This window comes from Enhydra lutris, unplaced genomic scaffold (genome assembly GCF_002288905.1).
Source record: "Enhydra lutris kenyoni isolate GAN:26980312 unplaced genomic scaffold, ASM228890v2 scaffoldscaffold55, whole genome shotgun sequence".
NCBI lineage: Eukaryota > Metazoa > Chordata > Mammalia > Carnivora > Mustelidae > Enhydra > Enhydra lutris.
Window position 1 is genome coordinate 5232087 of NW_019154139.1, and position 140619 is coordinate 5372705.

The window sequence follows — 140619 nt, forward strand, 5'->3', positions numbered from 1 at the left end:
TCCTGCAACCTACTCACTGTTCCCTAAGCAAGTCACCTATCCTTGCTGAGCCTCGGTTTCTGCATCTGTAAAATGGGCAGATTCCTAGCACCCTGCACCTGGGCACTCAGCATTCATCTCAGTGTGAAAGCACAGAGACCCGAGTCTCCCCCAATTCCGTGGGGAAATGAAGGTGACAGTGAGCACCCTGGGTCTCACTGGGTGTCTAAGATCTCCACAAGGTGCAAACCACCCCGACTCCCCAGACAAGCGACCCCCACTTGGCCTCCCTGATATATATGTTCCTCTCGTGAACAAGGGCAGGACATTCAGGCTGGGAAAGGGGAACACTCTCTGTTCAACCCTTCTGGACATTTCCCTCTTCAAAAGGGCACTGGATTCCATACACTCTGTGTGGGAGAGGATTATCTGAAAAAACAGGAGACGTTCACAGGACACAATGTTCCCTGCGAGGAGGTGGTGGCCTGCTCAATGGTTTCCCTCGGGGCTGGAGGAGAAGGGACCAGAAGTGTGTGTTAACTAACAACCGGAGTCCTCCAGCCTGAGAACAGAACTGCTCCTCCAGACTTGGGGAGAATCCATCTCTGGCTCCGGCCGCACCTCCTGCCCAGACCCCTCGCCTTGAGTCAAGCCCACCTCCCGCAGACTCTCAGATGGGCCCCGCCTCACTGTCTTGGCCCCCCGCTGGCTCTTGCCTTCCACCGTGAATCTTCACCCATGCTGGCCCCCAGGCCTCTCCCACCCCCATGTATCTGCGGGGCTCACCTTGGCGTTGACCGCCAACCCTGGGCAGGTGGCCAGGGGCCTGGCCCAGCAAGAGGTGGGGCCAGATGTGCCTGAAGCCGTATGCATGTGTGGGGGTGGGGAGCACAGGGACCACAGGCTTTGAGGAAGGCACCCTCAAGGGCTTCGAATGGCCCCCCTCCACGTTGAAATCCAATTTTTAAAATCGGAACAGTTGAAGGTGTGCTGAGAAGATTAGAATTTGTGTTTCAAAAAGGTGGTTGGCGCATAGATACACATAATATTACTTAAAAAAAAAAAGCAACCCTTCTATCTATTTACAGTCGCCTGGAGGCATTGGTCATGAAGGAAACAGACTCCCCTTGAAGGAACTGGGAAGACAGTGGCGGAGGGAAGACAGGAGGCCAAACTAGTCACTTAACACAAATCAGGGGAGGACCCGTGCCGGCCTCGGGCTCCGAATGCCCCAGACTCTGGCATCGCCTGGGTGCCACCTCAGGGGAAGGCTGGGCTTTAGCAGCCAGACAGTCTCTGGGACGAGTGTCCGGCCCACTTTCTGGGAGAAAAGGCAGCCCCGGGATGAAAGGCGCTGGGCTGTCCTGTGCGCAGGGCTCAGGTGTGATCGGAGACACGGGACACAGGTAAGAACATGAGGTAACAGGAGACCGCTGGGGTGGAATTTCTGGCTGGGCTCTGCGCCTGGAAACAGCTCTGAAATGGAGCGGCCTGCCCAGTTCTCCAGAGAGCAGGCAGGACTGGGCTGCCCGGGGATGGGGGAAGGGGCACTGCAAACGCCCAGGAGGCCACGGGCAGGGAGCGTGGCTCTGTACAGGTCACTCCGGAAGTCCGTGTGGGATTGGCAGGCTGGGGCGGGCCCCTTCAGCTGGGTGACTTCAGGGCTCCGCGTGAGACCCCACGTGACACCTCAGGGTCATCGCATGAGGATTCACCAGCCGATTGTATTTCTTAAAAGCTGGGCGACCGTAGAAAGCATGTGGAACCAACGTGGATTCCCAGCCTCGGCCGAGAACTTAGCAGAACACAGAAGATAAAATTTGCCTTTGGGGAGGCTGTTCTCCAAATAATTCCCTGGATAAATGACAGAGAAAAGGGGAAAGGGCAGCTGGGAGGCCGTCGGACAGAGGAGGCAGAGGAAGACGCCATAGGCAGAGCTGGGAAGCAGGTGGCCAGTGGGGTGGGGACCGAAGGTGCCCAGGGCTTCTCTCAGGTGTCCTGCCTCATAGAGTGATGCGTCCTCATGGGCTTGGAGGTGGGCCAGTCCTGGCTCCTGCCCTTACACTGCCCCAGCTGCTCTCTCTGTCCCTGTGAGGTCCCTTGTCCACTCACTGGACCATTGGACCGTGCCCTGGCTTGCCCGGACACTGCCTAGGGGAAGGCTGATACGTTCTATAGTCCAGTCTGAGTGCCCTGCCTCTTGTCCCCAGGTCCGCTTAGCTGGTCCACTGGAACCACACTCATCCCACCCCCATCCACAAGGAGTCCGCAGAGAGAAAGCTGGGGACCAGCTCTCTTCTGTCCCATCTGCGGTGCTGTGTCTGGCTAACCCTGGTCCCTGAGCTCCGCCCCCTTCTCCTGGCCTTCCAAGACTGGGCTGTTGTCCTGCCCCAAAGGAGGACCAAGCTTGCTCTGTGGGTATGGGACTGGCAGGGAGGGAGAGTGGGCGCGAGTGCGAAGGGAATTCTGGAACTCATGAGAGTGTACCTGAAGGTCACTGACCACTTCTGTTCCCAGCTCAGCACTGTCATTTCCTGGTGTCGGACCTTGAATCACTTACGCAGAGATCTTCAGTTTGGTCACCGTTAAGGGGTGGGAAGGACAGAAGCCCTACTACCTGGTGGGGCTTTAAATCCCCATGCCTCTGAGCCTTTAGAAGGTGCTAGAGCGGGTGGCTGTGGTTATTACCACGGCTGGCAGTCCAAGGTGGAGCAGTCTGCTGGGTGGGGGGGGGGGGCGGAAGTCCAGCCGCCATCCTCACCTCCAGAGACCCTGGGGAGGCTGGGGCGTGGGCAGGGGCTGTCGCTTACCAGGCACCCGTCTGCTGTTGTGCAGCCCTCGTTCGGCAAATCCTCACAACCATCCTGAGGGGTGGGGCCCCGTGACCCCCACTTTACAGATGGGCAAAAGGAGGCTCAGAGAGGCAGACTGACTTACTCAAAGTCTCTGATCTGATAAATAGCAGAGCTGGTAAGTAGCAGAGCTCCGCTTAGGAACACATCGGTCAGTTTCCAAAACCCTTGTTTACTACCCTGCGACACATCCATTAAAAGTTGTCAGAGCAAGAGTTTCTGGAGTCAGGGGAGGGACCAACCCACCTATAACCCTTGCACAATGCTTTTGGGTAGGAGGGGGCCTTCTGGACACACGGACACACAAAAGTATGGGGCACAGTCTACCTGGGTTCCTGCCCCAGCATTGCTGGTGGTCAGCTGTGTGACCTTGGGCAAGTGACTTCACCTCTCTGGGCCTCAGTGTAAAATGCAGATAATCCAAATGCCTCACTTCCTAGAGTTGTTAAAAGGATTAGAAGACCCAACCATTCGAAAAGTTGTGAGAACAGCTTCTGAGTAAATAAAGAGATAAATGAGACCAAAATGGTGAGAGTTCCCAAGCTGATCAAACTCCCCAGCTGGAGGGGGAAGGGTCTTCACGGGGACTTCTCCAGTATTCCTCCGGCCGAGGGTCTGTGCCCAGACTCTGCTGGGACATGGCCAACTCGCATGTCTGCAGGTGTCTTGACAACAAGGGGCCACCGTCCTTCCCTGGAAGGCCAGCCTGTCCCACCACGGAGGGGACGCCTGAGCCGCTTGCCCGGGTCCTTTAGGAGTCCCGGGAGCCCTGAGGACACCGGTTGCACAGGTCCTGCAACACATCATAAGTGACATCCATTGGCAAGTCATCTAACCCCTCTGTGCCCTGGTTCCCTCATGGGAACGAACACAAAAATCTACCTGAGAACCTGTAAAGTGAATCCATGGTTTTCAACAGGAGCCATTCTCTTCTTCCCTCCTTGGGGGCTCTTTGGCAACATCTGGAGACATTTTTAATGGGTGTGGAGCCCATCGTGGGGCTTGAACTCACAACCCTGAGATCCAGACCTGAGCTGAGATCGAGAGCCAGTCGCTTAACCGACTGAGCCACCCAAGCGCCTGTGTTTGGAGACCTTTTTACTTTTTATTTATTTTTATTTTTACTTATTTAGGAGAGAGAGAGAGAAAGAAAGAGAGAGCACGAGCCGGGGGAGGGGCAGAGGGAGAGAAGCAGGCTCCATGCTGAGCGGACTCGATTCCTTGACCCTGAGATCATGACCTGAGCTGAAATCATGAGCTGGATGCTCCACTGACCGCCATACCCACGGGCCCCTGGAGACATCTTTAAATGTTGTTACAACTTGGCCGGGAGGAACATGCACATGGAGGCCTGGTGGGAGCGACCTTGCATCTTTATATTTAGTGGATAAAGGCCAGGGATTCTAAACTGAATACGTATCTCCCATCTTTTTTATCCATTCGTCTGTTGACGGACATCTGGGCTCTTTCCATAGTTTGGCTACTGTGGACATTGCTGCTATAAATATTGGGGTGCATGTGCCCCTTCGGATCACTACACTTGTATCTTTAGGGTAAATACCCAGTGGTGCGATTGCTGGGTCGTAGAGTAGCTCTATTTTCAACTTTTTGAGGAAACTCCACACTGTTTTCCAGAGTGGCTGCACCAGCCTGCATTCCCACCAACAGTGTAGGAGGGTTTCTGCTCAGGGTTTTCTTAAAGAAACCCTACGGGGCAAGATTTCTTCTCACTTGATTTTTTGTCCTGGCTTTTAAAAATTTTTCAGATCTTTAATGTTGAAAGTCTAGAGTGACAAGCACCTGCCTATTGGCCATGAGGTAACCATGGGAGAAACTTTGTGTTGATTGGCACGTGTACGTTCTCTCTCCGCACATGCGCATCACGACAAGGTATCACGTTCTTCTAGCTTTTACCAGCCCATTGGAAATGACAGCGTGGGTTACCCCACGTGCTCCAACATTTATTTCCTAAGAAAGGAGGACGTTCTCCGCCGTCCCCATGACCCAGTAAGATTTCACAGCAACCCTGTGCCCAAATTCCCTAACTCTCCCCAAAAGTCCCCAAAAGTTCTGTTTCATATCTTCTGCCTGTCTTTTCTTTTTTTCGTTTATTCGGCGCGCAGGTCCATGAGCTGGTAGAATCCTGCCCCCGCCCCCCCCGCCCGCCATTCTGTTGTTGTGGGATCCCTTCCCCACAATGGGATTCGGGTTCCAGGCCCTACTGGAGAATGTCCCAGAGCCGCCCCATGCTCCCTGCCCCACAGCATGAGGAAGCCTGAGGTCGGGCTGGGTGATGCTCAGGGTGGCCACCCGGTTGACTGGGGCCACCCACGGCCGAGGCGCCGTGTTCCTTTGCAGTGAGTGGGGCCGTTTGGAGACCTTGTAGAGATCCTGTCCCTCGACCACCTCCATGCAGTGGTTTTAACCCTTCAGTGACCCTTGTGCATGCCCCTTGTTATTCATGACGGTCTACACAGTAGTGACTTTCTAGCTCAGCTCTTGCTTCTGGGTCTGTTGGCTGGCATTGTGTAAAGAAGAACATGCCTTCCCCGTCCCTCCCCCACTTTATTGCGACTACCGCAGACTCATGGGTTTAAAAATACCAATGTGTCACTGTCTATTGTCATCTCTAGGTGATGCTCTTCCCCATCTGGTCACTTTCACGGGGCACAGCAACCGTGTCCCCCCCGTCCCCCACTCCTGTGACTGTCGGCCACTAAAAAGTCACAGCCGCCACCTTCCCCTGGAATTCCTTTCTGTCCAATAGGGGCCCCCCACGCAGGAACTTATGCATGGTCAGTGACTAGCTGATGAGGGACACAGAAGGTAGTTGCGCTCAGGGGTTCATGTTCTGGGGTGATGGTCATGTTCTGTATCTTGACAGAGGGACAGAGCACACAGCCTGGGGCAGCCCCAGCCTAATCCAATGGGCCACACCCTGACATAATTTCTGTGAGGGAGACTTACCCAGGAGGGCTCAACCTGGACCCCTCCCAGGGTGGTTTATTCAGCAAGACCAACATCCTAGAGGCCGTCTGCACTCACCCGGAGCCCTGTGACCAGGCCAGGCAGAATCACGTTTACCCATTCATCTGGGGGCAAGGAAAGAAGGCACCGATCCCCCCATGCGGGTGGTCTGAAAGGAGAGCTGGTATGGTTTTGCAAGGTGTGGAAGAAGATGGTGGACGGGACCTGGGGCAGGTGTCATTCTCACCATGAAACAGGCATTTGATGGTTAGCTAGCGTGGCATCAGGAACCAGCCAGGAGAAACTGAAAACATGCTGTGTGCTCCGAGAGCCCCTTGGCGTCTCCAGCTGCAGCCATCACCAGCACACTCATGTCAATGACTTCCTCTTTGGAAGCAGTCTGGGACACCTGGATGGTTTCCCGGTCGTGCACCCTACTTAGAGAGATGGCAATCTGCCAGGGAGCACCTCTGAGTGTTGGCCAGGAGATGTCCCAAAGGACCACGCTGACTTAAAGGAAGGGTGAGGCGACCCAGGCTTGTCCTCCCAGCAAACCTCACAATGTTCCCGAGGACCCTAAAAAAGAGATCCCAGAGAAAGAAGGGACCAAAGGCTATTCAGAGTCTCCCAGGTGACTCACTTCCCTTTTAGGAAAAATTAATGACCGAAGCCATAGAATCAGGAGAGAAACTTTAGAAAACCAAGGGGGTTTTACCAATGACCTTGCCCCTATGGCTCTCAACGTCTATTTTACATACTGGAGAGACGGGCTTTAAAGCTCAGTCTGGCCTCAAAGCTTTGTGGCCAGGGACAAATGCCTTGCTTCAGTTTTCCCTCCTGTAAAAGGGAGATGATGGCACCTTGGGACTCTCGGGAGGGTTAAAAGATCGCGCCTGCCCTGGGAGTGCAGGCCTGGGCTGCTCATGGTCCTCTCACCACTGCAGAGTTCTGGTGAATCGACGACACGCATCCACGGTGGCCTGATCTCCTGCACCCCCCACCGCCCGCACGCCCCTGCTGCTGTGCAGTCCTCCTGTCGTCACTGTTGGGAGAGACCATCAGGTCTCCTCCGTGGTCTCTTGGTAGCTCTTAAGACAACCGGGGTCTAGCAGCTCTTACGTTTTACCATCTTTTGGAAGGGACAACACCCACCCCGCTATGCTTACTTAACCATATGCCTTGGCTGTTTTCCTAAGCTAGTTCTCATTTTCCAAGGGCTTGCGGGGCGTGGGGGGGGGGTGCTAATCACACAGCGAGGGCTTGTGGGAGCAGCCCGTCTGCCACAGGGCACATTGCAGACAGAGCAGGAAAGGTGGGGAGCCGCCTAGGCAGCGAGCAGGGGCGTACACACGGGCACACACAGCTGCTGGAGCCCGAAGAGGGGATCCGCAGGGACCCGGAGAGCCAGCCCTGGGGCGTGGTTGGCCGGAGTGCTGCCGGCCGGGCCCCTCATCTAAATGCTGCAGCCCTCTTTGCACGGTTTTTGTGAGTTTTTAACCACAATTCCTGGTCCCTGCCCTGTCCCCCCTGTGGAAGGACTGGAGAGAAACTTCTTCTGTGGAGCCCAGACCAGGAGGCCAGGACGGCCTCGCTGACCAGATGAGCCGGTCGTGTAACCTCTCTGTCAAGTGGGGCGTCGATGGCAAGAGCGCGTGTTTCAGAGGACCAGACGGCGGGAGGCCCAAGGAGAAAACACAGGAGAAGAGTGGAAGGTGCTCAGTTGAGGCCAGCGGCGTTGAGCCTTGAGGTCCCCCTACCCTAGTGGGAGCCGCGCCACTGTGATCCGAGGCCTCTGTAGGGATGTCTGGAGAAGCCAGGGCAGGAGTGGAAGGGAAGGCTGGGTACAGGGACAGGGAGAAGGCCGCCATGCCGGGCGCGCCCTGCTACCCAGGCATCCCCTTAGTGCTGCAGGAACACTATGGGGCACAGCATCCTTTCCATTTCACAGATGAGGGGATGTGGCAAAGAGAGGTCACAGGTCTGTCCAGGACCCAACAGTAACAGTGGCAGAGCCAGGATCCACCCTGAGACTGGCACTAGTGCAATCACAGTGAGAGGGTCCCGACATCATTCCTCTGGATGACCCCAAAGTCATGCATCCCTCCTCATGTCCCAAGAGAGCCACCATTCACTGATGACCGAGGGCCATGACTATGAATTACTGTGGGCTGAAAAGGGGTCCCTGGAGCCCCTCCTTTGACCCCTCTGATTCTCATTCCACCTTGCCCACCCATCCAGCAGGCCCTGCCCAGTCCAACTCCCCTGGTGCCTCTGCATCACTGCCCTAGTCCTGGGCCAGCCCTCCCACACCCGGCTGAGGGTCTCTCTGGCTCAGAGCCTCCCAGGCCACCTCCCAGCCTGGTCTGGCCAAGGCAGGACCCTGGGGGGAAGGGAGGGAAGCTGCAAACTTTGGAGGTGGGTGCCTGCTCTTTTCCTTATTGTGTACAAGAGCAGCTCTCACTGCAAAAGGCAAAGAGAGTTTGGACAGTATGGCTCTGCAGGATGTTAGTCCCCGGGACAGGGGAGCTGGGGAAAGGTCTATGAATATTCTTATTATCTTTGCAACTTTTTTTTTTTTAAATCTGAAATCATGCTCAAACCAAAAGTTCATGAAAACAAAAAAGAACAAGGCCACGTTCAGCGAAGAAGATGGGCCAAGGGAGGGAAAGCATATCGTCGACAGCAGAAGGACAGAGGTGGGTTTCAATGCCCAGAGCAGGCATCTCGCTCCTTGGTCATTTTTCCCTCTTTGGCACTTGGCTGCCATGCTGCAGTGCACGTACGTCTCGTTCAAAATGGAGAGAGGAGAGAGCCAGCCACGTGGAGCCCTCACAGTCCACCTGGAAGCCACAGGCCCAGGATTCGGGGGCTGGGTGTCCCCAGACTTCGGAAGGACCAGCACAGCACACAGATCCCACGAAGTGCGAACTCCAGATAGGGAAATGCAGGCCTGAGGGTTGTCAGGACTGAGAGGGAGCTGAGATCTGGAAGCTGCGCCTGCCTGGCGCTGGGGTGGTGGTGGTGGGGGGGTGTCTCTCTGCGGACCTAGCCCGCCATCACTTACACCCTCCGAGCCCCGGGTGCCCTGCAGACGGGGCCCCAGGGAGAGGGGCCCGGCCATTGAAAGGCAGTGCTCATCGGAAGCACATGGTAGGGAACTCTGGGTAATTTTGTGAATGAACCTCCATTTAATGGATTTTAAAAGCATTTTTTTAAACTGAGCTGCTTGGGTGCCTGGGTGGCTCAGTGGGTTAAAGCCTCTGCCTTCGGCTCGGGTCATGATCCCAGGGTCCTGGGATTAAGCCCTGCATCGGGCTTTCTGCTCAGCAGGGAGCCTGCTTCCCCCTTTCTCTCTGCCTGCCTCTCTGCCTGCTTGTGATTTGTCTGTCAAATAAATAGATAAAATCTTAAAAAAAAAACTGAGCTGCTTTTTTTTTTTTTTTTTAGGATTTATTTATCTGAGAGAAAGAGACAGAAAGGGAGAGAGAGGGAGTGCAGGGGGAGGGACAGAGAGAGGAGGGGAGAGAGAACCTCAAGCAGACTCCACGCCAAGCACAGAACCCGACACCGGGCTCCATCTCTTGAACCTGAGATCAGGACCTGAGCCGAAACCGAGAGCTGGACGGTCAAACGACCAATCCACCGGGGCGCCCCTTAAACTGAGCTTTTTAAACAAACCCAAAGACAGAAATGAAACTCTGGATTGGTCCCAGATGTAAAGTCCAATGAGCTGAATAATCATCACAGGGAAGAAAACTAGCCCTGGGGTTTCCTGTCCCGCCGGCTACACTCTCAGGCACTGTGTGAACAGGTAAGCGGTCACCAGCCTGGGGGGCCCAGAGGCTGGACCGCCTCTAAGCCGTGCTCAGACTTGCCTCCCCCGCCTGGCAGCACCCTCACCTTTCTGCCCCAAATCTTCCTGCCCCACATCTACTCGTTTTAATGGGATTCGTCCCAATTAATTGGCTTCCTTAGGCCATTCCCATGCCCTTCTGACCCTATCAGAACAATGTTCCATATTTTCACGTTTATCTTACAGCAAAGGGGCTCAGGAATGCTGTCAAGTACGTCTTCATGTTCATGAGTGTCTTGGGTGAGGGCACTGGCACCAGGGCCCCCCTGGGGCGCACGGCTATTGGATGAAGGCCATTATCCTACAAGCACACTCCCAGGAGCCCTTTCTGACCAGCAAGGGAGAGAGAGCTTCGGGGCCCTTTCCCCGTTAAGGGACAGGACTCTGATCACCAGACCACCCCCCACCACCAACCCCACTGTGCATCTCACCTCCTAGACTTTCTTTTTTAGGCAGTTCCCTCGGCCTAACACTCCTCCCTCCACTTCCAAGATGAATTGCCATTCAAGGGCCCAGGTTCAGGGCCTCTCCATTCGAAAGGGGCAGTAGAGGGGCGCCTGGGTGGCTCAGTGGGTTAAGCCTCTGCCTTCAGCTTAGGTCATGATCCCAGAGTCCTGGGATCAAGTCCCGCATCAGGCTCTCTGCTCAGCAAGGAGCCTGCTTCCTCCTCTGCCTGCTTCTCTGCCTACTTGTGATCTCTGTCTGTCAAATAGATAAAGGAAATCTTTAAAAAAAAAAAAAAAAAGAGGGGCAGGAGAGGCAAACCTGTCAAGGAGGGAAAATTACAGGGCGAGGGAACACCAGCGGAAGAAGGGCGGGGTGGGGTGTGGTCAGCTGGAAACAGCCAATCCTCCCATGAACTTGGGACTTCAGAGCCCAGGTGAGGGAGACTCAAGAGGTCTCAGTGATCGCATCCGCAACTGGGGATGATAACACGCTGCCTCTACAGGTTTGGGGCAAGGCTGACAGACTCACTCCAGCTGATGTGCCCGGGAGAGGCGCCAGCCCCAGATCTCCCACCCGCCATTCAGTTCCCAGCTTTGAGCTCACCTCCTCCGAGAAGCCTGCCAGACTGTATTACGGTGTATAGCAGCCCCTCTCCAGTCCTCCTATGACTGTCCATCTCTTGCTCACTTGCATTTTAAAAATGTTGTACTCATTTGCTCACTGTCTGCCCCATGAGGGTGGGCACCCCATGTAGCTTTCCCCCTCTGGGTCTCAGGTAGATGCCCAGGACCCAGACCTCCAGAGTGGTGCTCCCAGGTCAGGTCAGTCCCTGCTCTGAGAAGGCCAGCTCCCATCTCCACCCTGATCACTGAACTGCTGGCAAGCCTCAGCCCCATCACAGGTCATGCCTCTGGCATGAAGCCACAGCGGGGCAGCTGGGTGCTCCTGGCTTCAAGGCTCAGCTGGCCCCGGGCCTGGCATCTGGGACGCCATGAGTTGGAAGAGCTGTTGTCAGTCTTGGCAGTGCCCAGTGGCTGGTGGTCCGCAGCCCTGGACTGGTCAGAGGCGGAGCCACTTAGAGGTTCAAAGCGGTCAGGAGACATTTTTGCAGTCAAATGCTCTACCACTGAGCTATACCCCCGAGGAGACATTTTTGGACCCGGACATGGAGAAAGGGACTTGGGTGCCCAGGTCCGCGGTACGTGGGGTGCACAGACAATGCTGTAGAAGCGGTCCCAGCGTCAGCCTCTCTGTGGGTGCGCGGGTGCGTCTGCGCTGGCCGAGCCCACCCCACCTGGCAGGGTGAGCCGGGCTGGTCCTGCGCCGGCGCTGCCCGTCTTCTATGCCGTGGCGCCCAGACCAGCCTTTGACCTTGCTCTGGCTTTGGGGCAGCCCCCGGGGCCTGGGGCTGCTGGGGAGAACTGAGCGTTGGGTGCCGAGGAGTTGGGGTCCGGCAACGCCTACGGATGGAGGTAACGGGAGCGGGAGGGAGAACTGGGAGCGGCGGCGCGACCTTGGCCTCTCTGGGCGCCCTGGTTTCCCCACCCGTTAGCCAGCGGCGGCGTTTCTTCGGGGGCCAGAGGCGCCCCGCGGGGAAGAGAGCGGAGTGCAGCGCCCCCTGCAGGGCGCAGGCGAACGCGCGCGTCGCGGAGGAGGCGCAGGGCGCGCTCGCTCAGGCGGGGGTCGCCCGGAGGAGGTAGAAGCCCACTGAGCCGCCGCCTTCCAGGACCGGCTCCAGCCGCGTCTGGGCTCGTCCGAAGAGGCGGCGGCGGGATTCGAACCGGCTTCCCAGTCCCTTCTGCTCCGTAAGCGCAACTGGGCGCCAAGGCAGCGGGAGCTCCCCCTTCCCTCGGACGCCATCCACATCCACATCCGGCTGAGGGTCTCGAGAACTGCGCCCGCCCCGCCCCTGCGACCACCGACCCCGCCTCCCCGCCTCCCCGCCCCCCCGCCCCGCGCCGGGCTCTGGGTGTTCTGGTCCTTTGCTCCCAGCCGGCTGTCCGCTTGGCGAACTCCTACTCACCCTTTAATGCCCACTCAGACTCCGCCTCCTGGGGAAGCTGGTCCCGTCCTTCACTCCTTACCCTATGAAGGTGACTCCAGAGTCCATCTCCATCGTCTTCAAGCCTCTCCCACTCCCACCTGGGGTTGCGCCAAGCTGCCCTAGGGCCCCATCGGGGAGCAGCTTTCCAACACCCGTCCTTGGCCTCTCCAAGACCGTCCTTTTGGTCCGAAGTGGCCTGGCCACGCACCGCGTACAGCACCTCGAGCAGTTGACCCGCACACTGCCCAGGAACCCCCCTGTTCAAATCGTGGGTGCCTGGTTCCCGTTCTCCCTTGGCTACCTCCAAGCGTCTGTCTTCCCATACCTGTTCTTGGGGAACTCCGATGAGCTGAGGTTGGGGTAGTGGCTCTGGGCCTCCTGGATCTCGGTAGAGACCCCTGTACCACCCCCAGGTCTCCACCTTCCTCTCCCTCTCCAAGTCGGCCTCGGGAACAGACAGGTGCATTGGCTATTGCGAGCAGGGACACAGAAGGAGGCGTACATTCACTCAGCCTACATGGAGTTTCCAAAGCTCCTTTGTAGCGCGCATTCTTGCAACAGCCTTGGCATTGTGGACATGATGGTGATTCCCATCTTACATATGGGGAAACAGTGAGGTGACCAGTCCTGATGACCCATTGCCCCACACTCAGTGCGGTAATATTGTAGTCGTGGAGCTGGGCGGTGAGCTGGGCAGTGACAGGACTTTGGGCATCCTGGGGAGACAGATGACTGTCCCAACATCAGTCATCCGTGCTTCTCCACCTGGCCTCTGTGGGCTTCTGTCACAGGAGTGTCACACTGGTTATTTGTTTTGGTCTCCCAGATTGGATGAGAGTGCTCGGCGAGGCTAGGACTGGATCCTGTTTACCGAAATCCCCTGGAGTCTGGCCCTGAGCAGGTGCTCAGAACCTCTCTACCTGGTGTGATAGGGATTTTAAAAGATTAAATGGTAAAGAGCAGGCCCCAGGGACCTGCCAAATGTTTTATAAATGTCACGCTTTCCGATCCCTTTGATAACTGTATGAATGACGTCCTGTTGCCCCCTCATTTACAGATGGAGGAAACCAGGGTGCCTGATGTACAGCAACAGGCAGGGTCAGCTGGTGAGCAGTTGGTGAAACGGAAGTGAGCTCAGGCTCCAGAAACGATGTTCAGAAAGGACAGGGGTGTTGAGCAGACGTCAGTGGTGCCGAACAGAGTAATGGGCCTTCAGTAGGTTGTTCTACCCCAGGAAATGGAGGAGGATGTAGGAGCTCCCAAGGAGGAAAATGTGGGGTCCAGAAGGTAGGAGCGGACCCTCGGAGGGGACCACCAAGAACTGGGGGCAGGAGGGAGAGGCTTATTTTTTTTAAGCTTTTTTATTGAGTTATGATATACCCATGGTCAAGGGCACTGATTGTGAATGCACAGCTGGGTGAGTATTTTGCAAGTAAACATCAGTCAGATCAAACTATGGTGTATTTCCAGCACCCAGAGAGCCCCTGTACTCCTCCCAGTCACCTGCCTCTGGAGAGACAGAGAGAATGTGAGTGTGGGCTGGCCGGATGGACCCAGGGACAGAGAGGGAGTGTGTGCAGGTGGTGGTGGGGGGCTTTGCTCAAGCTTGGCTGTGGCTGTGTGGAGCGGTCGGGGTTCGAGGGACAGTGCTCCATGGGGGCAAAGCCGACTTTCTCTTGGATGTGTTTCTGAGTGAGACTGGTCATCAGGGAACTGTCTCCGGGAGATCTCTGACAGCCACCTCAAATTTGCAAACCCCAATTTCCAAAGCGCAAAATACACAGAGACTCAGCTTGATTCCTTCTCCCCCTAGCCCCCAAAACCTGCTCTCCTGCCTTACCGGAGTCTCACTCCTCCCTCCTCCTCCCTGCCTCGGTGCCTTTGCTCATACTCTCCCCTCTGCACCTGTCTCCTCTTCCCCACCTGGTGAATCCTCCTGCGGCCTCCGAAGCCCAACTCCAATGTTGCTTTATTCGGAAGCCTCTTGGACTTGTCTCCCCTGAACACTTGGCCTCTGAAAACTGCCTCCTTATGATCTCACGTTGGCTGTCAACCGCGTGCCTCAGGCTGCCTCCAGCCCATCATCCATGCATATGTATCCCCCTGTGTGGATGGTGGGCTCCCTGGAGGCAGCCACCAGCTCACTCCTCTCAGAGGCACTGGGGACCTGGAAGCAGTGTGTACTGGGAGATGTCAGTTTCTTTCTTGAATTCTTGATCTGTGCTTTCCGATGCGGTCACTGCGGGCCACTTGCGCTACTGAGTATTACAAATGAGACTAATGCCTCGGAGGGACTAAATTTATTTTATTTTCAGTAATTAAAATTTCGGTGTACAAGCCAAAGCAGTGTACAATTTTCTCATGAAACGACTTCCTTGCTTTGGTCAGATTACACTTTACTCTAGATGTTGAAAATGTTATATCCAAATTGAAACATTTTAATAACAAAAGGCCTTAAGGAAAAAAGAACAAAAGCACTTATTAATGCTTTTTTATATTTATTACAAGTTGAAATGATAATATTCTGGATATATTGAGTGGAATAAAATACATTGTTGAAAATATCTCAGTTCTTTCTTTTTACTTTTTTAAGTGTGGCTAAAAATTATAAGTAACATGTAAGACTGGCATTATATTTCCATTGGACTGTGCTGTTCTAGACTTTAAGGGGGGAAAAAAGCTGCCCACGTAGAATACGGAGAAGGCATGGAAAGATCCTTCGTGAAAAGAGTCTGAGCATTTAAGTGGCTGGACACTGCCTGGGAGATGTCAGTGTGATAAGGCTTACCAGAAGTCTAATGAGACCTGAGGCCACATTAACAGAAGTAGAGTGTCCATAATGAAGGAAGTGAAAGTCCGAGCTGTGACTATCCCAGGAGCAGGGGCTTCTGTTCTGGGTTTTGCGTCTTAGAGTGGCACTTACCACCTTGAGCAGGTTCAGAGGACCTACTGGACAAAGTGGTATAAGGACCTGCTTGAGGTCCTGGGTACCTGCTTTTTCAAGGCTGCCCCAGGCAGAGGGAGCAAGTCTGGGTTCCCAGAGGGCTGAGCTGGAACCCATAGTAGAAGGTACAGGAGGTAGATTCTAACATTTAGATTTCTCTTATGGGAAAGAGGGCTCCCTCACCAACAGGAAGTTCCCTATCAACAGAGGTCTTCCAGCAAGGCTGGATGACCACTGGCATGATGGTAAGGGGCTTGGGAATGAGCTGGGTCGTTGGAGGTCCTCAGGGATCTTTGAGGTCTCAGGTGGAGGCTCTTTGAGGTCCAGCACAGCCATGCCTGTGGGATGGGGTGGTCCTGGGCTCCATCTGCTGTGGCCTGGTACTCTCCCAAGGGCCAGAATCAACCTCTGATTGCCCCCAAGCTGGGGCCTATCCTGGGGACAGCTGGGGTTACCTGCCACCGGGATGTGTGAATCAAAGCAGGACAGGGTGCTGCCACCCTCATGCTCCCAAGGCAGCCTGGCTCCTGAGCAGGGCGCAGGGCAGACAAAGACCCCAAGAAATGTAGAGTCCAACCACAGAGCAGTAAGTACAGTGAGAATCCCCCTGGGAAATAATAGGCTATTTGCTCATGCACGAGATGTGTCTGGATGGAAGTTCCTGTTGGAGAAATTTTCAAGCGTAGGTCCAAGAGGAGAGATTAGTAACACGGACCTCATGAACCATTGGCCAGCTACAGAGGTGAGCCACAAACGTGTGGGGATGGGGGCTGCCTCTGGGAGCAGGTTAGGGAGCGGGGTTCTATTTATAGAAGCCACGCTGCTCTGTCTGCCCTCAACAATAGTGACGACGTAGGTCAGGAAAGCCCCTGGGGGCTGCCGGCACCTGGCTGTGTGAGCTGGGGCACACCTGCCTCACCTGGAAATTCAGACCTGGACCTAGGTGTTTTCTAGATCCCAGAGACATATCCGAATCCGAATTCATCTCCTGCCCCCAAAGCTGCTCTGTTTCCCAGGTCCCGATCTCAACCGGTGGCACTGCTGTCTACCCCTCACCCAGATCAGAAGCTGGAGAGTCATCCAGACGTCTTCCTCCATGTCAGTCCTGTGTCTTTAGTTGCAGGTTCTGCCCCTTCCCCCTCCTGAATGTCCTTCCACAATGGCCATCCTAATCCCAGCCCCATCACTGCCTGCTTCTGTTGCCTACTGCACTAGTCCCAGCCTCGGTGTCACTCCTCTTCCCTTTCTCCCACTGGGGATCACACTTACATTAAGATCTGGATCTGATGTCCCAAATTCCATGTGGTTGACGTAGAGGAAGGTCCATTTCCCCAAATATTTCTGAGGTTCTCTGTGGGTGTTTATACCCCTCAAAGCCAGTCGCCCCAACAACTCTGTGGAGGGACAAATTTGATCCTGATACTCACATCCACCGGTCTCTTTAGGTTAAGTGTAGTGGCTGTTATGGAAGGCCAACTGAGGGGTCCACTCTGCCCGGACTGTGGTTCCCTTGGGGCACCTCTGCTGTGTGTATCCCCGCTATTGTCACTTCTGTCCTCGCCAAACTGTGATGGCTGATCAGGCCTGCTGAAAAACAAGAGGGTGAGCGTGATCCCTGGGCTCCCCAGGGGCCCCACAACCAAGCTGCCTTTAATCCACCTGCCTCCATCCCCTGCAGGGCAGTCTGCCCGCATCCCAGCACTCAGGTCTGGGTGCCAGGTCCACTCCGATGACCTGCTGGGGAGGTCTTTCCTTTTCTTACCTACCATGTGGCCTCTTTTAGGGGCTCCCATCCATCTATCTATCTATCTATCTATGTGCAGCTGAACACAGAACACCAGGACCCCCCTACCCTCTCTGTTGTTCCTTGCTAGCACACCTGCCTTCAGGCTCTACACAGAGGAAATGCCTCCAGCTTGCCCTAGCTCCTCATCCACTCTCGCTGGAGAGTGGGCAGGGATGGGTCAGCCCCATCTCCAGGGGCTTGCACTTGGCCTGGGGCAGGGCGCAGAGGCAGAACCAGCGAGTACCTGCCGCTCTTGGGACTGCCCACTTGGGGACTCCAGGGCTCCCCCTTCACACTGAGCTGAACAGGAGGAAAAAGGGATTCTGTCCCAGATGCTCCAGGCAGAGCTGAGCACCACACTCCCTGGCAGGAGGGACGCTGGGTTGGCCTCTGTCACCGGTATCTGCTGCTCCCAGCACTCACAAGGGCAGGCTGAACCTCACTCCTGGCTCTCGTGTACCCAGGGGAAGCGGGTCCTTCTGCCTCTTCTTGTGGCAGCAGGTCAAACATTCAGTCTGCGGCAAACATTCGAGTCCCATTTCCTCCAGGCACAGGCGGAGGCAGGGACCTCACCCTTACCATAGGTGCAACGTGTGCCTGCGTAAGTGATTCCAAAGCGGAACAGTAAACATAGATTGGGTGTTCATCATGGCCAGGAGCTACTCCAACACCTTCCCTGCATTCGCACACTTCATGCCAGCCCTACTGAGTAAGCAGGGTTATTGTCCTATTTGCAGGTGAGGGAACTGAGGCCCTGATCAGTTAAATTATCCCGGGTCACCAGCCAGGAAGTGCCGGAGCCAGAATTTGGATCCAGGAACCGTCATCACTACAAGTCTACCTCCGGAGGGCTTTACAGTTTACAAAGCACCTTGGGCTATACCAATCGTCTCCAGCCTCTCAGCGAAACTTCATGTGTCTCCTGTAATCAACAATCCTGGGAGAAGGGTGCTGGGTCTTATGTTCTGATTCTTTGAAGACAGTTAATACATGCACACGGTCAGGTGAAAGGGTACACAGTCAGTACATGTCTGTCTTCTGGTAAGTCCCTGCTCCCCAGGGGCACCAGAGTTCTCGCTCCTTGTGGATCTTTCCAGAGACATTCTACTTTTCTATCTGCCTGGGTTTCTGTGTCCTAAAATCCTCCTTCTTAAAAAAACAAAACAAAACAAAACCACCCAAGTGGTCGAATCTTAGGTGCAGTGAGTCTGTCCCCTTTCTCGATAGCAGGAGGAACTCGCGTGGGTTGTTTGGGCCAGAGTCCGTCCCATTCGGGTTTGCTGCTCTGTCCCCTGGGTTTGGCTTTTTTCTTCCGTTTTGTTTCAGGACTTCTTGTTTTCATCTTTCCCTCTACATCTGAGTTGTCTCTGAGTGTGTGTCTCGCGTGCACGCGTACACCTGTCTTCTCATGAACCGGAGGGCAGTTGTCTGCTGGAAGGGAGTAGGTAGGCATTATCAAGCCCTCTCTGAGGAGGAAACAGGCCCTGAGAGGGGGTGCCTAGCTCGTCCTCCCCAGCCTGGGAGAGATGGCACCCCGGCCCGCTCTGCAAGCCTGAGAGCAAGAGCGCACCCCTCACCTCTGGGCAGGGGTGGGGTGGAGGAGTGGGATCAGCTTGTGTGGAAGAACCTGGAGATTCAGGGGGAGTTAGGTCTTAGAGGAGCTGGGTATACACCTGCGTGAGCAGGACTTTGGAGAGAGGTTTGGGAGCTGGGGACCAGGACCGGAGCCACCTTGCAGTGTGTGTGGGAGGGACGCCTTATGGGGGAAATCGGAGGCTGCAGGTGATGGGGTGAGAGGTGAGTGGGCAGGGCAAGGGGGAGGAGAGAGGGGTGAGGTGTCTGAGGAGGCTGGAGGGGAGGGCCTGGTGAGTGAGGGCACAGTGAGCCAGTGAGTGGGGGGAGGCAGGGGGAGGCCTGGCACTGGGAAGGGAGGAGAGGGGGTGGGGATATGGAGGTATTGATACAGGTGATGGAAAATTCCAGGCCCGGAGCTTGAGAGACAAGGCTGAGGGTGCGTACGCAAGAGAAGCAGGGACAGGTGCTGGACCTGGCCAGAGAGGGCTGCCGCCTCCAGGGAGGGAGACAGAAGGAAGACCAAGATGAGAATGCAGGGCCAGGATGAAGGTGCACCTTTCCGTGGGGGCTCGCTTGGCCTGGGTCCTGCATTGGAGCCATTCTTGCGGCTTATTCGACGAGAGCTTGTGAGGGGGGGTACCTGGCTGCGTGGGAGCAGTCACTAGGCAGGGCACAGAGACAGGGGCTCTCGGTCACCTGGGGCCATCCCAGGTCATGCTGCTTGCCAACTGGCTGTGCGTACCCCTTCTCCTCTGCCGTGGCACCCCAGCCCCCGAAAGTGGTCCCACTTTAGCCACACTTACGCCTTACAGCAGCTTACCGTTTGTCTTGTTTTGAATGTTTTGTCCTGGCCCTTCTTCTTCCTGCACCCCAAAGACCGCCCCCCAGCCTGGTTCCCCATGATGTGTCCCTCCTGCAGGGACAGGTGATGGCAGCCCCAGCCCAGTTACCCTCCCTCACAAGCATGCCCATTTTGCAAAGCATTTGCTGGTTAGAGACAGCATTGCCATTTCCGTTGCACAGACATTGAAACAAGCTCAGAGAGGGCAGTGGATGGATGCCCAGACCCGCTGAGCCCAGCCTCCCACCCTTGGGGGGAAAGGGGGAGGATGCTGGAGCCGGATGAGAGACCCAGAAACCTGAGCCCCCATCCCCAGCTGCTAGGGACTTTCCTTCTTAGAGCCCTGGGCCCTGAATCCCAGAGGGGCAGCCCTGCAGGTGGGGTCCTGGGGCTGAGGCTGAGCCAGGACCTTGCATGCAAATTCTGCCAGCTACCTGTCTGTGACTCAGTGTCCCCTCTGTGCAAAGGGAGAGTAACCACCCAGAGCCGCATGAAAGCCAAGGGCAGGAGGACTGGGGGCACCGGTGCCTAGACCCTGCCTGCCCTTGTCCATTCCTCCCAAACCTCCAACCCCGTCCAGCCTCATTTCAAATCCTTCCCCTCCGTGCCCTCTGTTCTATATCACAGCTCCCCTTCCTGAGGCCTGGACACATCCCATGCTTTCCCATCTCTGTGTCTTTGTGCTGGAATGCCCTCTTTGAATCTCTATCTCCCCCAATCCTTCCCCCTTCAAGCCCTTTCCAAGCTCCTCCTCCAGGCAGCCTCCCCTGATCTGCCCATGGTGAGCCCCTCCTGGGAACTCCTACAACCCAGATGCTTTTTCAGAGGCGAACACTGTGAGGGGAGGGCAGGGTGCCCCTGGGGAAGGGCTCCAGGGTCAGCCTGGGCTGCCTTAAAAGACCAGGAGCTCCAAAACCTAGCAGCTCAGTATTCACACTGCTGGGTTTCTTTGTTTGTTTGTTTAAAGATTTTTATTTATTCAATTGAGAGAGAGAGAGAATGAGAAAGGGAGAGAGAGAGAGAGAGCATGAGAAGGGGGAGGGTCAGAGGGAGAAGTAGGCTCCTTGCTGAGCAGGGACCCTGATGTGGGACTCGATCCCGGGACTCCAGGATTGTGATCTGAGCTGAAGGCAGTGGCTTAACCAACTGAGCCACCCAGGCGCCCCTCACTTCTGGGGTTTTGCTCATGAGATTTTCCCTGAAACAGCCTCTGCTCTTCTCTGCGCCGAGCTCCGGCACCCACTCCCTTGTGCCTCATTGTCAACCTCAACCTCGGCTCCAGTATGTCCCCCTTGTCCCTTCCTCCCATATGAAAAAGAAAAAATCACATTTAGGATATATTTTCCAAGTCCCCTTAAGTCCTTCTTGGATCGAGGTGGGACACGATAGATAAAGGAAGGAAGGAAGATTGGCCTTGGTGTTCGGATGTAGAAAAGGGGCGGATACTGTTTTGCCTGAGTTCTCGGCCCTCGTGTCCTGGGGTTCCCCGGACCAGGGCTCTCTTCTGTCATGTCATCAATTGGGGGGGGTCCGATGGTGGCTCCTGGCCCCTCCTCAAGGCTGGGATGGGGATCCCTAAGCTAGGTCAGTGGCCCAGCTGTGTGAAGGGAGGCGGAAGCACCACCTGGCACTCGGGGGCGGGTGAGGCCCGGGGGCAGGAATGAAGGCTGAGGCCCTGATTCACCTCATCACCAGGGCCAAGTCTCCCACGGGCTCCAGCTACCAGCAGGAGGGCTTGGCTCGGCGTGTTGCTAACAGGGTCATTCCCGGGCCCGAGGCTTCCCTTTCGTGGGCTGAGTCTGGGTGACACTGTGAAGAGCTGGTCCCCTCCTCCCTTGCAGGATTAAGTCAGCATTTGGGGAAAGCACGTGTATGGAGGCCCAGGGTCCTGCCCCTACTTAGCCCTGTTCCGCTGGGTGCCTCCAGCAAATCACTTGGTGTCTCTGGGCTCCAGTCCCCTCATCTGGGAAACGGGGATAAGTACCCTGCCTCAGAGGATGGGGAGAGCTCCCTGGGAGAGCCCCTTGCCCTGGAAAGTCACTTCATGGGGACTTTCCACCCTCGGCCTCCTCCTTGGGACAATTAGGTGGTTGGGCCCAGGGTCCTGAAGGGGCCCCGAGGTGCCATCCCAGCCTCTTCCCCCTGCTATCTCAGTGAGCCTGTCTGTCTGTCTGTCTGCCTTGAATGCCCTCACAGGCCTGTGGACAGCCCTGCTAGACCGTCCAGTCCCGTTTGTCCGGAATAGCTCAGGCTTCCATTGTCCTGAGGGCAAAGCCTCTGAGCTGGTTGGCCCGAAACTCTTAATAAATGCTCCGTGGGAAATTGCTCTTGGCTCTGTCAAGTGGGACTGGGGTCTGCTTTCCAATTCCAAAGCCAGCTCTCGTGGAGGTGGACCCGGAGGCAGGCCTGCCACCCACGGCCCACGGCAGGCCTGCTTCCTCCTGACTTAATCAGGGGGCAGCGGGTTCATTTGCGAAACACCTAGTGTGCCTCGGGCCTGGTGTGCACCTGCCCGCAGAAAGGAGCGTGTTGAGGCCCCAGCATCTGTGTCCGCGGCACGCAGCCGGCGTCGGTGGGCAAATCCGATTCCTTACACGCAAACATTCTGCCAGTGCTCCTTGTGACCAAGAAACTGCTCATCTTTTCCAGAGTGCTACTGAATTCACAACAGCGCTAAGTCACTCCGGGTTTTCTCAAAGGATGTTATGATGACGGTAATTGTCGTTTGATACCCATCACACGCCCATTTGTGTGTGTGTGTTCAGCAGGTCTCTCATTCCTGAAAACCTTAGGATCTGCTGAGACAGTTCAATGCCTGTGACTTACAGGTGGGGGCCCTGAGGCCCGGGGATAGAAATGGACTTGTTCGAAACCTCAAGGGCAGAATCCACTCCAGGGTTCAAGAGGAGGGAGCCTGGTTCTCAAATCTGGGCCCGGGGCCCCAGGGTAAAATGATCTTGGGAGACCCTGGCACATCAGGAGCCTAATCGGCAGCTTGGACGGAGGCAGGAGCTATGGGCTGGTAGGAAACAGAGTCTGCCAGCTGCTAATACCTTCCCCTCCTCCCCCACTTCTTCCTCCTCCTCCTCTTTTGCCGATGGCCTGGCCACATCGCCCTCGACCTCTCCGGTTTAAACCTCCACCTCAGGACGCCTGGGTGGCTCAGTCGTTTCAGCATCTGCCTTCTCAGGTCATGATCCTGGGGTCCTCGGATCGAGCCCCGCATCTGGTTCCCTGCTCAGTGGGAAGCCTGCTTCTCCCTCTCGCACAACCCCCTGCTTGTGTTCCCTCTCTTGCTCTGTCTCTCTCTGTCAAATAAATGAATAAAATCTTTAAAATAAATAAAATAAATCATTGCCTCTTACAGTCTTACAGATAATTCCTCCCACCTGCTCCCAGTCACAGTCCTTTTGGCCAATGCTACCTGCCAGGCCTGCTGCTCAGGTCTTGATCTCAGGGTCCTGGGATCGAACCCCACATCAGGCTCCCTGCTCGACAGAGAGCCTGCTTCTCCCTCTCCCGCTCCCCCTGTTTGTGTTCCTTCTCTCGCTGTGTCTCTCTCTGTCAAATAAATTTAAAAAATACTTAAAAAAATAAATAAATAAGGGCTAAAACCAGAGGGGATGGGGATGATCTTGCAGAAACGCATCCCAAATACAAGTGGCCAGGCGGCCTTATGAGAAGGAAGGCCACGCACAGAGGCTGCGGGGAGGTACACGGAGGGCTACCAGGCCAGAGGAGGATGGGACAGCACCCTGCAAGTCCTTACCAGGCCTGGGATGACACAGGGGCTTTTTGACACCAGAAGAGGCCACTGTACGCTGTGCACGATGTGGCTTGGTTCCATCTGTCCGCCAAGCAGGCATGATTTTTACGAGCTTGTGAAACAGACCAGGGTAGAGAGGCAAACCGAGAGTGTTCAGTGATGTTGAAAGCAGCCTAGGACGGTGGCAGGGGCGGCGCAGGGCGGAAGGGCCAGGCTTCCCTGCCTGAACAGATGGGGAAGTCAGTGGTATCAAAGCTGCGTCCTCATCCCTTGTGTTCTCCCCGCCTCCCCAGGCAAACAATAAGAAATCATTGAAATTAAACAGTAGAAGGACAGTGAACTCATTGGGCACAGGGGATTGAATCTACTTATTTTCTTTAAGATTTTATTTGAGAGAGAGACCAAGTGAGTGCACAAGCACGGAGAGGGGAAAAGGGAGAGGGAGAAGCAGACTCCCTGCTGAGCAGAGAGCCCCGATGCAAGGCTTCATCCCAGGACCCTGGGATCCTGACCTGAGCCGAAGGTAGACGCTTCACCGACTGAGCCACCCAGGCACCCCTGAAATTAACTGGCAACATGGTGACAGGAACTCTTTGAAGTTCTGGACAGACTTTGAGAGGATATCTTCCCTCCAGGCCATGTGATCGCTTTACTAGTTTCAATTATATATATTTCTTTTTTTTTTTTTAAAGATTTTATTTATTTATTTGACAGAGAGATCACAAGCAGGCAGAGAGGCAGGCAGAGAGAGAGGAGGAAGCAGGCCCCCCGCCGAGCAGAGAGCCTGATGCGGGGCTCGATCCCAGGACTCTGAGATCATGACCCGAGCCAAAGGCAGCGGCTTAACCCACTGAGCCACCCAGGTGCCCCATCAATTATATATATTTCAAACTAAGCCATTCCCCACCTCTTGCATTCTACTCCATACGCTGCTTTCCGTGATTTCCTTTCTTTCTCTCTCCCCAACAGAAGGACCCTGCATGTGGTCTAGTCTGGAGTATGACAACCTCTTCTGGAATATTCCTGAGAGGTAGAGATAAAACCTCAGACCGCAACATTACCATAGGTGTTCTAACCCTCCTCTGTAAATCATCCCATAATTTAATGCCAATACATTGATCTGCAGATCTATTAGGATAGAGTCTAAATGGTGGGATACTTAAAATTTTCTTCTCAAGGTGGGTGAAGCGGGTGATGGGGATTCAAGAGTACGTATATCATGATGAAAAACATAAAAATGTATTCTTTTTAAAAAAGATTTTATGTATTTATTTGAGAGAGAAAGAGAAGGAGCAGCGGGGAGGAGCAGAGGGAGAGGCAGAAGCAGACTCCCTGCTGAGCAGCGACCAGGATGAGTGGTTCAATCCCAGAACTCCAGGATCATGACCTGAGACCAAGGCAGACGCTTAACCAACTGAGCCTCCCAGGCTCCCCTAAAAATGTATCCTTAATGTTAAGTCAAACATGATCTTTCTGTTTTTCTATTTACTGGTTTTCATGCTGTGCTTCAAAACAAAAGACAATAAAATGGTTCCTTCTTCTGTGGGACAGTTAAGAGAGCTCTTGGGGGGCACAGAACCCATCTCCCTAAATCATCTCAGGTTGAACATCTGTTCCTTTCAATTGCCCTTTAAAAAGCATATGTCTCAGACTCTTAAGTCTGCCTGCCCGGCATTCAGCAGGCGCCCAGTAAGTGCCAGGTCCTCTTTCTAAGTGTAATCAATCTCGTTGTTCCAGAGTCTCTGCGTCACGACAGACCCAAAGGCAATACCCAGATACCACCTGTGTACCAAAGGTTACGCTGGGACTGTCACCGCCCTTTCCAAGGAAACAGCTGAGGACTATTGCTGCTTGCTTGGTTGGCTCTGTTGTTTTGTTTTGATACTCTCGGCCAGATCACCCTGAATTCAGAATGATCTTGACTCACCTGTAAACCCCCGGGTCTTTATCCCCGGGAACAGATGTCACGCCGGCTTCGTGATAACTTGCTCTTCTGCGATGAGCAGTGTGAACCTACATGCCCGACTTCATGTGTATCAGTTCAGTTTCATGTCACTGCTCCCTCTGGGCAGTTAAAACCCTGATTCTAAAAAAAAATTTTTTAAATTAAAGAAAAATAAAACCCAGATTCTGTTTCTGCTGCGTTGGTTCCTTCCATGGCATTCATTATCCTTCACGTTCCTTCCTGGGAGATAGATTCTTGCTACTTTTGTTGCTGTGGTTTTAGGAGAGCAACCAACATTAAAATGAGCCACATTCTGCCCAAGAAATGATCACGCATCTTGGGAAAGGCTATTTTTTCCTTGGACAGAGCCTCGGCGGTGGTATGTTCCAGGAAGCAGCATTTTTTTCGAGTTCCCATCTTCTGACCACTTTGCTTGGGTTTTGTCAGGCTCCCCAACCTACCCCAATGCTCTAAGTCTTTTTTGGGCTTGCTTGTCTGGATTACATCTTCTATTCTGCCTCGGTGCCTTTCCTGTTCTCAGGAAAACTTCTGAGACAACGAGGGAGTCAGTCATTGAGCTCATCAGGGCTCCCAGAACACATAAAGTCTTGTCTAACACCTTTTTGGCTTCATAACACACTTTGGAGAAGGAGCATCTTTGAGAACATTCCACAGTAGGTGTCCCCGGGGTCGTGGCAAACAGTCTCCAGTGTTCCGTCCTCCTTTCTGCAGACAGCCAGACAGACTCCGTGTGGCTGCACAGTTGCCTTGTGCAGGATTTCCAGCTGTCGCAATGTTTACAAAACCGGGGGAACCTGAGGGTACCATTACTGTCAGTGACCATCGTGTCATTGTTAAGAGACTTCTGAACGTGCGGTGGGACCGTGATGGCAATGTGCATCCACAGGACCACACTCGGTGGCCCTTGAGCAGCCCCGACCCCTGGCAGGCCCCGCGGCTCTTCTGACACCGAGCGCCTAGGGCTGGCAGATGTGCAGGCCAGATGTGGCACCAGGTTCTTGGCTCTCCAGAAAGGAGGGGGTCTGGAGGTCTTCAGGGCATGGGGAAGCTCCCAGTGGCCGAAGGGAGCTTCACAAGAGACCGGCCTCATCACCCCACTCTTAAAATAGGACAAGGTGGGAGCATTGCCCGAGTCGCTAGAAGCATAGCATTCTGGAACTTCCCCCCTTTCGGAGACCTATGCCCTATTCCTTCAAGAAGAAGAGAACAGTGCTTAAAGTGGCCTTCGTGGTTTTGAAACCTCTTCCTCCCTTCTGTCTTCTTTTTATTGGTGTCCCTGTCCCCATCTCGCAGCTACGGCAGCCCCGGCCTCCTTGTCCTTCTTCTTTTCCTTCTTGCTCAACTCGGGGGTGACTGGAGGGCTCTCCTCATCCTCACTCTTACGCTTCTCTTGCCTTTGGGGACATTTACTATTGCTCCAACCACTTCTCTCTGCAGAATCCATGGAAAAGGAGACGTGGCCATGGGGCAGATATTCTCGCCGGCTTTCCGTGGAGTCATTATCACACCCTCCGTGGATCCCCGATAGGTCTCCAATCCAAAGGCTCCACTGAAACACTGGCCCTGGACAGGACTCCCCACTTATGGTGGCAGACGGACTCCCTCTAGATCCCCAGGAGCCAGACCAGAAGGCATTAACTGTTTGCTGTCTGTTTCCTTTCTCTTCTGATACGCTCTCATGTTTTCAAGGACGTCCCATGCCTTGTGCGAAGAAAGAACTCTCGTGCCCCCTTTCCTTGGAGTCTTGAATCAATAACGCTTGTCACATTTGCTTTCCCCATGTACAGATGCCGACGGAGAGGTAGACGCAGGTACAGAGAAGTAGAGGTATTTTTCTGAACCACTGTAAAAGTAGGTGCGGACCCCATGCCTCTCTACCCCTAACTATTTCAGTGTATTCCCTAAGAACAGGATTTTTTTAGTGGATCCACAGTATAATGTTTAAAATTGGTAAATGTAACATCTAAGCAGCACTGTGATTTAACTCATAGTTCACGTTAAATGTTGTCAGTTGTCCCAATCACGTCCTTCCTGGCTCTTTCTGCCTCCAGGTCAGGGTCAACTCTCAGTTGTCTCATCTCTTTAGTTTTCTTTGGTCAGTGGCATTTCTTTATCTTTCGTGATCTTAGCCTTTTTTTAAAAAATATTTTTATTTATTTTTTGTTTATTTATTTGACAGAGAGAGACACATTGAGAGAGGGAATGTAAGCAGGGGGAGTGGGAGAGGGAAGAAGCAGGCTTCCCGCTGAGCAGGGAGCCCCATGCGGGGCTCGATCCCAGGGTCCTGAGATCATGACCTGAGCCAAAGTCAGACACTGAATGACTGAGCCACCCAAGCACATTTTTTTTTTAAAGAGTATGGGCAGCTTACTTAGTAGAATATCCCTTAATCTGTGGTATCCAAACTGGCTTCTGTATGCTTTAGACAAGTCTTCATCATTTTTCAAACACTTTCTTGCTTTTTGGCATAAGAAAAAATCCCAGGGTCAGGCTTCTGGGAGTCTCCCAGAAGCACCATTCTGCCTTGATTCCTGCAGAGAGATCTCTACTTCCCGAGTCATGAAACGTCATGCCTACCAGCCCGGTCCCTATGGACTCCTCCAGCCTAAAGCTTCGGCACCCCTCACCTCCACTTCCTGCTCTCACCCTTCTCTCCTGTTAAGGCGACAAGGAGACTCTTGGAGTGCCAGCTCAGCCCCTTCCTGGCTGGGCTTTCTTGGGTTCCTGGTTTATGTCTCAGTTTCTTCATCTGCAAAATGGGGTTGGTAGTACTGTCTATCTCCGAGGGCTGTTGTGAGATTAAAAGGAGACAGCGCTTAGCCCAGGGTCAGGTAGGAGGGGAGTGCTTGCCAAGGAAGTTTGTCAGCCTTCACGGGTCTGCCTGTGAAGACTCCGCCTGACTTCCCTCCAAGGAAAGGGGCCTCTGGGCACTCACCCTAGAGCAGAGTGAACGGAGCCCAGGAGGGTCTATTCCACTGGTCTGTCCCTTACTCTGTCTGGGAGTGGTGCAGGGAGGGCCTGAGCCTGCGTGCAAGTCTGACTTAAAGCCCACCTCTGTTTTCCTTCCCTTCCACTCCCCAGGGCTCGCCTTCTAATACATATATAAAGCATGACCTACCAATCCATCTCGCAGGTAGGTAGTATATTATTTTAAAAATACATAGCAATGCGTTGGGAGTGTTTTTAAACGTTTGCATAAATGACACCAGGCAATAAACCTCATTCTTCTGCTCATCATATCTCAGGCTCTATGGCCTTCAGGGAACTGTCCCATCCTCGTTATTCATCCATTCCCAGGGTGGGGGGAAGTGGTGGGTGGAGTCACCTATGATCAATAGCCACAGGCTACTCCCCACCCCCACCCCCACCTCCTCTGCAACACCCTGATGGAGGCCTCAAGTCATTTGCTTGGGGGCGCTTAATTTCACCCCTCACCTGTTTGACTTCCAGAACCACTGCCCCAGTTTTAAGGGTGTGGGCACGTTTTCTTGGAGGCTTTTCCTGGCTGTACAGGTGCCGAAGCCTCTCCAGGGCTCAGTGTCCCCAAAGGAACACGGGCACGGCGGTCCTGACCCACGCAGCGTTGTAAGGCCGACTGCAAAGAACACTTGAGCACAGTGCTCGTGCCTGCTGTCCCAGCTGTCCCCACAGCCCCACCCCCAGGTCTGCGCCAGAGGACCAGCCATCAGAGCAGGAAGGGCTCTGTAGGTCTTCGCCTCCAAGGGAAAACTGCGGCCCAGAGAGAGTGAGGAGTTTGGGCAAAGTCACACAGCTTGTGGCGGCTGACTCCAGCTGTCCTTGGTACCTGAACCAGCACAGCTGCAGAATGAAGTCCGGCTTGACCCCAAAGGGCGGGTGTTGCGGGTCCAGCCCTGCCACTTGCCCGCTAGCACTTTCCTTCACTGCCCCCTCAGTTCCCTCATCTGTAAAACGGGGGCGGAGTAAACCTTCTGCTCCCAGAGATCAGGCGGAAAGCCGGCGCCACTGCCCCGGGGCGGGTCACCCCGCAGTCGCGGCCCGCGATCCACCCCCGAGCAGGCGTGCGGGGGCGACGCCGGGGTACCCTCCGGGGTACACCTCGGAGACAACCCGCAGCGCACCTGGGGGGGGGCGGGGCGTCGCGGCTCTGGGATCCCATTGACTGGGGCGGCGGGGGGGCGCGGCGCGGGGCCGGGCGGGGCGGGGCGAGGCTCCCGCCCGAGCCTTTCATCTGGGCGGAATTCCTGCTCCCTGCTCCAGCGCCCCTTGCCCGGCTGCCGCGCCCCAGCCCGGCCGGCCCCACCGCCATGCGCTGCTACGAGGAAGAGGGCAGCTGGAGCCTGTCCTTCTCGGGCGCCGGCTTCCTGGGGCTCTACCATGTGGGCGTGACCCGCTGCCTCAGCGAGCGCGCCCCTCACCTCCTCCAGGGCGCCCGCCGCTTCTATGGCTCCTCGTCCGGGGCGCTCAACGCCATCGCCATCATCACCGGCAAGTCCGTCGGTGCGTGGGGGACGGCGCGGACTGGGGGGTTCGGGGGTAGGGAACGCGGGCTTCACGCAGGAGGGAGAGGGCGCGGAGAGGGGCGTTTCAGGGCCCGGTGCCTGGGGCGCTCTGCCTTGCTCCCTTTACACCCAGCATGATCCCAGGGGACCCCGAAAAGGTCCCTGAGGACTTGGGGTACGGTTACCCTTGTTCCGAGGACTGATCAGAGCTGGGGGGGGGGCTGTTTCCAAGATCTAAAGGTGGACAGAGCATTAGAATGTAGGGCCAGGGGCAGATATTCTGAGCTGGAGAGGGGAAGACTCTCCACTCCCATGGTACCCGGGAAGGAGGTCAAGTCTTTGGGACGGATGTGGGCAGGCCCCCCGGGTGACGGAGGACCCCCTCTTCTCCCTGCGCCGGCAGACTTCTGCTGCTTCCATCTCCTGGGCTTGGTCAAGCAAGTGGAGAGGCTGAGCCTGGGTATCCTCCACCCGGCCTTCGCACCCATCGAGCACATCAGGCAGCAGCTGCACGACAGCCTGCCCTCCGATATCCACATCCTGGCCTCCCAGCGGCTGGGCATCTCGCTGACTCGCTGGCCGGATGGCCACAACATCATAGTCACGGACTTTGCAACCCGCGATGAAGTCATCCAGGTGAGCCTGTGGTGGGACCCACGGCCTAGAGGCAGGTGAGTTTGCTCCATCTCTGCAGTGACTTCCAGGTGCTTCCAAGGGGCAGAGAGTCCTTCCCAGGAGTGGGGGCAGGGGGTGGTCGCTTGGTCACTTGAGGCTTGGGTTTGTTTACAAATGAGAGAATGATTGAGTTGAGGTACAGAGAGGGGCCACAAGGTGAGAATGGAGACTCCTTGCTTGCTTTGGGAAGGTCCCTCGGCAGAACACAGAAGGGACTGGCTGGGGAGGGGCAAAATCTAGCTTCTGTACTCAGGGCCCCTGCTTTCCCCGCGGGGGGGGGGGGGGTGCCCGCCCACAGTGGATTAGGAAAAAATCCAGTTTTGTTCTAAAACAGGATGTGGTGACAGAGAGCCACAGGGTCAGAGAGGGAGGCCAGTGACAGGCTGTGGGAGTGCTCAGGTGGGCCAAGTAGGGATGAGGTCCCTGGGAAGGCTCAGGCAGGGAGGGAGACAGGGAGGGAGGCCTGGAGCTCTGCTCCCTGTTCTTATCAGGGTCTGTGCCTTCCCCCCAGACAGAGGTGCTTGATGTAGAATCTGCTTCATCTTGCTGACCCCAGCACCCAACATGGGGACTGTTTCTGAGTCAGTGATGATCAGATTCTTAATGTGTGCAGGAGAGGGGCCAGCCCCTTGCTGTGAGCACATGTCCATGGGCTCTTGAGGAAGCCAGCCAGGGAGCCTCCAGTTTATCCCAGCATCTTTGCCTGTATGGCACATAGCACAGGGCCTGGCACGCAATAGGTGCTCAGTAAACATTAGCTGCTGTCACCATTATTATTCATCTGTGGGAATGAGGCTCCCACTTGTATCTCCACCAGGTTAGAGGCAGGATGAGCTCTGCCTCTCCCAGAGAGGGTTGGACGGGTATTTCCAAGTAGACCATGAGACGACGTTCTGTGCTCCGTGAGCTTGGTAAGCTCTAGGTCAGTGGTTCCCAACCAGGGGTGATTTTTCCTCCCTGGGAACATTTGGCAACGTTGGAGGCGTTTTTGGCTGTCCAAATTCTGTGTATATGTGTTTGTGTGCACACGTGCGTGCCATGCATGTGTGTGCGTGCATGTGCACGTGTGTGTGTGTGTGTGTGCACGTGCACATGCGCAAAGTACTGACAGCTAGCGGGTAGAAGCCAAGGATGTTGCTAAGTATTACACCATGTACAGGACAGCAGCCTCCCACTCCATCCCCCACTCCCAAGACAGAAGTCTCGGGAGCCCCAAATGTCAATATGTTAAGCATCGTTTTCACTGCAGGACTTGTCAGAGCCTCCATGGGGAAGAGTAGACAGTGTTTTCCAATTCCAAGTGGATAAAGAAGTCAGGGTTTCTTCTTTATTTTTAAATATTTTATTTATTTATTTTTGTGAGAGAGAGGGTGGGCATGAGTGGGGGGAGGTGCAGAGGAAGAAGCAGGCTCCCCCACCTGCTGAGCAAGAGGCCCAGCATAGGACTCGATCCCGGGACCTTGGGATCATGACCTGAGCCAAAGGTAAATGCTTCACCAGCTGAGCCCCCCAGGCGCCCAGAAGTCAGGGTTTCTTGTTTGAAATTCATCTGGTTGGATCAGTGTCTAGGGAACACACTTTGGGGGACATATCCAGATCATCGGTACAGAATGCCTGCCTGCTCTGTAAAGGAGAAATGGTACTTGGTGCCTCCATTTGTCCTTGTGGTGGTGGTGGGGCATCCCAGCAGCAGTCTCAAGTGAGCAAGGACCCGTCAGCGGGAAGAAGAGGGCAGGTGTCATGACAGGCTTGCATTCAAATACCTTCTCAGCCTTGCAAATTTGGCTGGGACGTGCCAACTTCTCCAGGCCTCATTTCCCTCCGTTGAACACGAGACTGTTGCCAGCAAACTCTGCCGGCAGCTCTGGGGTCAGACACCATGCCCAGAGTGGGTTCTGAACACCAGGAGCACAAGCGATGGTGTTTGCGCTGACTTGTTTTCCCAGGCTCTGGTCTGCACCCTCTACTTTCCTTTCTACTGTGGGACAATTCCCCCCGAATTCAGAGGGGAGGTAAGTGCACTTTAGGGGCCTGAGTCCCTGCCCTGAGCTCTGGGTGCTGAGTGTACCTTCTGCTGAAAGCCGTGTGGGTGGAGGGAACTGTGCTTCCTGAGCACCTACTATGTGCTGTCCTCCCTTCCCCCCCACCCCCGCTCCTGGGGGCTGATGCTCGGAGCATCCTGGACTAGATGGTCCTAGTGGCTTGGGGGCAGCTAGAGGTCACCGGCTGCAGCCCACTTCCGGCTGGTGGTTCCGTGGCAGTGTGGGGACAGGAGAGGGCACTCTGAGCAGACAGTCCCCCTGAATTGCAGCGCTACATCGACGGGGCTCTGAGCAACAACCTCCCCTTTGCGGACTCACCCTCCACCATCACCGTGTCCCCTTTCCACGGGACAGTGGACATCTGCCCCCAGAGCTCATCGGCCAGCATGCATGAGCTGAATGCCTTCAATGCCAGTTTCCAGATCTCCACAAAGAACTTCTTCCTGGGGTTCGCCTCCCTCATACCCCCCAGCCCTGAGGTAGGTCGGGCCCCGTGCTCGCCTTGATGGTGTTAGAGGCTTGGCCATGATCCAGGGTCTTAGGAATCAGGCTGTGTCCCCACCCCCACCCCACCCCACCTGACCTCAGGGCAGTTCGGATACATGTTCTGTGTCCTACAGCCAAGTTCTTGAACCTGCGGCATGGGGCTCAAGGTGCGTCCTTACTATTCTTCCCCTGCCCCGGGGGAACGTTGAGTTACAACTGGCCCTACATCGAGGCAGGCTAGCACAAGTCCGCTGACTGGGGCGTGAGCCAGGGTTCTGCTGCTACTCCTCTGGGTCAGGCTCTGTGGGAAGGTGCTACGACCATCTCTTTTTCTCAGGGGAGGACCCAAGGCTCAGAGAGGTTGAGCAGCTTATTCAAAGTCACACAGCCTGGAAGCAGCAAAGCCAGACTTCAAATCGGCAGCTAGCCCAGAACCGTGCTCTTAAACCCTGCCCTAGACTGTAGCCAGATTTGCCACCCCATGAAGGCGAGGCATAGGCAAGACAAAAAGGGACAGTAGACCTGGATTTCTTGTTTTATGCCTTTGATATTTCTGGAAAATGGGTAGTTTGACAACAAGAGTTTATCTCCATAACCTGCTCCTCTACCCCACCCGTGCCTTGGCCTTCCCCTATTCCCACATTCATCCTATGGTTCTGTAGTGTTTTGTGTTGTTTTTTACTTTAAGTAAATTCTGCACCCCACACGGGGCTCAAACTCATGACCCTGAGATCAAGAGTCCCGTGCTCTACCAACTGAGCCAGCCAGGCACCTCGATTCTGTCGTGTTTCATAGTTTATGAAACAAGATCGTGTTCATTTACTCTGACCTTCCCTCCACCTGTGTGGTGACGGAAAATCTCAGCCGCTTCTTAGAGACGAGGAGGCCGGGGCTCCCGGAAAGGTGGGGTGGCCATCCTGAGGCCGCACAGTGAGGGAAGGCAGAGCTCCCTCCTGGACCTGCAGGTGCCTTGTCCCCACTAGGAGAGCTGTGATTGGGACAGGCGGGTGTGCCCCCCCCCCCATTTTCTCTGCTATCTCAGGCTGGCTCTGGAAATAAACATCAAAGGGCAAAGGCAGCCACCATGCACTGACGCACAGGGATGCAGGCAGTGTCCCGGTGTCCTAGGCCAGGCCACCTTATCCCATTTTCCAGAGGCGAGAACTGAGACCGAGAGCGGAGAGTCTGGAGCTAGAGCCCCCTCCCCCTCCAAGGAGTCTTAGAGGAGGGAAGTGCCACGGGGCTGCGGGGAGGGAAGCAGATGGAGCAGCTCATCCTGTCTGCAGTCCCGTGGCTCTCCTGGCCCATCACTGGGGTCCTCGAGCCCTGCCGAGAGGGTTCTTGGGGAGCGCGGGCTGGGCGGGGATGGCTTCCAGCAGGAGATGATTCTCTTGCCTGTGACCACAAACTGAGGGTCAGAGCCAGGCCTTGCCCATCCCCCTCTGCCCTGTGTGTTGGCAGGTGGTAGCTGACAACTGCAGACAAGGCTACCTGGACGCCCTCAGGTTCCTGGAGAGACGCGGTAGGTGACAGCCCCCATGGTGGGGGGACATCCGAGTAGATCCTGCTTTCCAGATATTTGCACCATTAGGGACCTCAGCTCCCACATTCTCTCCCTCAGTCTCTGCTCCATGCTTGGCCTCAGCTGGAGGCTGGAGACCTCGAGGGGATCGCATGGGTGTCCCGCTCTTGAGCTGCCCTTAGACTGGTGTGGGGAGACCTCTCCCCACAGAGGTGGAGGGATGCTCAGAGAGGGGGCACCTGACCCAGCCTGGCAGGTAGGCAAGGAGGGCTTCCTGGAGGCAGCCACAGATACGCTGGGCTTTGACTAGTTATGAAGACTAGGGAAACATTGAAGTCAGAAAGGAAGAGGGCATTCCAAGCAGAGGGAAGATGAGCGAGAGCAAAGGAAGAGAGGCAAGTGCCTTTGGGGCACAAAACTCAGTATGGCCCCGGGAGTGTGTGTGTGTGTGTGTGTGTGTGTGTGTGTGTACTCATGGGGGAATGTGTGAGCTACAGAGGTCTTCTCAGCTGAAGAGTTTGGAGGTCACCCAATGCTCTTCGACATGGCAGAGCTGAGATTTGAACCCAGGCCATCTGGTTCCTGAACCTGTGTTGTTTACCCCACACGACAGCCTCAAGCACACAGCATTGGGAAGAATTTGCTGAGCACTTAATACGTGCCCAAATCTGGGCTTGAGCTTTAGGTTTTCTCTCTAGGTGTTTAATTCTCAGAACAATCACTTGAAGCAGATGTTCATTTTCTCCTTTCTCAAAGAGGGAGGCAGAGGCACGGAGCAGTTAGGTCCCCCAGCTAGCAGCTGTTGACATCGGGGTTCGAACTTTGGACTGCGTCTTCGGGGTCCGTGCACTAGAAAGTGCACAGGAGATGGGGAGCGGAGAAGGGCCAGGGGAGAGTAGGAAGAGGTCATTCGGGAGGAGCCGTGGATCAATCCTGCAGCAAGTAGGTCCCCAGAGTGGGGTTTGCGGATCGAGGAGGATGGATGGCATGGAGAGCCAGGGGCGTCACCATCACCGGGAGGCTCCGGACACAATGACCTGTCATATCCCTCCTTTCCGCTGACCCAGGACTTACCAAGGAACCAATTCTTTGGATGCTGGCATCGAAGGAGCCCCCACCTCCGGCTGATGAGAGCCAGGACAACGACCAGGACAGAGGCCAGAAGGGGGACCTGTCTCTCAACTGGGCGGTGCCCAACGTGCTGGTCAAGGACGTGCCCGACTTTGAGCAGCTCTCACCAGAGCTGGAGGCGGGTATGGGTCCTTCCTTCATGCACTAGCTTCCCTATCCCATGCCCTGCATCCAGGGGACAGGGGCAGAGACCCTGCCCTGCTGGTGCTCAGGGGCTGGAAGAGGACAGGACTCCTTTATTGAGCACCTACTGGGTGCCAAGGGCCTTTCAACCTGAGGTGGCATTCACTCTGTACCACAACCATGGCCTACGTGCTTTCCTTACCCCATTTCCCCGAGGAGGAAACCAAAGCTCAGAGAGGCAGCTGGGAGATTGAAACCCAAATCTGTGCCTCAGAGAGCCAGGTCTTGGCCCACGGGCCAGGGAAGGGCAGGAAGTCCTGAGGGACGTGAGAGAGGCACACACAGAAGGTTCTGGACTCTCCACGTGGAGAGGGACTCATTCTATCCTCCCAGCAATACTCTGAGGACGGAACTGTATTGTTCCCATTGTATGGATGAGGAAGCCATAGCACAGAGAGGTTAAGTGACTTGTCCCAAAGTCACACAGCTAATAGCCCAAGCAGGGGTTCCATCCTGAGCCATCTGGCCTGCTCTCCTGCTTAGTGACCCCAAAGTCACAATGGCGCAGCAGGAGGGTCCAGGCATGTGTCCTGGTGGCAGGGATGTGGGTTTGAACAGCATCTAAGTGAGACTGGAGAGGAGGAATCGGCCAGACAAAAAGGAGAAGAGGAACGTCCAGGCAGAGGCGTGTGCAAATGTCCTGGGTTTAGTGGGGACAGGGTCGTGGTTGAGGGGCAGGGGAGCAGAGGCTGGGAGGGTCAGGCAGGTGGCTTTGAAAGACACAGGAGGAGAGAGATGGGGAGACACTGGGGGGGTGCTTACTAGGGGCAACCCATCCTTTCCAGAGTTCACTGCTGCTCTGAAGTGTAGGTTGGGTGTTCACCACACCTAGCTGGGAGGGGTTGGGCTGGGCCGCAGGAGCGGGGAGCCCGGGAGGAGAGATGATGGTGGTTGAGTCTAAATCAAGGACAGTGTGGGTGGGCAAAGGGGACGGAGAGGGCGCCTCTTTCTGCTCTGCACCGGGGACCATACACCGCCTGCAGAAGTGGGCCTGGATGCGTGCTGAGCCCCTAAGGTCCAAGCTTGAAGCTGTGGAGCCCAGGCGGCATCCCTGCAGCCACATGGGGGCACCAGAGAGCCTCCTCCGCGATGGTGCCCTGCAGCCAGCTCACGCCCGGGACCCGGAGTTACCTGACTGGCCTTTACAGACCCCCCCTTAATCCTCGCCCACCTGCCTGGGAGGTAGATCCTGCCGGGAGCCCCACTTTCCAGAGGAGGTAACGCAGGCTCAGGGAAGGGAAGGGACTCGGTCTGGGAAACATGGCAGGTGAACAAGGAGCCTGGTCTCTGTGCCGTGACCTCTGTGACCCCTCCGCGTGGCTGTCTCTCCGCAGCACTAGCCAGAGTCAAGGCTGGTGGCCCAGCCATGGTCTGAAGATGAGGATTTGGGCTCCAGCTCTGCCCTGGCCAGGATGCCAGTCCTTTCTACCCTGGTCATTTCAGGGACTGGGGGCTCAGGACGTGGTTGTTGTCATTCCCGCTGCTGCTGGGAGAGGGGCAGGAGAGATGGAAAGAACTCGGGGAGCCTGAGTCCTTGGGTCCATCTTGGGGAACCTGCCACTTCCTGGCCTGGTCTTTGGGCAAGTCACTTCCCTACTCTGAACTCAGTCTCCTCATCTGTGAAAGGGGCACGCCCCGCCGGTTTGGGGACAATAGTGAGAGAGCACACACTGAGTGCCCAGCCCTCTGCTGCCTCAGACTAGGGGTTGGATCAGTGCTGTCTCTTTCTCTGCAGACAGGGGTCGGGTGGGGGGGGGGCGGTGGTCAGTTTGTGGACTGCACAAGGTGGAAAGGGTTCAGGCCACCTGTCCTAAGGGTGCTGGTGAGGGGGCTGGCTGGGGGGTGTGGGTGGTCACACCATGGCTTCTCTTGTAGCGCTGAAGAGAGCGTGTATGCGGGACCCCAGCCACTGGGCCCGCTTCTGCCGGTCGGGGCTTGGGCAGGCACTGACCTACTTGCTGCTGCCCTACACACTACCCTTCGAGTATGTTTACTTCCGGAGCAGAAGGTGAGGCCCAGCCAGGGGTCCTGGGAGGGGGGCTGGCTTGTCATTGGGGTTTTGGGGGAGCCCATTGCCTCAGGCAGGAGGGGCAGTTGGCATGCTGGGTAGGCAGAACCTGGCTGGCGTCCCCGGGCCGCTTGGTGCTGGTTGCACAACCCAGAGGAATCCCGAGGGTTCTCCTCTGCGAGATGGGACTGGTGGAAGATGGTGGGCAGCTGTGACCGGAGGATTAGGAGTAGGGCCTCCTGGTCGAAGCTCTGGCCCCTCCCCTGTCTCTACGACCTTTGGCCCTTTGCTCTACCTGTTAGAGCCTCAGAGGAGATGTGCTGTTTCTGGAGAAATAACTCTGGGGGCTGGTCTGGTTCAGATTAGCTGTGTGGCCTGGGCTGGGTCTCTTGACCTCTCTGGGCCTCAGCTTCCTTTTCTGTAAAACAAGGCCCTTCCAGGGCAGACTGGTTGTGGGTAAGCCCTCACTAACCACTCCAACTTGGTCAATTAATGAATCACTCTGCACTGCTTGTTCATTCATTCCACCGATAGTTATAATGAAGGCCTAGCCAGGGGCCAAGCCTTGGCTGGGGATCAGAAGGCAGCCCTGACTCAGACCCAGGCCCTGACCTTGTGGAACTCATAGCCCCCAAACCGTCACACACTCCTCTGTGCAATCACACCTCTGCCTAGAAATATTCAGAAAGGTCTATACTGGCTGTGAACTGAGATGGCTCACACTAGGGGCTCTCTGGTCAGGGAAGGATGCCTAAAGAAGGTAACTCTTGAGTTATAATCAAATGGGTGGGTGTCCACTAGGCAAAGAGGGAAGGTAAAAGTATTCCAGAGGGATGGAACCGCATGTGCAAAGGTCCGGGGGCAGAAGGCAGAGGAAATAAGAAGGGGTGGTGGTGAGGCGCTGTGGCAGTGGCTGGTAGGGCTAGATAAGCAGGCCTCTAGAGCCACGTGAGGAATGTGGTCTTTATCCTAACAGTGTTAGAAGGCAGTGAAGGGTTTCAGTAGAGAAGTGTCATAGGGAGAGCTGTATTTTTTAAAATTCTTTATTCCCTAAAAGGTCAATGACAATGAGCCACAGGTCTGTTTTGCTCTGTGTTGGGTTAATGACTCGATCAGCCCTGCTGCTGAAATTGCTCATGGCCCAAAGCCAGGAGAGAGCTTTCTGCTAACTCAGATTCTCCTCACGCTGAGCTGTTAGATTGAAATCACAGGTTGAAGTCAAACAGGATAAGATAAAGGCTAGACTTTTCAGCTAGAAAAAAAGTGTCCATATGTGAGCACTGATGGAGAAACCTGTCCAGACCACTGGGAAATTCAGACTTAGTATTTTTTGTAACCAACATGCTCAACGTGTAGGTTGTAATAATAGAGGCAGACAGTCCAGAAAAAGGGAGGTGATGGTCTAGCTTATATTTTGTTTCTCATACTACATCCTGTGGCCTGTCTGCCCATTTGAGGTCCTGGTTGAGAGGCTCTGCTGAAGGCCGCACATTGCGGGAGAGGCCCCGCTGTGCCAGTGACTCTGAAATGGTGGCCAGCCAGGCCCTCTCTCAGCCGTAATTGGATGACCTGGTCCTCTGCTGAGCCCACAGGGCCCAGGTGGGGAGCTGCGGGAGGGTTTGGAGCAAGAAAGAGCTGTGATCAGACGTCTATTTTGGGAATGTCCCTGGCAGCTCAGGGGAGAGCGGAGGGAGAGCTGTGGAGTGAGGAGGCAGGTCTGGGGAGGAGAAGGAGGGACAGCGAGAGAGGGAGGAGGTTAGGAACTGCAGGTAAGCCCATGGTCCTCTTCTGGCAGGCGAAGCATCTGAGGCCCAGAGAGGTTCCCCGACGTGCCTGGGTCACACAGCTGATGAGCAGGGTAGCTGGGCCGCAAACCCTCCCCAGCCTGGCCCCAGAGCCCAGCTCTTCCCTGCCGCGTGTGCCCCGTGGCATGAACCAGTTCTGCAGCGGAGCCCATACTCTCGGGTGCTTCTTACCCCTTATTCCACTTCCTCTCGGACTGGTGCCTCAGGGCCTCAGGTGCAGGGACCCGAGGCTATGCTCTGGGCCCACAAGGAAGGTGGGCTCCGCTGGGCCATAGGCTTGGGCTTAGCTGAGCGAAGGGTTCTCTGCCCCTTCCTCCAGGCTGGCGGTGTGGCTGCCCAATATGCCGAGCGACTTGTGGTGGATGGGGGGCGTGCTGCACAGCTTGGCCCTCGAGATCTACTCCAGGTTGAAGGACCAGCTCCTCCAGCTGGTCAGGTGAGGTGGGCGGACGGGCCCGTGGTGGAGCAGGTGTGGCTGTGGTTATTTTTCCTGGACCCTGGGCGGGCCGTCCACACCCCCCATGTCCTTCTCTCCAGCCTTCCTGTGCGGCCGCTGGCATAGGCTTGGTCACCGCTGTGGCCAGACCCGTGCTGGGCCTGGATGCCCATCACACTGGTCAGTCTGCCGAACCAGCTCCCAGAGGACGAGTGCATCTCCCTGCTCGGCCAGATCCCCATCAGCCCGTCCAAGAGCCTTCCAGCTGTCCCTACATGTCCTCTGTGGGGCCTGGGTAGGGGCCGCCTGTCTCTCCCCGACCTGCCCTCCCTACTGCCTAGAGACCACGGTGTCCTTCCAGCCCACTTCACAGCCATCCCTGGAACCTTCCCACCCATGTCCGTGTGACCTGAGTAAGGGCCTCAGGGCTTTCCACCTGGCAGGATCTGGTAGAAGAATGACCGCAGGGCTCACTGAATTGAGGGCTGCCCGCACACAGCTCCACCCTGCCCTTGGCCCATCCCTGGGCTCTAAAACCTCGCACTCACCGGCTTCTGTTTCCTCCGCAGCCTGCCTGTCACCAGTCCCCTCCAGCTTGGGGCAGCTCTTCTTGTGGACCTGGCCAAGGAGCCCAGACCCCCCCCCCATCATGTGAGGGGCACCATCAGGGCCAGCCCACTGACTCACCTCCCCTGGTCCTTGCCTTGGCCCTCACCCTGTGCCCAGATCTGCCTCCAGTCCTCGGATCCTGACTAGTCTTCTGGAGCTCAGAGCTCCGTGTGGTACTGTCTGCTGAACGGAGGATGGAAGGGACAGCCCCCCTTTGCCCTCCACTCTTGTCCCTGACTGTGTGGGCGGTGGCCCCCAGGAGCCAGAAGAGGCCACACCAGCCCCTCTGGAGCCCCTGTTCCTTGGAGCCACTCCCTGGGGCCTGAGGACTTCTTTTTTGGGAAAGGCCCAGCCTGTTGGTATGTCCCTTGGTAGCTGTGTCCAGGTCACCCTGGTATCAGAGGGAAAAAGGAAGGTAGGAGCTGAGGCACACATCTTGGTTTTTGAATTTCCATGTTGAGGACCCTGGGCCAGCATCTACTGAGAAGCGGGGTTCGTGTACTTTTACTGAACAATTTTCAGAGTGCTTTACAGAAGATCAAGTGTCAGTGATCAGAAGGCAGATGGAAATGATGGGCTGGGGTGTGCCTCCCCTCAGATCCTTTCTCTGACTTCCTTTGTCCTGCGCTTGCCCCAGGGTGACCCCCATGGTCTGCCTCATTCCTACAACCTTGATCTCTGGCTTCCTACTGGGTCCATCCAGCGGGAGCCCCCAGCAGGAGATGTGAAGGTGGGAGGAGAGAGGGGGCATCAACATCTCAGAATCTCACCCCTATGTGTCCTGTTGGGGTGCCCAAGGGCCCCAGGCTGCCAGCACCATGACACCACCCCCTTATTCTTTAGGAAAGTTCATGGTATAGTAGTGCCTGCACGCCCCCACCCCCCCAGGCCCCTTTCTTTCTCAAGCAGAGAGGAGACTGGGACACCAGCCCTCCTCTAGTCTCTCCTGGGAGCTGACACCCTTTCTGTCCTCAGAGCAGAACCCACAGTGTGTCTTGGCCAGGCCCTTATGAGACACTCAGCCTGAGCAGGGATGGGGAGGGTGGGGAAATGGAGGTAGGCCCAAGGGAAAAAAGGAGAAAAGGAATAAATCTAAACAAAAGAGATAACAAGTCATTCCTTTGTTCATTCATTCATTCATTTGACTTTTGCTTAGTGGGTGGTAGGCTCTGGGGTCACAGCAGTGAATTAGACTTACATTCTGGGGGTGCCTGAGTGGCTCAGTGGGTTGAAGTCTCTGCCTTCGGCTTGGGTCATGATCTCAGGGTCCTGGGATCGAGCCCCACATCATTGGGCTCTCTGCTCAGCAGGGAGCCTGCTTACCTTCCCCTGTCTCTGCCTGCCTCTCTGCCTACTTGTGATCTTTGTCTGTGAAATAAATAAATAAATAATCTTTTAAAAAAAAGGACTTACACTCTGATATGGGTTGGTGGGGGGAGCTGATGCTGAACAGCCAACTGGAAATTGAAAATGAGACCATCTGAGGAGTGGCAGTGCCATGAGGAGAGCAAGAGAAGATGGACATGATTGTGGTCGGGGTGGGAGCGACATTGGATCAGTGGTCCAGGAAGGCCTCTCCAAGAAGATGAGGTCAGGGTTGAGGCCTCAGAGGAGAGGCAGAGAGCTGAGGGAAGAGCTTTGCAAGCAGAGGGAACAGCAGGTGCAAAGGCCCCGAGATGAGAATGCAGTCACTGTGTTTAAGAAACAGAAAGTAGCCAGTGTGGCCGGCCGGAGCTTTGTGAATGATGGGGCAGGCGGAGGGCAGGCAGAGGCTGGGTCACAGCGGCCACGGTCATGGTGAGCAGCACATTGGATTTGGGTGGTCAGTGGAGGGCTGGGAGCAGGGAAGCAAGAAGGTGAGTGCAGAGTGAGTGAGTGGAGCATAGGAGGGTCTGGGGTGGGGGGTGGGAGGTTGAAAGGGAGAGAAGAGGCATAGAGAGTGAGGACTTCCAGGAGGGTCCACCTCCCCACTCATCTGTAGGATCTAGGATCCCCTGGGATTGAGCTGGCTTCTGTCCCCTCTTGCTGTCACAAAGGGGGCTGTCCTACCTTGAGTCACGTGATCTCCAAGCCCCAAGGATTCTCTTCGCCCAGAGCTGGGACGCCCTATCCCCATTCCCAGGTGCTGGGTTTGGGATTTCCTGCCTGTGGAACGGGGGGGACTGGTCACCCGAGACACCAGGTTGAGGATCTATAGGCTTGGTGGGGCTCTGAGAGTATTTTTGTTCCCCTGTCCTTTGTCCTGTATCAAGGATGTGGGCCTCTATTCCCGTGGGCAAATGGACCTCCCTTTATCACCCCCTCTCTCATTGGTTCTTTGGGGCTCACCCTAGGGCTATCTTTGCCCCCATTGCTTTGCTCTGTGTCTTAGACTGAGAAGGATAATTGGCCACTCCCACCTTCTTCATCCTCCTCCTTCCCAAAGCAGCACGTTGCTAAATATTTCTAGCTTACTTGGCTGAATATCTCAATTGCTGATAAAACTCTTTTTGGTCATTGTTATTTGTGACTCATGCATCAGGGTCACCTGTTCACAACTTGTGGTTGTGCTGACTATTCACAAGCCTCGCCCACTGTGCTTTACAGTTTATAAGCACTTCCCACTTTCTCTCCCATTGAACTCTTAGACATCTTCTCACGTGGCTTTAAAATCTGCCTGCCTGTGGCCTTCTCCTTTGATCCCAGCTCTGCACTCTGGGACCACGCACCCTGCCTGCTCCCTCTGCCTGGGGACAGCCTGGCAGGGGAAAAAGGGGGTGAGCTGCCCCCTCTGAGGCTGATCTTCTCCACAGTGAATAGCCTGTGCCTTACAGCCACTCTCAGGGACATCCCCAACCCAGACTTGCTGCTCAGTAAACTACAACCCCTTACCCCTAGTTTGTTCAAATCCCTCTAGGAGGATGGAGTCCAGGGCTGCCCCTGATACAATATGACCACTACTGGACCTAAATTGCCTTTCACCTCCCACCTACTCATCACTGCCTCTGTGAATGTAACCTCAAAATGAACGGGCTTAGCCTTGGCACCTCCTGTGGATTTCACTGAGCCACCATCCACTGACAGTGCTGTGCTCTTCCTTAAGCCTGGAGGGGGCTCTGCTGACAAAGCAAACAGCCCGGGAGCTGATCCAGGTCAGAGTTCCTGGCTCGTTAACCCATATAGCCTCCCAGTACAGAGCCCTGAGGCATTACAGAGGAGAGGAGGGATCTAGGGCTCTGAACAGAGGTCGACATGGGCCTGAGTCCCAATTCTGCAACTGAGCATGAATGTAACCTAGGGAAATGCCCTCTCATGTTTGAGCCTCAGGTTCCCCCTGCATAAAATGCAGCGAACAGCATATGCCTCATGAAATATTTACTTGAGAAAAGTAAATGCTCCTTTTAGACTGCATCATATGGTAGGAAAGAGGGAGCAGGAAGTGAAATGCACTAACTTCATGTATGCTCTGTGTTAGGCACCAGACTAGGAGGACTACTGGGCCTCCTCTGAGCCTTAGACCACCCCTGGGTGGGGGATAGTCCAAAGAAAACTCAGAGGAGCCGTGATGGGGCCCAGACCTGTGTAATATCAAAGTCCCCTCTGGACCCATGCCATGTTCTTCCATCAGCAGAGCTAGAGTCATGAGTCCGCCATGCTCCTTTTTCTCCCAATGTTCCAGCCGAGGACCTCTCTGGGCCTTGGAGCCCTGGCACAGCCATGGCTCCTATTCTCAATGCACTTTTCCAGGCTGACTGCAAAGCCCTGCCGCAGACTGGTTTTCCGAGTGCCAGCTGTCTGCAGGGTGTATCCTGATGCCTGAGGCAGATCCCTGCCCCAAGCAGCTCGCTTGCCTCTGCTGTTATTTCTGAGGACATGATAGGGAATCTAACCCTTTCAAGTGCACTCACTTTACACTTTACAAAGCCCATCATGTCAAGTCTCCCAGCAACCCTGGGAGTTTGGTAATATACTCTGCATTTTATGGATGAGGAAACAGAGGTGCAGAAAGGTTATGTTGATCGGTAAGTGGTAGAGCTGGAAATGCCCAAGTCTGTGCTCCAGGAAGCAGAGAGATCCCTAGACTATTACAACTTCATGGTGCACCAGCTCTACGACAGCAGGCAAATTCTGTCCTTGATCAATTCTTCATTTCCTGTCTTTAAAATCAGGGGTTGGACCACCTGGTTTCCAAGGGGACTCCAGCTCTGCTCCGAAGCCCATAATATAGATGATTAATATCACTGTATTAGAGATGATTCCAGGAGGGGATTACCCACAATAGAATGGGTTTCTGAGCCAGGTTTTCATGGAAGCCTAGAATTTGGGTTGGCAGAAAGTAATTCCTGGAGGGGATACTGTAGGTGCAAAGGCAGGTTGGAGGTGGCCATGGTAAGTTAAACCCACAAGGAATCTGAGCTTCAGAGATGAGCTTCAGAGATGTCAAGTGTCTTGTCCCAGGTCCCACAATTAGTCAGTGGTGGGGTTAGCATTCAAACCCAGATCAGGTTCCTTTCTGTCTGAACACTAGAATGCTCAGTGGAAATACTGAAGAGTCCTCTGCAGGGATTCTGATGTAACTGATCTTGATCTAGATATCTATCCGGGCAGGAGTATGGTTGGAGCCTCTATTTCCTGGGCACTGGTGTCCTCAGGGGCCACTGTGTGAGTGTGAATACCTGCCTGAACCAGCAGTCTGTGCCTCAGACTTGCTTACTGTCGTCTGTGCCAAGCAGGCTGGTATGTATGAATCTGAGGCTGGGGTCATGTGATGCTGGTGGGGTGACCTCTTCCCCAGCCAGCACTCTGTGCCTTCAGACTTGGTTATTGTCATCTGTGCCAAGCAGGCTGGTATGTACTAAATTGAGGCTGGGATCACGTGATGCTGGTGGGGTGACCTCTGTCCCAGCACTAAATCTTGGCTACACCAGGCATCCCCAGGGAGATACCTCAACCTCTCTGAACTTTAAATACCACCTCCAAAGTCTGATCTTGTATATTAACCAAGTATTCAGTGATGTTAAGGAACATGCATTATTTTTTCGCTGTGTTAATATATTGGGAGTCTGTGTTTTGAAGAGTTTTTGTCTTTTAGAGATATTTTATAGATCTATAGTGAAATACTTATGAATGAAATAATACATGAGATTTGCTTCAAAATAATCTTGACTGAGAGCTGATGAAACATGGATTGGTAACAATTGAAACTGAGTGATGAGTTCACAGAAGTTCACATAACTATTTTCTCTAATTTTGTATACATTTGACATTTCTGTAATAAACGAGTACTTAACATTAAAAATTGGATAGCACATGCAGATGGAAAATATACATCAAAACAGAACATAAAACTAGCAAAACCGGGGTGCCTGGGTGCCTCAGTGGGTTAAAGCCTCTGCCTTAGGCTCAGGTCATGATCCCAGCGTCCTGGGATGGAGCCCCGCATCAGGCTCTCTGCTCCAAGGGGAGCCTACTTCCTCCTCTCTTCTCTGCCTGCCTCTCTGCCTACTTGTGATCTCTGTCTGTCAAATAAATAAATAAAATCTTAAAAAAAAAAACCAAGACAAAACAAAAAACAAAACTAACAAAACTTGGGCCTCGGGGAGTCATGGCTATCGGAGTCCCTGATGTGAAATCGGGAGGGCAGTAGGATCTGGTGCACTGTGAGCATTCAGCACCACGGACAGCAACCCACAGCCGCTTCCCTCTGCCTCGACAGCCTTAGGGATCGGAGACAGAGAACTTCTGCATCCAACTTTGTGGGAGAGGTCTGTTCAGGACAAAAGGTTATCCAGTCTCTTACACACCTCCAGAGATGGGGCCTTCACTACCCATGGGGTAGACCGGGCCTTGGTGGACAGTTTGGGCTCCTAAGAAATTTCTGTTTTCTGCTCCTTAAGGATATCTTTGTCAAAAATCAATCATGTATGTGTGTGTCTATTTCTGGGCTTTCCATCCTGTTCCATTTATCTATATGTCCGTGCTTATGCCAATCCCATACTGTCTTGATTTATAGCCTTATGGTAAAAAGCCTTGTAGTAAGTCTTGAAATCAGCTTCCAAATTCACTATTCATTTTCAAGGTTGTTTTAAGTATTCTAGGTTCTTTGTTTTCCCATAGAGATTTTAGAACCAACTTGTTAATTTGTACAAGAGAGGCCATTGGAATTTTGCCTGGGACTGTACAGACTCTACAGATGAATCTGAGGAGAATGGGAGTCTTAAAAGTCTGTTTATTTATTTGACAGAGAGAGATAGAGACAGCAAGAGAGGGAACACAAGCAGAGGGAAACGGAAAGGAAGAAGCAGACTTCACGCCGAGCAAGAAACCTGATGTGGGGCTTGATCCCAGGACCCTGGGATCATGACCTGAGCTGGAGGCAGATGCTTAACGACTGAGCCACACAGGTGTCTCAGAATGGGTGTCTTAACAATGTTGAGACTCCCAACCCATGAACAGGGTATATGTCTTCATTTCTTTAGGTTCTCCTTAATTTCTCTCATCAATGTCTTGTAGCTTTCGTCATACAAATTTCGCACATATTTTCTTAAATATATTTCTAAGTCATTTAATGTCTTCTGATGCTACTGCAAATTATATTTTTAAAATTTCAATTTTTAAAATTTCAATTTCCAATTGTTTTTGGTAGTATGTAGAAATAGAATTGTTTTTTGCTTTTTGACCTTGTATCCTGCTATCTCAATAAACTCATTAATCCTAATAGCTTTTTGGGTAGAATCCTCAAGGTTAGCTATTTTAAAGGTTTTTTTTCAGATTTTTACTCTTAAAAAATCTGAACCCATAGAGAAGTTTCAAGTAATATAACCGAAGTAGGCATAATAACACTGTGTCTCCCCAACTGTGTCCCCCACTGTGTCCACACACTAATCCCCAGAACCCATGAATATGTTTTGTTACATGTCAAAGGGAATTAAAGTTGCAGATGGAATTACAGGTGCTAGTTCGCTGACCTTAATATAGATTATCCTGGATTGTTGAGTGGGCCCAAGGTAATTACAAGGGTCCTTAAAAGTGGAAGAGGGACACAAAAGAAGAGTCAATGTCAGAGTAATATAATGTGAGCAAGACTAGACCTACCATTACTGGCTTTGAAGATGGAGAAAGGGGCCACAAGCCAAGGAGTGCGGTGGCCTCTAGAGGCTAGAAAAGGCAAAACAATGAATCCATCCCTAGAGTCTCCAGAAAGAAACTCCTGGATTTTAGCATAGTGACACTCTCATTAGATGTCTGGCCTACAGAACAATAAGGTAATAAACTTTTGTCTTAAGTCACTGAGTTTGTGGTAATTTGTTACAGCAGTAATAGAAAACTAGCAAAACAATGAACTTATGCTATCACCAACATGCACACACATATGTGTATGTGTACTTTTTTATTGCTATGTAGTAAGTATTTTCATTGTGTGGGTATATCACAATTTATTCATTCTACCACTGATAGACATTTGAGCTGTTTCCTTTTTTTTTTTTTAAAGATTTTATTTGTTTGTCAGAGAGAGAAAGAGATAGAACAAGCAGGGGGAGCGGCAGGGAGAGGGAGAAGCAGGCTTCTTACTGAGCAGGGAGTCAGACATGTGGCTCGATCCCAGGACCCTGAGCCGAAGGCAGACACTTAACTGACTGAGCCACCAAGGTGTCCCAAGCTATTTCCTATTTTTTGTCTAATATGTACAGAGTTTTTCTAATTAGGCCTTTCAGTCTAGCCCCCGTGTCCTTTTGACCTATCCTATCATTTTTTAACACTTTATTTTTTGGCCAAGAAGATGCTTTAGACTCGTTTTGTACTTTTTCTTTTTTCCTCCAGCCCTGGAATTGGCCTTGTTTCCCTGCCTCCCCTCCCCCACCCCAAGAGAGTCTGGTTTCTTTTGGTGGGGAAGTATTTAGGACCAAAGATCTGGACACTTGGTGTGCCTCGTTATTCCTGGAATACTAGTATCTAAAAGCCTTTTCAGCAAAGATAAATAGGGATTTCTTTTTTATTTATTTATTTTTTAAAAGATTTTATTTATTTATTAGACAGACAGATCACAAGTAGGAAGAGGCAGGCAGAGAGAGAGGAAGGGAAGCAGGCTCCCCACCGAGCAGAGAGCCCGATGCGAGGCTCGATCCCAGGACCCAGGGTTCATGACCTGAGCCGAAGGCAGAGGCTTTAATCCACTGAGCTACCCAGGCGCCCCGATAAATAGGGATTTAAAAAATTAGTAAATTCATGTCAGTACCTCAGATTCCAATCCAAAACCTTCTCCCTTGACTTCTCCGGTAGTAAGAGCCCTCATCTGAAACATCAGGCAATCGTTCTTTCATTTGCTCATTTTCTCCAGCCTTTGGCTAGCTATCTGTGTCGTTATCTAATCCTTAATGTCTCTGGTGCTTGGATTGTCCTCTTCCGTTTGGATAAAGACACCCACAAGCCTCCAGAGCCAAGGTTAATTCCTCTTTCCTCCTTCTGCCCACTGTGTACACATGGCCCGTGCCCCCCGCTCACGCGTGTGTGTGTCTATGCAAGTACATCATTCCAGAGCAAGAGAGAGAGGGAGTAGGTCCTGCCCACCTGCCTTGCTCAGGATTCTTGCTGGTACAGTCGTCTCTGCGTCCTCCCAGCTATAGTGCCTAGGCGTAGAGATTATCATTCCCTTTCCGCAGTGGAGGACATCTAGACTCAGAGAATTAGACCGGGACCCCACTGTTCTCATCTTTGTGTTCCCCCAGCTCCAAGCACGTGGTAGGTGCTTAGTACACGTTTGCTGAGTGAATGACTGGATGGACTAAAACCCCTTTAGAAATCATTTGTTCTCAAATTGCAGAATGAAAAAAAAAAGTGTCTTATTAAATGCAGATTTGGAGGCGCTATCCCGACCGAGTCTGTCTCTTGAGGTCCGGGGTTGGCCCTGGAACCTGCAGTTAACAGCCTCCCCACTTCCGCCCGCGGGATTATTACGAAGCGTGTTATTCGTAGCACCCATCACCACCTGAGATTATCTCGGTTACTGACGAATGTAAGCTCCAGGAGAGCCGGGCTTTTGCCTGCTGTAGCTCGGGAACCTGGGCCAGTGCCTGGTACGGATCAGAGGGTCCCTAAATATCTGTTAGATGAACCTTGAAGGTCACTTCTCGCGGGAGCGCTAGTGAGCCTGCAGAGCACTCGCGGAACGACGGCGTCCGCGGGTGGATGAATGAACGCGCGGCGGCGGGGGATGCGGACTGTGGGCGCGAAGGAGGCGGCGGCCAGGGGTCGGGTCCACCGCAGGACCGGTAAACTGCGGCTCCGTGCGGAGCAGGCCCGGCCCGGAGGCCCCGCGACGTCACGTCTGCGGAGGGCAGCCGGCGCGCGGCGGGCGGGGCCATGACGTCATACCGCGGAGCGCAGGCAGGGCGGGGCGCGGGCCGGGCGGCGCCGTGACGTCACGCCTGCGGAGCGCTGCGCGGCTGCTGGGGCGGCGGGCTCGGGCGCGGGCGCGGGCGCGTGCGGGGTGCGGGCGCGGGCGCGGGGTGCGGGCGCGGGCGCGGGGCGGGCCGGGAGCGGGCGGCGCGGCTCCGGGGCCGGGCGGCGGCGGCGGCATGGCGGAGAGCGAGGCCGAGACCCCCAGCACCCCGGGCGAGTTCGAGAGCAAGTACTTCGAGTTCCACGGCGTGCGGCTGCCGCCCTTCTGCCGCGGGAAGATGGAGGAGATCGCCAACTTCCCGGTGCGGCCCAGCGACGTGTGGATCGTCACCTACCCCAAGTCCGGTGAGCCCCGCGCAGACCCCGCCCGCCCGGCTCTGCGGCGCGCCGGCGCCAGGGGCTTCCCGTCGGGGGCTGGGGGAGGGGACGGAACATCACCGGGCGGGGTGGGGGTGGGGGTGTGGGTGGGGGGTCGCCGGCATTTGGGGAAACCAAGGCCGGAGACCTTCCGAGGTGGGCCCGGCTGTCCACGGCTGGACTGGACAGTGTGTCCTGGGGATGGAGCCTGTTAGGCCGGAGCTTCCAGGACAGGCCCAGGGCCGCTGGCTACCCCTCCCTGCAGCCCCTCCCGTTACCCAGCTGGCTGTGTGACCTTGGGCAGTCACTTAACCTCTCTGTTCCTGGGCCAGTTTCAGCTTTTGATGAGTGCAAAGTCTTGGTGATCGTTTGGGAAGGGGGCTAAAACGGGCATCAGGGCGTCCCTCATTTTCTGCGTGGGCACAGGGTGGGGGATGGGATCAGCCATGCATGCCCGGTGTTCCCTTGTTTCAGGGCCGGCCCCCATCACTCAGGTAGCTTCAGGCAGGACCCAGGGCATTCATATTTCCCAGCATTAACTGACCTCATACTCATGATAGTCATGTAAGGTGGAGATGGCCATCTTCACTTTACAGTCTGGGCAGTGAGGCTCAGAGAGGGGCAGTGGTTTGCCCAAGGTCACACAGCTGATAACTGGCAGAGCTGGGATTTAAAGCCAGGCTGGTCTGCCCAGGACTTGATGTACGAGATCATCATGTGGTGTCTCTTCTGAGGTTTGCAGGGGAAAGAGGCCGCTTCCCTGTTCTTGGAGAACACCTGAGGGTTTCCCTTGTTGCCACTGTGTTGGAGAAGGAGGGAGACACTTGGATCCAGACTGGGCACTGTGTCTGTAACTGGTCTAGACAGTGGCCAGCCTGGAGGTCATGTTGGCTCAGCGACAGTGCAGCTTGCTGGAAGAGCTGATTGCCAAGGTCTCCCAGCTGTTGGAGGGTCCTAGACTCCTGAGGGGTAGGCCTGATCCTCTGAGGAAGGCTGAGGATGGGGCCTCAGCGGCAGGTGGGACGCGTGTTGGTGGGGGAGGGGAGCTTGAAGAAGTCTGAAGGTGCTGCCAGGCTGTCCTTGGGAAGGGGGAAAGGGAGGAGATGCACACAGGACGCTTGCCGTGGTGAGGGGCTTTCCCTCTGCAGCAGCCACACAGCCCCATGGGTATGGGGGACTCAGCCTTTTTCCTTCAGAGCCATAGATCTCATACAGCTGAGACCCCCAGCTGGGTGTGGGATTGTGCTTTGGACCCACGTTAAAAGTGAGAGCAATCAAGACTAAAGATCATCTCATGTCAGTTTAGGACAGGGTTTGCCTCCAAATGAATTGTGAAAAACTTGGTTTGGGGAGAGCTTTAGGATTTTTGAATTGCAGATGAGGGGTTCTGCTTCATGTACCTTCCTCCATTTTATGAAGTTAAGAAGCTGGTGGGGGAGGAGGCACGGGCCAGAAGCCTCACTTGGAAAGCTGTGTACTTGGGGCTCGTGGGGCTGCTTTAGAGGGACCCTCCATTGGGGACCCTGGCGTGGTTCTGCAGGGACCTTTCTGGGCACCTCGATGAGGAATGAGGTGTTAGTTTAAGAGGGTTTTCTAGAGGACCCAAGCTCAGATCTGGTTGGTAACTTGCATCTTTCAAAGACAGATGAAAGCACACTCTGAACTTTTTATTAAGAATAAACAGGGCTCTTTCCCTTGGTGACAGAAAACCCAGTGGTGGCCTTGGGACCCTCGTGCCTTGTGTGAGATCCCTGCAAGAACCCTAGAGAGCCACCTCTTTAAAGCTTAAAAAAAATTCCCAGCGGCCCTTATGGCCTTTCCAGGCTCTTATCAGTGCCTCTGAAGGCTTTTGTTCTCCCCACCCCACTGTTCCTCAAGTTTGTTATGTGAAATGAGCAAGGGGGTGGAACATTGGTCTCCAAAGTCTGTCATGAAGATTCTTTCAATCAGAGAAAAGGGCCCTGGAAGTCATTGCCAGTGGCCTCTGCCGGCAGGAACGGCCAGTTCCAGTAAGCCGTTGCCCTTGGGCATGGCTGAGCCTTGGTTTTTCTGCCATGAAATTGACAGCTTAAGATGGCACAGGTGTTGAGGTGGCCCCAGCCCTTGCGTCTTAGGGGCCATTTTCTTGAGCCCAGGCCGACTGCGGCTCAGGAGGGACCCGGAATGCTTTAGGAATAGGTGAGCAGCCACTTACGGAATCCCGCAGGCCAAGTACTCTGCCCCGCTTTGGAGCTGTGGTTTCCGCAGGGGCAGGGGATGTGATGCGCGAGCACCCTCGCTGGGCAGTGATGCGCGAGCACCCCCTGCCCGTGCCAGCTTCACGGCGACCGTGGGAAGGGGTCCTGTCATTAGTGCTGGCCTTCCCTCCCAGCTGTGCCCACACGCTTTTCTGTGTGCTGGGACTGCAGAGCGAAGTCCCGCCTGCTGCCTGCCCTCAGTGAGCTCACCATCTGCTGGGGGCGTGGTGCCAGGATCCGGACAAGTAGTCAGGGCCAGCAGAGGCCCCAGAGGGAAACCGCAGGCCCCTCGCATTTCCAGTGGAATGACCTTGCAAGTGGTCAGAGCTGGAAGGGCTTGTAGAGCCCCTTGTCCTCTCCCCACTACCCTGCTGATGGGGAACAGGGGTTCACGGGGCTGGAGTGTCTCTCGTGGTAATTAGATCCTGTTTTTTCCCCCAACGCTCCACTATGCTCTAGAAGGATTTTCTTTGTTTCTGACATTTCAGCTCAGGGGACAGGTCAGGACTACACTGCCCACTCTAGGAGCCTCTGGTTACATGTGATTTTTTTAAATTCAGTGAGTCGAGATGAAATATAAGTCAAAATTCAGTTCCTCAGTAGCACTCAGGTGCTCAGCAGCCACATGTGGCCGTGGCTGTCATGTTGGACTACAGGCACGTTGGGGACTTCCATCGTGGCTGGAAGTTCTCGGGGATGGCACCCGTTCAGACTGGGAACCCACTGTGCCTTCTGGGGACGACTGTTGTCTTTATCTCCATCCTGGTGTATCATCATTTGTTCTTATAGCCTCTTTGATCCAAGGTGGTCGTAGTGTTAAATTGGCTCGTCTGTGGGAAGGTCTCGGGACTGTCTGGCTGGGTGATGGGCATCACCGCTGGTGTTTTTGCCAGCAGGTTCCTGGTCCCCAAAGTCACGGACCATCAGCTTGGGATATGCTCCTTGCCTGGGCCAGAGCTCCCGCCTCCTGATGTTATTTTCCTTTCCCACCCTGAACGGCATCCACGCTCTCCCATCACTGGTTAGGAGGGAAGAAGTGAATCACTGCTGAGGGGTGAGAGCCCCTGGGTCCTGGCCCTGTCCCCGTCCCCGGGTGACCTCGGTTTGCCCGTGAAACATGAGGGGCTTGGACCTGATGGACTGCCTTGAGTCTTAATTGTTAAGACAGCCTGGGGTGGGGGAGGCTAGAGGGAGATCCTCGGGTCCCAGGCAAGGTGGATGACTTCCTTTTCTTTATACATGCATGTCACCGTGCTTAGGAGAGGCCGGTTGGGGAGTGTTGCGAATGTGGTGACACTCTCCTCAAGGAAAGGGGGTGACATTAGGAAGCCAGGCTCCTGAGGCTGAAAGCTAATTGACAGGGTCAGGTCAGGGGCCCGCGAAGGAGGATCACTGGAGCACTGCATGGAGGAGGTGGCCTGGGACCTTGATATGAGCCAGGGTGGGATTACAGATTTCAGCCCCAATCCCAGTGTCTGCCTCTCTCGAGCCTCAGAACAACCCTGTGTTCTTGTGGTTGTTTCCATTTTGTAGATCGATACAGGTCCAGTGAGGGGAGTGGGGGAAGGGGTGGACCCAGCATCTGAGGGGGCAATTTTTACTTGTAGATGGTGGCAATGAACAAGCCCTAGCCCAGTGGGAGGAGAGATGGGGGGATGGGCACCCGCATTTGCCCAGCACCTGTTGGGGCCAGGTGGGTCCCAGGTGTTTACGTGCGGCATCTTGTTTCCTTTTCCCACCGCCTGGGGAGGAGGCTGTTCATGGCCTCAGCGCGCGGACCAGGAAGCGGGCTAGGAGATGTTGAGGGGGGACTAGTGCTTTCGAGCACAGCACAGCGGCAGGTGGCCCGCATCCCAGAAGGGAGGGCAGAGGTTTGAAGGTGTGATGGGAGCTCTCCTTCTGGAGTCGCTGTGCCGTTCCTCTTCCTTTCCCCCCTTCCCTTTCTGTCCTCCTTCCCCTGCTCCTTCCCTTTGCTCTCATCCCGACTGTCTGCACATAATCCAGGGGTCTTGGGATCGGGGAATAGGGTGGCATGTCCAGGCTCCTGGATTGGCAGGGGAGACCCCGTTCCTTACCACCACAGGGGCTTGGAGGAGAAAGCCTGAAGACACCGTCCCCAGGGCTCTGGAGAGCAAAGGAGCAGGGGCCTCTGGGAGGAGTGTCTTCTGACCCCAGCAGACTGGGAGGAGATCCTGGTGACGCCCCCAGCGCCAGGGTCCTGTCTTGATTCCTTATTTCTCCTTGACAGGGACAACTTCTGCCTCTCCTCTGCACACACCTTGTGATCCGTATCCACTGCTCTGCCCCCTCCCAGTCCCCACTGCTGGGGAACCAGGGCTCCCAGGGCCTGGGGATTTCTGGGAAAAGCAGTAATTAGATCCTTTTTTCCCCTCCAGCCCTCCACTGCTAAGAGTTTTTTCGAGTTTCTGGCATTTTCGCTCAGGTGACAGGTTAGGACTGTGCTGCCCACTTCAGTAGCCGCTGGCCACATGTGGCTTTTTAAATTGGATGAGTTGAGATGAAATGCAAGTAGGAATCCATTCCTCAGTAGCATTTGCTGCTACTCGGGTGCTCAGGAGCCACGTGTGGCCTGTGGCTGTCCTATTGGGCTGCACCTGGTAAGCTCTCAGACCCCCCCCAGCTCTAGCCGTGGGCTTCTTCCTCCCTCACCTGGAACATGCGTGGCCTCCCCTCTTAGTTTACCTCTTCCTCGGCAGCTGAAAGGACCTCTTAGAAGCGAATCCAGCCTTGGTCGCTCCCTCATTAGACCTCTTTATTGCCTCTTCTTTGCATTGAACTCCGTAGCCTGACCTGGGGCCTGGGACCTGCACTGTGCTTCCTCCGTACTTGCGGCCGCAGGAACCGGTGGAACACGCCCGGTTCTTTCTTTCTTGCCTTTGCTCCTGGTGTACCCTTCCCGCCCCCTCCTTCTCCTCCTTCCTCTCCCCTCTGATTACCTGATGAGTTCTTCTCATCTTTAAGATGCTGCTCATCCCTTAAGTATGGGACCAGCCGTCCAGCCTCCCCGGGTCCCCGTCCTGGTACTGTTCAGCCGTGTCACCCGGTCGTCTTCTGGCTTACGTAGTTTCTGTGGACGAATTGGCTGTAATTCTTTGTTCCTTTGTGGAGTGGGTCTTTTCTCTTCAGAGCACCTTCAGGATTTTCTCTTTGTCTTTGATTTTCTGCACATTGAACACGATGTGTCCAGGTGTCTGGTTTTTTTTTTTTTTTTCTTGATTATCCTGCTTGGGGTTGTCTGAGCCTCTTGGATCTGTGGTTTGTTGCCTTTCATTATTTTTTTTAACATTTTAAAATTTAAGTCCAACTAATTAACATATAGTGTATTACTGGTTTCAGAGGTACAGGCCTGTGATTTATCCATTTTATATAACACCCAGTGCTCATTACATCACGTGTCCTTAATGCCCGTCCCCCAGCCACCCTGTCCCTCCACCCCACTCCCCTCCAGCAACCCTGTTTGTTTCCCCCGATTAAGAGTCTGTAATGGTTTGTCTCCCTCTCTGGTTTCATCTTGTTTTATTTTTTCCTCTCTTCCCCTTAGATCCTCTGTTTTGTTTCTTAAATTCCATGTATCAGTGGGATCATATGATAATTGCCTTTCATTATTTTGGAAAGAGTCTCAGTTATTAGCTCCTCAAATATCTACAGTCCTGCTCTCTCTCCTTCTGAGATTCTGGTTACATATGTGTGAGATCAGTATTGTCCTACAGCTCTTGGATACTCTGGTTTTTTTTTTTTCACTCTTTCTCTATGTGATTCTGCTTGGGAAATTTCTGTTGACTATTCAGTTATTCGGGTCAACTGATTTTTTCCTCCATGTCAGAGCTACAAAGTCAGGTCTGTGAGACATTCAGAAGCATTCCACATTCCTGTTTCTGTGACTTAATTTTTCCTCTACCATTTCCACTTCCAGTTTCCATGTTGCTGCCTAAATATCCTGTCTGTTCAAGCATGTTGTCCACATTTTCCATGAAATCCTTTAACATACTAAACAGACTTATTTTAAATTCTCTCAAGTCTGATTCTGTTGATTGATTTGTCTCTTGACCTGTGACAGTTCCTTTTTCTGGCCTTTTATTAATGAGTAGTCCTTTCTGATCGAAAGCTGGACATAGTGGACTGACTTTGGAGGTGGAGGTCAGTTGTATTTATGCTTGGAAGTGGGCCTGCCTTTTTTTGCCAAGCCATTAGCTTGGAGGTGGAGTCAGTGTGGTATGCATTGGGCTCTATTTGGGGTTTGGGGTTGCTCTGGTCGCGTGAAGGACCGACCACCCGACCACTTGTTTTACTTCCGGTCACACCGCCCTGTGCTTAGCATGGGCTGCCCTTCTGGAGCGTCTTTCCTCATTGGTCCTGACCCACACATGCTTGTCCCCACACCCTTGTCCCTCCCCCAGGGGTGGACTGTTGTTACTTGTGACTCTGATTTGCTGGCTTAGAGAGGAAGGGTTTCGGGGGGGCCCACCCCTCGGGGATTTCTGCCTTTTGGCTGCCCTGCAGCTTCGGCTCTCTGACGCGCTTGGACTCGGGTGAGGAGCCTGTGGCTCCAGCCTTTGCTCGCTCACGTGGGAGCCGCGCTCCTCCAGCTCCCTGCATCCCGGGGAAGCGGCGCTGCTTCCTCGTCTCTCGACGGTCAGATGAGGCAGGGGGCAAGCCTACAGCTTCTGGAATGTCGGACAGGGAGCTGCGTGGCACGATGCTCTGTTGTTGATAGGGAGCGAGGACCCAGCACAGGCTTCCAGGGTGCATTAAGGCAAGCAGAGGGGCTGTTGGGAGGTGGAAACGTCCCCAAGGTGCGCTCTGCTTGGGTCTTGGGGAGCCTGGAGCAGGGGTCAGAGTGGGGAAGTGAGGCGGGAGGGGGTCTCAGGAGGTGAGGGAGGAGGTGGTCGCAGGAGTGGTGCCCTTGTGGGTCCTGGGGCTCTCTGCCTGCTGGGGCCTCCAGATGGTGTGGAAGTGCCCCGGGGGCTCCCTTGGGGGGGCGGGAGGGCGGTGCTCAGCGGCCAGCTCCTGTCCCTCAGTGGGAGAGGGTGTTGCGTGCGCTGGCTCCTAGCCCTTTGCAGCCTCCTCCAGGGGCTGAGTGAGAGGCAGGCACAGCACTTGCAGGTGACGTCCAGGGTGGCTGGGCACTGAGAGGGTCTGCTGGAGGAGGGGCGGGTTACAGACACCCAGGCCCAAGTCTCGGTTTGGGGCGAAGCCCTCACCCTTTCTGTGTCCTGCTCTTTGAAGTGGGGGTGATGGGCTCCGTTTCGCTGGGCGGTGGGGAGGATGGCACGTGGTATTGTGCCTGTAGCGCCCTGCGGGGACCTCGTACCTTGTTAGCCCTTGTTTCACTTGTCCCCTCTTTCATGCCCACTCCACCTGAACATTCTGTGCTTGTTGCCGTGTAAGAGCCCACCTGGACTCGGTGCCTTAAACCAGACTAATACTGTAGCCTAGTGTCTGCTGTCCCTGACCTTGGCTAACCCTCTCACCCCGGGGGGGGGGGTTCTGTGGGTCAAGTGGAGGCTTCGGACAGGGCTGTGCAGCCCTCCTCCAGGTGACGCTTCTCCCAGCGCTGGGACCTGCAGGCCAGCCAGGGAACGGCCTCTCCCGGGGCCGGTGGAAGCACAAAAGAGCAAGCAGAGTTCTGGGGCTTTGCGCCCTGCATTGGCCCTGGCAAGTGGCCTGTTTGTGCCCAGTGTCACAGAGCGAGGTGCTGCCTGCTTACAGCGCAGAATGTGGACAGGACACGGTGGAGGCGGGGGGCCCTGCTGCTGTGCCCAGATGCTTTTCTAGCTCGAAGCCCAGGAGAGTGTCATGCTTGGAACCTGAGGGGTGGAGGTGTGCCGGCCATGTCTGGCCCCCCAGACTTGGCAGGAAGAGTGAGGCTGGGCATCTGGGCCCCAGATTCGAGGGGATTCCTCTGCCAGGGACTGTGGCCACCTGGCTGTCTGAGGGCTGCGCGTGCTGCGGCCACTTGACGTCATCTCTGTGGGAGGTGGTAGTGCTGCTCAGCCGCCAAGTCTGTCACCCCTTGGTGTCCAGCAGGGGCCAGATACTAGCATGGGGGCTCTGTGGGCCTAGAGGCCAAGTTCCCACAGTGGTTGGGGAGGTCCCAGCCTCTTTCTCCCTCCGCCTCACCCTTGTTCCATCCCCAACTGTGGGGGCTCAGGGTTAGAGCTGAAGCCTGCAAGTGAGAACACATGGCTCCAGGCCTTGGTGTGCTGCCCACTCGCTGTGTGAGCTTTGGGGTCTGTGTGTGTGTGTGTGTGTGGTTTGTGTGCATATGTATGTTGTGTGTCTGTGTGTTATTTGCATGTGTGTGGTATGTATAAATGCGTGTGTGTCATGTATGTGGTAGTGTGTATGAATGTGTAGTGTGTGTGGTGTTTATCATGTGTTGGTGTGTGTGTGTTATTTGTTATATGTGTGGTGTGTATGAATGTGTCTAGTTTGTGGTGTGTGTGTCGTGTATGTATATGGTGTGTGTGTGGTGCGTACGAGTGTGTGTGGTACGTATGAATGTACGTGGTGTGTGTGTCATGTGTATGAGTGTGTTTGGGGTTTATGTGTGTGTGGTGTGTGTTTTTACAGGTGTATGGTGTGTATGAGTGTGTAGTGTGTATGTGTCGTGTGGTGTGTATGAGTGTGTGTGTATTAATGTGCCATATGTATGTGTGTGGGTGTGTCATGTATGCATGTGGTGTGTATGTGTGTGTGAGTGTGGTGTATTGTGTGAATGTGTGTGTGTGAATATGATATGTGTATGAATGTGTATGTCATGTGTAGGTGTGGTGTGTATGAGTGTGGTGTGTGTGTGTGTGGCACGTGGGAGGAACCGCTTGGTTTTGGATCAGAGTTTAGGGTTCTGGGTTCATGGCTGCTGGTGTCTATGGCCTGGGGCGGTTCATCTCTGAGCTGGTTCTTGGTGTGTGAAGTCTGATGATGGTGGCCACCTAGGGGCTGGTGACAGTCGAATGAGGACATGGCTGAGTTGAGGGGACCGTACCCAGGACACTGAGCACCACCCTGCTGTCTCTGGCATGACTGCAGGCGCGTGTGTGAGCCGCGCCCATCTGCAGCCGAGGGACTGTGCCCCGGGGCGCCGCAGATACCCGCGTGTCTGGGGACTCCTGGGAGAGCCAAGAGGGCCCAGGTGGAGTCTCCCAGGTTGGGGGACAGGGGCCTCCCCGGTAGTAGATGGGCCTGCTCTCCTCCCTCTTCCAAGCGGGCTCCTGGAGGCCATAGGGCCTGTGCGGAGAGAGCAGCTCTTGCGGGAGCGGGGGTTGGGGTGGGGGCCGGATGGCCTGGTCCTGCTCTGCGGCCGCAGCTTCGCACGCTTGGCTGTCGCTGTTTCTGGACGGGCCCGGCTATAACGCGTCGCTGTCCGGTGATACCAGAATGCCTGTGCGGCATTCGGGGGAAGGGCACGCTTCGCACACATGGGTTCATCTCTGCTTCCTCTTGGGACCTCACTGCGGACGGTCAGGGAGTAGGAAGGTCTGCAACCCTCAGAGAGGGAGGGACAGTGACTTGGGATTTCGAACACGTGCAGATCCCACAGTCAGATGCGGTGGCCTAGCGTGAACCAACCTAGCAGGCGGAGAGCCAGGACGCTGGCAGCCGGAGGGCCGCAGGCGCACCAGCAGTTCCTGTTGGGGGCCCCAGCAGTGGGGGGCACCTGATACCTCCGAGGGTGGTAGCTCTGATCGGGGACAGACGACAGGAGGCCGTCGCAGGCACGTTTCTTTATTTTCTTTTTTTCTTTTTAAGATTTTATTTATTTATTTGACAGAGAGAGAGATCACAAGTAGGCAGAGAGGGAGGTGGGCGGGGGGAAGCAGGCTCCCTGCTGAGCAGAGAGCCTGATGCGGGTCTTGATCCCATGACCCTGATGAGATCATGACCTGAGCCGAAGGCAGAGGCTTAACCCACTGAGCCACCCAGGCGCCCCCACAGGCACATTTCTTTGGGGAATTTGATCCGGGGAGGCTGTTTACTCAGGGATGTCGAGCACAGTTCTCGGCTGGGATACGGTGCCAAGTCGGAAGTGGGGGTCACCTGAAAGCTAGGTTCCCAGCCCCCTCCCTGCTTGGCTCGCGGGATGCAGGTGGACCCCCAGCGCAGGGAGCGGATGAGCTGTAACGATTCCCTCGGGCTCCGCCAGGAGACGCCCGGGCAAGGCCACCCCAGATGCAGTCGGGCCCGCAGTCAGCAGGCCTTGCCCCCCACAGATGGCTGTGTTCTCCAGGGGCTCGTGCTCCCCTGCCGGTGGACTCAAGGTCAGCGGGTCTTCGTCTCCAAAACGAGGGACAGAGACCTGCAAAAACAAAAGGCAGGAGAAAGGAGCTTGGAGGAGTCCAGGGCGGTGCATGGAACAGGAGAAAACCCAAGACGGGGACCCCCCTGCGCTCTGGGCTCTGGAGAGCTGCCTCGAGAGTGGGGACGCAGCGCCCCCTGCAGAGACGACTGGCCAGAGAGGAGCAAGGACAGGTCGGATAGAACTCGGGATGAAGAGGACAGTCGTTGAACATTCTGAAGACTCAGTTGCCAGCTTCGGATGGCCAAGTGGAGGAAAGATCTTGGGAAGTAGAAGAAAAGGTTTTACGAAACGGCGGACAGGAGCCAAGGGATAAGAAAATGGGAGGATCCTGGAGTTGCAGGAACAGAACAGTCCAGGGGGGAGAGAGTGATGGAAACGGGGATGTCGAGAGCGCGAGAGTGTGAGCTGGAGCCCCCCAAGGAGCCGGCAGGACAGAGCTGGCCGGAGCACGCTGCCGTGTGGTCTTGGTGTCTCCAGAGGGGAGACGGGCCGCGCTTGGAGGATGGGGCAGCGGGTGCTCCACGGTCCCAGCACGAGCAGCTGGGGGGTTGGGACTGTGGAGCGCGGGTCTGGGGGAGATGCTCCCCGGCCCGGGATTCTGAACGCAGCCAAGCTGCCGGCCACGAGTGAGGTAGACGCTTATGCTTGCCTACTCGGCCCCACGCTCAGGAGGCCTCGAGAGGCCGGGCTCCGCCAGCACGTGGGAAGGACCCCAGCGAGGGGCACACGGAGAGGGGACGCGGTGCTTGCAGGCCGAGGGGATCCCGGGCGGACTGTGGTGGAGAGCAGAGGGGGCAGGGGGGAGTTCAGCGGAACTGAGAGCATCGCAGAGGGCGGGCTGCCGAGTCGGGAGAGAATTGCTGGTGGCTACAAGGAAAACGAAGCAAGTAAACAGAGGCAGTGATTTACTCCAGGAAAATGAGAGTCTTGTACAAGAAAGTAAGTGTAATCCCTACCCGGAGTACTTTGAGCAAAACACTAGGTTAAACTCCCAAGTACGCCCAAAACTCCTGCTCTGGCTACGCTGGGAGGAGGGAAGTGTGTGTGAGCGGACTTGGCCCATCCTTGTCTGCCTCTGCTGAGAATCCGTAGACTGGAAACTAGACCGTGAATGAACTATCTAAGCACGTTAGAAGTTTGAGGGTAAGAGAAGCTGACCCCAGAGTTTGCTCTGGGTGGGACTGGGGGTGGGGCGGAGGGCCGGATTTCCTGCGACTCGCTTTCTAGTACTCCGTGAGTTCTTAAACAAGGTACATGCTTGGCTTTAGTCAAAGAATGCCGCAGGGTCCCAGCCCCAGGATCCTGGCGGTTTGGGGCCCAGTGCTGACAGGTTCCGGCCACCAGAGTTCTGGTGGGAGTTTTGATGGGCTCCACCCCCGTGTTGTGACAGGGGACCCTTGATTTCGGGGGAGTTCTGCCTAGAATGTTAGTGGCTTCTGAGGGGTCCGGACCCAGAGGCCCAGCATCAGGAGGCGCTGCCGCCGCCCATGGGAGCCGGGATTTGGCTGGAGTCAGCAGAAGCCCTTCTGGAAAGGATCGTCCGGTTGACTTGAAAGTGGAGCCATCGGAGAGCGCGTGGATTGTGTTTCTGCCCAGGAAGGCGGCACTGCCCCGCCAACCCTCCCGGTCTCTGGCGGGAAAGCCTGGCTCTCCTCCACCTCACCTTGGGTTTGCTGGTGGGCAGGTGGGTTCCTGGTGCAGGCTTCCTCCCGCGCCCGCCTCCCCCACTGGCCTCAGATGGCAGTGGGATGGTTGGGGGAGCTGAGGCCCCTCTTCTCCCCCACCTGCTCTAGTATGCCCTGGCCCAGTGGCCGCAGGAGAGGGGGTGCTTCTGGCCTGGATGCACCCCTGCAGCACCGCCCCACCCCCGCTTCCCTGCAGGCTCCATGGTGGGCTCCATATGGGGCTGGCTTCCCTCCCCTCATGTCTGCTGGGCGTGCTCGGATGCCCTGGGGCTGGGGTGGGTGCAGGTGGGGACCTGCAGACTTGGGTCCCCACTCCGGAAGCACTCCCCTTCCCAGCTCGCTGACCTCAGGTTAGTAGCCCAAACCGGAGACGCCGCGGCCTTATTGGCACAGGCGGTGCTCCCAGGTCGTCCTCCTGACCTGTGCAGGAGCTTCCCCCTCCCCCGCCCAGTGTCACCTGTTGTCTGGGATATGGCTTGGACAGGAGTGGCCTGATGGCTTGTGTCCCTTGTTGGGATGAGGGTGGCCCGGATGGGCAGAGGCTGTGCTGTGTGCTCGTGTGCATGCCGTCCTGGTAAGTGGAGCCTGTCATGGCCTTAGGAGCTCAGAGAGGCGCTCATTTGGCTTGGAGCTTCTCACTTCATGGCCATGCCCCCAACAGCCCTGTGAAAAAGGGGGGAGCATTGCCACATTTTTGAGGGGGGGAGGACTCCCAGGGTGGCTCTTGGAGCAGGCCTGTTGAATGAATAAAGGGGTGGATGAAGGGATAGCCCTTGAATGGCCACACCAGATCCTGAGGGAGGACTTTGACCTAAGTCCCATGTGGGAGACACATAACCCCACTGAGTGGGGGTGTCCACAGCCGGGCAGGAAAGGGCTGCGGCAGGGGAGAGCTGCCCCGGGTATGAAGGACGCATGGATGGTGGTCGTGGACACAAGCCCGTGATAAGTCCCGTTTCCCAGGTGGGTGGGGGAGACCCTAGGGTCTTGTTCATGTGTCGGGCCCGTGTACTTACTGAGTAGCTACTGAGCGCCAGGAACCGTGTGAAGAACGTAATGTGAGTGCGGTCAATAGAGTAACAGTCCCAAGCCATCCACGTCCCAACACACAGACCTGTGAGTAGTTCACCTTTTGTGGTGAGGAGGATGGAGGTTACCAGACTGCTCCCGGGTGGGAGGTTGTCCTGGGCTCTGGGTGAGCTCGCTGGGTGTGCCCACGCGGATTACCAACCGAGGAGGAAGGAGGCGGGGTGACACGATGTGGCGACAGCCGGAAACGGCGAGAGAAGGACTTTTCCCCTGGAGTCTCCAATGGGGAGTGGTGGTGCCCGCACCCTGGCTGGAGCCCGCTGTGGTCTGTGTTGGCCTCTGACGTCCGGAGCTGTGGGACAGTAACTGCCATTTGAAGCCACAGCAGCCCTAAGAACTAAGATGTAACTAAGACGTGTTCTCTGTCCTCACGAGCCCCCCAGTCATGCCAGTGCACCAAATGCGGTCAGAGCAGAGGCGCGGGGTGCTGTGGGGTGGGAGAGAGCTACAGACATGACACAGGGTGTCTGGGAAGGCCTCTGGCAGCAGCGGCGCAAAGACCACGTTGGTCAGGCAGGAGGGCGGCCCGTTGCAGCCTTGGGCCGCGGGGGTGCTGAGTTCTGGGGGGAAGGGAAGACCCGGCCACAGCCCAGAGAGCCGGAGGGGTGGAGAGAGGAGAGGGGCCGAGAGCCGCTGGGACATGGCAGGTGGGGACACAGGTGGAGGGTCCCTGCAGCCACCGAGGGGCTGCCTGGGCTCACACTGATACCCAGGCACCGCCAGGGCGGCGGCGGTGGACGTGGGGAACAGAGGCCCAAAGGGAGAGGCTGGGGCGCGGCTGGCGCCTGGTGCAGACCCTTCTGGATGGCGAGCCTGTGTCTGGGCTCTGGTTACGGTGACCCGTCAGGGCTGTTGTCATCATCCTCTTCAGCTGGTTTCCGCCCGTGATCATTCTGTCCCGTCTTGCCAGCTGCAGAGGCCAGGGGCTGCCCACTGTCCTCGTCCCGTGTGTCCCATTGGCTGCCCCGGTGCTGTGGCTTATGCTGAAGGCCAGGCCAAGTTGCTTGAGCAGGAAGAGGACATGGAGGGGCTGGAGGGGGCCATGGGGAACAGGCCAGCAGTGGGGCAGGTGGGGAGCTTCCGTGGGCTCTGAGGAGGCTGGTCTTCCGGCTTGGATACTTAGTGGAGGTGAGGTTGGGGCTTGTGGAACTGATGGGTCACTGGCAACGTCAGGGGATGGTAACGTGCAGAGCGTCTGTCTGGGTCGCTGCCTGTGAGGGCTGCAGGGCTGGGGGCAGGGCCACTAAAGATGGGTCCTGAGGCTGTCCCTGGGAGAGGCCTGCTTTGGGAGCTCTGCCCACAGTCTAATTTCGGAGGGCAGGTGCCCCGGGCCGTTGGGTGAACAGACATCGCCAGGAGTAGGGTGGGAGCCGCACAGTTTGGCCTCAGGCTCCTCATCTGTAAATGGGGGTGATGGTCGTCACCTTTCAGGCTGGTGGGAGGATCCCATGGCTAATAGGTAAAGTCATTTCTGTTTGACTTAAAAAAGCCACCACACTGTTTTCTCAGTGCCTTTGCTCCAAAGCTGCCTCCTCCAAGAAGTCTTCCTCAATCGACTTATCGTCTTCTGATTACTCAGCAGCCAAGGTTTGCTTGTGTGTTCAGAAAACAGGGGCTGGGCACGGCCATGTGCTGGTGTCCGTGTAGAGCAAAAAACAAGGCCCGTGTCTTTCCAGCAGGAGGGTGGGAGCCGCGAAAGGAATGTGCAGGCTGTTCCTGGCCTGTTGGCGCGGTGTGGGGCGGCGGGGAGCGTGCGAGTGTCAGATGTGGCCGGCAGGGAGTCCTCACACCTGTAGGGCCTGCTGGAGGGAGGAAGGGGCCCAGGCAGGCGCCGGCAGATCAGGTGGGGTGTGAGCTGGGTGCACTCCGACCGGCAGGGAGGCCAGTAGGAGCTCGGTGGTCAGAGAGCGGGCAGTCAGGGGTGCCGGGTAGGGACACAGAGAGCTGTGGACAGGCCTGCAGGCCGTAGGGAAGGTCTCCTCTCTGAGAAGATGTGAGGTCCCTGTGGGGTCTTCGTGGACGAGGGATGCCATCTAACGTCTGTGTTGGAACGGCCGATCTGCTGCTTTGAGGAAACCACACAGGTGGGTGGGCCGGGCCAAAGCAGAGTGCTGTGGGGGGGTCTTGTGGCGCTGCCTGGGATGGAAGGGACAGCTCTTCGCTCCCCCTGATGGCAGATCTGGGGGTTGCTGAGTGTGGGCCTGAGCAGGGCACGGGCAGGTTGGCCGTTCGTGGTGGGGGCAGGTCCGGTCCCTGTGAGGCAATGGGCAGTGCGCGTTCCTGGGTGCGCAGACGGTCGGGGGAGTGTGGAGCTGGCTTTGGTGGGGGGACAGCGTGAGGCCCTCTAGGGAGCGCAAGCAGCCAGGAGGGCAGGGGTCTGAGGCGGTGTTGGGGGCAGCCAGCATTTGCAGGGTGGGGAGATGAGAACGAGCGACAGACATGTCCCCCGGAGTACAAGGACTGAAGTCTGGAGGAGGAGGCCCCGGCCTGCGGGGTCTGTTTCTCCTGAGAGGTTGGGGGGTGGTGGTGGGATAGCCCTGGGATCCCCAGTAGTGACGTGGAGCTGATAGCCTGAGCGGCGCGGGGTCCGCACACAGGGACCAGATGAGGTGCCGGGGGTTACGCTCTTTGGTGTCCTGCCTGTCCCTGGGGTGTCCTGCTCTTTGCGGCTCTGCACTTGGTGGCTGGCCGGGTATGGGATGGGCTGTGGGTCTTCAGGCCCAAGTCTGGGGCAGCAGGTGCTGCCTGGAGAGTGGGGCCTGCCCGAGGGCTTCCTCCGAGTGCGGCCCGCCCGGGGGCTTCTCTCCCTCCAGGCACGAGTCTGCTGCAGGAGGTGGTCTACTTGGTGAGCCAGGGGGCCGACCCCGATGAGATCGGCCTGATGAACATTGACGAGCAGCTCCCGGTCCTGGAGTACCCGCAGCCGGGCCTGGACATCATCAAGGTACTTCTCTGGGCCAGTGGCACCCAGCCCCTAGGATTCCCTGGGGACCTGGAGTGACAGTTGCTCCTGGGGTTTGGGAGAAGGAGAGCAGAGAGCTGCCGGTCCCCATAGACAGCCAGGTGAGAGACCAATCAGCTGGAGCCCATGCCAGTGACCCTGAGATGAGAACAGTGGGTGACATGGGTGACTCTGCAGTAGAAAGGGGGCTCCCCACTGTGGCTCACCCCCTCTGTCAGGGGAGCGGGGGAGGATGCGATTCTACGGTGGTCGGTGTCAGGAAGGAAACGGTCATTCTCCCGGAGTGCTGTCCCTCCTCGTGCTTGGGTACCACTGAGATTCTTTGTCCCTTCCTGTCCCTGTCCCCTCTTAGCTCAGGCCTCCTTTCCTGTGCAGACCACCTGCCCGTCTCCCACAGCATTCTGGAGAGCGCCCCGCCCCCCATGTCGTTGCTCTCAAAGTCCAGGGGCCCGCGGACCCCAGTCCGGGCCTACACTGCGGCGTCCGGTGGCTGCTGCGCTGCACCTGGCTGTTTGCTCCCTGGTGTGGAGCCCTGTGGGTCCAGCCCTCACCTGCTCAGCCATGGAGCCCCTTGGGAGGGCTGTGCTGGGCGCCCACCGTGGGGCACTGCTCTTGGCCCTGGGGTGCAGCTGAGGACAAAACCGACAACACTGCATTCCAGGGAGGGAGACCGGCAGGGGAGGAGCAAGGAGCCGTGGTTAAATGGTGATCAGCACTGTGTGGGGACAGCACCCAGGGCGGACGTCCTCTCTGGGGACCCACTGAGTAAGGTTGTGAAACAGGAGCCACGTGGGCGAGCTGGGACACGGACAGTGTGGACCTGCACGTTCCAGGAGCAGCAGGAAGGCCTGAGGCCAGTGGGACTGAGTCAGCAGGTGCCCCCACGCGCCTCGGCCTCCTGTCTCCTCGGCTGCCCTTCACAGCCTGGGCAAGCCCTCGGAGAAGACCCCCGGGACCGTGATCGGTCGGCTCCCGTTGTGGGTGCCCAAGGACAGGGACATGTCCTGCCCAGTCTGGAGGGTGGCCAGATCTCGGGTGAGAAATTTCCCGGTGGAGTGCAGGTCCTGACCGTTAGAAAGGCCGGCGAATGAGCGGCTGTGTGTCGTCTGAACGCCTCTCCCTCTGACCATCCGCAGGAGCTGACGTCTCCCCGTCTCATCAAAAGCCACCTCCCCTACCGCTTCCTGCCCTCCGATCTGCACAACGGCGAGTCTAAGGTAACCCGCACCCCCACCCCGGCCAGACTCCCAGCAGGCAGAGCTGGCCGCGCTTGGGGCTGCCACCAGGGTTCCTAGAGGCCTGCCATGCCGAGCACCACAGAGGCCATCTTGAGCTTGTACCCCCAGCCTTTTGTCCACGTTTCTGATAAGGGATTTTCCTTACAGTCGAACTTGGGCTTGACCAGCCCGGGTCCAGCCTCTGCTCCTGCATCAGGCGCAGGACCCGCCGCTGCTCATGGTCTCTGATTTTTCTCGTTTGCTCAGCATGTCCCGTTGATGAGGCCTCGATTCTCATCACCAGGGTCAGGCCCATCGTGTTGTGGGATGAAGTGTAATCAGATGTTCGGCGTCGTCCCACCCGACGCTGTTAGCCAGAGGGGAATGCGCCTCTGGCGTGGAGGCCGTGCACACCTGGGGCCAGCCTTGGGGCCAACCTTGGGGCTGGACTGGGCTGTCAGTTTACAGGGGGTCAGAGGAGCAGCGACTGAGCCGCCCGCCCCTCCCACTACAGGTCATATACATGGCGCGGAACCCCAAGGACCTGGTGGTGTCCTACTACCAGTTCCACCGCTCCCTGCGGACCATGAGCTACCGGGGCACTTTCCAGGAGTTCTGCCGGAGATTCATGAACGACAAGTGTAAGTGTCTCAGCCCGCGTGGGTGTGGGTGGGGCCGGCTCGCTCCCTGAAGCCGTGCGTGTGCTCACGCTTTGCCCACGTCGCCCCCTGTTCCCCCCAGGTCCCTCGATGAGCACACTGCTGGGGCCCACTGTCCCGCTGACAGGCGGAGAAGCGGGGCTCAGGGGTGCCTGGAAGCTCGGCAGGGGTCGTAGGGGGGGTGGGGGGACGCAGAGCCGGCCTCCAGCTCAGGGGCCCTTCACTCTCACCCCATCGCTGGGCTTCTGAGAAGGTCCCTGGTTGAAAGCATTCCTCTTCCTGCCTGGATTCTGAACAGTAGAAAGCGAGGCAGGGAGAGATCTCCCGTTGGTGACAGAGGCCCGAGTGGGGGCTGTGGCCTCGCGGGAGAGCCCCGGGGGTCCTGAGCTGTGCTCGAGGGTTGGGCCAGAGACTTGGCCCCCAGCCCCGGGCTGTGTGACGGGCAGGGGGTGCTCTGCCGGAGCTCATTCCCAGGAGAGAAGGCAAGGGGGGACCCGGCTTGCTGGGGACCCTCCCCGATCTCCCCTCTCCGGGACAGGAGCAGACTGGATCAGGGACCTGACGAGGTGGCTCCCCCATTGCCATCCGTGGCTTCTCTGGCACCTTCTGGGACCCCCAGTGGCAGTCGGGTGAGGGATTGCTTGCAGGGCTGGAGGTGGGCTGCGTTAGTGCGGGGAGTGACTCCTGGCCCAGATGGTTTATGTCCCAACTTGAGTCTTAGCGCTCAGCCCTGCCGTCCACTTGTCTGACCCCGTCCGAGGCTCTGCAGCGAGCCTGTGTGGCAGGAGTGGGATGAGGTGCTTGGGGCGAGCCGGGAACGCCCTGCCCCAGATGAGCGCCGGGTAGCCGGACCCGAGCTGCCTCCCACACCGCACGGAAGGCCGGACCCTCACAGGTGCCACACTCCCAGGGCCCTCTGTGGCCGAGCCCCTCGGGATCTGCTTCAGTGGCACCAGGGGGAGCGTCCAGGGGTGGAGGCTGCCCTGGAGCCTGTAGAAGACCCTTTGCCCAGTCTCCCTGTCCCCCAGCCTCCCTGCCACCTGGCTCAGGCCCTTTCTGGTCTGCTGGGTGTTCGGAGTCAGCCACTGATGTGGTTTTCAAAACCATGTTCTTAAGTCCCAGCGTGTTCTGCCTCTGGAGAAGAGCGACCAGCTCGGGGCCTGCACCCCATTAAGGAGTCAGCGTCCACCCAGTCAAACTGCCACCTGGTGTTGGTCTTATGTTAGTCTCTTGCTCAGGCCGGGGGATTTCAGAGTTATCCTAATACAGGTCTCTTCGTGTTTTGAAGGTCACAGCCCACTTCTTGAAGGTCAAGGCCACAGGCACTTGCTGTGATCCCACCCAAGCCTCTGGACACATATACTTAGCCCCCATGTTCTCTCTCCTCCCAGCGCTCGCAGCCGGTGCACCGTAGCTCGGGCCCTCGGAGGCTCACATTCTCTTCTCCATCTGAGCATACAAGGGGCAGTGGCCGGCCCCGTTCACTGACAGAGCGAGCTTGGAGGAGCCGCTGACGCAGGCCTGCACTTGGGTGTTGTGACCCGTGCACTTGGGGCAGGCGTGCCTGGGGCTGCACGTCCCGGCCACAGGAGTGTCGGAGACTCGCTGTGTAGACAGTGTCGCTCCCAGAGAGGGGGCTGAGTGAGCTGCTCTTGTCCCGGATAATCTGTTTGGATAAGCACACTGACCTCCCACAGCAGAGGGACCCCAGTGGGTGGAGGCTGGGGGTGCCCCGGTGGGGTTCCTTCCCAGGGTGACACATCCTGAGTGGGAAGAGCAGTGTCTCCACCAGCAAGGTCTGTGGCCCTCTCTCTGCCGGCTGGTCAGGGCTCAGAGACACAGGCCATTGCTGTCCTTGTGATCATTGACCCCACAGGAGTGACCACTGTCCCCATACCTCACTGTGCCCCCCACCCGTGTTCTCGTGTGTAGTGACCACTCCTCCACCCTCACTGTCCCCACATCACCCCTCCTGCTCAGCCCCCAAGTCCTCCCCTGGGGCATTGCTTGCCTGTTGTGCAAGTTTGCTCGCGCAGCCCCTTGGAACGACAGGGATTTTTTTAGTTTCTGTGTTCATGGCTGTTGGACTCCTGCTCTGTCTCAGGGCTCAGGTCACCTAGACTGCGTGCCATCCTGGGCACTGACGCGGGAGGCAGGTTCTCCTCTTGGGGCCTCTGTGATTATGAGCCTGTTGGTGAGTCGGTCCTCATTCCTTCTCCGGACTCTGCCTCGTCTTCTCTCCAGCGGGAAGCCCGGCCTGGCTGTTTCAAGGCCCGCCTAGGGTGTTTGGAGTGTGAGGTGCTGGGCTAGCCAAGGAAGGGGTGCCAGAGGGACCCCGGCCCAGCCACTAGACCTCTACAGTGAGGGGACCAAGGCCCCTGCCGGCCAGGATTTACCCCGCAATGGCTCCCAGACTAGGCCTCTTGGCTCAACCTGTGTTCTTTTCGTTCTGTCATCTCTGCCTTTCCCCCCACCCTGCCAGAGGCCCTGCTGCGTCCCTCATAAAATGCGGGTTGGGGTCTGGTTGGCCTGAAAGGGGCCTTTCTGTTGTGATCTGGTCCTTAAGGCCAGCCATTAGCGACCCCTGGCCCACTCCCCATCCTTCAGAAACCCTTTGGGCCATGGGCCAGGTGGCTGTCGTGCTGCCACCTGCTGGCGAGATGGCAGACTGCAGGGGCTGGCCTTGGCAGGAACTGGGTCTTAGGTTTTCCCCACCTGTGTGGGCCTGTAAGTCTGCAAGGTTCTCAGCAGCTTGGGGGCCGAGGCTACGTTCTCTGCTTGAGGTGTGGCTCTGGCAGGGGCGGTACAGTCCCCTGCCACCCCTCGGCCTCTGTGCCCCTCAGCAGTGAGCAGGACCCAGCGTGGGAATGGGGAGCTAGAGGGAACGGAGGTTCACTTCCCTCTGCAGGCTGCACTCGCGCTGTCCCCGTACCCGGCCGCACCGGGAGGCACAGGTTCTGTTGTCCAGGAGGACGTTCCAGGAGGACGAGGCCCCGGAAGGGGAAGCAGCCTGCCCGGGTTCTGCAGCTGGGGCAGTCCTGGAGAGGCTGCGTCACCCAGAGGCTGTGTCCTCTACCATTCTGCTGTGCTCCCTCCTTCCCCTCCGATCTAGTCGCTGTGCCCCGAGCCACCCTGATGGCCTCGTGTCCCTTGCCCTTCTGAGTCCATTTGCAGCCATTGTGCACCCTTCAAGGTTTGTGCCCACATGGGACGGGGCTCCCCTCTGTCCACGGTACCCCCCTCCCTGCACTGATCAGTCCATAGCCTCGCTGCCGGTCTGGTCTCCTTGTTGATTCCCGCCAGGCCAGGAGCTCTTTGAGCCCCAGGCCATGAAGTGGGATCCACGGGCCCGGGTTTGTGAGATGGGTGGGCACCCCGGTGAGCAAGGGTGCAGGCAGTGCGGCCACCGCTCCAGGCTGGCACCCAGTACCCAGCGGCTGCTTGCTGGTGCCGGGCGGGACAGGCACCGCATGGCTGAGGCCTTCCTGTGTCTGGTGCGGAAGCCCCCTCGGGAGACTTAGCCTGAGGAGGGGCGTGAGAATCCATAGTCTCGATAAAGAACGTCTCGAAGCAGTGTGGCTACACTGCCTGGCGCGTCCCCTACCCGCCCACGTGACCCTTACCCCGACCAAAGCCCCGAGGAGTGTGGGAGGCGCAGGGCTGTGGTGTGGGGCGGGAGGCTCGTGCGTCAGGACGGGGCACACTGCCTCTCTCCGCCTCTGCTCTGTCTTGCTTCCACCCGGCCCTGCTTCTGCCTGTGGGCCACCTGCCTGACAGGGCCTCGTGCTTGGGGCTTAGAGGCTCCTGCACGTCATCCCCCCTGCCAGCAGCCCCCGCACCCCGTCTCCGTTCCCCCGGGCTCACGCTCTTCCTGGTGACTGTGTGTCAGACAGAAACTCATGGAAGCCAAGCAGCTTCCGTCCCCCGGGTGAGCAGAGGCCTTTGCCCAATGGTCGGGGCTTCAGGGTATGCGGGAGGTGTGTAGGGAAGGGGGCTGTGAGCTGTTGGCAGGAGAGACTTGCACGCGGCCAGGGGACGTGGGACTTCAGAGGGGGCTCATCTGTGAGACCACCCCTGGGGCTGAGAGCTTGCTCCTCCCTTCCCGAGCCACAGCTCCTGGGCAGTGAGAGGGGAACCTTCCGGAAGGCAGGGAGCCAGGCCACCCCACTTGTGCACGCTTGCTCCCCTGAGGCCGTTACTCACCTGTTTCCTTGCCTCCACAGTAGGCTATGGCTCCTGGTTCGAGCACGTGCAGGAGTTCTGGGAGCACCGCATGGACTCGAATGTGCTTTTCCTCAAGTATGAAGACATGCACCGGGTGAGTGCGGCAGGCGGCCAGCTATGCAGGCCGGTGCCCCCGGCCCCACAGCTCCTAGTGCTGGAGACCTCCCGCCCCTCGAACGCCATGGGGAGCGTGACTGGAGCGCACAGCTGGACTCTCCGAGACCCCTGGCTTCTGGGCGGGAGGACTCGGAAGTTCCAGGGGTGTACAGAGTCCTCCCGGCCAGGGCCCTGCCCCCAGTACCAGGCCCCAGGCCTGGCCCCAGGGGCGGTCTCTGGGTTGGGCTCACTTAATTCTAGAAGGCTTTTTCCCTCTCTGCTATGTCATCTCTGGAGGGACATTCTGATGTTTCCCCTTTCTTATAGCAGACGAGAGGCAAGCTTTCCCCAAGTCCCTTCCTTCTCTCACTTCTTGGCCGCACGTGGCTGCGGCTCCCCTCAGAGTTGTCCCCACTCCCGAGCCCACTCTGGCCGGGCTCGCCCCTGCACCCCCAGTGCTCTGTCAGGGCTGCCCACGGCCTCCCGTTGCTCAGTCTGGCGGCCGGTGTTCCAGTCCTCCCACCTGGCCTGGCAGCCTGCTGCCTCCTCCGCCCGGCCCTCAGTGGCCGGCTGGTCCCACGTCCCTGGCTGTTCTCCTCTCGCGGCCCAGCCCGCCTCGGCTCTCCTCCCGTCCTAGCCTTGCTCCCTTCCCCGGTGACCCCAGACCAGACATGGACCTTCCCCGGACTCGCGCTCCACTGACCGCCGCCTGCACCTTGCTCCCGGAGCACGTCTGAACCAAACTAGAGGTTTTCCTTCAAATCCTCTGAAGTTCCTCCGTGTGAGGTGGTGGCAGCCAGCTCCGTCTGGGTCACTCGGGTGAAAGTCGTGAATCCTCCTCAACTTCTGACTTTCTCTCACACTCTGTGTCCATCTTCCCAGTCCTGTGGCCTCTGTTCAGGATATGCCCCTTATCTGACCATCTGTCCCCCATCTCTGGGGTCAAGGTCACCCTCACTTCCGGCCTGGATCCTCGCTGGCGTGGACTCGTGGGTGGCCTCCCTGTGTCCCCTCAGGCCTGTGTGCTGTGCAGTGTCTGCTCCATTGGCACCCGCGCCGGTCAGACTGCGCCCAGTGGCCACACGTTGTCCTGGGTGTAGCTTGGGGCCCACACGGCGGCCTGGTGCCCGGGCATGTAGCTCCGCGCTCGCCTGCTTGCCGTCCCTGCAGCCTGGCGGGCAGGCTTCTGTTTGCCGCGGCCCCGCCTGGAATGTTCTTCCCCTCCCGTGTCCACGTGGGTCACTCCCTCACTTTCTCCTGGTCTTGGTTTCCGTCAGTGACACTTCCCCGGGTCCCCACTTGAAGTCGGCCCCTCCCAACCCAGCACGTCTCTCTTCCCCTTCATTTTTCTCCACAGCGTTTACCATCCCACCCCATATCTGCTCGTTCGTGTCTGTGTTTCGCTCGCTGTCTCCCTGCTGGAACAAGGTCCCCGGGGGCGGGCAGTTTTGGTGCTGGTTTATGCTTTTAACTTAGTGCCTCAGGGTAGCAGGTTCTCGGGAAACATCTGTGGGTCGGACGGCCTTCAAGGTGGAAGCCCTTCCTTGTTAAGCAGCCGGAGGCCTGTGGAGTGAGGGGCTTGTCTGGGCTGGGCTGTCCCAGCTCCTGCCCGCGCCGGGGCCCAGCCACTCCCGACAGCGTGGTGGCTGTGAGTGGGCGGGGAGGACGGCACCAGGCGGACCTCTGTGTCTGGGACAGTCCACGTGGTCCAGGCGGTGCAGGTGGCGACAGGAATCGGGAGGGCACTTGGTGACGCTGGGCCAGCTCGGCAGGGCATGGCGTGGAATTTGGTCTAGATCACACAGAGACCCGCTGGGAAACGGAAGGAAGGGCGGGCTCTGCATGGAGACGGAGAGCTCGCTTTTGGCCTCATGGAGTTTGAGGAGGACCGTAGGATAGCCAGCAGGGATGCCACGAGCAGGGGGCCACAGGACAAGCTCAACGAGGGTCACAAGTGGTTTGGCCACGCCCCCCCCCGCCACCCTGTGAGTCCCACCTCCCACGCTGACCCGGGGTAGGCCACGTGAATTTGGAGACCTGGTTAGGTACATTGCAAGCAGGAGCCTGGGGAGGGCTCAGGCGCCAGGGCTTGCCCTTGCACAACACATGTGGGATGCCTACGTGTCCCACGGAGGTTGCCATGGGAAGAATGGCCCTGCCACCAGCCCTGCCTGCCTGCCGGACATGGGGGCGATACCGTCCTGAGGCTCCCGGGCCCCAGCGACCTTCAGATGGCTGCGGCAGAGGGGTGCCTCTGGGGAACCAGCGCCCTGCTCTCCGTGGGGCTGACCCGGGTGTTGGGGGTGGACCGCTCACACTGGGACCTGTCTGGGCCTGAGAGCTGGGAGGTGAGATCGCTCCTTCGTCGCAGAGGACCGGGAGGCTTCATCCTCAAGCAGGGCCAGGCATGGGCAGGCCAGGCTGTTCGCGGGCACTCAGCAGGCATCTGTCATTGTAGCACATGCTTGAGGTCAAGTGTACAGATCACCAGTCCACACCTCGATAGACTTTTTACAGGTACGTGTCTGTGTGATTGTCCAGATCGAGATCGAGAACATTGTTTTTTTCTCCGGTGGATGCCTCTGCTTCCCCACGGCAGCTCCTCCTCTGACTTCTGTTGGTTCCGATTAGCTTGGCTCGTTTTGGAACCTCCCAGGAGTGGACGCTGGGGCGTGTGCGCGGGCGTTTGGCGGCTTGTGCTCTGCGTGGTGTTGTGGTTCCTCTGGGCCTCATTTGGCGGGTGGTTCTCACGTCCGTAGGAAATTTCGCTGCAGCAGGAACATGGCGCCATGTATCTGTTCGGCGTCACTGGCCCTTCCAGGGGTTTCTGTTTGGGGTAGATGGAGATAAAGTGCCGTGAACGTTCCTGTGTCTTGGTGGACACGAGTTTTCTTTCCCCGGGCGCCTCCCTGGGGTGGGCCTCCTGGGACACTGACGGTCTGATGGTCACCCAGACCACACTCGTTCCCGCCTGTGCCACAGGCCTGGTGTCCGTCTAGTGCGTGCACACCTGTGGGGGCCGGGAGCCGCAGGAGACTCAGCAACGAGCAACTGAAACCGTTATTTTAGTCACTAAACCACAGGGAGTGGGCCGCACCCTTTACATACAGCTCGTGGCTAAAGCACGGACGGGTGCCTGGCCTCTCTGGGTTCATTCTGGCTGCGCTGGGTTCATTCCTGGCCCTTCATGGTGAGTGTTCCTTCTGTGCCTTATGGGCGCCTCAGCGGAAAGTTCACAGACAGCCTGGTTTCCATTGCAGTCCAAACCACCAGCCCCGCCCGCACCAGTCTCCATCTGGACTCATGCTCCCAGTGCCAGAGGGACCAAATGGGCCTTTCCTGTGGTCAAGATCCTAATTTCTAACTGTTTACTCTTTTTTTTGGAAACCTCAGTAAGGGTGTAGACACCTTTGATAGAGGTTGAGTGAGTATACATCACATTTTTAGGAGTTCACCTTGTTTACATTTTACCTCAAACAAACAGCCCCCAGTGAACATCATCGGTCTCCGGGAGCGCAGCCAGGCCTGGCACGTTTTCATCTTGGGGTCGGAGGATAATACTTGGCACCTGCGCTCTTGCCGCCTCGTGCGTCCCCCCAGGGGTTCCCCCGTCTCCCCATTTGCTGTGGGCTGTGCACGTGAGCAGGACACATCGAGGCTGCCCAGGTGTGTCCCCCCAGAGGTCCTGCAGTCACTTGTGAGGGGTGCTTGCCAGCCACAGGTGAGGAGTCTTGACTCTGACCACATGGCAGTGCTGGGACTGGACCGGGGATGCCGGGGAGGTCCCATCTGCCGTCCAGAGCTAGTCTGTGGCTGGGACGCCGCCTGCCCGCATGGCTCAGTGTCATCACTGGGAAGCGTGCTGGTGGCGGGCAGCTGGGTGTGTGCTGGCAAGTACGCCTCCCTCCCCGGGCTGGAGGTGACACCGTGGTGTGTGTCCCTGTGAGGGTTCTGTTGGCCGCTCTGGCAGTCTGGGTCCCTCTCCTGTGGTGTCACCTCCAGGTGCCACTGTCTTTAATTTCTGTTTCTGCTTTTTGCCTTTTAATTAGAGATACTGGGTGGCAAAGCAGGGAGAGGAGATCTTCCTATTCCTTTTTATTCTAACGTTTCTTGCGCTGCCGATCCCGGCCAAGCTCTGCACACGGGCCCTGGAGCCGAGCACCTGTGCCGCTCTCCGGTTGGAGCCCCTGAGCGGGGGACAGCTGTGAAAGTGGGACACCGTGCCCAGTGGTGATTACCGTGGGAATCCCGAGAGGAGCTGATGCTCAATCCAGCTTTCCCAGAACTTTTTCTTTTTTTTTAAGGTTTGCAGAACACTGGGTAAAGAAATTAAATAGATTTCTTTATTGTAGGACTTTTCAGAGGCTTTACTCCGTGAATTGCTTTATAAACCATCAAGGAGGCAGTGGCCTCCAGCGTCTTCCTGATGCAGGGCCTGGACATTGCCAGAGTTGGGAGACGGCCTGGTGACAGGTCAGGGTTCTGGGCACGACATTTGACAATGTGGATCGAGAACATTAGGCACCTTGGTATTTCCCAGGGAAAAGGGTGGTGGGGGCAGGGGCTGTGTGGTGAGCAAGTGTGTGCCCCTCCCTCGCTAATGCTCCCTCTATCCAGAAGGGGGCAGTGTCGGGGCCCAGAGATGGCTTTATGTCCCTCCAGTCAGCCGTCACTGAACCCTCACACCAAGCCAGCTCCTCCTGCCGGGTAAGGTGGGCTGGCCCTGGGGCCTCTCTGGGGTCCCCAGGGGCGTCCTTGTTCGCCCAAGTGCCAGCTGGTTACGGCTGATGGCATGGAAGGAAGGGGAAGGAGAGAGAGCCGGTGTGGCTCCTGGCACAGCTCTAAAGTGAGTTTTCCTGTCTTGCTGCTGTTTTGAAATGGCCACAGCGATATGCACAACTCACGTCTGCTCCAGATCCCCCAGAGGACTGGGGTTTCAGTTCCAGCCCTGCCACTTGAGAACAGAGTGCCCCTGGGCAGTTCCTTAACCTGGATTTCTTTCCAATCAAAGCCAGGATCAGGCTTGTCTCGAGGACTCAGTAGGGAAGTGTGTGAAGAGCCCCTGGTGAGTGACCAGCCAAGAGCCTTGGGTCAGCAAAGGCACCACCCCTGATGGGCTCCCTGCTCTCTGCTCTTGTGTTCCAGGACCTGGTGACAATGGTGGAGCAGCTGGCCAGATTCCTCGGGGTGTCCTGTGACAAGGCGCAGCTGGAGGCCCTGAGCGAGCACTGCCACCAGCTGGTGGACCAGTGCTGCAACGCCGAGGCGCTGCCCGTGGGCCGGGGTACGCGCCCTGCACCCCCCCAGCCCTCCCAGCCGGGGTCCGTGGTGCCCCACGTCCCTGTTCCCTGCCCTAGGCCTCGTGTCTCTGGAGCTCTCGAGCAATGGGGGGCCCCTGCTGGCATGGCATTGTGACGATGCAAGTGGCCTTGGAGATCTCGGGGTGACTGTCGGGATGTGGGCTCTGTGTGCAGAACAGTGCGAGCAGGTGCCTTTCCCGATGGCCCACAGAGCAGATCCGGGGGCTTCGGGCTGTGAGAAGTGGGAGCCCGAGGCTGGCCACCTGCAGCTGGCTGCGAGGAGCTCCCCTGCGAGGAGCAGGGGCGCCTCCCCCTTTGTGGGGCTCCGTCGCTCCTCTCTGTCCGCACCGTGGGCCCCAGCACCACGTGAACACGGCGGGGAGACTGGTGCTCGCCTCTGGCGTCGCAGTTGCCTCCTGGGCATGAAACGGGTGAGGCGGAGGACGCGGTCCAGGCAGGAGCCCTCGGCACGTTTGCCTGGGTTGCTGCCTGTCCTCGAGGTTTGCGATGTTGAAACTGCTTGCTGGGGGAGACCTCGGTGTTAGAGCGCCCTGACCCCGTGGTGGGGGCGATGGCCCCAGGAGCCACCGTCCTGGCAAGTACGAATTGCCTGTGGCACTTGGTGTTATGCACCTGCCGTGGGTTCCCAGCTGGGCGAGCTGGGACCTTCCTCAGGTGACAGCGTCCGGAGGTGCCACCAGAGCCCGCAGCGCGTCTCAGAGGCGCGGCTCCATCCAGGCTGGTGCCGGCCCATGGCAGCGTCCTGGGGAGGGCCTCGGGCAGGCCTTTGGGCTCCCCGAGATCCCGCTCTTCCTCTAGAAAGGGGCGGTGCTGAAGGTCAGGTGGAGGGCACCTTCCTGCGAAGGCAGAGCGGGCGGCTGGAACCACAGCACCCTGCAGACATTTCCTGGCTGCGTCTTCACAAATATTTATTATTTAAAATTTATTTGCTCTTTTTTCGTTTCACTTTTGCTGTGTTTTGTTATCCTTGGATGTGACCTTCTCCAAAATACCCCTTTTGGTTCATTTGCGTGGTAAAGAAGTGTCGAGAACATACTGCGCACCCATATGCTCCTTCTGATGTGTTTGCTTTATCATTGTTTACCTTGGTTTTGCTTTATTTCAGTTCTTTGATTTTGTTTTCTTTTAGCACATTGCCTCTTTGCTCAGAAGACCTCCTTGCGTTGGTGAGAACGCAGGGCTGTGTAGCCAGCCGCATTGCTTAACTTTGATTCATGTCACAGCATAAATTGCACTGTCTTGATTCCAAACCCTAAACCAGGTGGGTGACTCCTTTGATGAGCTCTCAGCTGCCTCGGCTGAGAAAAATAATCATGGAAAAATATATTTATAGTGTGGTTGGTCTAGAAGCTTCTAGTTTTGTCCCTGAGATGTCAGTAGAGGGTACCAGGAACACTTTCTCGTTTCCCCCTGCCCCAGATATGGATGTATAATGTCTCATTACCGGAGAGAAAAATCCTGTCCCGTCAGGTCTAGTAGCTCAGCATCTGCAGGGTTGCATTTTCTCCTTCCTGAGGTCCCGCCAGGACGAGGACTTCTGTTAATGATGGAGCTAATAACGGATATTGGCTGGAGACAGTCGCAGCTCCGATCTCAGAGATGCTGATGCGGGAAGGAATTCAAAACAAGCATTTCGGTCCTCCAAGGGTGTTCCTTAAAAGCATGGGGACAGTGCTCCGGCGACAGTCCTCATGGCACCTGGAGCTAGGGGTTCGGAACCCCCACACCTGCCATCTTCCCGGGCTCTGCTCGTGTCTGAGCAGACCATCCGAAGGTTCTGTAGTTATCGAGCAAAGTGGGTTTGGTGGCCTTGGGCATTTTGAGCTCTCTCTTTCTCCCCTAAGTGTTCATAAACGAGCAGCTAGCCCGTGCCTGCCTGATAGTCCGCAGGGCCCGTGCTCCTGCACATCTGCCCAGAAAAGGTCTCTGTTCTGACCGAGCCTCCCTGAGCTGGAGCGGAACAGAGCGGCTGGGCATCGCCCCCAACTTACTTCCGTGGGGCTCGAGTCTGCCAGCCACACGTCTGGCATCTAGTTGCAAAAGCTCGTTTACACTGTGTCTCTTCTGTTCCCTTTAAATTCCTCCCCAAGGTTGCTTCTCGAAATCTTTACTCTTGACTTTGTCAGGAGGCTTCCTACTCACCATAAAAGGTTCTGCCTTTTTGGATGGTTTTTTCCTCTTTGCCAATTCTCCAGAAGCAGATGCCACCTTGGTGGAGCTGTTGAGTCGTGAGTGAGTAGTGATACCCCAGAGAAGCCAAATGCACATGGTGCCCCGAGTGGTAGAGCCGTTGCACAGACACCATCCGTCCCCCGGGGCATGCTCCCAGCTGCTGGGGATGCGCCAGTGGCCGGGGGCCGAGGCCCTGCTCTCGAGCCTCAGCGGGGGAGGGACACCCAAACGGCCAGACTCAGGGAGATGGGCTCTGCTCGTCTGTAGTTCAGGTGGCCTGTCCTACCCTTGTAGGTCAAGTTCGGAGGGGTCCAGGGATAGGTCTGGAACCTTCCAGAACCTTTTCAAAGGCTCCCTTTGGCCCGGGATCTGGCCTGACAGTAAGTGAGTTCAGCACGTTCTACTCTCGTTTGTGTTTCAGGAAGAGTCGGGCTCTGGAAGGACATCTTCACCGTCTCCATGAACGAGAAGTTTGACTTGGTGTATAAACAGAAGATGGGGAAGTGCGGCCTCGCGTTTGACTTCTGTTTGTAATAACAGCGACAGCAGACTTGCATGCCCACAGTACCCAGACCCTCCACTAGCTAAAAGTCCCGTACGCACTCATTTGTTCCTTGCTGGACGAATTCCGGGAGCGGTGTGAGGCCCGGGGGAGGGAGGGAAGCAGCGGAGACGCTGGAGGAAGAGGGGGCCTTGCTTCTGACCCAGAGCAGCTGTCTCGCCTTGGGGATGTGAAGGCTCTGTCTGATTACACACATTATAAAGATTGCAGTTTCGGTGGCCTGTATCATAAGTATAAAGTCTGTAACATATGCAGCTAGAATGTCTACCTTTTACAACCCCACATTATTTATTGTATTTTATAGAGCTTTTCACTGGAAATTTAAATAAATGTCAGTAAACCAAATACAAGTTCATTTCCAAGGGGACTCAGGAGCAAGCCACACCCGGATGGTAGAAAGATCTCAGGGCTGACTCTTTATTTTTGTAGTTTTGTTCTGTAAGGCACAGACGTTCTGTTCTCACCTGGCTCGGGAGGAAGGTGAAGACACAGGATGAGTTGGGTGTGGGGGTGGGGGGGGGGACTTGATTCGTTTTGATGAGTTCAGTTCTTTGTAACCTTCCTAAACAAAGCAGAGACTGTCCGGTAGGCACTTGCAGAAAGGTTGTCCCTTTCTGCTGGAGACTCCCAGCGGGTGGCCTCAGAGGCCCAATCCACGGGAACTGTTGGAACATTCCTTGAGGGAACCTGCCCAGGGAGGCTGGCAGATGGGGTCTAACGCATGACTTGAGAACCTGCCCCAGAGCCTGAGCGTGGGCAGAGCCCGAGTTCCCGTCCCGCTAACTCTTATTCCCTGCTCCAGGGGCCTGCTTACTCGGGTGAGCAGGTGCTTGACAGCAGACTCCCCCAACTTATCATTCGGTTCGTTCCGTCTGTACCTGAGGCTCTCGGCCATGGGAGAACCACTTTGCAGGTTTAACGCCCTCTTTCACTCAGACTGGTTGGCCATCTTGCCTTTGTACCTCAGTTTACCTGCGGGAGCAGAGGTGGTGTCTTCACCGCCCCACCCCTTGCTTCCCCATCTGACCCACATTTGGCAGGAGAAGCATTGAGACTCGGCCAGGTAGCAGCAGCGCCGGCGGCCGGGCTGTCTGTGTGTCACTGCTGCGGTGGGACTGGGGTCGGCTGGATACACACCTGGCCGGGAAGTGCCCAAGGTAGGGGCTGGAGGGTCGCTGCTGTGTGAGGGTCTCTGGGCCGTGTCGCTGTCTCGGAAATGGAGCAGACACGTGCCGGTATCTTGTTTGTGAAGGAGCAGCTTGAACAGGGCAGGTGGTACGCGGCATAGTGTGTGGTGGGCTTGGAGGCACCTTTTCTGTGTATCTGTGAGGGAGGCTGCTTTCTGTGAAATTTCTTTTCTATTTTTCTATTTTCAGTACTGTATGGGTATTACTGAGCACCACACATGGTCACGTCTGTGCTTGCTTGCATCTTTAATAAAGACACAACCCATGCCTTGTGTTGCGCGTGTGCTGATGGGTGGAGACGGGCAGCGTTTTGGGGCAGCGCAACTGGGGGCCCTGTTGACGCCAGGTCCTTGGGGCTGACCATGGGGGGTCGGGGGCAAAGACCCACATTGCTCTGGCTGTTTCACTCTGATCTGAACATTCTGAGCGGTGACTCCCCTCATTTATTTGTCCATTCACCGTTGCTGTTTCTTAGAAGCTGAAGGGAGGGTTGGGGGAAAAGGAGATCGGGGTGGAGGGGGTCCCCCCGGGAGCGCCCCATGTTTAATGCAGCTCATGGCTGCATATGTGGGGCCGCCCCGCTGATTGCACCTGGCCCCTTGAATTCCAGAGCTTGCTTTCCCGATTCCTAGCGGCAGGAAAATCCAGGACTTCATGTTACCTGACAAAGCTCGGGCTTTCTGGAAAGCACGTTTATTTTCAAACGGGCCAGTTCCTTCAGGTCTCGGGTGGAACCCCAGAACTACTGTTGGTCTCCACAATTACCCTAGACCCCAAGTTAGTGCACGGAGGGTCTGGTCTGCTGCCCCAGAGGGGCTGCTCCCAGGCCACTTAAAAACCACCTGAAATCAAACAGGAACTGAGGGGGGCGCCTGGGTGGCTCAGTGGGTTAAAGCCTCTGCCTTCGGCTCAGGTCACGATCCCAGGGTCCTGGGATCAAGCCCCGCATCAAGCTTTCTGCTCAGCGGGGAGCCTGCTTCCCCCTCTCTTGGCCTGCCTCTCTGCCTGCTTGTGATCTCTCTGTCAAATAAATAAGATCTTAAAAAAAAAAAACATGCAGGAAATTGAGGGCCAAGTCCGTGAACCCAGAGGCAGGTGGAGCCATGGGTCTCGCGCTCACTCTGCTAGTGTCCGCAGCCCTGTGCCCTTGCTGTGTCACTTCCTTTACTGGACCCATTTTATTCAGGAAACACTTGAGCGCCCATGAGACCCTGGAGCCGCTGGGGGCGCTGGGGTCCCACAGGGAGCATAGAAGGGCCCGACCCCCAGGGAAACCAAGTCCAAGGGAGGCTGGCCCCGCCCTGGCTTGGAGCCCTGGGGAGGGGGGTGCGCAGGAGTGGGCGGGGAGGGCAGGGACTGCTGGACACTGGGCTGCGGGAGGGGGCTGGTGTGGCAGGAGCCCCATTTTGGAGGGGTAGCCAGGAGCTGGCCCCCTGAGGGCCTTACGGGGCCTGGGAGTTTGGATTTTGGAGCAAGAGCTAGGAAGCCACAGAAGGGTTTGCTCAAAGGAACGCTGCCCAGTTTGCATTTTTGCAAGCACCCTGACTGAATGGGTAGCAGGACCTTTATCCTGGCTGAGTGACTCGGTCCCCAAAATGAAGGGGGGTGGGGGGTGGGGGGGTGGGGCTGTATTAGATCAGCTCCAGGGGTCCCTCTGACCCGATGGTTGGTTCTCAGTGTTAGTGGGCAGTGTGTGCCAGACCCCAAGCATTACCTGGCGTTCCTGCTCACCTGGAGCTCAGACAAGGGGGAGGTAATTGGGGGTGCAGGTGCCGTGAAGCTCACCAGCAGAGCCTGTTTGGAGGACGGGATGATGGGATGGATAGTTGTGTGCAGGTGCAGGTGGGGTTTGAGTCGAGCCACGAGGGGAAGGAGGCTCTGGTCAGATGGAGGAGGCAGGACGGCCAGTTGAACAGAACGACGGCCACGGGAGCGTCCTGAGCGACTTGCTGGGCACCTGGCCTTTTGACTTCACAGACCGACAAGATTGCAGGAAGCGGTGTCATAATTTTCCCAGTGGGGACTATCTCCGTCCACACCCCCTTTGCAGGAAGGTCTTCGCAACAAGAGTGAGGGGTCTTTGGAAGCAGAAATTCAGATCACACATTGGAGTGTCCGTGGCCAGCTCCACTGGGCAAACACTGCCCTCCCCCACTGCCTCCAGTGGGGCCAAGACCGCTCTGCCTGCCGACCTCCAGCCTCTGGCAGCCACAGCTGGAAGCGCCCTCCCTCTGTGTGGCCTCCGCACTGCAAAGACAGGCCAGACGTGTGGTCCCTGTCCCAGGGGCAGGGGCCAGTGTCCCCAAGTAGGGGACAGGGTTCCCACCATTCGGAGCCGGTGGCTGCAGTTTGAAATGGGTGGAGGGAGTTCTCGGGTCCTTGGGTGCGGACGGTGGGTCTCGTGCTCCTGTAGAGTTTGCCCCCCCCCCAACCCGTGCAACATCATTGCCCTCTCTTGGTTGTAGAATGAGCATTTTCAGACGGGGGTGGGCACATTGGTCAGATGGTCCAGCCTCACCCACCGAGGACTGTCCTCTGACGTCCCTTACAAGCTCACTGCCTCCCGGGACAGCCATTCTGTTGCTGGTGGTGCTCTCCAGCCATGTCCTCTGGCCCCTGCCAGCCTGGGACCACCCTCATCCCTGGCCTCCTTCTCTGGGACGCCCAACCCTGCCTTGGCCTGGCGAACATTGCCTCTGCTCCGCTGGTGCCCCCCTCTCTCCTCTCTCATTCCACCCACCTCCTGGTTCTGCAGCTGTCTCCCCCTGTGGACAGTGACACCCCAAAAGCAGGGCCATGCTGTGTCTTCCCTTGGTTGGAGTTCGGCAAATAATCAGCCGTTGATAATTGCTAAGGGAGTGCCATCTTTCATTGTTAGAGTGGATTTTGCTTTTTTTCTGAAAACTGCCCTGTCCCTTCTGTGCACGGCTCCTGGGTCTACCTTTGGAGGCTGTGTCTTCCCAAAGAAGAACCAGGCTCCCCTCCTGTCTCCTCATCCCAACCCACCACTCTGGGCCTCTGGCCTACAACTACACACTTCTTCCTTTAGGGCCAACGGTCTGTGTTCCGATCATGTGTTTCCCTCCCTGGCGCACCTTCCTGACAAGTCACTGGCTTCTCAAATGTAGATGTAACTACGGGAGGAGCAGTTTCTGGTGCCCATCCTTCCTTTCTCCCTCTGTCTCAAAGCCCAGAAACACACAACCCATAAGAACAGCCTACACCCTTCGCTGGGCACGCCTACCCCTCTTCCTTCATCTCCTTCCTTGGTGTTAGTGAGCATCTGCTCTGTAATGTACCCGTATGGTCCTGGAGACAAAGACGATCACAGTGACTCTCCCCTTCAAACTGAATACCCCACTGTTCTGTTCCCTGGGGACTCTGCTCTCATTTAGTACCCAAATACCTACGGAAAGAGCCCAGGCTGGGGACTGGAGGACCTGGGCCCTAGAGTCCTGGTTTCATCTTGGTCGGCCGTGTGACCCGGGCAAGCCAGCTGCCTTCTCTTAGCCTGAGTCGCCGTCCCTCCCAAATGGATGTTTTGTAGTAAGCCATCTCGAAGGTCTCTTCTGATTGTTCAAGTCTCCAGTTCGTGGCTCCGGGAGCTTTCCTGCAACCCTCCACCGAGCACCACCCGGCCTATGCGAGCATCTCCTCCGCAAGTGAGAAACAAGGAGTGGTGCGGAGGGCTGGCACCAGAGACACCCAAAACAAGGAGAGCAGGGAGACTGCGTAACGTAAGCAGCAGACCCTGGGCTGGGTCTGGAAGCAGGTGGGAGTGGGTAGGGGCCCGAGGGAGGCACGCTAGTGGGAAGAAACAAGAAGCACCAAAACGAGTCCGGCACCCGGGTCGGATTCCGGCTCCGCCAGTATCAGTGGGACCACGAGGGAAGCCCTTTTTGTCTCATAATGGGGAGGTCTCAGCCCGGGGGTCTTGACATCCTGCCCAGCACGAATATTCTGGGACTCTTAAGTGGTCCCACTGCCTGTTGACTCCACCCACGAAGAGCCGATGGATGGGGGAGACCATGAACTTGCAGCCGGTGATGGGGTCTCCCAGCAAGGGCAAAGAGATTCGGTCTCAGATGCGCCTGCCACACAGCTTGGGCCTGCAACCGCCATCTCTGAGGCGTGCTGAGCCCCTGCCAGATCCACACACCAGATGACAACTTGATTCTCACACTTGGATCCCTGTGAGTTAGTTGGCACCGGATGTCTAAGCCACAGTCCCTAAATCTGTCCCTCACCATTGACGGAAGGAATCTGTGCTCTATTAAAAGCATTCTTCAAACACCAGAGAATGCTAAATGTGTTTAAAATATAAAAATCAACCAGAAAATGCATTTTATTCTCCTTAAAGTTGTAATCTTTGCATATCTCCATGGATTTGAGCGCCAGCTGGGAACAGAAGTCCTAAAATACCCGAGCAAGGCCATCCCTGCAGAAGGAAGGACTCTCAACAGAGCCAACTAGACTCTGTTCTCTGATTTATGCATCCCCACAAAACTTCTAAGTGGATTGGTTAAAATCTCGCTTTCCCACTAGTGCTCCTGTCTCTCAGTTCTCCCCTTTATACTCCGTGGTACACATGATTTCCAGAAAAATATCTCAAATACAGTTGGTAGGTAGGAGCTCCTCTCCCTCCACTCAAGGACCACTGGCCACGTGGACCTCTGTGTCCGCTTAGGCTGTTCCCTCTCCCTGGATTGCCATTCCTCAATGTGGATGATGCCCACTGAGGCTTTGAGGTCAGTATGGGCGTGGCTGTAATTCAAGAACCCCGACGGCCCCCTCCCGCTCCCCCACTGTGGAGGGGTCGGAGCCGCCACAGTGCTGCGTGTTACATACCCCAGACCCAGTGACTGTCTGCCCTTGAGGCGAGGCCGTGGTCCTTCCTTGGCACGAAGGAGTCAGCTCCTGAGAGGTGGTGACGTCAGCGGTGGTCGGTGAGGCCTCGATGGCCGGGCTGTGCCCACTGTCTGCCAAATTCAGCCGCACCTGGTCGCATCTACACTCACGTCGTGTGTTTCTTGCCACGCGGGCCCTCTCTGGCCGGACCGTGCTGCTCCTTGCTCAGAGGCCCTGACCTGCACTCCTAACCCTTCCCTGCTATTTCTAACTGTTGCCAATTGAGGTCCACCGTCTGCCCCAAGTGCCCCTACATTTCAACCTGTAGGAGGCCGTTGTGAGTCCATCTTCGCTCAGTGATGCTGCCGTCCTGTGGGAATTGGGGCTTCCCTGTTTAGCAGAGGCAGAAGGAGGGCTGCTGGTTAGAGCAGCCAACTGGCTTTTGGTGGCCGGAGGGGGGGTGTCTCTGCCACACCTGCTCCCCCCGCCCCCCCGAGGAGAAGGCCAGAAGCATCCTCAGCCTGGAGAACGGGGGATGGCTGGGTCCCACTCCCACCATGAGACAAGATGTGGCCCCCAGCACCTCCCTCCTCGGAATGGAAGGTGCCAGGCATTGGAACCTTCAGCTCTGAAGTAGCAGTCATCCCCTGGAATGGCATATCGGCTTACGCTTGTGAAGAAAACATTTTGTCACTTTTCAAGTTTCTTTTCCAAGGTCTTTGCTCTCAGCCCCAAGAAGACGTAAGACACTTGCTCACTTGTCATTTTGTCACCACACAGTGCTTCGCCCAGTGCTCCCTTCCTCTCGGGTAATCAATAAACGCTTGTTACCTAACTAAAGGCAAATTAAATGCTAAATAGGACTAATTACAAGCTGTTGCAAGATCCTGGCTCTTAGCGAAGAGAATTGCTTGTGATTGTCGGGGTTTTGCCCAGGTGCATGGAACAAGAAATTATTTTTTAACTGCTTCTTTATTCCAGAGGGTGGGCCATTCTTCTAAGATGGTTGTCCTCTCCTGTTCAAAGGGCAGGATTTCATTAAGATTCGGAATGTCGGTCTTCCACACTGTGGAATCCCTTTCAGGAGGTAGCTAAGTGGATTTGGATTCCCGGTTCCATGAGAGGAGACGACCAGTCACCATTGCAGAGAAGGAAGAGCTCACGAGTACATTAGTACACCAGAGGGGAGTGAAAACACGCAGAGGTGCCCATAGTCCCTGTCCACGTGCCACCCTCAGAGAGCTGCAGAAATGACCCCGTTTGCAAATAATAATCAATGATTTGTAGTGATGGTGTTTAAAATGTGCAATTTAGCTTCTGGCTGATTGTACTAAAATGAGCAGCTACGTCAGCTGTCAAGGTAAAATATCAGAGAGAAAGCATCTATTTTAATAAAGAACAAAATAACCACAGTAGCTTTTCCAGAGGAGCTACTTATACCTCATTTATTTTTATTTAATTTTTTTTTCCCTTCAAAGGACAGTTCAGCAGACTCTGGTCTTCATTTTATGAGGCCATCAAAAGGACAGCGGTCGGAGCAATCTTTTGTAGCAGCTTTCCCAGGGACGCTCTCCACTCTCATTCAGACGAATCACGTATCTATTGTCACGTGTCTGCTCTTTCTTCCTTCTTTATTAATAGACGAGGTGAAAAACAGTACTTAACTTCTCAGGGGTTAATCAGTTCCTGCTGTGTATTTCTCCCCATGAAGGCACAACTGCCATTCATAACATCATTATTGATCACTGTGAAATAATTTCAGGCTTGATCTTAGTGCCCAGTCCCCTAGGTATCCATAATTGCAGTGAGTACTCAGAACCTGGAGGGAGGGACCGAGGATTATTGCTGCACAGCTCTCCACGATCCCGAGTTTCCTCTTGATTGCTGGGGGGATGAGCTCTTTGCTGGCTGTCGTTGAGTGTGGAAATATTTTCTCCAACTTCTCATGGCTTGCTTCTCTTGATTATCATGAAAGGTTTTGAGCAGCAGATTCTTGCATGGGAGTAAGTAGTGGAGACTGTAGCACTTCCTTGGGCAGGGAGTGTGAGAGATTTAAAGGATGCTGAATGGTATTTTGGACAAGGTAATGGGTTCAGCCTTGTTGGAAGTAGATCTGCTATAGGAATCTAAGGGAGCCATCAGTGTTCTTTGGAAGATATGATCAAGGAAGACAGCAGTCTCCTCCCACAAACTCGTTGGGGCCACTGTTACATTGTAGAGCTCCGGTCTGTGTGAACCAAGATCAAACTGAATCTAATGGACTTTATGGGCTTATCAGGACAATCAACAAGTGAGATGAATCGAGATCTTGTAAAAAAAAAAAAATAAACAAAAACACCCAAGTTAACTCTTTACATGGAATGGAAAATTCCCAGAAGCAAGGAAAACACTTTCAAGTGAAGATACTCTTAAGAAAAAAAGAACAAGAAAAGAGAATTACCTGACAAAACCTCATGTCAGATTGATCTAATCAGTCACTTAAATACATGGAAAAAAAAACCATCCTTGCGTTCAAGGAGATAAACAAGGATTTTGAGTTTCCAAGTTGTTGGCGATGTTGCCTTAATTGTATGCTTCATCTACTGAGTTCAGAACAGTTTGAAGACATTTATTAAGTCCCTACTAAATGCTGTGTTTGCTCACACAGCAACTATCAGGATTTTTCACCTATAATTTTCCCTCAGAAAAGAGTTACCAAAAACTAGAAGCCTTACAAAGGCTCTCATGTAGCAGTTTATGTCATTTACTTGATTTTGAACAATGCATTGCCTGCACTATGCTGATTTTGGACAAGCAGACACCTGATGGAATTGGAGAGCGAGAGAGAGAAAAAAAAAGGAAATTAAACACAGGTTTAGTAAATTCCTAGGCTATGTCATTGCATTTCTTGGTGTTGGATGCATTTGATGTTATTTTAAATAGGTCTTCTAAAGTGTACTTTAAAAAACAAGAGCAAGGTAATCCTGGAGATTACAAAGAGTCCCAGAATATATTTTTAAAAACAATCATCCTCCTGCTATGTGGATAGGTACTTGTGGCTCACAGTTACAGGAGATGAAAAAAATGGGGCAGAGCAGTATCTGAAGAGATACTGACTGAGGACTTTCCAAACCTGATGAAAGACACTAAGATACACATTCTAGACTTGCCACAAAACTCAAGCAATACAAAGACAAAGACAAAGACAAATACACCTAGGTATATCTTGACTTCTGGAGAAAAGCAAGATGCATGACTTTCCAAAGAGTAACAATGACACAGACAGAAGACTTTGCGGCAGAAATGATGGCAACTAGAACATAACCAAATGGCGTCTTTAAGACATTGAACAAAAATAGTTGCAAACCTAGAGATCTATACTCAGGAAAATGATCCTTCAAAAGCAAAGGCGAATAAACACATTTTTCAGATAAAAAACTGAATTAATTCATTGCCAGCAGAGCCACACTAAATGGGCTTTTTCACATCATTTCTGTTGGAAACTGAAAGCACAAATAGCAACAACACAAAAATCAGTAGAAAAATGGAAAACCTCAGTACGGTTAACAGACTCGTCCACGTTTTCTCCTCAGAAGGCAGGGAAGTGTGGTTGAGGCTGGAGAGAGTGAATGAATGAGGTCACCAGTGTTCATATTCTGGTACCGGAACCAAGAGGACTTGCTGAGAGACTAGATGTAGGGGATGATGCGATGATCATAATCGCTAAAAAGTTTTCCTGGTTTGAGTGGTGCCATTTATTGACAGAGTGGCCGAGGTTGGAAGATCAAGGGCTGTGTGGGTGGCTGACACCCAAAGAGTCTCTCATACACACCACGGAGAGAGGTCGAGGCTGGTGATAAGTGTAAGAGTGCGACCTATGTCAGAACCAGAGGCACCCTGAGGTCTGAAGGCCACGCGGAGGGGGCGATCAGCAGTGCGGCCTAACAACGGAGTAGTGGGTGATTCAGGGTGAAACCTAGGGTTGCATGGCTTCAGAGGAGCAATGAGAGCATGTTTCAGGTGGAAGGGTGATAGGTCAGCTGGGCTGAATGCTACTGAGAGGCCAAGTGAGGCAAAGTCAGGTACAGATGACATATTCATGAAAACTGACCAGGCACCAGGGGGTAATGGGCTCTGCCTCTGGTAAGACCAATCCAGAGTGAATGGTAACCGAGACAGCAAGTAGACGTCTCTAGAGAAGTAGGGTAAAGGGGAGCAGAGAAATGGGGTGGAAACTAGATGAGAATCGTTTTTTTCTTTTCTTTTCTTTTCAAGTAGGTAGGCTACTGAGATCAAGAATTGGACGTGTAAGCAACTGAGCCACCCAGGTGACTACCCCCACTCTTTTTTAAAGATGTGAGATACCAGAGCATATTTTATGAGGGAAAGAGGTCAGGGGAGAGAGAAAGGGAGAAACAGAATGAGACTGTTGGCCCTAATGGGAGAGAGCCAATGACCTAAGCCCTTTTGATCTCAGGACCAAAGTTTTTGGCCTTAGGATCTATCTGCACACTTGAAAAACCCAGAGGATCCCAAAGAGCTTTGGTTTTTGTGAGTTCTATCAATATTTACCACATCAGAAAGCAAAACAGATAAAAATTTTAAGTATTTGTTTACTAATTCATTAACATATTAACATTTTTATGAAAAATTATAGCTTTCCAAAACAAAACATTTCGTGAAAAGAGAGGCAGTTTTATACTTTTGGGACTCTCTTTACAACGTCCACCATTTTAGAAGACAGCGGGATTCTTCTATCTTCGTTTGCATTTGATCTGTTGCAATGACACACATCATGTAGTTTCTGGAAAACCCTATTGCACACTCATGAGAAAATAAGAGTGAAAAGGCAAGTCACATCTCCCTCTTACTATGAACATGGTTTTGACAATTATGGACTCTCTGAAAGGGTCTCAGGATTCCCGGGGGGTTCCCAGGACACACTTTGAGCATTGGCTGCCCTAGGCAATTAAGTCCCAGAGAAGGCCAAAGTGGGGTGGGATTTAGGACACGAGTGGGTGGGCTGGCGTCCTTGCGAACAGAAGCAGAAGAAGAGACAAGTGTGCTCCATTCCTACAGCTTCGAGGCGAGGCTGGGCGCCCAGGGTGCAGGTCAAGCAGCGCGAAGGTACTCCGTACCCGTCGGTGAGAGGCAAGACCAGCTTCCCACAGCCGCGCACTCAGGTGGCCGAGCGGGACCGCAGATCATCCGCTTCTCTGCTGTCCGAAACCTGCAGAGGATTCCTCAGCAAGGAGGGCCGCCACTAGCTTGCCTGGGTGCTAACTCCGGTTCCGCCATCGAGTAGCTGCGTGTCCTGGGGCAGAAGACCCTCTCTGGGCCTTGGCTTCCCATCTGTAAAATGGGAATGTCCACGGAGCACGGTTAACTGGAGGCTGAGGGTGCAGCGAGGCGGGAGGCGGGAGGCGGTGGGGGGGGGGGGGGGTGAGGGGACAAGCTGGCCCGGCCTCCCGGCGGCTCTAGGCCTCCTGGAGGCCTGCAGGGCACAGCCAGGCACACGCAGTGTCGCAAGGGCCACCGTTGCGGCGAGCGCTACCCTTAAGAAGGGCGCAACACGCACTCCGCGCTGCCCCCGCATTCTTCCCTTCATCTGGACCCCAGGCCCCGCTCTCCTATGCTTGGCTTTTACAGGACAGGCTGTCGGCTTCTCACACCCACGCGCTTCGATGCGGTTCCAAGGGACCAATCCGACCGCCCCCTAGCTCGAAGGCCACGTCAGAGAAACCCACTATCATGACGTCCTCGCCGGGGTATTCCGCGAGTTCCCGCGCCTTGGGCGCAGACTTCCGGCGGAAGTTCCTCCCGCAGAGGCGGAGCACCGGTCCAACCTGGTCACGCCTCTCACTTACCGATTTAGCCAATAGGGGCCTCGCTTCTTGACGGGTGCGCAGACCCCTCCTCCAATCAGCGCGTGTCATCGTTGCTCGGGCAACAGCGTCCTAGAGGCGGCGAGTGGGCTGGGCTCCTGTGGACGCGCGGCCTGGGGTCCGCGCGCTCTGCGGTGGCTCCGCGAGGGGGAGAAGCGACAAGGGGGCTCGGGTAAGGCGGTGCGGCCTCGGAGTCCCGACCCGCGCGCTAACCGAGGGCAAGAGGAGGGTCGGGGCTGGCGGCTCTGAGGGTCCCACAGCCCGGGTGTAGAAGGCTGCTGCTCACCGCTCACCCGGGCACGCGGAGCCTCCTGCCCTCAAACGTGCCAGTGGGCTGGTGACTCGCTCACCGGGTCCGCACGTGTGTCAGCCGGCGTCGCAGGCTCTGGCGCTACTGCGGTCCGTGGTGTGGTCCCCGTGCCGTGGGCTGACGTCATATTTGGGGAAGGCAGACCACGACGTGGGAGGTGGTGACCTCTTCCTCCCTGCCTCTGTGGAGGTCGCACGGGAAATCTGTGGAAATGCCTTTGCTCACTCCAGTTTCCAGACTGTTCCGTGCCCCTCATTTCACAGGTCCCCACAGCCACCTCAAGGATTATTGCCTCCCGCTTGTAGACGGGGAGCTGAACCCTGTGGCGTGAAGGGGATTGTCCAGACTCACCCAGCCAGGGAGCTGCAGAACCGGAATTCAAGCCCGGCATTTGTGTCCCCTGCTAAGAATCTCTGGCCTTTCTAGAACATTCTTTGTCCTCAGACCACACACAGTTCTCCTTGCCTCCCTCAGAAATTTTGTCTGGAAAGCGCTTTGTGAAACGTCCTGCTGCGCAGAGCATACTTAGGATCGCGGGCTGAGGCACCCCTGGCCTTCCCTTGTCCTTCTCTCCTTTCCTTCCCTCCTAAAAATCGTTGCCTCGCAGACTGCCTTTTCCCTGTTAAAAGGACTCTTACTCGAAAAGAGCAATTTAATAACGTTTCTTGAGTCCTGTGTGCCCCTAAATGGGTGGACTTTCAGAAATGCCGTGAATGAACTTGACTCACACACTGTAGTCCCTCCAACTCTGTCCTTTATCCATTGCCTTCCATTCCATAAAGATTTACTGGCTGTGGTGGGGGGTCATTCAGAAGTGGAACAGGCTTGGCCCCTTGGATTATCTGGGAACATTTCCTTCCCACTCAACCCTGTTGCAAGCTTCTTGAGGGCACGTGGGTTATTTTGGCGATTTTGTGCTTTCCCTTTCCCTCCACCTTCCATATGGTGCTTGGCTCAAGGGAGGCGCTTGCAGAAACTTGTCAAGAAGCACTTACTTGAGACTTTCAGTTTGCTCTCCAACTTTGGCCCTTTCCTGCCATTTTGCAGGCACCCACCTGATCCCCCATGCATGGAGATCTCCCCAGCGCCCACGCTGTGACTCCTGCAGCTGACCGGCACATGGACACAGAACCAGCTCCAGGACGATGTTCAGTGGGCTGGTGCCTGCCCGGCGCAGGAAGCCACTGGGAGGCCACTGGCTGTTGACAAGACAGTTGCTGTGATACAGCTTCTTCGCAGGTGTGTATTGAGGTTGTATCAAATGCTAGAGGTCAGCAGTTGGTGAGCGCCCCCGAAAGTCTTCCTGGATGGCTCCTTCGCCTGCCAGGATGGGCCAATGTGCTGTACGATGCGCGTGAGAAAGTGTGAGAGAGGCAAGATGCTAACGCTGCCTCCCTTCCTTCAAATGCCGCGAGTGAGCTGACCTTTTTGCGAACTATATTTAGATATAGGCTTGCACCATCATGGAGATTGGATTCTTGTAACTCTTAAATATTAATACACCTTCATCGAAATGCTACACCATTTGGAAGAGGAGCTTCAAAGGAAAGAGACGTGTTTGAGAAAAGCCTGTGAACAGAGAGAGCCCATGAATATGTTCTGTTTCTAGCCCCGAAGAGCTTCGGTTTCTACCTCTTTGCCTCTTGGTTTTGACCTTTTACTGTCTCTTTCTTGGTTGACGTTGTTTTGGGTGCTCTGGTTGTTTTTCTTCTCTATACCTATTTATCTGTAGTTTTATGACTTCTGCTTCTGCTTCTAGCCCTACGGTGACCACTGCGACTCCTGGCTAGTACTTACCGAACACTTACTGTGTTCCAGGCACAGCCCAGGGCCTTGCATCCTTTTTTAAGTTTATTCCTCACCACTTGTTTCAAAAAGGAACAGTTTCCCCATTTTGTAGTTGAAGGAAAAGGGACTCAGGGAAGTTAAGAGCCTTCCAAGCCGAGAAATAATAGAGTGTGCCTTGTACCCCAGGATTGCCTGATGGCGGGACCTCTGTGTTCTTCACTCGTGCTCCTCGCACTCAGATATTTATCTGCTCCCTAAGTCCCCTGAGGCTTGGAGATGACGCCTAAGAATAGATGTAATACGGTAAAATAAACAGATGTTCACCAGGATCACGGAGAGTACAAGTAGAACAGGAAAGTAACATCACGGCGGCGGGGGTTGGGGGAAAGTATTCAGATTGTCTGTAACGCTTAACACAGACGTAGTTGTGAGCCTCTTGTTAACTCAAGAAAAAAGAAAATGGTCGCGGGGGAATTGAATTTATTTTGTTCAGGCAAATAAAACATTTTTTAAAAAAGATTTTCTTTATTTATTTGAGAGAGAGCGAGAGCAAGTGAGGGGACGGAGAGGGACAAGTAGACTCTGCAGTGAGCACAGAGCCCAGTGTGAGGCTTGATCTCACGACCCTGAGATCATGACCTGAGCCTAAATCAAGAGTCAGACACTTAACTGAGTGAACCACCCAGGCGTCCCCAGCAAATAAAGCATTTTAATTCATCTGGAAAACTAAAGCTTTTGTAAAATGTAGGTCTTTATCACAAAGACTGGGCAGGGCTCGGTTACTACCAAGGACTGAGGTGTAGGCTCAGGCTTCTCACCGGTTAGGGAGAGAATGTGGACTAGTGAAAGGACTGTGGATGGTAACCGTTTTCAGTAACACCTTCTCAGTTTTGTTCCCCCACCCCGGGACTTTGTAAATGCTGGTGTCCTGTCCCCTGGGTCCATTCCTGTCATTTGTTTGCTCATTTACTCAACAGTTATTCACTGAGCACCTGCCGTGTGCCACCACAGTGACGGTCATGTCACTGTCCTGATACTTTTCTTGCCTCCGCCCTGTCACTTTCTATGGCTGGGTTTTTTTCTGGACTGACTTTGGTTTGCCCTCCCTTGTGGTTTTTATAAAACCCTGAGAGGATGCTCACCACTTACACTGTAACTGCCCACCTGCTTCTGCGCCTCTCGTGTGTGTTCTGTACCTTCCCAGGGCCTAGAAAATGAGGGCAGTTACCAAATCGTGAGTACGACCCGCTCTGTGTCCGCTGCTTTGGGTAGGTTATCCATGACCCTCCCGCAGCTTGGACAGCGTGGCGCTGAACCATTTTTGGTTCCCTAGCCCTTTGAGAAGCTGGGGAAAGCAATATGTCCTCTCTCCAGGAAGATCATTTCACGACACCTTTGCATTTAATCTCAGAGGGTTTGAAGGTCTGCGAAAGCATACACGTGGACCATGTCCCTAGATTCCAGGTTAAGGATATCTCCTTCAAAGAGAGACGTTTCCATGTTGAAGATAAGGAAACCAGGTCAGGAAGAGGTTAATTAACTTGTGAGTTGGACGGTAGGTGGTGGAACCAATTAGACCCTAAGTCTTCTTGACTCTAGACTCTGTTTTTTTCCCATTGTCCAAAAGTGTAGATGCTCCATAAATGACTGACGGGGTGTATGGAAGGATAAAAAGAGAACTTTCTGGGGTATGTGTCCCAAAATATGGTAAAACATCCATATGATACCAGATTAGACAAGGAGAAAGATTTTTCTCAAGTATTCGGATGTAACTGCCAAAATCTTTTTGTTGCTTGCCACTTTTTCCAAGTGACAATCTCTCCCCCACCCCCACCCCGTGATACCAGTTCCAACAATTTTTGCTTCTGATGCCATTTCTGTTTGGCCGCACACATTTCTTACTCTCGTGTTGAATTATGTTTTCTCTGGATGCCAAGGCAGATGGATGGCACTTTTGTTATGATTCTGTTATAAATAGCATCTGTTAAAAACTGGACATTAATACTTCTCTGGCAAATAAACAAATGTAGCAGGGAAATAGCCCTCTGATTTTGGTTGCCTGTGGCCAAGAAGTGTATGTGATGCGGTCTGTGACTTGGTGCATTTGGTGGGGGGCATTGGTTTTATGAGCTTTCTTAATTTCTACCTCACCAAGTTCTGAAGTAGTTTTTTGGTTAAGGTTCTATTTTGAGGTAATCTCACACCCAAGGTGGGGCTCGAACCTACAACCCCGAGATCAAGAGGCACACGCTCCACCCCCAGAGCCAGCCAGACGCCTCTGAAGTCATTGATGAGTGTCTCAGAGTCCTCTTTATTTGGAGAGCCTAAACTGTGGGTGGTGTGAAGCCAGAGATGACCTACACGTCAGAGTGCTGTGCTCATGCCCAGGGCACTACTTAGCTTCTGGAATCAAGGGTAAGATTAGCCCAGCCTTTTTGCCCTCACCGTACTAGGTGTTGTCTGCTGTGGTCCATAGAGAACAAAGTTCAGTGTGTTGAGTGTGAAGCGGTGAGATCAGCCCATTCCTCCACTGGAGGGCTCACCAACCAGCAGGGGCTATGGATAAACGGCCAACAGAAAATTCTGGAAGCAGAGAATCAGAGTGCACAGAGTAGTAGGGCTAGCAAAGGAATGGAGTTACAGTACCTTAGACCTTTTTGTCCTTTTCTTTATTAAATAAAACACCCGGCAAAACAAAACCATGAGACCAGATTCTCTGTAAAAGCTCAAGTAGTTTCAGTTAAAGAAGATAGGAAGGAAGGAGGAGGGACTGCGCCCTCCATCTTGAAGGGTGAGCTGCAGTGGGCAGGCAGGAGGGGTGGAAGGAAATTGTGGCAAAAGCATGAACCTGAGCTCAGGTGGGGAAGGACAGGGCCTCTGCGGAGGTCTGTGAAAATATAGGCTACATGGAGCGCTGGTACCTGGCGGTCACTTAGGGCCAGGTTACTCATGATGGGAATAAAGGATCTTTTCCCCCACAATCAGGGGTTTGACTTCAGTCTGGATGCTCTGGAGAAGTCTTGCATTTTTTTTTTCTCTCTTTTAAGCTTAAATAAATTTCAACTCTTAAAAATGTTGCAGAATCAGTACAGAAAGTTCCTCTGTGCCCCCAGTCTTCCCCCTACCCTCCCCCGCCGCCCCGATAACATTGTACAGAATAACCGTAGCACAACGATCGGAATCAGGACAGCACTAGGGACTAAAGCACGGACTGGATTCAGGTCTCACTCGTTGGACATGCGCTCATTTTCTTCTCGGCACATCGTTCTGGGAGATTCTAACACATGTATAGTTCTGCATGGCATGTTTTTAAGCCAGGGAATAACACATCTATATGTGTGCATGAGAAAGATAGATCATGGCAACGGGGAGGATGGGTTAGAGGGAGAAGGGGGGACCTGGAAGACATGTGCAGGGCTATTCCTGTAACCCACAAGAGTGAGGGCGAATGCAGCCGTGATGTTAGTGGTGGGGAGGGGCAGGGAATAATAGATCGAAGAATGTTTTACAAGTAAATTGACAGCCCTTGCCAGCTGCTCAGAAAGAGAGCTGGAGGCCAGAGTCAAAGGCAGAAATTTCTGCCTTGACTTACCAAGGTTCAGGAGTGGAAGCAATTTCATTGGTTCACTCAGTGAGTTTAAGCACCCTTGACCGCTAGTTCCTGGCCCAGGATCCGGAGTATACAGATGATGTGAATTAACTTGGCCCTTGCTTTACGGCCCTCTTTACAGAGACAGGCATTAACTGAATACTCATGCGGATAGGTAAGTCATTCCAAACTAGGCCGAGGGCTACGAAGGAGAGCAGAGGTCGTTGTGGAAGTGTGTAATGGGGACATGGTCCAGTGCGGGGGCGCCGAGGAAGGCTCCCTGCGGAAGTGTCACTTGTACTGACATCTGCGGCATTGGTTTTGGGTGACAGCAGCAGCATCCCCTGGGGACTTTCCAGTGAGGCGTGTTCCCAGGCCCCCACCATCCCCACGATCTAGATCTAGGATTGGGATCTGGAGCTGGAGCCCAGCGGTCTGTTCCTAACAAGCGCTCTGGTGGTTCTGATGAGAACCAGTGATCTTTGTAGGGAGGAGTGCATTAGGCAGACCCGAGAGAAGGATGAGTGGTCTGGGAGCAAGGTGTTGGGGGGGGGGCTACCGCACTCAGAAACAGAGCTTCCGTGTAGGAAGGCCCCATCAGAGGGACAGCCAAGGGTCACTGTGGCTGAGGCTCAGGGAACTAGGAGAGGAAGACAGCAGGAGGAGCGGGCACGGTGTCCTGCACAGGCTCGCGATAACCATTAATGACTTTGGTTTTAATTCTCAGGGCAATAGGAAGCAGTTGGAGTTTTTAAAGCAAGGAAGTAACATGAGGACATCAGTATTTTAAAGTAATTATTCTGGCTGATGTGAGGAGACTAGAGGGGACCATAGTAGGGTTACATGTGTGATTGTGTGTGTGTGTGAGATCTAGATATGGGCAGATGAGTGGTGGTCATACTGTGCTGACGTAAGATCACTCCCCTGGGAAACCTACAATTTAGTATGAATTCACATAGAGGACCTGCCTGAGGTTTTGTTTTAAGATTTTATTTATTTGACAGAGAGAGCACTCGCAGGGGGAGCAGCAGAGGGAGAGAGAGAACCATCTTCTCTATCTTCCCTGCTCAGTAGGGAGCACGATGCAGGGCTTGATCCCAGGACCCTGAGATCCTGACCTGAGCCGAAGGCAGCCGCTTCACTGAGCCTCCGGGCACCCCTGCTTCGGGCATTTGACACAATTCTCCAGGAGCTTGCAAAATCTGTTGATTATTCTGCAGACCCGCGGGCTCCATTCTTGCAGCCTGCTAAGGTAAATAAGGAAATCTGCCTGCCAATCTGTGCTCACGCATTGCTCTCTTATTTTTCAGAATCCACAAATTCAGAAGTAGTTAGTTTTGAAGGAAATGAAACGAAGTAGCACCAAAACGCATGAAGCCACAGTCAACAGCACAAAATCCTGCAGCACCAAGGCCAGGTGAGCTGCCTCTGTCTCCTGAGTGCTGGTGTCCACCAGCGGGACCAAAGGGAGTGTACGGTGTCCACTGGTGGGGCCGCAGGGGGCGAGTGTGCCCTACAGAGCTGGGTGTCCGACCTCCCTGGAGAGAAAGTGCTTTACAGGCTGATCATGATCCTGGGATCGCCCGTCTGGTTTGTGTCATTCATGCAGAAGGTGCATACTAAATGCTGATTTGGGGGCCAAAAGGGTCTAGGAACTTACACATTTATCGTATTCACAAGCATCAGCGTATACATCTTAAAGCTGAATGTCCTTAATTTGGGGCTCAACGTGATGACAGATACTCAGCAAGTCTGGGGACATGGAAAAACCAGGGAGCCCGCTTCCCTGCGCCCTCCCACACCTCTGCAAGCTGGGCTCGTCGCTGGCCGCATATGCTCCGTTCCCCCGATAGGTGGCAGCAGCGTCAAAACTTTCGCTGAACTCCGGAGGGGAAAGCATCGCGACTTTCCCTTGCCAGCATCCTAGGACTTGCTCGGCGTCTACACTATAAATAGGATGTGTTAAACGCTCCTTGTCTGCTCACAGGAGCTGGAGGAGAGAGCGTGTAATGGTTTCCAGCCCGTACATTTTCAAAGGCTGCCAGGGAAACAGTTTCTGAGATGGGAACAGCTGTCTGACAGCCAACGTGCGGTCAGTTCTTCTGACACAACTTGGTTGTCGCCTGTTGCCGTGTCTGCCATCGTGTTAGGCGTGGGGGCGAGTCTGAGAATGGTCATTAGGTAAGAGCGAATTTCTGCGACACTTCCTGACATTAGGTGTTTGTGTCCGGCATTGAGAAAGCACATTATGAACAAAATGGTGTAAGCTTTTCCTCCAGGATCTGTGCTCCCACTGAGAGAAGTTATCACAAAACCACAACACTCAGTTCAGTTAAACTTGACCTTCCTTATTTTTTGGACCACCGTGATCAGATGAGGCTCCTGGTATTGTGACGTTAATCATCTCATGGGAAGACAAGGAAGACAATTACAAGGGCCTTGGGTGTCGATTGAGAGCTTTCGGGCCGTGTTCACCTGTTCTGGGGGGGGAGGGGCGCTGAGAGTGAGGAATCAGGGGTGATGCTGAAACTTAGGCCCTGGGAGGCAGGAAAGAGGAAGATGACCCTAAACGGGTCCAGAAGTAGAGGGACGTGTGTGCGTGTGTACGTGTGCGTGTGAGTGTGTGTGTTGGGAGGAGAATGCTGTTGCGTGACAGGGCTATGAACATCCTTCATGCATTAATTTGAGAAATACTTCCAGTTATATTCCAGGTCTCTGGGGCTGGGGGGTCAGAGGCGTAAAAGCCCCATTTTATGTCATGGAGCCCGCAGTCCGCGTTGTCATTTCCCACACTTGACTGTGGCTTCCAGCTGTGGGGAGAGCGGTTCCAGGAAAGGACCAGCTGTGATGAGAGGCCGCAGAGGAGCACACAGACAGGGTTACCGGGGAGACCTCTCTGAGGAGGTGACGGTCATACCCAGGTCTGTGGGTGACAGGAGTTCGCTGGGGAGAGAGGCCCCTGGGCCGTAAGAGGCCAAGAGTGGAATGTGAGGAAGCAGGAGCTGAGCTAGGCCATGGCTGCCTGGGGGCCCCGTAGGCATGTTCTTTCCAACATGCCACGAGACATTTATCAAAGAGCATTTAAAATAAAAGAGATCGCTGCCTCCCCCACGCCACATAGCTATTTTCCTCCCATGTTGTGGACCCTGTTCACATGTGAAAACACATTTCTTTATTACTGTGTTCGTAGTGTCTACCCCACAGAGTTTTTCTCTTAACATTGTCCTAAACACGTTTTTCTGTTTCAATATATTTATAATCATTATTTATACTACTCCGTTAAAGCATATTAATGTTGAGAGGTTTGTGTTAAATTTCGAATTTGATTTCTGAGTGTGTGTGGGTTTGTCTTGTAATGTGTGTGTGTTGGGGGACTTAGGCTTGGAATTTATGCTGCAGGAGAAGGTACTGGTTAAAGTGAAGTCCGGGAGGAAGGTGAGAGCCTGTGTGGGGATGTGGGGACAGCGTGAGTAGCGGGGACCCTTGGTGGAGGAAGTCTGTGGCTCAGACTCATGGGGCTGCAGGCCCTAGAGGCAGGTCACTTTTTAACCACAGATTTTTCTGCTAAATTGAATTCAGTTGACTGGCTAAATTGTTTTTTACGATACCCTATCATTTGGAATATATTTCTAAATCAGCTTGCATTCTTATAATCCCTATGTTTAGAACAGTAGACGAGGGTTTGCCAGCAGAGTCTAGAATATTGAGGGGAGTATGAGGCTGAGATGGGGGAGGTGGCACAAGCCCCGGAATCCTAATATATGATTAGATTTTTATGGAGATGATTTGCTTTTAATTTTCCACATGTTCTTTTGAGTAGGTTGCAGAATTGTTAGACTGGCAAACGCAAGGTGTCCTTTCTAGAATACTGACAGGGTTTTCTTATTATTCTATCAATATATGCAAACTTCATTGTTCTCATATATTTGTTTTTGTGAGAAGACACACAAGTCACTCATGCACCTGTGCAAGTACACGCATGCACACGCACACACACGCGTGGGCACGTGTTCGCACACACACACCCCCCTGGCACAACTGGGCAAAAAGCCTAGCATTAAAATCAGCAGAGCTCAAGTCTGGGCTTCATGAGTGACTTTGGCTCTTTATTTATCTCTTTTCTTTTCTTTTCTCTCCAGTTTAATTTCCCCACCTCTAAAAATATGGATATTGGTATCTGACCTGAAAGGTCACTACAAGTTTGATGGTTAACGGAGGGTCGGCAAGATAGCTGCTCAGTTATAGCTAGGCGAATCTACTAGAATCGCTTCAGTGTAACATTTGTGATCTTTTACTTCATTTTGATATTGAGCAGACTTTACAGAGCCTCCTTCTAAATCTGTAGACTCATACATCAACTTCAGGGTCACCTAAGCACTGGCCTCAGCCTGTAAAGGCACAAATGGCCCGGCCGCCACTCCCAGAGTTTCTGACTGGCTGGGCTGGGTGGGACCTGAGAAAATGCATTTCTGGAAAGGTTCTAGGGGATGCTGATACTGCTGGTTAAGGGACCACATTTTTTTTTTTAAAGATTTTATTTGTTTATTTGACAGAGATCACAAGTAGGCAGAGAGGCAGGCAGAGAGAGAGGGGGAAGCAGGCTCCCTGCTGAGCAGAGAGCCCGATGTGGGGCTCTATCCCAGGACCCTGGAATCATGACCTGAGGCGAAGGCAGAGGCTTTAACCCACTGAGCCACCCAGGCGCCCCAAGGGACCACATTTTGAGAACCACTCTTTAAAGCTACACACGTGTCTGTGTGTCTGCTTCAACCGCCTTTTAAAACTAATTTTTTAAGGGTGTAAAGGAAATACATTTCAAAATAAAAAATCAGTGATAATTTAAAAACCCTATGTTATTTCTTCATGAGGAATCTACAGATGGACTAGCTTTTTCCCCCTCAAGGTGACCTGAGGACAGCATCTCTTGGGAAAATTCCCAAACCCCGGAGAGAGAGTGATTTAATTCAGGTTCTCAGCCACTCAAGGACAGGAGGTCACTGCATTCCTACCTGCTACCTCAGAGTCGTTGTCCATTCAGTGGGGATATCTTTTTTTTTTTTTTAAGATTTTATTTATTTATTTGACAGAGAGAGATCACAAGCAGGCAGAGAGGCAGGCAGAGAGAGAAGAGGAAGCAGGCTCCCTGCTGAGCAGGGAGCCCGATGCGGGGCTCCATCCCAGGACCCTGAGATCATGACCTGAGCCGAAGGCAGTGACTTAACCCACTGAGCCACCCAGGTGCCCCAGGGGCGATATCTTTACCTGTGCCTGAAAAACGTGACATTTTCTGAAAAGTCCGAGTTAAGACGGTGAGCTGCCGGAGGTTGGGGGGTTCATACTTCTCCTTCCTTCCCTCCACCTGTGCCTGCACATGGCCTGCCGAGATTGCCGAAGAATGAGCTGACCGCCGGAGGGTAGTTGCTTGGAAAGATGTCAGTCCCATGACTGTTGAGGTCTGTCCATGTTGTCAGACCTACCTGGGTCTGGCTGTCTGGAATATTCCCATTGTGAGTGAAGTCTCACTGGCTTTTATGATCCTGCAATTGGTAGAAATTAGAACTGGGGAAGACCCACCAGGTCATCCAGACCGTTCTCCCGCTGGAAGAGGATTATTCCCTGCAGTGTGCTCAGTAGCATTAGGAAGAATTACTTTTCATATGATTATTTTTTTTTCATGCTGTCTTCAACTAAGTGTTTCTTGAATTGAACCGCTTTGTATTCAAGTAATAAAATGCACAACAGGCAGTACATTTCTGGGTGATTATCTCACTCCTCAGGTGGTGTAATAAGGCACGAGGCCAAAGCCCTGGCATGCCTTATTGTTATTAGGAAGGGAATTTATGGATAAAATAAAGCAAGTGGTTATTTGCATCAGCAATCACTGCAACCAGGAATGCAGTTACAGTGGGATGTCCCCGCGGGCTTGCAGAGCAGGGGTGAGGCGGGGGGACGAGCGTTCCTCACCAGCCCCGCAGCTCGGGGAGCCAGAGCCACGCCACGTCCTACAAGGCACTTGTTAGGGGTTGTGTCAAAAGCAGTAGGAAGACCTTGGTCATGGCGACTGGATGAACTTGACCTGTGGGACGAGCTGTCCTCCCGGACCTGGCTCTGGTCTCACCGGCACCATGGGAAGCCCAGTACGTGCTTGGCCCTGAAGAGGCTTCGGTGCTGGGTTTTCCTAAATCTGAAGCATATTTGCTGGCTCTGAGTTAGTCCCCAGTAAGGGCTCATTGAATTAATATCATTTTTTTCGTTCTTGAAATTCTTCATGAGCCTGAGTTTCTGGTCTCTTCTCTTGCTCCGGCCCGTCCGGTGATACTGGGACTTCCCATCACATGTGGGGCTCCATTCTGAGCAAGATGTGCACGTGCTGTCCCTTCTTCAAGCACACGCTCGCCCCTTCCTGGATCCCACTCACTTTTCCAAAACCCTGCCCCCAGTTACATCCAAGGCTCTGCCTCTCCGGGGCCTGGCTCTTGAGTTCCTGCCCATGGAGCTCAGATGCGCTCTTACAGCTCCCTGGTGGTCACCCTCCTCCTCCCACGCTCCGCTGGCCTTCTCTTCTAGATGATTTCTCACTTAGTCCTCTCTCCTGAATCCTGGATGCTTCTCCTGTCCTCACTTGCTGCTGATGGCCCAACATCCTGTTTCATGGAGGAAAACAGACACGAGCCCCAGGGAACACCCTACCTGCTTGTCACTATGTCTGTGTCCTCTGCCTTCTCCTCTGTCATGAGCCATGGACCGACTGTGCTCCTAAAAAAGGCTGATCCAGGAGATGAGATCCTGTCTCCACTGGTGAACCCATGGAACTGGCAACTTCTCCTTTCCGTCCTGCTTTATTATTTTTTGCCTACAGAGAATCGCTACTGGGAGTATCCACTCAGGAGTCCCCATTGTCCTGATTTAAAGACATTCTTCCTTGACCCTCCCACCCACCCCAGGCACCACATAGTTTCTCTGCTTTACAGCAGGGTTTCTTTCCCTCTGAGTTTACCTGTGACTCACTTAGGCTCCCCCACAACTGCCCAGTTCCCCCAGTATGGCGTGTCTTGAGGTTGTAGGTACCACCCATGGGACTTAATCCAAAGTGATTCTTGGTCCTTATCTTCCCTGCTGATCACTGTGGCGTTTGACACACACCATCTCCCCCTCTTGAAACCTGTTCCTCACTCGGTTTCCAGGACACTCCGATCTCCTGATTTGCTCTGTTCTCACTGGCTGCTCTTTTTCGTTTTTTGCTAGTTCTTCCTTATCTCCCTGGACTCTGAAGGTTGGAGTACCCCCAAAGCTCGGCTCTGGCATGTTTTGTCTTTTTACACCTGCTTTCTCAGGGGGCTGACCCCATCGTGCCTTATATCCATTGTATGCGGACCATCCTCACACTTGTATCTTCAGCCCTGGTCTCTTCCCCGGAGCAAAGGCTTATATACCCAACTGCTTATTCAGTATCCCCAGGGGAGATCTAACAGATGTCTCCAATTTAACACGTGCAGAATGGAATCCTTGATCTTCCCCTCCACACCTGTCCTGCTTGGGGGTCTCCCTTCTCAGTTAATGACTACTTCTTCCAACCTTTCTCCTGCGTGCCAGATCAAACCTATAAGAAAATCCAACTGACCCTGACTTCAGAACATATTTACAGTCTGACTTTTCCAACACTTTCACCGAAACCATCTTGGTCCAGGCCACCATCTTTTCCTGCACGTATAATTTCGGTGCATTTGGTCCCCTTTTTCGTTCTTGCCCCTTTAAGTCTATTCTTGACATACAGCCAGAGGAATCCTTCAAATGCAAAGGCAGATCATAACCCTGCACGTAACTCTTCTCTGCGTGTAACCCTCCAGTGGCTTCACATATCACCCTTGGAGAGAGACTCATTGTCACAGGAGCCCACTCGGGTCCTCCGTCTGGCTTCCTCTTGCTTCTTTGTCCTCTTAATGGCATTTTTCCCTTCCTGGTCTCTGGTCTGTGCTCGGTGTCATCTATTCTCTTCCCGGCTCCATTTATCTTCACAGTACTTGTTCACGTGTATCATTTACTTAATTACTGTTTGTCCTCCAGTACTAGAATATAAGGCCCATAAGGTCCATGATTTTGCCAGTTTTGTTCATTGACCCCCAGACTTCTAGAAGGAAGCTCAGTAAATGTATTTTGACTCTATGAACACATACCAAGCCATGTTCTTCTAGAAATTCACCCGTGCTATGATTCTAGGGTTCAGTTAAACATAATCTAGTTGAAGGAAGATGTATGTGGGACTCTGATGTCAGACTCACATGGCTTCAGCCCTGGTATGGTCCCTGCCCACAGAGACCTGTGCAAATGAGACAGGTCTAGACCAATACCATGCCAGGCAATCAGGGACTGCCCAAAGAGAGGTAGACCAGAGCACCAGCCAGTGTGTATTTCTTACACATTAAAGAAAAATTCTGATTCATTTCTTTAACTCTGTAAACTTAAATTCTTAAAATCTAGGGCTTTAGAGCTATTGCCTAGTTTGATTCTTTATACTGATATAGTGCCATGCACGTCCATCTGTTTTTGAATATTAAATAATTGTGCACTTACACTTAACCCTGAAGTCTACTAGGAGAAAATTCTTCTCTTCTCTAAAACTTCCTTGTAGAGCTAGAGCTGGATAACTTTTATTTCCTTTTCTTACCTAATTGCTCAGCTAGAACCTTCAGTACAATGTCGAATGAAGTGGTGAGAACAGGCATCCTTGTTCCCCCTCATTTTAGGGGGAAAGCTTGCTGCTTTTGTTCTTCTACCATTCCGTGTGTTACTGACTGTTGCTTTTTCACTGGTGCCCTTTGTTGGGTCAAGGAAGTTCCCTCCTATTCCTAGATTATTGAGTGTGTTTATCATGAAACAGTATAAGGTTTTGTGAAGTGCTTGTTCTGCATCTATCGAGATGGTCATGTTTTCTCTTGATTGTCTTAATGTGGTATATTATAGTGATTGGTTTTTATATGTTCAACCACCCTTGAGTTCCTGGGATAATCTTACCTGGCCATGACATCTAATTTTTTTTTTACATATTGTTGGATTCCGTTTGCAAGTATTCTGTTGAAGATTTTTCCTATATTCCTAAGGAATATTGGTCTTTAGCTTTCTTTTTTTTGATGTCTCTGTCTGGATTTGGTAATACTGGCCTCATAGAATGTGCTGGGAAGTGTTCCCTCTTACTCTTTTTTGGAAGAGTTTGTGAAGGATTGGTTGGTTTTACTTATTCTTCTTTAAATGTTTGGTAGAACTTAACCAGTGAGCCCATCCAGTCCTGGGCTTTTTTTGTGAAAGGTTTTGACTTCTAGTTTAATCTCTTTACTTGGTTTAGGTCTACTCAGATTTTCTGTTTCTTTTTCAGTCAGTTTCAGTAGCTTGTAGCTTTCTAAGAATTTTTCTAGTTGGTGTAGATTAGCTGGTTTGTGGGCATGTAATTGTTCATAGTATTCCCTTATCCCTTTTGTTTTGTGAGATCAGTAGTAATATTCTTTCTTTCATTATTGATTTTCGTACATTGAGTCTTTCTCACTTTTTTCTTGGAGAGTCTAGGTAAAAATGTATCAGTTTGCTGATCTTTTCAAAGAACTACCTTTTCATTTGTTGGTTTTCTCAATTTCATTTATTTCTGCTCTGATCTTTATTATGTCCTTTACTCTGTTTAGATGGGATTAGTTTACTCTTATTTTCCTAGTTTCTTAGGGAAGAAGATTAAGTTATTACTTTGAGGTTTTCTTCCTTTTAAAAACACTATAGGCATTTACAGCTATAAATTCCCCTCTAAGCACTACATCCCCTAATTTTTGGCATGTGTGCCTTTGTTTCCATCCACCCATAAGTATTTGCTAATTTCAGTTGTGATTTCCCCCTCTTTGATCCTCTGGGTTAGTTAAGAGTATGTTATCTAATTTCAATATGTTTGTGAATTACTCAATTTCTTTCTGTGATGGATTTCTAATTTCATTCTAGTGTGGTTAGAGAACATACTTTGATTATTTCAATATTTTAAAATTTAATCAGGACTTATTTTATGTCTTAACATATGATTTATCCTAAAGAATGGTCCATGCGCACTTGAGAAGAATGTGTATTCTACCATTGCTGGGTGGGTGCTGGTTAAGTCTAATTGGTTTATGGTGTTGTTCAGGTCCTCTGTTTCCTTGTTGATCTGAATAGTTGTTCTATCCACTTTTAAGAGTGGGCTTTGACATCTTCAGATGTTATTGCTCAAGTGTTTGTTTCTCCTTTCAGTTTTATTGGGTTTTGCTTCATGTAGATTGGGTCTCTGTTATCAGGTGTGCATGTGTTTATGTTACCTTCATTTATTCTTTCTCTAATACTTTTCTTTATGTAAATTTGCATTTCTGACTTATATCATTCTTCCTTCCTTCTTTCTTTTTTTTTTTAAGACTTTATTTTATTTATTTATTTGACAGAGAGAGAGTTCACAAGTAGGCAGAGAGGCAGGCAGAGAGAGAGGGGGAAGCAGGCTCCCCGCTGAGCAGAGAGCCCAATGCGGGGCTTGATCCCAGCACCCTAAGATCATAACCTGAGCAGAAGGCAGAGGCTTAACCCACTGAGCCACCCAGGTGCCCCAGTTCTTCCTTCTTTCTGAAGAATTTAAAATTTTTTTAAAAACAGGCCTGCTGGTGTCACATTTCCTCAGTTTTTGTTTGTCTAAGGAAGTATTTATTTGTCTTTAACTTTTGAAGGAAAATTTTGCTGGATATAGAATTCTAGGTTGGTGGGGTTTTTTTCTTTCTATACTTTAAATATTTCACCCCACTCTTTTCTTGCTTTTATGGTTCCTAAAGATAAGAATGTATGGGCCTTTCTTTCTTTCACTCTTTCTTTCTTTTTTTTTTTTTTTTTTGCATGTCTCAGAAATTTTTTGTTGGAAACTAGACACTTTAAACAATGTAGTAATTTTTGAAATCCTATTCTTTCCACTTTTCATGTTTTGGGTTTTGTTTACTGACTTTTATAAACTAACTTTGTAAAGTCTATATTTTATGGTGGACAACCACTGAAGTGTCTGACTGGTTAATTGAGTGGTCAGCTCATGGCTAGACAGGGATTTCCTTAAATGGCTGTAAACGGTAGTCTTCCAGGCTTTGCTGAGGGGCTCTTGGTGTGTGCTGGCACTTTCTTCAGTCCTCTGCCAGGCAGTTTACAACCCTTCCTTTGGCTTCACTTCCTGCTTGTGCAGAGCCTTAAGGTCAGCCATAGGTGAGACTGTAGGGCTGCTCAGTTCTTCCTGAGCACGCTGACTGCCCTCTGCATGTTAGTGGCTTTCTAGATTCCAAAGAATATGTGGGAGCTTCTCAGAGCCCCTGTGGACATCTCATTCCCCAGATTGCCCTTTAAGGTTTTTGGTTAGTCTGTTATTTGCTCCATCTATTATCTTGTGTCTCAGGCAGCTAGAAGGTGTTTTTTTTGTTTTGTTTTGTTTTGTTTTTTTTTTAAGATTCATTTATTTGATAGAGACACAGCGAGGGAGGGAACCCAAGCAGGGAGAGTGGGAGAGGGAGAAGCAGGCTTCCCTCTGAGCAGGGAGCCTGATTTGGGGCTCAATCCCAGGACCCTGGGACCATGACCTGAGCTGAAGGCAGAGGCTCAACCGACTGAGCCACCCACATGCCCCAGGCAGCTAGAAGTTTAGACAATAGTCATGTCTGATTTTTTTTCAACAAATGCCTTTTGACAGTTTCTGGTAACGGGGCTTGAAGGAGCTCCAGCCCCATTCTGCCCTTTCCAGTAACGGGCAGGCTGCTGGGTTTTCACTGGAATTGCAGGCTTTTGGTTTCAAGGCCACTACTGGTTTGGGGGCCGAGGCAGGGGGGACAGGGGAGTTGAAATGCCACAGAACTTGGTGTGTGTACTGAGATTCTGCCATATTTCTTGACTAAGGGCTCCCTAGATTATTGCAACCCTTTGGTTAATTTCCAGAGTTCTGAGAAAGTTGGTTCTGATCATTTTTGCCTGTTCTCTTACTACTTTCATGGAGGAGAGGATTTCCAGAGGTTCTTACTGCACCATTTTTGGTGCTGTTGTCTGCTGCTCTGCCTCTGACAGTGATGGATATGCAGTGAGAGCATGGAGAATCCAAACTTTCCACCCTCACTGCCCACCAAAGAAATGAGTCAGTGGTAGTCAAAATGCTGATGAATTTTCCTATCTGAGAACTTCCTTATTTTCCCATCTTTGAAAACTATTGGATCTGCTAAAAACGGGTATAAAATCATGATTTTGTGTTTATTTTCAGAAGAGTTTTTGGAACATTGGCAAGAAGATCATGACTAGCACTTTGAGAGCCTCTGGCTGTCCTTTCAGAAAGGGAATAGATAGGAGGTCGGCCACCTTCCTAATGTGTGCTTGAAGATAATGTAATCTGTTCTCTTTTATGTCACAGGGATTTAATGCACAAAATGGCGAATGTACCAGATTGGCATATTTCGTATCCTTACACACAGAAGTTCATGAATTTAAGACCTCACTCTTCACCATGTAGAGTGTATTCAAGGAACAGTTTCCAAAATATGCTTAGACCTTTCTCTTCGGGTGAGTATCATGAAGAAAATCCACCAATAGTAGGCTCTGTACGAAAGCTTTGCCTCTCATTTAACCACAGGCGATAGAGCTATGAAGTAGATTCTGGTATTGTCCCTATGTTCTTGATGGGGAAACTGAGACAGAGGGTGATCAAACAACTTGCCCAAAAGTTACATAGTTTTGAAGAGGCAGGGTCAGGATTTGAGCCCAGACAGCACGATTCCAAAACCCGTGGACATAGTACTGTGCTGTCTACTAGACCTCCTCACTTAGTTTTTCTTAATTAGTAGACAATTTTTTTGAGCAGTTTTAGGGTTACAGAGAGATGGAGCTGAGGAACAGAGAGTTCCTGTACACCCCTCACTCCCCACCCCCAGTGTCCCTCATTGTCAACATCTTGCATTATTGGTGAGGTGCCGTTCTCACCGCGGATGAGCCAGTATCCGTCCATTGTCATTAACGCAAGTCTGCCGTCCACGGTAGAGTCTGTTCTTGGTGTTGTACTTTCTCTGCGTTCTGATAAACATTTAAGGACACATTTCCAGCATTACAGTATCACACAGAATCATTTCACTGCCCTAAAAATCCCCTGCGTTCCACCTGTCCATCCCTCCCTGCCCCTAGTCTGGGCAACCACTTGTCTTCTTACTGTCTCCATAGTTTGCCCTTCCAGAAGGTCCTAGAGCTAGAGTCATGTAGTATGTAGCCTTTTTAGATGGGCTTCTTTCCCTTAGCAGTGTGCAGTTAAGGCTCCTGCCTGTCTTCTCATGGTGTGATTGTCTACTTTTTAATCTCTGAGTGATATTCTCATATATGGATTGCCACAGGTCGCTTATCTCTTCTGATAGAGAGTTTTGGTTGCTCTCACGTTTTGGCAACCATGAATGAAACCTCAATAAGCATTTTTGTACAGGTTTTGGTGTGGATGTAAGTTTTAAACTCATTTGCATATCTCCATTTTAAAGCGCTAAAATTTAAGATAATAATTTCCCTGAAGTGTATGTCATTTCATCCCCCCCTTCCTTCTTTCCTGAACATCTTCTGAGCCCCAATATGTGACAAGAACTGTCACAGGTACTGAGGATAAAGAAATGGGTCCAGTAGAGGGCCTGCCCTGGAGGCGCTCACAGTCTAGAGGGGGGATAAAGAACTTTAGTTGTGCGTTTATCACATGAAGCGAACATGGTGGGCGTACACCCTGCAGTGCCAGGAGGCCTCAAAGGGGACACAGGCGAGGATACACTGAATTCCGCCCTGTGATGGGGGCAGGCATTGCAGTCAAGTCCGTACTGGACACCGTGCTTCCTCACCAGGCAAGGCTTGAATCACGCGGTCACAGACATCTACTGGAGAGCCTAGAAATACAGACCTTGGGATGCCGGACTGTCTCCCCAGATTTCAGGGTCTCTGGTTCTACGGGAGGAGGGGGGAATGGACAGTGGGGGCCGGCTAGCAGCTTCCAACACCATTCCGCAGGTCTGTGTGTACACTGGACTTCGGACACATCTCAGTTTCCCTTTTGTACCTACAGAGAAGTCTGGGGTGAAGCGGGATTGCTGGGTCAGAACTGTCGCCACTGAGGCTCTCGAGGAGCTCCCCCGCACTGCCTGTTAGAAGTTTGTGCCTGGGCATCCCCAGGGGAACATTGGAACGTGTTTGTCTCTAAGAATATTCTCAGTTACATTTTGTCCATTTGATATGCAAAGACAACATTCGGTTGTGATTCCATGTGCCTTTCTTTGACATTCAGGGTAGCCATGGCCCTCCGGTGTGTCAGCTTTCCGTCTGCTTTTGTGAACGGCCTCACTGATATCCTTTGCCCGTTCACCTGCAGTGGGTCTTTCCGGGGCTTCATAGGCGCTCACTCTGTAGGGAAGATACTAATCCGTCATATGCCTTCACGTGCGGTCAGCGTTTGTTTTTCCCTTTTGTCATTTGCCTTCTATTCTTACTGATGGTAATTCTCAATACCGAATTATTTTTTTCTTGTTTAAATTAAAAGTCTCCTAGCACCATTTGTCCCCCCAGAGGTGGTCAGTGGGACGCGTTCGGCGGGTCTCTCTCTCATACACGCATGTGTACGTGGAGGTGACATATTTGTGTAACTCACGTATTAAGTAAGCATGGCTCACGGGGTGAACCACAGATATGAGACCCCCTGTTTCCTTCTAAAATGTTTTTTTCTTTTAACATTTTATTTATTTGACAGAGACAGAGAGATCACAAGTAGGCAGAGAGGCAGGCAGAGAGAGAGGAAGGGAAGCAGGCTCCTTGCCGAGCAGAGAGCCTGATGCGGGACTCGATCCCAGGACCCTGAGATCATGACCTGAGCCGAAGGCAGAGGCTTAACCCACTGAGCCACCCAGGTGCCCCTAAAATGTTTTTTGCTTTATGTTCATATGTGAAGAATTTCGGTTGACCTGACTTTCCATTCACCGGGCTTTTCTCCTATCACGTACAGTCTGCCGTTAAGCAGATCACATGAGCTTTTTGCTTCTGATACTGTATTTTTAATTTCTAGCCTTGCCGTGGGCTTTCAAAAACAGTTTCCTTTTCTCTGCTGAAATCCCCCCTACACGCTGCATGTTGTCAAGTTTTCCTGTAATCTCTTGAACGTGTTTACTGTTCCTGCCTTAAATACCTGATCATTTCTCCATCTGTTCTCTCTCCCGATCTTCTGTTTTCTGCTGTTGATTAGGTCACCTTTTCTCATTTCATTTGTCTTACAATTTTAAAAAAGGCTGAACAGCAGACATTAGTGTGAAGCCCAGTGGAGAGAGAAGTGACTGGTCCAGCCAGGAAAGGGAGCACCTCTTCTCTCAGGCTTCCTGTGAGCTGGCCAGGCGCAGGCTCGTCTCGGACCGAGCCGTGTCCAGACGTGGTTGCTGTTGCCCCTGGTTTCCAATACTTCTTTTCAACAGGTCTTGTCATCTGAGCCCGGCTGAGATTTCAGGACTTACAGCCCCCCTGCTGGTTTTGGAGGGTCTCTGGGGGGGTTCTCCTTGTCCTCCAGAGGCCTGTCTCTGCCCTGCTGCCCTACCCCGAGGCTGCAGTGGGCCGCTGAGGTGTGCTCTGGGAATGCCCAGGGTCCTTAGAGGGCCTTGGTTCCATCCTCCCCTCTGCCCATCCTTAGCCTTTGGTGAACAGCTTACACTCCCGTACAGGCCTGCCCTCCTGGGGCCACATCACGCAGCTCTGTGCCTCGCCCCCAGCTCTGGTATGCCTCTTGTACCCCCACGGGAAGGCCCAAGAGGGCGGCCACCGACTCGCTCTGTGTTTGAGGCCCCGGCCTGCGAACCCATCACACCTGTTCACCTGTGGTCACTAAACAGCATGTTCTTTTTTCCTCCCCCCAGTCCGGAATGGATTTGCTTTAGTTCCTCTGACTCTGCAAGGATAAAAGCGTCCTGGGTCCTTCCTCTCTGAGGAACGCCTTGTCCTCTCTGGAATTTAGGTTCTTTGCACCCCTCAGTTCTCTCCGTGGGTTTGAAAACTATATAGTTTAGCTCATCCGACTTGTTCTCATCCTGAGGATGAGAGTGACAGTCTGTTGTGACGTTGTATATTCTAAACGGATGTAGACAATTTTGTTAAATTGCCCTCCAGGAAGATTTTATCAGTTTCTACTCCCACCAGCGGGTTATGCAAGTTCGGTTACTGCTTTCATTTTAAAAAATCTGGGAAGGTGCATTAGGCACGTGAAAGAAAAAGTTTTTCCCTCAAATGTCAACGAGTGTCAAACAATATTTCTGCTACATTTAAATTAGAGTTATTGATTGCAAAGACGGGGCTTCTTGGAAAGCAACTAAAAATACACATGAGGAGTCTGAAAACAGATTTCCAGGTGGACTTGACAGGAGTGCCCAGCCCCTCACCCACGACCCTGGGAGCAGGAGGAGCAGCTCTGGGCTGGGTCAGCAGAGGGAGAAATCTTGTTCCCCAGCCCATGTGGAATCAGGCGGCTCCTCCCTATGAATCAGCAGCTTCTGAGAGCCCAGCGACAGTCAGAAATGGAGAGGGGAGCATGGCAGGACCCCTGGGAGTCTTGTGGGAGATGTCAGTCTCTTCTCTCCCCGAGCTGTGTGCTTAGTCCTCTCCCCCGCATCTGCCCTCTCCCAGGTGAGCTGCTGGTTCCACATCCCTATGTACCACGGGTAACCAAAATGAGAGCCCCATTCAGACTTGCCTCCTGAGCTCCAGATCAGATCAGATCAGATCAGATCCAGTGGCCTAGCAGACCTCTCTGCTTGGATGCCCCATCTACTGGACGTCTCAGACATGGGCTGGCCAACCAGATCTCTTGATTCCTGGTGTTCTCAGTAAATGGCACCATCATCTACGTAGTTCTTCCACCTAGCCCCCAGTTAGCCTTGGTTTCCTCCTGCCTCGCCCTGCTGAGCCAGCCAGTCAGCAAAACCTCGTCTGCTTTGGGTCTAGACTACCTAATCTGTCTGCCCCCCAACACCTCACACCCAGGGCTACCACCTGATTTAGGCCACAGTCAAGTCTTCTTGGACCCTTGGAATTGCCTTGTCTTTGGGCCTCTGTTCTCATTTCTTGCGCCTCTAGAATCTACTCTCTAATTAGCAGCTAGAGTGATTTGTGAACACAGTATATGTTAGAGGAGATCACTGCCATGCTTCAACTCTCCAGAGCCTTCCTGTTGCACGTGGAAACAACCCCAGTCCGTGTGCAAGCGTGGAAGCATCACCTGTCCCGATCGCAGCAATTTCTGCCCTCCATCTCACGTGACACACGCGTGCTCTGTCCACCCTGGCATTTTGCTCTCCTGGGTACATCAAGCTCATTCCTGCTCAGGGACCCTTTACTCGTTGCTGTGTCCCCTCCAGCTTCCCGTCTGGCTGGCTCATTTTATCACTCTGGTTCAGCTCATCAAACACTTCGAGAGGACGTCCCTGACTTCTCCGCCAGAAACAGCTCCCGCCTCTCTCTACCCTGATCTTACTGTCCTATAATAGCTACCACTACCTTTACTCACTTGTTATCTGTTTCTTGTCTTTCCTCCCCCCTGCAGATTCTGAGCTTTACAATGGCGGATCTCACCTGTCTTGTTCACTGTAGAGTCCTTCAGGGCCTACAGCAGTGGCTGAAATAAGATGGAGGCTCAGTAAATGTTTTTTGAATGAATGAATTCTGCGTTCTTCAAAGTCAGTGTTTCATGGGGCTCCCTTCTTTTGCAGTGTGGCAAGTGTCCCCCATGGCTTCCACATGGCTGGTTTCCACACCTGCCCCTCCAGCGCCCCCCACTTCTGATCTCTAGATTTATACATTCACCTTTCACATGGATAGCCCCACTTAGAGATTGCAACCTGAATTCATTAACTTTCCCACAAACTTGTTTCTTTCCCGTTCCTGCTATTAATTGCTGTATATGAACTCCTCCACACACAGAGGCCTGGAATCATGTGTTTTGCTCCCAGATCTGCAATGTGAGCAGGTCCCAGGGACAGCTTGTCTGTGTTCTAGGTGGTTCCATGGGGGAGGTGCGAAGGCAGCAGGTAACGACCCCTGGGGCTGGAGTCATCGGAAGGCTGGATCCCTCTGTGGGCTGGAACCTCAGCTGGGGTGTTGGCCAGAACACCTACCTGTGGCCTCTCTGCATGACTTCTTGACTTCCTTAAGGCATGGAGATCTCTTAAGATCTTAAGATCTCTTAAGTATCTCTTAAGGACGAGGCACAAGCTGTGGCGCCTTTTGTGACCTCATCTTGGAAATCACATAGGATCATTCTGCCCTAGCTACAGGCCCACCCAGATTCAAGGGGAAGGAATATATGCCCCACATTTAGATGGGAGGAGTGTTAGGCTGGCATTGTAGGAAAAGCCCGTGTTTGGTATCTTGTGGCAGTCATCTTGGAAAATGCCATCCGCCGTGGCCTGCAGCCTTCCCTTTCTCAGCAAAGGGTGTCACCACCCACCCAGCCGCTCACACCACATACAGGAGGTTTATCTTCTTCCACTACCTCACACTGCATGTCAAATCAGGAGGTTCTCTGGACTCTACCTGGTCTATTTCAACTTCTCTTTTATTCACCCCCACTTTACCCTCCATGCCCACCATGGTAGTGTAGACATCCATTAAGACTTACCTGAGCAGGCTGTAGTTCACGTCTCCATACCATCACTGCCCTTCCCATTCTGTCCCTCCTACATGTGATATCAGAGTGCAGTTTAAGAATGAAAATTAGGTGATGTCATTCTCTTGATGGAAGTCCCACCTTGATGTCCCATGGCCAGAGCACAAAGCTAGGTAGGAGCACCGGGATATGGCTCCTGCTGACTTTCTCTATCTCATCGCTAAAGATGATGCCTCCTCTGCATCTCCCTCCCCCGCTTTGCCTCGACTGGCTGTCTTCCCCAGCACGCCCACTTCCAACCCCTCTCACTCTCGGGAATACCCAAGTTCTAGTTGAAGTAGCACCTCTTCCTTCTAGGAAGCTTTTCCTGAGACCTTCAGTCTGTCACCCCAGACCAGCCACTGTCTTTTCTCTAGTGTGTTCTGGTCATATACGCCCCTCCCGGGGGATGCAGTGGGCCTTGTGAGTGAAAGGCATCCCCGGCACCTGGGGGAGCTCGGAGAGCATCAGGGAAGACAAACATTGGTGACAGCTTATGCCTGAAAGGTTCAATACCTAGATGAGAAATTCTCATTTGAAAGGAAGTAATTGTAATCATCCTTCCCTAGCTCCTGCTTGTGAATGAGTTTATAAAAGATGAAACTGTTGAAGACATTTAATACACATCCAGAATTTACTACGTAAGACAGAGCTACTAAATAAACTGTGGTCACCAAGCCTTTGCAAACTCATAAATAGAAGAGATTTACCAAACTACCTGTATTTTTAGCCTCCTCTTTCTCTGGTAGGTTATAAAATATCAAAAGGGAGTAATCACATCTCCCTGCCTATGAAACTGGTCCTTACCGTGAGTTGGTTTGTAGTTACTGTGTTTCCTTGTTTCTATGGCTCTTTCATCTTAGACAGAGGGGAGGGAGGCTGAGGTGTATCAGCTTTCCTCTGGTGACATGGGGACCCCTGGGACCTACAGCACCGTGGCCCCACTCAGCTGCGTTTCCTCCCAGGAGGTGCAGAACCTCTGGAAGCTTACTTGGTGCCTTTTAACATTCTCCTGTTACCTGTCAGGGGCTAGCCATTCTCATCTCTTCCTTGTCTTAGAAAGGGAAATGATCTAGATGAAGAATTACATGTCTTCCCCTCAGAAATTGGCAAGGGGATGGAAAGTGAATATGATATTTTAAAGATTTATTTGAAATGATATTGTTCATAACTGAATTTTATTCCAAAATCCATGTTCTTTGCTCGTCATGACACATGTCCTGTGTAGGGAGGATTATCTTTGCTCTATTTTTCCTTTTTACCATCATTACTCTCATTTTACATGGACCAGATTTCAGAGGTAAAAAATGACTGCAGACTTCCCATCACAAGTTGTGCAATGCTTAGACGCATCAAGCGAAGTACAGTAGAAGAAAGAGTGTTTTGGAATTTGTTGTATCTAATCCGCAGCGAAGTGATTTTTGGGATCTTTGCCTTCAGCACGTCTAACACACATCTCTGTCTCTCTCATAGCCACAGCTATTGCAAATCCAATACTGTCCTTCTTAGATGTTAAACGGATTTTGTTTCAAAAAATCACCGATAAAGGAGATGAGTTGAAAAAAGCCTTTGAGCTGCTCGACACCAGTCACAACATGACGGTGTCAAAGAATGAACTGAGAAGAATTATCACAACCTTCCTGATGCCTCTCACGAGAGAGCAGTTTCAGGATGTCCTGGCTCAGGTACAGTACGCACAGCGACTTAGAATAACCCAGCTATGGGGGTGCCTGGGGGGCTCAGTCGGTTAAGCATCCGACTCTTGATTTCAGCTCAGGTCATGATCTCAGGATCGTGGGATCCAGCCACCCCCCCTCCCCCGGTCGGGCTCCATGCTCAGCAGGGAGCCTGCTTGAGATTGTCTCTCTCTTTGCTCTTCCTTCCACTAAAAAAAAACCCAGCTACGGACAAGTTGGAGTCAGTTACTGGAGTGTGAAATCCATTCTGGCTTTCCCCCTTGGCAGTTCCAAGTGAGCAGATAAAGTTTTATTTATTTTTCACAATTCAGTGAAATTCTGGCAGATGTGGGATGATCAGCGTAAGTGTGGGTCCTATTTTGTGTGCAGTACTGGTATGGCTGCTTGCTTTCATTTTTAAGGCTTCCATATAAAAGTAGTTGGTCGGCTTCTATTTTGGAACTTAGTATTTTGGCATTTGTAGCCAGTGGTTATTGAGCACCTACTGTATGCAGGACCCAATGCAGAGTATACAGACGTGGGCCTGACCCTGAGGGCGTCCTGGTCCAGTGAGACATGTTTGAAAGTGTTGGTAAGCGTGGGTTAGCCAATGGGGAGCTATCTAAAAATGGGGTGGTGGTCCAGGAAGGCTTTGGGGGATGAAGGGGTGTCTTTAGTCGAGTTTTGACCGAGGGGTGGGTATTAGCCAGATGAAAGAAGAATGGAAGGGCATTAAAGTCAGAGAGAGTAATAGTGCAAGTAACACTTGAATGCCTGCATCAGCGTGGCGTGTTTGTTCAGGGAACTGGGTAGTTTGTACCTAAAGCGAGGGGATAGGTGTCAGGTGGATAGAGGGGCCAGTCTTGAAAAGGCCCATCTCAAAGAGTTTGGCCTCTGTCCTAGAAGCTGTAGGGGGCACACACTCGTACACACACACACATCACACACACGCATGCACTCACACACAGAAATCAACATATTTTTACTCATTCATTACTTCTTAATCCGTCTGGCATTTCATAGTATTTAAAAGTCTGTTTCCTTCTAGAATTTGGTGACTGCCTCAACCCAACCCAGTTTCCTTACTTTTCCAACACAGCCGTACACGTCAGGAAAACGAACAGCCCAGGGAATTTCAGGTATTCCTGAATTCCGATCAACTTCAGGGACTGGCGCTCTCCTTCCTTTCACTGATTTAAGAAAGAAATATTTGTAGATCTCTTTGTTGTTTTTTCTTGAGCATACCATGGTGTTGGTTCAAGGATTTCTCTTCCTTTAATTTGCTTTTTTACTGAATTTGAGATTTGTAGCGATTATTTTTATATATTTATTTTATTTCATCCTCCCTGAGACATTTTGATATTGTCGTTAGGCCCCTGAGGCTCTGGTCATTTTTTCAATCTTTTATTTCTGTTTTTCAGATTGGATAATATCTATTGATCTGTCTTCAATTTCAGTGATTTCTTCTTTGCGTCTCTGTTCTGCCATTAAGCTCATTCAGTGAATATTTAATATTAGATGTAATATTTTTCAGTTCTAGAATTCCCATTTGGTTCTATTTTATAATTTCTATTCATCTGCTCACATTTCCTGTTTTTTCTTCAGTTTTGAGCATATTTCTTTTTAACTCATTAAGCATTGTTAAAATAGCTGCTTTAAAGTCCTTGAATGATAATTTTAATATCTGGGTTGTCTCAGGGTTGGGTTGCGTTGATTTTTTTTTTCCTCTTAGCAGGCAAGAGTCACATTTTTCTGGTTCCTCATATTTGAGTATATTTGGATTATATCCCAGACCAGTGCTGTCTAGTGGAAATACAACACGAGGGGCACTTGGCTTGGAAAGTCAGCAGAGCGTGTGACACTTGATCTCGGGGCTATGAGTTTGAGCCCCATGTTGGGTGTCAAGATTACTTAAAATCTAAAAAGAAAAGAGAAGAAAAGAAATGTTATGTGACTCACATTTATAACTTAAAATTTTCCAGTAGCCACATGAAAAAAATTAAAAAGAATTAATTTGAATAATATTTTTATTTAACCGATATAGCCAAAATATTACCCTATTTCAACGTGTTACCACTATTAAAAATTGACAGTAAGTTATCTTGTGTTCTTTTCTGTGTACTATGTCTTCAAAACCAGATGCATACTTTACAGTCGACTTTGGCTTACAGTGGAAATACTTGATGTCTATTTAGATTTCATAAAATATATAATTAAAATGCTAGATTGACATACCGACTCGTTCCAAACATACTTAAAACTTTCCAATTGCTGGATTAATTTAAAAATGTAAATTAATTAACAACGACCAAAGAAAAATCCAGTTCATTATTTGCCCTAGCCACACTTTAAAGGCTTGACAGCCACATGTGACTGTGGCTGCGTGTTAGATGGTACAGTGCTAAACGTTACGAATTCGGTACTGTGGAGACTAGATTCTGTTACATTCCTCTGAAGACTGTTGATGCTTCTGCTTCGGCATGAATTAACCTGCAAACCCTGCCTCGCCTGTGGTGAGCAGTTGCTTGCCTCTCATTGGCTCTTTTGTCTCTAGGTGAGTCTTTTTTTATTCTAACCGTATACACCTGCTTTGGGCATCTGCTGGAAACTCAGACAGAATTTATACCCAGAAAGTGGGTCTCCTTCTCTGTCTCTCTGATTGGAGATTTCACTCACATCCTTAGTGACTATGCTTGCTTTGGGTTCTGCGTACCAGTTCTTCAGGCCAGAGAGACAATGGGTCTTCTTTTGGGGTTTTAGCTGCTCTGTGCTGGTGAGTGACTGTGGCTTCCTCTCAGGCTCAAAGCCATGAAGAACAGGAAACTCCCTCCATACTCATCCCTTCTTCTGTGTTTTGAATTTCTCCAAAGTCTTCCTGTTTTTGTTCACTCTCCAGGGCCTTTAGATAGTTATTATTATTTTGTAGTTACCAGAATTTAGAGTTGTTTTCTGTAGAAATGGTCTGTTATGAGCTGTCTCTACCACAGCTTCTTTGGCTGATCATTTTTAAAAAGCAGCCACAAAGTTACAGAGAAGTTGGAAGTTTGGTGGGAAGAACAAATTTTTTCCTGAAACATTTGGGAGTAAAGTGGTTCCATCACGCCAAATATCTCAGCGTACGTGTCCCTCAGACAAGGATAGCATTCTACATGACTAAACAGCCTGACCATTAAAACATGGATGTTAATACGAACTCACTGCTACCATCTCAGCCCTGGGACCCAACCCGGTTTTGCCAGTCGTTCCATGCATGTCTTGTAATGATCCAGGTCAGAACATGAACTCCAAGTGCCCTTCAGTCTAGAACAGTTCTCAGCCTTTCCTTAGCTTTCCTGACCTTACCACTCTGAAGATTGCAGAGGGTAGCATGTCCCCTCTTGAGTTTATCCGATGGTTTCTGATGTTTATCGGATGACTGGGTCCAGGCTTGCATCTTGGGCAGGAAGATCACAGAAATGCTGTGTTCTTCTCATGGCAACACTTTGGGTTGCACACAATCGTAGTTTGTCCCATGAACGCTCATGTTGGCTTTGACCACTTGATTAAGGTGAGATCTGTCAAGCTTTCTCACGGTAAGGCACTGTTTATCCACTTTGTACTTAATAAGCATCTTGTGGAGAAAATTTGCAACTATGTAAATATCCCATTCTTTACCAGACTTTTAGTTTATTCGTTTGTTATTTTTATGTTTTCAGGGACTCAAGATTACCTATTTGATTAAGTGGTTATGCTCCGTTGTGTTAATTATGTATTTTGACTTTTAAATTGTCTCTAATGTGGCCAGTAGGAGCCCCTTCAAGCTGGTTTACGTGTACTTTTGACATGCCCCCATCATTCTTGGAGTACTTCCTTGCTTTCTGATATAAGATATTCCAAACTCATCTGTTCTTTCCCTGCTTTGGTCCTGAAACCAGCCATTTCTCCAGAAAGCTCTGGTTCCTTTCAATGGAAAGATATTCAGAGTCCAGAATCTAGGCACTGGGACTGCCCATTGCCATTGGGATGGCACTCCAAGCCTCTTTCATTGAGCAGAGTTCCAGGGGACCATGTCCCCACCCCAATATAAATGTACATTTGTGTCTACATTTATTTCTTTAGCAGCTTCTCCATGTATTGAAAACTGTGAGTTCACACCAGTACTGCCAGTTCTAATCCTGTACCTCAAGGTTCTTTCCAATTTTCTTGCTTTACATATTTGTAATTATCTATTCAGACAATGAGAAACTTGGCTTCTATTATTCTTAATATATTTACTTATTTGATCTGTCTCCCTGGTATGTGATCATCTCCCATCCCCAGCACTCTACCCGGCCATGTGGTTGCTATCTTCACCCGACTTTGGTCCCATCCCACTCTGGACTCCCATGGCTCCCCCTAGCATGGCAGACACTGTTTTCCTCTGTCGCGTCAGACTTTAGGATCTGTTAGGGGACAGGAAAGAAGGGAAGAGGAAATAAAGGGGAAGAGCTTTTCTCCTTTTTTAAAAAAAAGTTTCCCATTTCTTCACTTTAAAAATTTCACAAATAATACATATTAATGATTTCACATGTCACTTTTTTTTTGCTGTAGCTACATTTTTATTAGAAATTTTATTAAGATATAATTTATACATAATAAAATTCATTTCAAAATTTACAAGTTACTGGTTTTTATACATTCTGGGTTGGGCAACCATCACTAGTTCCAGAACATTTTCATCACCCCTAAAAAGAAACCCCTTGGGACGCCTGGGTGGCTCAGTTGGTTAGGCAGCTGCCTTCGGCTCAGGTCATGATCCCAGCGTCCTGGGATCGAGTCCCACATTGGGCTCCTTGCTCATCAGGGAGCCTGCTTCTCCATCTGCCTCTGCCTGCCATTCTGTCTGCCTGTGCTTGCTCTCTCTCCCTCTCTCTCTCTGACAAATAAATAAATAAAATCTTAAAAAAAAAAAAAAAAGAAACCCCACACTTGTTAGTAGTCACTCCCCATTTCCCGTGCCCCTAGTCCCTGATAACCATTAATAGACTTTCTGCCACAATAGATCTGCCTCTTCTGGACATTTCGTATAATGGAATAATACAATACATAGTCTTTTGGGTCTGGCTTCTCTCACTTAGCATCGTGTGTTCGAAGTTCATCTATGTTGTAGCATAAATCAGTGCTTCCTTCCTTTTCATGGCTGAATCACATTCCGTTACATGCCTAGACCACCTTTGGTGTTTTTATCAACACCTTTGGTGTTGATGGACCTCTGGGTTGTTTCTCCTTTTTGACTTTTGTGAATAATGTTGCTATGAAAATTCATGTACAAGTTTTTGTGTGGACAGGGGTTTTCATTTCTCTAAGGTACATACCTAGGAGTGGAAATTGCTGTGTCCTATGGTAGGCAATATCCTCTCTCTCTGAGTTTTTATTTAAATTCCAACTGGTTAACATACAGTGTAGTATTAGTCCCAGGTGTGCAATTTAGTGATTCAGCACTGACACACAACACCCGCTGCTCATCACAGGTGCTCCCCTTAATCCCCATCACCTGTTTCCCCCCATCCCCATCCCCCACTCACCTGCCCTCTAGTAGCCATCAGTTTGTTCTTTAGAGTTAAGAGTTGGTTTCTTGGTTTGTCTCTCCCCCCTGCCCCCATTGCTCCTTTGTTTTGTTCCTTAAATTCCACTTATGAGTGAAATCATATGGTGTTTGTCTTTCTCTGATTGACTTATTTCATTCAGAGTAATACTTTCTAGCTCCGTCCTTGCTGGTACAAAGGGCAAGATTTCATTCTTTTTTTGATGGCTGAGTACTAGTCCATTGTGTGTGTGTGTATACATACCACATCTTTATCCATTTATCAATCCCTAGATACTTAATTTTCATAATTTGGCAGATAATGCTGCTATAAACATCAGAGCTCATGTATCCCTTCAAATAAGTATTTTTGTATCCCTTGGGTAAATACCTAGTCGGGCAATTTCTGGGTCATGAGATAGTTCTATTTTTAGCTTTTTGAGGAACCTCCTCACTGTTTTCCACAGTGGCTGCACCAGTTTGGATTCCCACCAACAGTGCACAAAGGTTCCCGCTTTCTCCACATCTTCACCAACACCTGTTGTTTCTTGTGTTGTTGATTTTAGCCATTCTGACAGGTGTGAGGTGATACCTCACTGTGGTTTTGATTTGCATGGAAATGTTCTCTTGCTTTTAAAGAACATTTGTCCTTGCAAACATTGCATCAGTTTCCTCATAAGCTTGATTTAACTGATACTTTATTTATACCAAATGGAGAGTTAAGATATTTTTCCTGCTAATGTCTCCCTATATTCATGATCTAATGTTAATTTAAAATTTTGACAATCTTCCCAAGCTAATCAACTATGCAGGAAGAGGAAAAGTACAGAAAATGTGAAATGTGTATCCGTTTTTAAAAGCTACATCTGTTTTTAAAAGAAGTCACTGAGAACTGTAGAGCTTCAAAGACTTTAAAAAACAGGTCCTAGTAGTCTGAAATAATAAGCATGAATTTTCTAGAACCTGGAGCTCCTGTGACCTGTGAGTAAACCAAGGAGGCTGGAATGTGGTGCATTTTCAGGAGGCTGAGTTCACAGGAATGAAGGGCAGGGTTTCTCTTTCCAGTAGCTGGAGTTCACAGTGTCTGTGTGTGACTTTTCTAGATCTTTTACCAACAAATTCCTTTCCAATAGTGTACATAAGCCTAATTGGAAACCTATAAAACTGGTAAAACACTTCATGGGAATTTCACACTTTAAATTAGAAAAGAATTTTCCAATTATAGTGAATTCACTTTAGCTTTAATTTTATTTTAAGAACCATGTCAAAAATGCTTGAATGTCAGAGTGTTTTGATGATTGATCAGGGCGCAATTGATGTGGCATCGCTTGTAATCCACCCCATACCTTAGTTTCCATTCACGGTAACGTGAATTTTTTAAAAAATGTGGCTTCAGTCTCTGAATGTTAATAAAAATTTTATAAAAGGAGCTGAATTGGCAAAGAGATTCCAGAGAAGAAAAGCAGAGTTCTGTTCTGGTCCCCGTGGTTGTGCTGGGCTGGGGAAAGAGATGTCTTTGAAGACACTTGTCAACATGATGGATGTGGATTTAAACACTGGCCCCCTCCACCCCAGTCTCAGAATTTGCTCTTAGTGATTTCTCTTTGGACAGTTATGATTCTTTTTTTTTTTTTTTAAGATTTTTATTTATTTATTTGACAGAGAGATCACAAGTAGGCAGAGAGGCAGGCAGAGAGAGAGAAGGAAGCAGGCTCCCTGCTGAGCAGAGAGCCCGACATGGGGCTCGATCCCAGGACCCCGAGATCATGACCCGAGCAGAAGGCAGAGGCTTAACCCACTGAGCCACCCAGGTGCTCCAAAGGTTATGATTCTTAAACAGCTTTTCCAGAATCACAAATATTGAAGACACCAGTTCTTAGCAGAGCCTCTCCTTTTAGACTACATTCTTGGGTTATTTAGGGGCTTAGCTTTGGAGACTGGACTTTGCAAAAATGTATCTGCCTCATTAGAATTTTTGTTAAACGATAAGTAACGACGTGAAATGTGACAACATGGTCGATAAGTTGATGGGCTTTCCCTCTCTCTGTCTCTCTCTCTCTCTCTTTGGAGGCAGAGTGGTTAGTATAGGGGGAGGGAGGTGTGCTCTGGAGGCATTTGATGGGAATGGCACGCAGGGAGGTCACACCTCTGCTCCATGAAAGGTGGCAATGACCTCTCCCTCAGGATCTCGTTTTGGGGCCAGATGAATTCACGTGTGTAAAAATACCAGCAGTAGTGCGTGTGGCCATCTCCCAAGTATGGGGTCAGTAAATGTGCATTTCTTCCCCTCCTCATGAAGTCTTACTACCAAAACCATGAGGGCCTCTGGTCTCGGAGCAGCACATGTACCCTGTTCTTGCCCTTTTGCTGTAAGGCTAGGGAAACTGGGAGGTGCCTCCCCCAAATTACATCTACTACAAAACACCCTATCCAAAATGGAAATCATGGATGTTCTTTCCAGGACGCGGTTCGTGAAAGCCCATCCTGTGAGCCGCTCTCTAGTCCCATTTCCCAGTTATATGTATTTTAAATAGTAAAAAGAAGCTTGTCCTTTGGGGAAGACTGAGATAACCATGCTCTGCATTGAGGCTGGAATTTTAAGGGTTAAGTGAACATTGCGCTTGATTGTATGGACATGGGAGCCATTCGGCTGTATGGGAAATGGTACTTTGCATATTTGCATATGAAGCTTAATAAAATATATCTGTATTGATTCTGTATTTTAACTTTAGTTTCATAATCCTTTTGGGGGGAAGTAATTATTTTCACATTTTAAAAATTCTGACTTTTTATTTAGAAGTAATTTCAGGGGAGCCTGGGTGGCCCAGTTGGTTGAGCTTCGGCTCAGGTCCTGATCTCAGAGTCATGAGATCAAGCCCCATGACAGGTTCCACTCCCAGGGTGGAGTCTGCTTGAGATTCTCTCTCTCTCTCCCTCTGCCCCTCCTGCTCATGCTCTCTCTAAAACAAGTAAAGAAATCTAAAAAAAAAAAAAAGGAAGTAATTTCAAACCTCCAGAAAATTTAAAAGAATAAGGATAGTATAATTAGTACTCATATGGTACAAACAATACCCATATACACTTAACCCAGATTTGCTGGTTATGAACATTCAACCTCATTTTACTTCTGTGATCTTTTGTTATCCACGTGTGGTATGTGCGGATATTGCAAACAGTTGACAAGAAATGTACAGTGTATACATAATTTTTTTTCTGAACTACTTGAGAGGAAATTGCTTATATTATGGTTAGTCACTTCTACATACTTAACTGCATATTCCCTAAGCATAAGAACTATTCTCTTGCATAATCACAGTATAGTTATCAACATTAGTAAATTAAATAGTGAGATAATTCTTTTATTTAACCTATGGTCTGTATGGACCCACTGGACCCTGTAATGTCCTTTATAGAATTTTTCAATTTGAAAATAGCTTTTTTCTACAGAAAGTTCACATGACATTCAGAGGATAAAATTCTGTTGTGGCCTCAGCCTCTTGGGGAAAAATATATTCTAATATATGTGACTATATTTCAGGGGCACTTGGGTGGCTCAGTCAGTTGAGCATGTCTGCCTTTGGCTCAGGTCATGATCCCGGGGTCCTGGGATCGAGCTCCCTGCTCATCTCATCCAGGGTTCTGCTTCTCCCTCTCTCCCTGCCCCCCCACCATTCGTTCTCTCTTTCTGTCTCAAATAAATAAAGAATCATTAAAAAAGAATATATTTCTACTAATTTAACTTTATTTTTTTTTGATTGAACTAGATTTCAGATAATTTTATAGACAACTCGTTGACTTTTAATTGAGCACAGATTGGCATTCTGGCATTTAGGCTGCTTGTAGCTGGTTTACTGGGGATGCGTGTCAACTCAGACACCTGGGTGAAGCAATTGTGTTTCCTAGAAGGCCCATCCCACTAACAGTATCCTACCTTCCATCACGAAAGCTCCCGTGCTGTCTGCTGCTGGGATCTGAATCCTCTAACTGGCCATCTGTCTTCTTGTTTGAATGTAGGTCCCCCTCACCAGCTCCGGTGCCATCCCGTATCTTGAATTCCTGTCCCGGTTTGGTGACATGGACCTAAATATAAATGTTATAAAGAAGTAAGTGGTTTTTCTTTTCTCATATGAAAATGTGAAATTTGGAATGATGAGAGAGGACATAAGGTCAGGACAGCTAATCATGTCAGCAGATATATATGGAAGAGGCGTTGGTAGAACCCATCCATATAGAATTTAATGTAGTTAATCCTCAGTCAAAAGGTTATTTAAAGAAGACTTTTAACCTCTATTTCAGATAAAAGAAAGAATATTATATTGAAAACCAGATTAACATATTTTATATGCAGTGTATTTTGGATTTGGAAATAATAAATAATGATAAGTAAATAATAAATAAATAAAATAAATAATAAGTTTTAATTTTAAAGAAAATATTAAGATGCAAAATTTAAATTTGTTCATTTTTATTTCATTTTAGTGAAATCACTTTCATTGGAAAGTGATCATGTTATAGCAGCTAGAAAGGAAATATTTTTTAAAAGCTTTATTTATTTATTTTAGAGAGAGCGAGTGCACGAATGGGAGGAGTAGAGGGAGGGGGGACTCTCAAGCAGAGTCCACACCGAGCAGGGAGCCTGACGTGGGGCTCCATCTGAGGACCCTGAGATCACGACCTGAGCTAAAACCAGGAGTCGGACACTCAGCTGTCTGCGCCACCCAGGCACCCCAGAAATGACATATTTTTTAAAGAGACTTTTGTAGGAGCTCCTTTGTTATCCCATAACTGTAAGGTATGCATGGGGCTCATTTGGTTTATAAGCTGAAAATGGAGTGTTAGAGTATGAACTGTCACGGCTCTCTCACCGGAAAGGTCTCTGATTCTAGTGTCTGATTTAGGAAAGACCATATTAGTAAAAAATTATTCACCTAGATTATTGGACTCTAAATGAATAACCTCATTTTCTCAGGAATTGTGCAAACAGTTTTAAGAGTTAAATTAGACCCTGAGAAACTAGCAGATTTGGGTATGAGAGCTCTCATGACTGAGTCTGTTGCGGTCCCGGTGTAGGTGTGAGAATTCGTGCAGCAGGGGACTCATTCAGCGGGTTTAAGTTTCAGTTTCATAAGATGAGAAAGTTTTGGAGGAGAAGTGTTGTACAACAATGTGAATATACGTAACACTCTTGAACTGCACACTTAAAGACGATTAAATGGTGAATTTTATGTTACCTGGGTGGGTTTTTGTTTTTTGTTTTTGTTTTTTAACCACAATTTTAAAAAGAAGGATCAATGAATCAGTATGGCAGCTCCAGCAAGAATGACAAAGTACATGTCCTCATAGGTCCAGTGGTCAGGGACTTCTCTGTGCTCCAATTAGTTAATGACCCATAAGTGGTCGGCTGAGATAATCTCCAGGTTTATTTGAAAGAATGACTAGTTGTTTTATAAACCGTGTATTTGCGCTCTTAACCTAAAACAATTCCCATTTGTGATAAGCTTTTGGAGTGGACAGTAGCCTAATTCGAATATTCTTTGTTGAAAAAGCTAAACATTTAGAAAAACTGAAAGCAGGAGTAGTCTTTTGTGTGTGTGTTTTCTGTACCTTTAATTGTGAAACATCAGTCTAATAGTTAATTTGAGATGCGAAGGATCACAAGTTACTTCCTTAACTATAAGAGGCTAAATATTTTAACTAAATTTGAAAGATTCAGCTCATAACTGACTTAACTCACGGGGCTGAATTTTCTTTACTGCCGGAGACGATGCATTGTAGTGAGCAGACACTGTTCCTCCGGGTGATATGGTAGGCTCTGTGTACAAACAGCTCTGCCACTGGAAACAACTAAAATAACTGATAAAAGGTAAAATGTATACATACATCTTCCTTCATGAGTCAGCTGGCAAGAAAGTAGGTACTCCCCTAGAGATGGAATCAGGAGAAGAGGCATTCTATCTAGCCAGCTTCTGCCTTGAGAGTATTGGCTAAATCCTGTGAATTTGTGTTTCAGTTTGGCTGGCTGTTTGGAGTAAAGGGGACAGGGAACAAAATCTAGAGGCCTGGGGGCGCCTGGGTGGCTCAGTAGGTTAGAGCCTCTGCCTTCGGCTCAGGTCACAATCCCAGGGTCCTGGGATCGAGTCCCGCATTGGGCTCTCTGCTCAGCAGGGAGCCTGCTTCCTCCTCTCTCTCTCTGCCTGCCTCTCTGCCTACTTGTGATCTCTGTCTGTCAAATAAATAAATAAAATCTTTAAAAAAAAAATCTAGAGGCCTGCCCGGGTGGGGGGAACTAATAGAAGACTAGTAGATATAAAACTGGGACACCTAAACCCTCAAGTGAGGATAGGTTACAAATATAAATCTGTCTCCCTAAACGGCACAAGGAAACCTACCTATTGTCACCGATTTTCATGCTGGTGTTGGGTGACTAGAGGGCAAAATTGTAATTTTAAGTCAGTATTTACCCAAGTCTGCCTGAAACAGTGCTACCTGTGTGGCCTAAAAAGTCTTAGGTTAGGAGTTTGCTTAAAACTGGTCAGGGCTGGGTATGACCTGTAGAGGACTGTGTTTGCAACCCAGCCCTCACAGAATTTCCATAGACACGTGCCAAGTAGTATCAGGCCACACACACGAATCACTGAAAACTGATGAAGAGACAAAGAATGAGGCCTGCAAACAAGTAGAGCCCCAGAGGGCCTGTATCCAGTACAGAAATCCAAATACATGAATCCCGCAGCCATCAGATCTAGAATCTGAAACCGTGGTAGTGTGCTCAGAGAAAGGTAAGCATGGACGCCTTGTATAAACACGAAATAAGAGGCAAAAAGAAAAGAAAGATTCAAAGAAGTACAGAACAGAACTTCTGGTAGTGAAAGATACGATCATTATGGCTATAAAATCCAGTGGAGAAAGTGGATGAAATGCAGCTGAAAGGAGCATTAGTGGAGTGGAAAGTAGGTCTGAAGCTGTGATCCAGAAAGCCACACAGAAGGACAGAGAGATGGAATATGAAGGACAGGTCTAAGAGACATGGAGAGGAGAGAGAAGGCCTAGGAGGTTTCTTATCAGTTTTCCAGATATTTAGGGAAAAGGATAGGGAGGAACCAATATTCGAAGGGCTCTTAAGCCGGACGGATGGACAGAAACCCCCGTGTAGACACGTCACAGAGAGACTGCAAATCTTTGGCATCGACCTCAGCATCACAGAGAGCAGTAAAGGCAGTGAGGGGACACGCTGGGTTCACTTAGGACTGACACTTGGGCCAAGGCTGATGTTCCAGGTGTGAGACCATGGGATGGTCTCTCCCACACACTGGGAATGAAGTATTTGCCAGCCTAGAATTGGTAAGACTGAGATCTCTTCCTGTGGGAATGCCAGGACCCTTTCCCTCTTCTCGCCATAGTAGAGGCTCAAGCACTGATGTCAGGCTGTGGGGACAAGGAGAAACATGTGGCACCTTTGCCTGCCATGTTCAAGGTCGCCTTTCAGCCAGATCCTCTCTTTCTTCATCCTGCAAAGCATGCCTCTTACTTGTATCTGTGCGTGTGGTACTTTCGGTGGAAGGAAAACCCTTCGGGATGGACAGGACGCGATGCGGGCAACAAGAGGGCAGAGAGTGTGGGGTTAGATCCAAACACACCTGCTGACCTCGGGAAGCACTAAGGACTAGGAATAATGACGACTTTGGGAATTTAAAGATAGGATAGAATTAAAATACATGATAGTAGCAATATATATGCTGAGAGGAGGGACCAGAATGGAATGTTCTAGAGTCGTCACTTTGACCAGAAGGAAGATTAAAATTTTTGATTAACTTTAGACTTTGAAAAATACGCAAGTTAGGGGCACCTGGGTGGCTCAGTCGTTAAGTGGCTGCCTTTGGCTCAAGTCATGATCCTGGGGTCCTGGGATCGAGCCCCACATTGGGCTCCCTGCTCAGTGGGGAGCCTGCTTCCCCCTCTCCTGCTCCTTGTGCTTGTGTTCCCTCTCTTGCTATTTCTCTCTATCAAATAAATAAAACCTTAAAAAAATAGAAAAATACACAGGTTATAATTTCCAGAGCAGCTGTCATAAGATTAAAAATGGAATGACTGATTCCCAACTTACAGAGGTAGATAAAAGGAGTCGTAAAAACAGGATTGACGGAAAGGAGGGCAAGAAGCCGCAGAATAGGCAGGTCAAATAAAAATCCCAAGTATATCGGTAATTGTAATAAAGGTTCCACTTAAAAGGCACAGACTGTGTGATTAGATACGAGATAGTAAAATCCACGAAGAGAAGAAACTACACATTTATAAGTTTATAGAACCTACAAGTTTATAGACAGGTTGAAGTGGAAGGGTTCAAAGACATACCATTCCGAAGAATACTCATCTCAAGAAGCTGGTGTGGCTAAGTTACTACCAGATGATGGGCTGTGTCTCCTGAAGGAGACGCTGAGATGGAGTCAGGGGAGACAGTGGTGAAGGGAAGGGGCCCCGTGTGCGCTTGGGCAGAGCGTTTTCCTGGGCCTGCGGAGGGACAGGAGGGTGAGATTGGGCGCGAGGCCACCAGGCTCTGGACCTAAGCTGCTGTCTCTTCAGCTGATGGCAGCTACACAGGCTTTTTCTGATTTCTGTTCTTTAAATCTTATTGCTAAAAAGTGTCATGCGTCTAGTCAATACATAATTAAAACAAAAATTACTGCATTTAAAACAGAATCATAAGGCTGGATTCCTGGTGAGTTTCCACCTCGGACTTGGGCACTTAACCCTCTGAGCCTCAGTTTCCTCCTATGTAAAATGGAGTTCATTTCTGCTTAAAATGCCCCGATGGCTTCCCGTTGCCCCTGTAGGAAGATTCCTTATCATGGTCACAGCACCAAGGAATGGTGTCCACACCATCTCTGAACTCTCCCCCGACCCCGCCCTCCTGGGCGGGCTCTGGTCTCCCCCGCCGATTGACAGCAGCAAGGCTGGCATGTGCTGAGCTCCGTCCCCCTCGGCTTCATGCCGCTCTGTGCTCCCTTTGCTTTGTCCAGAGAGCTTTTCCTTCCAGTGGGTCGCTCCTGGCTCCTCACCTGGTGGGTCTCTCCTGGCTCATTCCAAAGAGGGGCTTGGAAGCAGTTTACAGATATATGGATAACCCCAAATAAAAAATAGTTAATTAAAGCAGATGGCCCCAGGGGCGCCTGGGTGGCTCTGTTGGTTGAATGTCGGACTCTTGATTTTGGCTTGGGTCATGATCTCATGGTCGTGAGATCGAGCCCCATGTAGGGCACTGTGCTCAGTGCAGAGTCGGCTTGAGAGATCTTCTCTCCCTCTGCCCCTCCCCCTGCTCGTGTTCTCTCTCTCTCTCTCTCATAAATAAATAAAACCTAAAAAAAAAGTAGGCAGAGCCAAGGGATGGTGCCTCCACCATCAAGTCCTTTATGGAGTGGCTTAGCTTGCTCCCTCCCCAGTGGACTGGGAACCCCTCAGAGGTCAGAGCAAAGTGCAGCAGCAGGGGGGCTGAGGGTGGGGCCATGACCCGCACCTCCAGTTCGCAACCCGTGACCTTTGTCTCCCTGTCTCCTTGTCTGCAACGATGGCCCCTGACCCACACGCTTGTCGTGAGGATGAACTCAGATGGGGCTTGCCGGGGCTCGCCGTAGGAAATGCTCATCAAGTGTCAGCTGTAATTACTCCGTTCCCACGCTACCCTGGGAGAAGGAATAAATGTCGTTGTATTTCATTTTATGGATGAGGAAACAGAGGCATGGAGAAGCTAAGGGCTTGGCCCAAGCCCCTTCTGCCGGCGAACAGCGGTGCCTAAGAAATACCTTGCGTTAGAAAATACATAATTTAGAAAGCCTTATCATTTTGATCTCTGCATGTCCTACGTAAGCATTTATTTAGTTAAAACCTAATAATGCAAAGTTTCTCTCTTTCTTTTTAAGAGGAGGTGAGAATGAAATGAGTTGCAGTCGGACAGTAAAAGAACTTGAGACCCAAATAGGAGAAAAGGTAATCGGGATCTTTTCAAATTCCGCCCCTCCCCCTCTGCATCCAAAGTCATTGTTAGCAGAGGTAGATGAAGCAGAATGAGCCACATCTTGTCGTCTGTGCTCTCGCGTCAAAGCCGGCCGGCGGGTAGACCCTGTAACAAGACCGCGTGAAAGCGCGCACGCGGACGACTTGTGCTGCCTCGCCTGGCGTGTCTTTGGATGAATGACACCAACAGAAGTCCTGGAAGATTAATCGCTTTTGTATTAACTTTAGATCCCTAGTGGTAGGCCTGCCCTCTCTGCTTTTGTCTAAGACTGAAGCAAAGGATCTCTTTAGAAGGAGAAAACTTATGCATTTTAGCAGTAAGTGCCGGTCAAGAGCAGCGTGGTAAGAAATAACTGGGAAAACTCAGAGTGATGTATGTTTAAGTAGTTAGTAATTTAGCCACAGAAGCTACTACATGTGTTTGGAAGAAGAGCCCATAGTCTTGTCCCTCTTTGCTGATTATGGTTAGACATCATCGCCCACAGCCAGGGAGCGGGGAGATGCTGCGGCTTTCAGGGGGTTGGAATCAGACCCCTTTTAAAAATGCATTTGAGCCTGTCAGTTACACAGGCAGTCTGAGAATCATGATTTAATTTACTCGATTCAATATGTTGGTTTGAAATGTGACAAATTTTCTTTCCTTTTTGAACTCCTCCGAGATTTTCATACATTTCAAAATAAAAAATAGCCAGGAATCCACAAAATGTTTGTCTGAATTTCCCTGGCTGATGCCATTAACACCAGAAAATTCATCTTCATGTGATACTTTTTTAGCATTGTATATTCCTAAAAATCTGGTTTCACTATACGTTAGTAAGGACCCTGATGTAATTAATTATTTGCTGCTTCTATTGTGGTTCATGGGTTAAGCCGTAGGAAATATGTAATGTGATTGATATTATTTATGGTTCATCTTTGTCTCTCCCTAAACTGTGTTAATCATGAAATACTCCTGGGAAATTCAGCCATTTATGACAATCATCGTATCAACATAAACACCATCACAGGTCGATAATGCATCGTTTCAGTGAGTGTAGTGTGTATGGACCTCGGCTGGGATGGTAAATTACCGACAAGAAGGCTTCCATGAGGAAAGCTACAAGGGAACTCCACCACTAGTCATCCCTTCTTCTGACTCCTCTTTTATTCCAGACACCCCCCTTCTCCATGGGGGTAGCCCTCGAACTGGTTAAGAGTTGAGTTGTCAGTGGGCTTACACAGTGCAGCTTTCAAGCAGCTTCTGGGGAAAAAGCTGAAGAGGGGTGATTGAGGAAGTGCTAGACCCCAGGGCGGCTGGGGTGGGGGGCGCGGGGGCATGTTCTGTGCCAGGCTTTCTAGCCAGTGTCAACTGTAGCCCCAGTTCTACCCGGGACCCCGACTCTGGCTGGGCAGGTGGTGTAGGACAAGACTGACCTTGGGACTGTTAAAAAAACAAAACTCAGCTGAGTAAATCTGAAGATCTAATTGGCTTTATTAAGCGATTTGTGAATTGAGCAGTACCCCATGATGCAAAGTGGGGGGGGCGCAAGGAGATGTACAAAGGGGCGGGATTTTATAAGGAGGGGGGCCAGGCAAGAAGGGTTAGCAAAAGGAAAGGATTGTTTCAGGACAGGTCACCTTCCCTCGGTGAGGGGAGCGGGGGAGGACAAGGGGTCTCATCAGGTAGATTACCTCATCTTCCTTTGGGAGTGGTGTGGGGGGAGGGGGAGCAGAGAGGGCGCACGTGACGAGATTATCTCATCAGAGCTGACCAACTAATTCCAGATTGATTGGCTTCAAGTTCCAGTCCTGGAGAAGCCGAGACTTAAGTCTTGGTTTGCCATGCCGCAGGCAAGTGACTCTACGAGAGTCTGTAGCTTTTCTTTTCAATGGGACAGGGTCAGATCTGGGTTGCCATCTTGGAGCTCTGCCCATTACCAGCCCGGCAGCCGTGACAAGTCCTTGTCACTGGGTTTCTTCATCTATTAGTGGGAATAATAACACCCACCTGGAAGTATAACCAAACTCACGGGGTTCGCTGCTTGGAGTCCATCAAACTGAACACAACCTTTGTTGAAAGCAAAGAACTTGGTATTAACCTGTTCCAAGTAAGGAGACCGTGTGTGCCCGCTATACACGGTCTCCCTGAGGGGTTCCAACAGGAAGCTTTTAGTCCATGTATTGAGGGCAAGGGTAGGGAGCACACTAGGCACTTCTGGCTCAATTGCGCATGCCTAGTGTGTCAACATGCTAGTGCCTTTATATAGGATGGTCCAAAAAAAAATGGCGGAAAACTCTGCCCATGGGAGGGGATCCTAGTATTAATAATGAGCTAAAGGTGACCAGGACCACCTGGGGGCATCTGCGTAGGTCCTCAGCTCCCAGTCCAGCTCAAAGAGGCTCACATAAGGGGGTGTCAGGCAAGACACATCTGGCAAGGGGCTCTTGGGTGAGACACCTAGTTGAGCATCTCCTTGGATGGAACTGTTGGTTCTGTAAACAAAGCACATCCCTTCCCTGCTTCTGTCCCTTCCCTTCCTCCCTTCTGTTGATAGCTTTTAGCCCTCTTAGTAACTTCCTGTTGCATCCTAGTTAACAGAAGTTCTGTTGTGTGGCTTAACACTGCGCAGTATAAAACACCTGGAACAGCTGGGAAGTGCCAGCTCTCACTAGAATGATTATTACTGCAGCTCCCTTCGAACGACAGGTAGGGACACCAGTGAGTCATCCCTTCCCACCCACTCCCAAAACAAGCAGAACAAACCAGATACCCTCACTTGTTTGCTGAGTGTAGGAGCGTATTTCCAGCTGAGACGCTCGTCCTGCAAACACTGCCCACATGAGCGTTGGAGACGGGGATGCGTACCTGGGAGCTGTTAAAGGAAGGCTCTCTTTAGACATATGTTGTCATTGCCGGCTGATCTATACGGTCTGGGAATGGAAGAACGCTCATTATTTCGTTTTAAATATAAGTCCACATGGCTTGCTAGAGCCAAGAATGCATGCAAATGTCTCTGAATTTTGGGAGCCAGACTTTGCTAAATGTATGTGTCGTCTAGCCTTCCTAAACCAACAAATAATGAGCAGTTGGCACCCCAGACCTACCAAACCCCAGTGCTCGTGCTTCCTGATCGTTCTCCACTGCAGGGAGCTTGGTCCAATGGCTGGTTCCTTGGCCTTTCCCTTCCTCACACGCACTTAGACCCTCCTGAGTAGGTTCACATCCCTGCTCATTACCCAGTCGCATCCTTGGGCTCTCTGAAGCCTCGTTCTCTCTGTCTATCATGGGCTGGGGACCAGCCTGGATGGTCTCCAGGTCCCGGCTCTCCCAACCTGTGGTGACTGCGATCCACGGCTTCATGTGAAGAGGTTGCTGTCTGATCCCGTGGGGCTCTGTGAGCCCAGGGAGTCCTGAGGACATCATCTTCTGGCTCTAGCTGGTCTTGGTCTTCAGCTGGTGCTGCACTGGGTCCCGGTCAGGAGGCACTTGAAGTCCCTTGCTTGCCTTACTTATGCTCACTCCCTTGGCCCTTTGCTCCCCGTCTGCGCCATGACTTGGCATCTGCTGGACGGGTCCTTGAGTTCTCTGCACTTCCGATTCTCTGCTCTCACGGTCTCCTAGGGGAAGCAGAGGCATTTAGTGGGAATCAGGCCCAGCTGGCTGGAACCCAGCCCCTGCAGCTCCTCCAGGGGACTTTGGACAGGTGTCTCACTATTCTGACTGTCCTCATCTCCAAAGTGGAGACAGCAACCACTCAGGGTAGTTAAAAGAATGAATGAGAATAAGAGACCGGAGCCCGTTGGCGTCCAGTAGATGCTCAGTAGATGTTAGTCCCTTCCTCCATCTGTGAGTGAGTGAGGCCCGTTGTCAGGCACTCCTGAAACCCCTCCGGTGGTTGGCTTTACTTGCCACCAGGCAGCACTACCTCCGTTGTGCAGGCATTGGGTTGCTCTGCCCTGAGAGAAATAGAAAACCCCCTACCCAGCTCACTGAAAGAAGATGGCCCTGCTCATCTCACCTGAGAAGCAGGAGGGAGCACAGATGCGGGGTCGGCTAACTCATGTCCCTGCTGGTCACCAGGATGTTGTTACCATTCGGGCTTGACATGCAGGTAGTGTGATGTCAAGTTTTTTTTCCAGATGCTGTTTCCTCCAATATGTCTCTGTAAACATGGGGAGACTTTTCTCCTGACTCACAGCCAAGAAAAATGTCCCACACCCAAACCAGTCATTGGCAATGACATTGGTCTCCGTGAGCAGCCTGAACCAACCCTGATTACTTCCTGGTGTGGTGCCTTGGCTCCCTCCAGGGCCACCAGAGGGTAGATATCGAAACAAAATGGAAAATGGAGGGTTTTGTTAGAAGAGAGTAGGGGCGAGTGGATTTGCAGAAGGCAACCAGCAGTATCTGCTTCAGCCTCCCACCGAAAGGATCCCCCTAGCCTTAATCCTGTGGACACTGTTATTTTTTGGATTTTGCCAGCTCTATAAGTAATAGCACTGTGCACTTATTAGGAGCTGCTCTAAGTGTTTTACTGTGTTAAAGGACTAATTTCCGGGAGAACCCCTCAAGGCAGGTGCCATCCTTATCCCACGTTGGTATGGAGGAAGCTAGAACAGAGGGTGAACATTTTGACCAAGGGCACACAGCTGGTGGGCAGAGAAGCCACAAGTCCTGCCTTGGCACCTTGGCTCCAGAGTCCTGGCCCTCGGCCCGGGCCACCCTGCCTCTCGGAGGGCCCCTTTAGGGAAAGTACCGAGGCTCCCTTCGCAGTCAGCAACTGTAACTTTGTTATGCTTGTAGGTGGACCCAGTCCATCATGGAGAAGTCACACCTTCACCGCACGCACCAGTGGCCTCTTTTGTTCAGACCACAGACTCGTCCCTGCATCCATGTAGCATCTACTTCTAATGAGCATTTGGGAGTTTCCCTCCTCTTCCTCGTTCTGACATCCTTCCCTCTTATACTCCTTCCACCGTCCTTGGGCTTTTATGCTCCCCACCTGTCCTGCAGGTCCCCAACTTCTTCCCCCAGCCGGGCAGGGTAAGCGGAAGTGCCAGAAGATCTCAGCTTTCTCCTCAAGGTGAGGGTCAGTGCTCCTTGTGAGCCACGCTCAGGGAATTCCTGAGAGGCAGGAAGCCGTGCTGACCGACGGAAGAGCGCAGGGGACATGCAGAACAGTCATGACCCTTCCCCGCCGCCCCTACATATGAAAGAACTGTTCTTAACTGAAGACTAGAATTCAAGAATGTATAATTCAGTTAAAGACATAAAAAAAGCAAATAAATAGGCCCAACTAGAGCCCCAGGCTGTTTGCTCTCATACCACGTCACCACACAAACCAGGGCTGCTTTTTTAAGCCTGGGCGCCATGATGTCAGAACATCTGGTCTACCCAGTCAGCCGTGACTAGTGTGTCTGTTGGACACCAAGCGGTCTGACACGAGTTTTTATGGGCTTACCCTGGTGCCTTGGAGTTGTATAGAGCAGCCTTAGTCATTTGAGAAGCAATTAGTAAATAATGAGAGGTACTAAGCTGCTCGTGCGGTCTGCAATATTCTCACGCGGAAGAGACACAAGTGATGGGTTAGATTCATTTTCTTAAATAGGTGGATTTTCCTCAAAAAGAAATTAAAAAAATTATTGCTCGACAAATAAAGAAACAGTCATTAGAATCGCAACCATTTCATAAACGTACCTTAACATTATAACATCACATTAGCATGAACGAATGTACCAGAATGCAGTCTGTTTGCCTCATAAAAAGACTGTGTCAAACTCAAAATGAGGCCATTTACTAAAACATACAAGCTTTTGGTTAATTTATAATATTCTCCTAATCCCACTTTTATCAGCCCCACTTTGGTGCACGGGTATTAATTGCCTATTATAACAGGTATTTGAACACATCTCCTCTCTCATCTGAAGAAAATATTAGCATATCGTAGAGCTGTTGGGACAGATTGTATCTGAGCCACTTTTTCCTCCTTGCAGAAAAGCCTATCAATCATAACTGAGTATAGTGATTAATAATGTCACAGCTTTTATTCGCGTGTCTGTGTGCAACTAAATGAAGAGGAGTGCTTACATTTTGATCTAGAGAATTTCACATAACAAAATAATCAGTTGCCATTCTAGAAAAAAAAAAATTATATCGAAAATGCTCCTACCCCAGGACCTATTTTTGGTGGTTCTATTATTAATTTACTAAACACTTCATCAGGAAGCTAAAGCAAAGATTTGGTTATATCAGAATTTGCATCATTTCAGGCGGTTTATCTTCTTCTTCTTTTTTTAAATCTTTTTTTAATCTTCTTCTTCTTTTTTTAAATCTTCTTGTATGTTCAGTAGTTCAATCAATATGGTAGGGGAGGCTGGCCGGAGCATGTGGGCTTCCCCAGCTGGGTGTGCACAGAGCGCCAGCCCTCACCGTGTGTGTGGCCCTGAGCAAGCC

At 52.4% G+C, this 140619-nt stretch overlaps 3 protein-coding genes across 3 annotated transcripts in view; all 3 read left to right on the top strand.

The window, feature by feature from the left end:
* Positions 1-29306: 29306 nt before the first annotated feature.
* On the top strand, positions 29307-41539 carry LOC111157639 (patatin like phospholipase domain containing 5). The gene is made up of 9 exons (XM_022519233.1): positions 29307-29499; positions 29905-30137; positions 32123-32188; positions 32488-32697; positions 34166-34226; positions 35294-35479; positions 37416-37548; positions 39673-39789; positions 40359-41539. The coding sequence occupies exons 1-9, from the start codon at positions 29307-29309 to the stop codon at positions 40543-40545; spliced, it is 1386 nt and encodes a 461-aa protein (XP_022374941.1). The 3' UTR covers positions 40546-41539.
* An 8406-nt stretch (positions 41540-49945) lies between these two features.
* Positions 49946-81854, top strand: LOC111157640 (sulfotransferase family 4A member 1). The gene is made up of 7 exons (XM_022519234.1): positions 49946-50121; positions 66281-66411; positions 67566-67646; positions 68161-68287; positions 72529-72623; positions 77771-77909; positions 80540-81854. Exons 1-7 carry the CDS (start codon positions 49953-49955, stop codon positions 80650-80652), a joined length of 855 nt encoding a protein of 284 aa, XP_022374942.1. The 5' UTR covers positions 49946-49952; the 3' UTR covers positions 80653-81854.
* Positions 81855-110691: 28837 nt separating this feature from the next.
* The window catches only part of LOC111157666 (EF-hand calcium binding domain 6), a 202967-nt gene continuing 173039 nt past the window's right edge, over positions 110692-140619 (top strand). The window contains 4 exon segments of the mRNA XM_022519282.1: positions 110692-110833; positions 118434-118645; positions 128193-128281; positions 134093-134159. Coding sequence (XP_022374990.1) covers positions 110692-110833; positions 118434-118645; positions 128193-128281; positions 134093-134159 — 510 coding nt within the window.

Bases quoted from the DNA above. Each gene is read 5' to 3' on its own strand.
- LOC111157640 (XM_022519234.1), top strand. From the start codon at position 49,953: ATGGCGGAGAGCGAGGCCGAGACCCCCAGCACCCCGGGCGAGTTCGAG. The intron at 50,122-66,280 runs GTGAGCCCCGCG...CTCTCCCTCCAG, and splicing joins CGTCACCTACCCCAAGTCCG to GCACGAGTCTGCTGCAGGAG. The intron at 68,288-72,528 runs GTAAGTGTCTCA...TTGCCTCCACAG, and splicing joins GAGATTCATGAACGACAAGT to TAGGCTATGGCTCCTGGTTC.
- LOC111157639 (XM_022519233.1), top strand. From the start codon at position 29,307: ATGCGCTGCTACGAGGAAGAGGGCAGCTGGAGCCTGTCCTTCTCGGGC. The intron at 29,500-29,904 runs GTGCGTGGGGGA...CTGCGCCGGCAG, and splicing joins CATCACCGGCAAGTCCGTCG to ACTTCTGCTGCTTCCATCTC. The intron at 32,698-34,165 runs GTAGGTCGGGCC...GTGTGTTGGCAG, and splicing joins TCATACCCCCCAGCCCTGAG to GTGGTAGCTGACAACTGCAG.